A 133,200-nucleotide genomic window follows, 5' to 3' on the forward strand; every position below is an offset into this window, starting at 1 on the left:
AAAAGCCTCAGCGCCTAGGGCTTGCCGATCGAAAGGTCGGCGGTTCGAATCCCCGCGGCGGGGTGCGCTCCCGTTGCTCGGTCCCAGCGCCTGCCAACCTAGCAGTTCGAAAGCACCCCCGGGTGCAAGTAGATAAATAGGGACCGCTTACTAGCGGGAAGGTAAACGGCGTTTCCGTATGCGGCTCTGGCTCACCAGATGCAGCTTTGTCACGCTGGCCACGTGACCCGGAAGTGTCTCCAGACAGCGCTGGCCCCCGGCCTCTTGAGTGAGATGGGCGCACAACCCCAGAGTCTGGCAAGACTGGCCCGTATGGGCAGGGGTACCTTTACCTTTACCTTTTATAGGCCCATGCTGCAGCACATGGCACCATCATCTCTCTAAAATCCCATACTTCACATGGCCCTGAGTCGGTTGAATTAGGTACCTGGTACAGGCACTGGATGTTTTTCATCGCAGTTCTAAAACATTTCCGCGCCTGCCTGCAATGTTGCCATAATACCACTGCGATGCCTGCATAGCATCGCCTTTTGAAATGTGCTGGCACACCTACTGGCATGGCTCCTCAAAAGCCTGTGTGCTGGTACAACGAGTCTTGCACTCAAGCAATTATATAGCCTCCTTGAAGTATTCTGCCTTTTTATGATCATTATTATAATGATTATTTCTACTATATTATTACGATGACTGCCAAAGCACAGTTCTCAGGAGGTGCTGCTATCTTATTTAAAATGAGTCATCCAAAGATTATGCCAACTCCACATGGCAAAGTGGTAAAAGCTCCTGACTCTTGCAGGAGTGCTGCTGTTATTACTTTCATTTCTTTACATTTCCCCTCTGAAAACACAAGTCACTGTGATTATATATTTTCACATGAGATAACTATCGTGCTAGGCATTTTCACAGAGAAAAAAGTGACAGAACTTGGCAGTTAAATTCTGTGTGTTCTTCCTCTTTTCAGGGTCCCAGACACTCATACAACACACAAGCGACAATGTCTTAAACCGAACTGCTCCAGAAAACAGAAATTAAAAAGCAGAGGGCTGTTTTATGGGTGTTGGCGCAGCTACATTTTTTCTGAGTCATATCTAGGGCAGACTTTCCTGCTCCCCTTTCTATTGTTAGCAGCGCATAACATTTTGTTTTTATGCTGTTTTACTGCAGACCACAAGGCAGAGGGAAAGGAGAAGAAGAAGAAGAGTTTGGATTTGATATCCCACTTTATCACTGCCCTAAGGAGTCTCAAATCGGCTAACAATCTCCTTTCCCTTCCTCCCCCACAACAAACACTCTGTGAGGTGAGTGGGGCTGAGAAACTTCAGAGAAGAGTGACTAGCCCAAGGCCACCCAGCAGCTGCATGTGGAGGAGTGGGGACGCGAACCCAGTTCACCAGATTACGAGTCTATCGCTCTTAACCATTACACCAAGGACTGCCTTGGTAAAGAAAAGAAGGTGAGTTATGCTATCACCTCTTCTGAGAGGCCAACTGCCTTTCAGCCTTCCTCATCTGTCACCTAGTGGCAACCATTCCATCAAGCTCCCTGAACTTTTTCATCGCAGCTGGTCGTTATAATATCTCTAATGTAAAAAACTAGTACGTAAGGATATATATTTTCTCCTCCCACCCCATCTCTTATTCTTTGCATTTCAGCTCTTTTAAGCCTGAGGGCAGGGGCTGTCTTACTACCGATTTTATTTTTTTTAAGCCACTCTCTTTTCAGCTAAACAGAGCAGAAAAAATTAATTACTGAAATAAATAAATGCATTGCTGCATTTATTCATTTTATGCACTACTGCTTTGTTTTTGTAAGACACTGTGAGTTATATGAGGGAAAGTGGGGGTATAAAATACTTTAAACAACACACCTCTACCATTCAGTGTTTTGCTTTTTACGTTAGTAAAAAAATGGATTCTTACTTTCACTATGAGTAATAATTCAATTGCCTAATACTTGCAATGTAAAATGGAGCATTTTCAGTAACGTAGTAACTATTAAAGAGCTGGTCAAAACTGATAACAAAATGATACCAAGGTTTACCATCAGCATGGCTCTGTCTTAAGGGAAGGGATTTATCATGTAAGGTAAAGGTAAAGGACCCCTGGATGGTTAAGTCCAGTCAAAGGCAACTATGGGGTTGCGGCGCTCTTCTCGCTTTCAAGCTGAGGGAGCCGCCGTTTGTCCACAGACAGCTTTCCAGGTCATGTGGCCAGCATGACTAAACTGCATCTGGCGCAACAGAACACTGTGATGGAAACCAGAGTGCACAGAAACACCATTTACCTTCCCGCTGCAGTGGTACCTATTTATCTACTTTCACTGGTATGCTTTCAAACTGTTAGGTTGGCAGGTGCTGGGACAGAGCAAAGGAGCTCACCGCATTGTGCGGATTCAAACAGCCAACCTTCCGATCGGCAAACCCAAGAAGCTCAGTGGTTTAGACCACAACGCCACCCGCATTCCTATTTATCATGTAAGCTGCAATCTTATGCCTGTGCACCTGGGAGTAAGTCCCACTAAACACTGTGGGAAAATGTTTGCAAACCTGAACACTTAACTTTCAGGTTTGCGGTGTTCGGGAGCCGATTTGTTCGACAACTAAGCCATTCAGGAACCAAGGTACCACTGTACTAGGGATTCAACGTTGGAATTGAGTGCTTGTCAATCATCCCAGTGCCTCATCAGCTAGAATACTGGAAGATGGGTTTACCACTTACTGCACAATTGGGCAGAGCATACAGACATGTTTTCCCTTGTATTTCAATACCTAAAGGGGCCTAAAACTGTACTCTTTTTAAAAATACAAGCATTCACCTTTGCACGAAGTATTTGCTGTACGCGAATGAAATGGTTCCACTCCATTTTCTGTTCGGTATCCTTCAATACAGTAGCACTCATAGCTTCCTAATGTATTCACACATCGTCCTCCAAGGCCACAGATGCCTGAGATTCCACATTCATCAAGATCTAGAAAATGTAATATAATTGTGACCGTCTTTTTATGAAGACTGCTTCAAATATTTTGAACCCATTGGTAGGCAAGAGCCAACATGCAGCAACAATTATTGTTTAGAGCTTACCTAGCACCAAGTTGCCCCACTGAAATTAATGGACCTAACTTAGCCATGTTCATTCATTTCAGTGGGCCTGCTCTGAGCAACTACCACACATAGTGCTTTAAACTATAGCATACATGAAAATGACTGGTCCTTGGGTCAGGGGGCTTTCAACAGTGAGGGAGACAAGAAAAGAAGGGGAGAAATGAAGAGGGAAGTATAACTGGGGTGTGTGAAGATGGACTAAGGATGGAATCCAGTGTTGTAATATTATGACTGTTCTGTGAACACAAACATTGCAATTTGCCTGACGGAAAAAACCCCGTCCCTTCCAGCTGCTGTGGGGTTTCTCCTGATCAGCGGCAGAGCGTATGCCCATGCTGCCCAGGGCAGGCACGCTCCCAAAGGGGGAGGGACGCGGAGGGTGCCCTGCCAGGCATGGGATAGCAGCTCAGGTGCACAGAGTGGCGCAAGTGGGCCGCCCATGGGGGTGGAGAGAGCCGCCAATGGCGGACATTCGGCGCACCACCTGCCCATGACTCCCAAGCCTCCCCCAGCTGTCAAAATGAAGGGGGAAGGGGGGATGCAGTTGGCAAAGCGGCGCAGCTCCCCCCTTCCCCTGATGGCTCGGGGTAGGCTGGGAATTGCAGGCTGGCAACACGCCAAATGTCACCCACCTCAGCAAAGACACCCAGGGTGATCCACCCCCACCGCACCCCCTTCCTCCACCCCTGCTCCTGATGCCCCCAGAGCCAATTCTGGATGGTTCGGGGGCGGGGAGAGAAGCCCCACTGCCCAAGCAGAAATACTTGTGCCTCATTAGGGGAATCCCGCCCTTAGTTTCAAATGATAAGAGGAGTATGGAATTAAGCCAAAGACTTGTTGGAAGAAATGAGGGGAAAGTCCCTACCAGAGAAGAATGACAGATTAAGTTGATGGATGATGCCGAAATGGCTAAAATGACCGGAAGGATCAGAAATCAGGAAGACCAAAATCTTAATAAGGAATGGGGGGAATTTATAATTTATCATAAAAACCATTGTAAGCAGCTAAAATCGTCAGTACGATTGGAATAACACTTGTAGCTTAATGGTGAATTTTGGCCATAATTGAGAGACAATTTAAAAGACTTTGGATTATCATAAAAGATGCAGAAGGAAATGGTTAACAATAGGACCCACAAAGGGGAGGAGGGAAGTCCAGGAGATTCCTTGGAATCTTGTTTTTATGTTGTATGTTGGATATGTGACTGTAAAATGTTAATCTGGAAAACCAAATAAATAAATAAATGAGAAAAAGAGGAGGATGGCAGTAAGCAAGTATTTGGAGAAGGGGTGCAAGGGGGAAAGGGCAGGGCTATTTAAGAGAGCAGGAGACTTTGAGGTGGCAGAAATTAGAAATATCAACAGATCAGAGACATGTCAATAGATAAGACTGGGGCAAGCTCACTCCAAAGTTTCAAAGGTAAGAGCAAACAGTTAACACTGGGCATGGAAGGGGATGGAAAGCCAGTAAAGAGATCTGAGGAAAGGCATCAGCTGGACTTAGATCAGGAAATCTTGGACTCAAGTTCTACCCCTGTCAGTGGCGGAGCAAGCCGATTGGGCGCATGGGGCGGCGTGCGTGTGGGGGCGAGGCCAGCCAACCGAGGGGCAGGGCCAGCCGGGGCAGAATGCTCCGAGTCTGCCTGCCTCCTTCCACTCAGCCGCCCTACATCTGAGGGGGAGGGCTGACCATTTGGGGCAGCGTGGAGCCTGTGGGCACCCAAGCCACCGCATCACTCCCAGGAGATACGTGTGGCTTGGGTGAACTGCAGGCCCTGCGGTGAGTGCCGTCCGGCATTTTGTCACCCCCCTCAGTGGTGGCACCTGGGGCAATCTGCCCCCACCGCACCCCCTTCCTCCGCCCCGGTTCCACCCCTGCCAGTGATTTGCTATGTGCCCTTCAAGAAGTCAGTCTCTCACATCTGCACATATACATATTGCAGCACTGAAGCAATTTTCCCACATGAAAAATAATAACCACGAGCTTGCATACACAAAACCTCAGATATCAGAGTATAAAACACAATGGCTATGTTATCAGCTGTGGGAGAAAACAGATGCAAAATACATAGAACAGTAAGCCTGGACTTGGACTATGATGAAGAGGGGCTGGGGTGATCTGTCAGACCAGCAGCACAAGAGGCCTGGGTGATAGAAACCAACGCCAGCCTTGAATTGGGGCCTCCAGAGTCCATAAGGGCTCATTCAGACTCCCGCTTGGTCCTGCCACTTTCTCTTGTAGAAATCCGATCTTTACTGCTGCACCGGAGCAAACATCAATTGGATTGACGTTTGCTCCGATTTAGCACAAAAGAGCTGGTTTTCCCAGGGAAAGCAAGTGGGGCAAACAGAAGGTTTGTCCACACTTCCAGTTGTCCTGTGCCTTAGAAAGCATGGATCTGAACAGTTTCCCATTTGTCTTGTGAAAAAACACTAATATAGCACATTTAGATGTATATATTGCAACAAATTCAAAGCTTTACCTGGAAATTATTTTTACAGGGAAACTTGTAAATCTATTGCAGACTCAAATATTCCCTTCCCTGAACATTAATTAGGTTTCGGAGGTGGGGGAATGAAGGCTTCTCTAAATCAGTTAAAAATAATAATAACTACAACTTTTATTTTAGATTTGACTGGTATATATTTTAGTTGTCAGCTTAATCAGCATGATAGTCACTCCTGTATCTTATTAATTTTATGAAACAATGCATTTCTAAAAATGAAATACTTTCTGCCAAAAATATATAGCAGAAAATTCCCCCTCTCCTACATAACTATGTGGAAATATGGGTTTGATCTTCCTCAATTACAGCTCCCAGCAATTTTGAAAATGAAAAGTGTCAATTTAGACATGCTCAAGTAGTGGAAAGGACATACATTAAAGAGAGAAACAGCTTTAGATGAAAACTAAAACTCTCTCTCTCTGTCTCTGTCTCTGTCTGTCTCTCTCTCTCTCTCTCTCTCTCTCTCTCTCTCTCTCTGTGTGTGTGTGTGTGTCTGTGTGTGTGTGTGTGTGTGTGTGTGTGTTCTAAAAAGAACATAAAGGAAATCAGTAAAAATTCCTTATGACTTGTTGCTGCTGTACTTACCTATACATTTTGTGCCATCATTGGGAATGAATATCTTGTTTTTACTGGAAGCCTGGAAGCCTTCTAGACAAATGCAATAAAAGCTTCCTTGTGTATTGTGGCATGAAGCGTGCTCTCCACAAATCTTGCTTGCCCCAATATCACATTCGTTTTTGTCTGACAAAACATTTTTTAAAAATTGCAGAGGTTAAAGCAAACCATTAAATATCAGTATTATTCTCTAATTATTTTCTACCATTTAAAAAGAGAATTTGTTTTGGTTTTGGTTTTTTTTTAAAATATATATATTAAGTTTTCCACAATTAAACCACATAACAGAACAGATAACACAAAAAGGAAGGGGGGGAGTGCATCAAAAAAGAAAACAGTACAATAAACATCTTATCCACCACCATAAAAGAGATAAACAATATGAGCGAACTTAATCCTTTAAAAGCCCATACTTATTTACATATTGGTTGACTTCCTCCATTCCCTTCCTTCTGAATTTCCTTGTGTCTGTATGTAACAGCTTTCCAATATCATTCTTAAACCAAAATATTTCCAGTTATTATCTAGCTTATTCACTTTTCTTACTTCCTAAACCCCATTTATTTGGTAAATCCTATTTTAATCCTATTTGGTACTTTCAAGTGATTTCTAATTTTTTATATTAGAACATTTATTCAAATAGTCTTTTAATTTCTTCCAATCTTCTTGGTATTCCTCTTCTTTCCAGTCGTGGATTCTTCCAGTCAGGTCAGCTAGCTCCGAAAAATCCATCATCTTCATCTGCCAGTCTTCCACAGTTGGTAATTCCTGTATTTTCCAGTTCTTAGCTAGTAAAATTCGAGCAGCCATTTCCAGCAAAGATTATCACTGTTGTGGTAAATCTTTGCTAGTTTTACTGGGGTTAAGTACCACCTAAGGTAAAGGTAAAGGTACCCCTGCCCGTACGGGCCAGTCTTGCCAGACTCTGGGGTTGTGCGCCCATCTCACTTAAGAGGCCAGGGGCCATCGCTGTCCGAAGACACTTCCGGGTCACGTGGCCAGCGTGACATCGCTGCTCTGGCGAGCCAGAGCCGCACACGGAAACGCCGTTTACCTTCCCGCTGGTAAGCGGTCCCTATTTATCTACTTGCACCCGGAGGTGCTTTCGAACTGCTAGGTTGGCAGGCGCTGGGACCGAGCAGCGGGAGCGCACCCCGCCGCAGGGATTCGAACCGCCGACCTTTCAATCGGCAAGTCCTAGGCGCTGAGGCTTTAACCCACAGCGCCACCTGCGTCCCCAAGTACCACCTACACATCATTAAAAAGAGAATTTGTTTAAAAAGAATTGATTCCATCAGAGGCATAGCAACGTCAGGTGGTACCTGGTGCGGAAATTTTTTTGTCACACCCACCCACACCGCATCGACGGCTCGGGGTAGTCTTGGGAAGAAGACTATTTCAGCCGTACTCAGCATAGACCCAGTGAAATTAATGAACATTACTAACCAAAGTCCATTGGTCTCAGTGGGTTTTTTCTAAGTAGAACTTAGATGTATACAACCCATTGTTCAGATAATTCACCCAATTTACTGTGAGCCTCTGTGGGGGTTCTATCTGTAGGGCCAGATTTAGGTTTGATGAGGCCCTAAGCTACTGAAGGTAATGGGGCCCTTAATATGTCCAGCTGTCCTTTGTCAACAACAAACTGTTGCTGTTTTTTGTGTTGAATATATGCTATATGGACCTAATAGGTATCTAAAGCCATTTGCACATAACAAAATAGGTATTTTATCAAAGCAAATTGTTGAACTGAAATACAGTTAAGAAGAAGTATATTAATAGTGAAATAATTATTAAGCTCTAACTGTATGTAGGTTTTATTTTATTTGTTTCTTATCTTATATTTTGGAAATGTACATCAAGGGTTTTTTCCCTTTAAATTTTTTTGGGGGCCCCAAGAGACTGGGGCCCTAAGCTATAGCTTGTTTATCTTATACGTAAATCCAGCACTGCCTATCTGTGAAGACAACCTAGCATGCCAGGATAGTGCTGGTGGGGCAAGATTCCCACATCACAAAACCTGTCTTGCCACACTCTAACATCCTATTATCTATACAGTGGACACTTGGGTTGTGAACATGATCCATGCGGGAGGCATGTTCACAACCCACAGTGTTCACAACCCGCGACGCATGCGTCTGCACACAGGCGGTTCACAATTTGGCGCTTCTGCACATGTGCAAGAGCTGAAACCCGGAAGTAACCTGTTCCGGTACCTCCAGGTTTGACGCAGTGCGCAACCTGAAATCACGCAACCCGAAGCGTCTGTAACCCGAGGTATGACTGTATAGGTTTATGTTCTAGTAGATGTGTCTATCCCTTTAAGGGAACAAACTTTCACAGAGAAGAAGCGGAGCAAACTGAAAGTTGCAAGCAACGATTCATGGGGCTCAGTTTGTTCAGTTTAGGGACCCCTGACCATTAGGTCCCGTCGTGGCCGACTCTGGGGTTGCGGCGCTCATCTCGCTTTATTGGCCGAGGGAGCCGGCATTTAGCTTTCGGGTCATGTGGCCAGCATGACTAAGCCACTTCTGGTGAACCAGAGCAGTGCACGGAAATGCCATTTACCTTCCCGCCGGAGCGGTACCTATTTATCTACTTGCACTTTGACGTGCTTTCGAACTGCTAGGTTGGCAGGAGCAGTGACCGAGCAACGGGAGCTCACCCTGTCACAGGGATTCGAACCGCCGACCTTCTGATCAGCAAGTCCTAGACTCTGTGGTTTAACCCACAGCGCCACCCGCATCCCCAATTTGTTAAGTAAGGGCATATTATTAATATCTGGAGTATATCTGAGCAGTTCTGCGTGAGCAGCTGTATGTCACGCCATTCACCCCTGGAGGCCTTTGCGTTATTATAACAAATCCTAAATTGTAATAGTTCGATTGTTATTCCACGCATGCCTTTGTGAAGTTGCAAGGAATCACAAATGTCCACCTACCTTGACAGTAAGTCCTCCCATTGCCCACAAATCCATAATTACAGGTGCAGACGTTTTTGCCATCTCGCTGCTGGCATGTGGCATTAGCATGGCAAGTGGCGCACACGTCAGAAGGTAAAGCACTTGTGGCATCTATAAAAAAATTAAGCACTGTAAATTAGGACTGGTAATTACCTAGCAATGCACTGGACAACTAACATTGGAGGCATTTTCAGCCTCCCAATGAATCGCACTCAAGTATAACTGCAACACAGGTACACAAGATCATGTTAGTTCTCATACCAGCACCATGTGCTTCTAGAGCCAAGGAGCAGAGAAGCAAGGCCGACATAATGACACAAGCCTTCTTCTATCCAGATAACAGGCCTGGATGGGCTCATTCCCACAAAAAGCTAAGGATTAATCATTACTGCAATGCGATATATGTAGGGCTGCCTCTGAAGATGGTTTGGAAACTTCAGCTGGTGCAGAATTCAGCGGCCAGGTTGCTCACCGGAGCATATTACACCGATTCTGGTCCGACTGCACTGGCTACCAATTAGTTTCCAGGCCTAATTCAAAGTGCTGGTTTTGACCTATAAAGCCTTAAACGGCTCAGAGCCACAATACCTCAAGGACCGCCTCTTTCCATATGAACCTACCCAGACCCTGAGATTGCCGTCTGAGGCCCTCCCTCCTGAGAGGTTCGGAGGGTGACAACATGAGAACAGGCCTTCTCTGCAGTGGTTCCCCGTCTGTGGAATGCTCTCCCCAGGGAAGTTCGCCTGGTGCCTTCATTATACACCTTTAGGTGCCAGGCAAATACATTCTTTTCTAACCAGGCCTTTGGCTGACTTGATCAATATCCTGTACCCTTTTAAAATGTGGCTCTTTTGGGGGGGATATTATTGGGTTATTGTTTTTATTTTTATTTTATATATTGTGATCTGTTTTGTGAACCGCCCTGAGACCTCCGGGTATAGGGCGGTATATAAATTTTAATACAGTGGTACCTCGGTTTACGAACTTAATCCTTTCCGGAATTCCATTCTTAAACCGAAACCGTTCTTAAACCGAGGTGCGCTTTCCCTAATGAGGCTTCCTGCAGCCGGTGCCCTTCCATCGTTCAGCTTCTGTTCTTAGACCGAGGTAAAGTTCTCAAACCAAGACACTATTTCCAGTTTTGTAGAGTTTGTAAACCAAATTGTTCTTAAACCGGACTGTTCTTAACTGAGGTACCACTGTAATAATTGATTGATTGATTGATTGATTAACATCAGCTGGAATTCTACAGAGTGGTGGAAAGAAGGAAATCTGAACTACAGAAGAGGTAGCCTGATTGTGGCAACAAGCACTCCTGGATTATTTTGTATGTTTTTTTAACATTGTCAGATGTTTGTTATACTCTATTTTTAACTGTATTGTTTTATTCACTGATGTGTTTGCTGCTTGGGCTCCTTTGAAAGCAAGGGCAACATATGAATTTAAATAAAACAATACCTGCTCCAAAGTAGGGAACTCCACAGTCCAATTACAACACTGAGTCTTGGCCTAAGCTTCTGCCCTCATCTCTGGCACTGTGCTGCTGCCAGCCTAGGAGCAAAACTACCAAATTGGGGGTTGAAAAAAAAATGTTGGCCAGTACTCTTTGATGATTACTCTGTTGCCCCCAAGTAACTCTTGGTTTTGGAGCAGCAATTTTCAGGGCTACAGCAAGGGAGGAAATGGTTAGCACCTTGAACAACACCAACTGTGATCCCCACAATTATTAGTCTACCCACCATGAGTGCTTACTATGTGCATTTTTAAGAAAAGTGAAAGCTAAATGCAGACATTAACCCAAAGGTTCCATAACATGCAAATGCATTTTAAAGAAAATACTGAGCGCCGTTATTTGATGTGATGAAAATTTTACTCGGAATGCTAAAAATGCACAGCTGAGCGCTCAAAACAAAACCTGGAAGCGGGCAGCCCCCCTGCAGAAATGTGGGCGGTTTTCAGGAGAACTGCTATTTATACATTTGTACGCATTAGCATCTTAAAACGCGGCAAGGTTGTCCGTCCCCCCCCCCCATCATATTTATGTATTGCTGTACACACCAGAGAGGGGGCAGGGATGTCCTCACCTGGTGTGCATTAAACCTGCTTTATTTCCCTGGTTCTCCCCACCCCAGACCCCCCAAAAACCACCCCCTTTTCGTGAAAGCTGTCACCATCTGTGCACATGCAACGGCTGTCTTCGACACACACACCTCGGCTGCTAAGTTTACGTGGATCAAATTTCCAAACCCAATGGTTAATTGGGTTGGAGGAGAAATGCAACAAACAGGCATCTTTCTCCACGAACAACAGGATAGATATGGATCATGGCACATGTCCTGCACTCAGCGCTTCCAAAAGGGGAGCATCCCAGAGCCAGAGTATGTGCAGCCACTAAAGGTGCAAATTTGAAGAAAATAGGAGGGGGGGCATGGCCATAACCAGGATTTATTTTTTGGGGGGAGGCTTTATGTTGGGGGGGGCAAGAACCAAGTTATCTGTGATGCAGTTGGTCAGTTAGTTAAGTATTTTAATTAATGGGGGGACAGGTAATCCCTGCACCATATAATTTATCACATGCACAACGTCTGGATGGCAATGCGCATCAACTTGGGGTGGGGTAGGTTGACCCCCTCAAAAAAAAATTGGGGGTGGGGGGGCAAAGGGACCTCGGCTCTTATGGAAGCCAACACAGAATCAAACAACTCATACGAACAACAATTGGTTTTCGGTGCCCCCCCCCACACATCCTCGAGCTTAAAGCTTCTTTTTAAAGGTGGGCTAGGAAAAAGTTATAGAAAGAAGGCTGGAAACGCGTCCTTCTTCTGCACTGTTTCCACGGTGGCTGGAGCGCAGCTGCGCCTCCGCGCGCTCTCCTCTGCACATGGCCAGAGGCACTCTTGCTCTAGCAGAGATCCACGCTGCGCGCGCTAATTTCTCCCTTTAGCTTACCCGGGTCCGCCTCTCCTCCTGAAGGGGACGAGAGGAGCAGCAGCAGGAGGAGGAGCAGGAGCGACGGAGGCGGAGGTGGTGGCTGCCGTCGCGTCTCCGCCGCCGGGCTCATGGCGCCTCCAAGCTCCGTCTTTCCGCGCCTCCCCGCAGCTCTGAGGCCCGGAGGGTGAAGGGCGCCTGGGGCTCGTTCTCCACGCCCCCTCGGCCGCCAGGCGGCGAGCGGAGGGCTCCCGCCCGAAGCCTCGGTTCCTGCCCGCGAAGGCGGCTTCGCCAACTGTTTTAGTACCCACCCATAGGTGCCATCTCCCTGGGGTGCCCGAGCAAAATTCCCCAGGAAGGGGCAGGGCACCCACAAATTTCGGTGCCAGGGCCATGGGCAGCAGCCAGGTTTTTTTTTGGTGGGGGCGCAGAACCTCAGTTTGCTATGTATTTTTATTTATTTGGGGGGAGGGCAGTCGCCCACCTTCCCTTGGCAACGCCCATGGCCAGGTGTAAGAGCAACAATTTTTAAGCCCGGGTCATAATGACTAAGCCCAACTCTGAATTATGTTTCTGGCTTTGTTTCGACATTTGGGGTTTCAGTCCTGAGCTATTATTCCTTGAATATTGCCTATCTTCTTTCCATATGCCACCCTTGCTGCGGTCTCTGTTTGAAACACACAAGTGGCCGTACTGATAAGAATTATTTGTGGCTTTACGAAACGGTGGTTATTTTCAGCTAGCAGCCAAAATGGTGATTCTTTGTTTCTGTAAATCCCCTTATTCTTCCTGTTCAAACTGAAAAGTCGTATTTTCTAAATGGAATATGTAGTTACATTCTGAAAAAAGCATCTGAAAAATCCAGTCGCAATCTTCAAAAAATACCTGTATTTTTTCATAGCAAGACAGCTAACAAGTATAATTTAGTTCAGGATAACAGCACAGAGTTTAAAAACAAAGCCTTTTCCAGTGCCACCTCTCTCACCTAATTAAAACCAGCAGTGGGCGAGCTTTGAAGCAAAATAGCTATAAATCAATTGTTTGCTTCCTTTTGGCTTTTTTCTTGTAAACCATCCCAATAACTTTATGTTACAGGGTTGCAAACAAATGTCACATGTAAATGAACATCTGCTTATGGCTACCTGATGAGCCCAAATTATAAGAATAGTATAGACAGAGATAGTTATTTGGAAGCTACAATGTTTGAGATCATAAGGGCTGCACAGCGTTATAGTTTGTCACACACTTCAGTGTGTTTTGCAATGCTTGCAGCGGGAAACATGGTCAGGAAGCGAGAACCTCACATTTTGGAAGTTGTTGCAACAGCATTTCAGTCGATTCCTTGGTCATATGCTACCCTGCACATGGGATTTTAAGAAGAGAAACCAAAAGGTCTGTTGCAACATGTTACTGAGCTGTACTGTGCAATTCTAACCATGCCTGCTCAGAAGTAAGTCTGGGTGAATTCAGTGGTGGGGTGTATTCCCCAGAAAGGCGGGTTAGGATTGCAGCTGTACAGTGGCGTAGCGTGGGGGGTGCAGGGGGGGCCAGCCGCACTGGGCGCAACATTTGGGGGTTAGGGTTAGGGCGCGCAAATCCACGGGTTAGGGGGCGCAAATTACTTGCCTTGCCCCGGGTGCTGACAACCCACGCTACGCCACTGCAGCTGTAGTCTTTCAAAGCATAACTGAGTTCCCATTTTCACAATCAGTTCCCAGTGTAGTAGACTAGCAGGCTGTTGGTTGGTTGGCTGGCTGGCTGGCTGGCTGGCTGGCTGGCTGGCTGGCTGGCTTGCTTGCTTGCTTGTTTTGTGGGGCAGACATGTAAAAGCAAGTGTGATCAAACCACAAAAGTTAGCAGGGCGAGAATTGCAGTTCTTATGGCTGCCCTCCAGAAGACTTTCCCATTAAGCTTTTCTACACAAATTTAAATCATTTGTATCATTCAGTTTTCAGCATGATACACAGTGAAAGCGAAAATAAACAAATACTTTATCAAAATCAAACAACAAATTTTGGGAAGGTCAGGGGAACACAAAAACCTTTCGGGATCACAGAATCACAAGTAGGGGCCTGTAGAAGTGATCAGCAATTAAAAATAATATTACAAAAAGAAAAGCAGAGACAGTCGTGAAAATGGGCTTGATGTTAGAAAATAGGTCGCAAGTTAGAAACGATTTACTTTCCCATCAAGCTACTGTATTTTCTTTTGTCCTGAGAAGTATTACAAGGTTCAACTGCCTTGCATTAGAAGTACGCCAGCAGTTTATGCAGCATACTTTCAACAGACTCTTCAATTCTTTCAAGCATAAATATAGACAGCAAATACCGCAAATAAATATGAAGGACTTTTATGGCTTTGGTAGCAGGTTTTATATATATATATATATATAATGAAAGTTGCCCTTCAGTAACCTGGAAGTAAGCTCAGTGAATATGGATTACCCATTCAAAATGCAACTTGCATTTATTCTTATATGCTCTGTTGGTTGCCTGCTGACCAGCTGAGATGAGAGTTGATGGAATTTGATGGAGGGCTGCCTATTCGTGCCTCGCATGGGGAGCAAATACTGTCCTTCTGGCCTATTTGCAAATCAGATTAATTAACAATTCCTCCTGTTTCTCCCATTAGATGACAGGGCGAGCATAAGCAATAAAGTGGGACTGAAAAATAGCTGGCCAGACCAGGGCTCTCTAATTCTCATCAAAACGCTTCAGTGGTTAATGTGCCACCTAAGTGTTTTTCTTGTAATAACACTCACTGCGAAGAAAACATGCTATCACTCAAGTCTGATGGTGTTGGCAGTGCCTCTTAAGTTCATATTTCTTGTGATTCCTCACTCACAAAAGCGTAAAATACACAAACAGAACAAGAAAACCAACACATGTGAACACAGCTACCACTATAGAAGTATAGAGAGGGGAAGGCTGTGATGTAAATTTAATATACATTGGTACCACCGGTTGTGGATGGGATCTGTTTTGGAGGTCCGGTCAGATCCCGAGGTTTCTGCAACCTGAGGACATGCAGAAGCAATCTACCGCTTCTGCACACACGGCGAAACCTGGTAAAATACCTCTAGGTTTGCCACGTACGCATCCCAAAGTTTATGTAACCAGAGGGTTTTTTTCCATGATTTTATTGTTTTTATATTTTTGATGGGTTCGCCCCTCCCCCCACAAAAGTGGTGTGTAAATTTTATGAAATAGGTGTTATAAAATAATATTTCACAGGTGCACTCATGCAGACACAGTGTTTGTAACAGTGTGGCGCTGAATTCCATCCTACATTTCATCAGTCCAATTGCATGTGCTGTTTATTCCTTGGTACATATCCAGATGTAGAATAATAGTGACTTTTGTGGGGAAAGGAAATGGTGCCCCTCAAATATTAATTGAATGCAGCACATACTCCTTATGTTTAGATAATTTATAGTATCCCCTCAAGAGACTATACTCTTCTATGAGATGTGGATTTCTCTGCAGTGAAAACATTTGCCACCTGAATGAGAAGGCACATTTGCAACTAGAGCATACAACATAGGTTGGTTTTTTTTTGTATTAAAAACCTTTTAACCCAAATACATACCTTTCCCTAGACTGATAAACACGGCTGAAGGTTAAAAGCAGGGCTCTTCATGAGCTTACCAAAAGATAGCAAGTACTGCATATGGATTGAAAAGTAGAGTATGAGCAAAGAAATTCATAAAGACTTACAGAAAATATGTTTCTTTCCTCTTTGCAATAAACCGTCTGTCTACATTGCAGGAAAAAAGATTTGCAGCTTATATATTGTATGTCTTGTTACAAACTTCACTGCGGTAGCATATCCCCAAAGTGCGGATGACAATAATTTGTATAATATTCTTTAATTTCTATAAATTATGTGTTTATGCACACTCATAGGTTATGATGGTGCTAGAGAAGTATGCTGTTATTTGCTGAATGCTTGCTTTGTGTTTTATTAGCTAAAACGAAGGCTTCAACGTCTATGTTCATGCAGTGTAATAGTGAGAATGAGTGGGCCTCTTAAGTATGGCCTATGTGCTGTTTTTCATCAAAGCCTTTTCTTTACTTAAGAATATTTCTGAGGTCTGCCTCATGGCAGAATCCACCACCTGGTTTCTGCAACTTGGACAAAGCCCCTTAAAGGTGGTTATATGTTTGGAAACACCCACTAAAAATAGTTGTGATTCAAGGACCCGCCACCTGCTTGAGGATAAGAAAGACACATGGACACAGTATATTAGGTTAATGGGCTAATAAAGGCCACAACTTTATTGATTACAGCATGTGAGAGGTATTGGCTTAGGCATTGGATAAAACAACAGAGCGTGACTCCACCCCCTCAGAGAGGGGTGAGTCTATCAAGGGTTAACCACCATTGGGAGGAGCCTGTTGATGCAAATACAACTGAAAGCTCCCCCTGATGTCACCGGGGGTCGTGCCATGGCCCTAGCCACCAGCAAGGGCGTTGGACAGGATCCACGACCACCGGATTCCTTTACCGGAATACCCATAAAGTAGAGGGGTAGGTGATGGCCACACCCTGCCCTCCAATACAAAAACATATCCCAATGCCTAACCACCAATACCAAAAGTTGTGATGATTTGCTATGAGGTAGGCAAAAAACCAAGTGGCCGGTACCAATTTGCCAGTTGGGTAAAAATTCCTACCAGACCCCTTGGCCAACCAAGGTGACCAACCGCAGGTCCATAGTAATGTCAAGAACCAAGCACTGAACTAAAGGGAGGGTGGGTGGGTGATCCGACAAAAGCCAGCAGTGCAATGGATGGGGAGCGCTGCAGTGGCTGTGCTTGAGTGGCGAAACCCCGCCCCCAAGCCTCCACCTGATTGGTTGGCCACCAGGGGGCATGGCACGGCAGCCAGGACGCCTGGGCAGGGGCCGAAACGCCCTCTGTCAACGCGGGAAACGGGTCCCCCTCACAACTCCTCCCCTCTGCAAGGAAGAGAGGCTATGTGACAACTTAAGTCAGTTTGGCTCCTGTGTCCATTAACAAGGGAGAGCTTCACCTGCATTTATCTTTTGCGCATGGCAAAAGCAGAGAGGGCAGAAATAAAGCTGGAAGAGGATTAATAGCAGATCAGGACTTCATAGCTCATTGACATCAGAATAAGTCACGATACATATACAAAGTGGCCTGATACACTATACACATATGCACACACGTTTGTGCACGCACGCACACACACACACCAGACTAGGTATTGTTTTGCTGCAGAAATTTTGTTTTACTCTAGCATGCATACTGCTTAGGAATGAGAGGACCCTGCAGTTTATTATTGCCTCCTGTCATCCCACCATCATTTTTTTGTCCACTTAGGCCAGCTCAGGAATAGGAATGTGCTTTCTGGGCAACGCTGATTCATCTGGGACTCCCCCATACTTGTCGGCTAGCTGTACTCACATTCTTATCTGCAGCTGCCACTGCCTGTATATGAGCCAGCAAGTGGGTTGTTAGTGCAAAAGGGGGTGTTGCTGCTGTGAGTGGTGGAGGCATGCAATATCACAACTTAATTTTCCCTAAGAGCACAAAAGTGGGCCCTGGAGCACACAACTGGAAACTACTGCCTTAAGAGATGTCTTGTTGTGCTGACAACAAAAGGACTTTCTCACAAGTTATGCAGTTAAAGCAGCATCTACATAACCATTGCCTAACACACAGGTTTCTTTTCAAAACAGGATGCTGTTACTAAATCACTGCAGCTACAGCCAGGAACCCAACATTTGCACCATAGTGCAGTTAGTTTTTTTCACAGCCGGCCTCACTGTAACTTCCATTTTGTCAGCAGAATGCAAGAGCTCAGCCGTTGGAAATGGCATGCTGTAGCAAGAATACAAGTGCCTGACATTTCTCTCCCCCCCCCCCCACACACATCCTTGTTTTTTCCTCACCAAGCCTGCGCATTGACCCAAAGTTACCCACTGAGCTCCGTGGCTGGTAGTCCAAGCGGGAGATAACCAGAGCATGCACCACCCTGGCAAGGCAGTCCGCAGGCAGATAGGGTCTCAGCCTGTGTACCAGATGGAACTGGTAAACAGCTGCCCTGGACACAGATGTGACCTGTGCCTCCATGGACAGCTGTGAGTCCAAAATGACTCCCAGGCTGAGCACCTGGTCCTTCAGGGGCACAGTTACCCCATTCAGGACCAGGGAGTCCTCCACACCTGCCCGCCTCCTGTCCCCCAAGAACAGTACTTCTGTCTTGTCAGGACTCAACCTCAATCTGTTAGCCGCCATCCATCCTCCAACCGCCTCCAGACACTCACACAGGACCTTCACCGCCTTCACTGATTCTGATTTGAAAGAGAGGTAGAGCTGGCTATCATCTGCATATTGATGGACACCCAGTCCATTAATACTTTCCTGGGCCACCAGCCAGGAGCTGCTGACAGCATCCTGACACCCCCCTCAATCCTGTTAAGAAGATGATGCCTCTGTGGTCCCGAATACCACTTGCTGAGGGTCAGTCACAAGGACGACTCATGTGCTGCTTGTGGCATCTGGCTGGCCACTGTGAGAACACAATGCAAAGCGAGATGGGCCTTTGGTCTGATGATCTTATGAAATGTCTGGTTATCAACACACTGGCCACAGCATCTAACTTCAGATGTTCATCGCTGTAGGTAGGGTGGGAGAGTTTGAAGATAAAGCAGAAGACATGGTTTGAAAATGTTGAGAACAGAGATAATGAAGGAGGCATAGCCACTGTTTCCTATTGATGTTTTCCCCCAGTGCGCCCCGGCCTAGCAGTTGAAGGCACAGTCGAATGGAAAATTCACACGGCTGTGAATAAAGCTGAAGTGTGTGGTGGGGGAGATGTTTGCCAAAACAATGAGGACTGAGAGTGTTCAATTGACATATAATGCTGACTGTTACGGGGAGAAAAACAGAAACGTGGGTTAGAGAAGGAAAAGAGGAGGGCGGAGGAAGAAGTCACACAGAAACAAAAAGTGTAGAAACTAGGGCACATCATGTTTCACACTGAGAAGCTATTTTAAAACGTACCCAGGCACAGCACAATGAGCTGCCCATATACATCAGTGGAGAAATACAATGTTTTAATGTAGCGGGGATAGAATACAGCACTCTCCACAGCAACCCAAACTCCTGAAATGGAGAATCTTCATCCACCTCAAACAAACCAATGATTACTGAGCATTCTCACAGGGCATAGAATAATGGCAGGTGGAAGGGGGAAGAAAGAATGAAACCCCGACTGCACTTCTCACTGCAACATTCTGTTACAGGGCCCCATGAGCTTTAAAAGCAGAGTGGCATAGAATTGCCTTACATTCAAGAGTCTCAGGAAGAGAATCTGCAACTTCCAACTAATCCCAAGCCACTCCAGTAACTCCCTCATCTAAAAGGCCTGGTGTGGGGTACAAATGAATATATAGAGACTGTGGAGGAGTGCAGAAAGCCAAAACTGCATATAGTCAAAACACACTGGGTGCAACGGCATGTGGGATTGCCTTAGTCGCCACCACCAAGATGCCATCCCCCTTTATAACCCCCTCCCAAGTGTGCAAAGCTGAATGCGCCCAAGTTATGGCACATTAAGTCATGGGTCTACTACAGTATAGTGATTTCAAACTGTTGCTAGACAATAGTTAGCAAGCAGCCCTTGGTTTCCCTTGGTTCTTAAGGTGGCTTGGTTTCTCAAGGATCATTTTCAGGTGGTGATGCTGAGGCGAACCTAGTTAGACACAGGGCAATTGGCGTTCTGTGTCCCTCGGGATTTAAGGTTCTCACCTATGATGCTCTTAGGTCAACAACATGACAACACACAGCTGTTTCTTCTTTTATCCACTGCCAGAGAATCCTGCAGATATCCTGAAAGGGTGCCTCAAGGTGATAAATGGGCTGGATGAGGACTCATAAATTTATGGCAGGGCCTTTACAGATGCCTCCAGAACTTGCCTCTCCTGCAGGGGGTGACTTGCTGATGCCCGAGGTGCCTTCTTCTGGAAGGAAGCATCTTCGGTGGCGGCAATCCAGGAGCAGGGCAAAGAGAAGCAGGGATGATGCTTCCACTTCCTTGCAGGTACAGTGTATCTGAAGGAGCGTCTCCACCCCCATCGTTCTATCCGGACACTGAGGTCCAGAGCTGAGGGCCTTCTGGCTGTTCCCTCACTGCGAGAAGCCAAGTTACAGGGAACCAGGCAGAGGGCCTTCTCGGTAGTCGTACCTGCCCTGTGGAACTCCTTCCCACCAGATGTCAACTACCAGGCTTTTAGAAGACATCTGAAGGCAGCCCTGTTTAGGGAAGCTCTTAATGTTTGATGCATTCCCGTATTTTGTTGGAAGCCGCCCAGAGTGGTTGGGGAAGCCCAGCCAGATGTGCGGGGTACAAATATATTATTATTATTATTATTATTATTATTATTATTATTATTATTATTAACCAGACAAGACAGAAGTTTCCCATAATCAGGAAGATGGACTAGGGATTCAACTTGCTTTGGGTGGGGTGGCAGTGAATTCCTAGGGGGTGCCAGTGGCCAGGTGTGTCTTTGCATTGTTCAGGCTGGTGTGATAGTTGTGCCCGTTCCCAAGGTCTGGCTCAACTAGAACAAAACATGCTCTAGCACCATCTAGACTGGATTTGTGCAATGTACTTTCCAGTGATGTTAGCAGCCGATTACCCCATGGGCTCACAGAACACCTGCCCTGCAATGCCTGCACCAATTACCAGTTTCTTCCCGGGAATAATTTGAAGTGTTTTTGTACATTGTAAAGCCCTACCTGGCTCAGGTACAGGTTGTTGCCTCCTATATCTTGCCCACTTATTCATATCTTGCAGGAATGCCCTTTTTGGTATCCTGCCAGCTGTGGAAAAGTACAGTTGCTTGGGACAAGAAATACAGCCTTCCTGGTGGTTGTACCAGTATTATAATCAGAAAGCCATACCTCAGGAGGCAAAGATGGCTCCATCTTTTGAGTGTTTGACAAAAGGTTGCCAGAACAAAGTTTTTACAAGGCAGAGTTATTGACAGTGGAAAACTATTTGTGACGTGTTGTGCTTCTTCCCGCTGAGTTTGGTGATATTTTTATTTGCAGTTTTACATGATGTGAGCTAACATGTAATTCATGCATCTTAGAAAGGTGGGAGTATGTAGTTTTTTAAAATAAAAAATCTATTAAATGTTTAGATTAAATAAGAGGCACAAATAAGGTAGTGCAATTTCTTAAGCATCTCAACAAGGCTCAACTTTAAAGCATGGGTAGGCAAACTAAGGCCCAGGGGCCGAATCCGGCCCAATTGCCTTCTAAATTTGGACAATCCGGGAATCAGTGTGTTTTTATATGAATAGAATGTGTCCTTTTATTTAAAATGCATCTCTGGGTTTTTTGTGGGGCATAGTTCATTATTTTCCCCCCCAAAACATAGTCTGCCCTCCCGCAAGGTCTGAGGGACAGTGGACCAACCCCCTGCTGAAAAAGTTTGCTGACCCCTGCTTTAAAGAGTCATGGCGAGTGGCTCAGCATAAAATGTTGGAAAATTGACTTCTGTAAAATAGTGAAGCTGCTCAGTTGTTCGTATTGGGTTATAGCCAATAAAGTAACCACAAATGACTTCAGCTCCTGAAGTAGAATATCCCCTTCCCATGTGTCCTGCATGCACACACACACAAATATGCTCCAAGGGTTCCCCTTAAACTTGCAGAGCAGATGGGGGGGTGTATATGAGGGGGAAGAGGAGGAAGTGATTGCCCAAGTGGAAGTCATTCTGCTTACACAATGCCTTTGTTGGATAGCACTGTTGAAAGACTTGTTTTGCCCGTGCGTGAGAAACAAGAGTCAGCCTCTTCTTGTTTCTTTGAAATTATGTGATGTTACTTAAAACATAAGGATGCTCTGTGGAAATGTAGCTTGTCACAGACTTTAAACACAATCTGGAGAGAGCAAGTGCAGATGGCCAATAGAAGAAAGGAACACAAAAGAGAGACAGACATTAGCTTTACAATTAGAGGGGAGGGGGAACCCAAAGTAATAGACAAGAACGCAGAAAAATTTGAGAGTACAGATGTCATGACATTTATTAAGAGGCATGCTACAACTAGAGTTGTTAGAAAAAGAGTTAAGTATAGATACTCAAGTAATAATCAAATACACAAAACTTAAAAAGGAATGGAGCATCCGGCAGTGTACAGAAGTTCAAATTAACCATGCACTACGCAGTTAGAAAATAGGTTTCTTTAATATTTCAACTTCTTTGCATTTATAACATCAAGTCATCTCAACAACATGAAATCCTTTCCCCCCTCCAATTGCCACAAGCTGCTTAACAAATGAAAGCTGGTACTGTTGCTTATCAAAATATACAAGATAATTGATGTTTTTTTTTAAATATAAAAACCATTTTATACTTGTTCCCAAAAACCTTTTTTTTTTTGACAGGTAAAAAATGTTGTTATAAATATTTACAGCATTTTCTTGTGTTAGATGAATATTTTTACAAACTTAAAAAGGGATTTGTGAAGACATGAAAAGGGAATGTTTTGACTCTTGTAACTGCGCACCGTTCTTTCTCTTAACACAGCACTCTCTTTCCATCAGCCTCTTGCCTTATGCAATTACATTTGGTTCACTTTTCTCTTTCTTTTCTTTTTTTCTTTTTTTTAAAAAAATCTAATTTCCCATTAAGTAGTCCATTCACCAATAGCATTCATATAAAAGGCCACTTTACACCGAGTCTTTCAGGAAAAAAAATCGCTTGAGAAAGAGAGAGAACTGGCAAGATGTCTCAGTAAAACCAGAGCAGACAATCTTTGGTCATTGCAATGAGGTGACAAATCTGATACAACAATTTGCTTGGTCAGCAACTGTATTTTGAGACTGGGATGAGTTGTTTTCAGGAACAGGAGAATGAATTTGGAAAACAGCAAAAAAACATCGTCAAAGAGAGATGAATCTAAGTACATCGCTGGTTAAACTTTTCACTATCATTCCTAATACTGCACATAGATCCAAGAATTGAAAATTCTACCAAAGCATGCACTCTTCATTTATAACTGAGGATTTCTGGATACAAGGATCCTCAATATTTAATAATGTCCCAGTTGCAAGCTACTGTGACAACGACGAGCCACATGCCTAGAGTTGAACATGAATTCCTGTGTGGTGCAGCCTGATTCATGTTATAATGGTATAAAGCAAAGGGATACTAAACCCAAATGAAACAGTTAGCAATTGACTGCACATATGGATAGTTCATGGGTCATTTGGTGTGTTTTTTTTTACTATATAAATACACCTTTTCTTGAAAACAATAGTATTTATTCTAAAGACTGAAAGAGATAGCAAAAAAATTACACAAGACTACTGAAGGCACATAAACTTTGGTCCCATATTGTTTTCTTCTTCGTAAAAACCCTGAAATTAAATCTTCGAAGTTTTAAATTTCTTCAAATAATTCCTAATTGTTAAGATTTGATTTAAAAATTAAGAACAGTCTCATATACCACAGACAGATAATTGCAAAGACAATTAGGAGTTAGTTTGCTTCAAGAAAATCTCTGTGCGACCTGAACAGTTTTCAGCACAACTGTTTTAAATCTGACAGTTTTGTTCAGAGTTACCAGTCCACAAAAAAAGTCAAGGCAAATAAAAATGGCTTTAATACAGTAAACTACTCAGCCCCTCTCCTTTGAAAATAGCAGTACATACTATATATAACAGGATGAAGACTGAAAGAGCACATCTCAGGTTTGTCATTCCCAGAAAAAAAGCCCATATCCAGCTGTCTCTCTTCTTGGTCATAGTAAAAAGTGTAGCAGTTAGATAGGCTCGTTCACTGTAAAATTCACACGCTCTGCTTTATTTTACAGCAACAAGATTCCACTGCACAATCTCTCCGTCTGGGAAAAAGAGGTGTCACGTGGACAACTCAAGGCTACATTCGGAGATAGATATAGGCACGACGAGCCCTCAATAAATTCTCCAAGCACAGTAACCGTGCAACTGGTGGGAGACACGAAAGGCAACCAAGTTTGGGGGCAAGGCTTAAAATGAACGTATCTTTGAAGTTCTGTAACTTGCAAAAAGTGTCTGGATGGGCTTAGTTGATTCAACGGTGCAATCAAAAATTTCATTAGAGTATTAAAAGCCCCTCTCCCCAGATTATCGTGAGGCTAAAAAGCAAAGACTGCAAACATGAAGCCTTGTAACTATGCACTCTGGCCTTCCTGAGCCAGTTTTTCCTTCCAGTTTGTATCCAAAAGCTAGCAGCAGTTTGTCTTTCGGTTGTGAAAGCTATAATGGCTTAGCCTCTAGAAGTAAGAATCATAGGCAACTGTAGGTGACTAATCAGTTAAGTAACTTAAAATACCATTTTAAAATCTGGCCTCTCAACACCAAGGAGATGTAGGCTTGTTTATTTTATAAACCACATTGGCTCCTGTGGTGTTACATATCCCTTAATTTGATTTGTTAGCATTTCTTTCTTACAATGAACAAATCTTCCAACTGTGAAATCTTCCAATTGTGAAAAATATTTCCTTTGCCCAAAATGCTAAAAGGGAACCTTTGCTGAGGTTGCATATTGAGCAAAAATATTTAAACGTTATTAAAAGCCAGCATTCTTCAAAGACTTCATTGGCCAAAGCCCTACCCTAAACACATATCCCATACTCTACAGGTGACAGAAATGTCTGGCATGCAGGTGACACAAACAGAATTCACTTTGAAAGCAGTGGCCACTCAAAGCTTAAAATCACAACAGCTTTAGGGCGAGAGAAAATTCAGTTGATAATAGGAATGCTAGCAAAGGTCCAAGTAAGTCTGGAAAAGTAAGTTCCTCTGCACGAAACTTCTTGTCAAATATTTTTTCACAAAGGGATGCTAACAACATCCTCTTGAACACCTTAATCTTGCAGGACATTCACTGTAGATCTGCTAAATGGTGACAGAACAGATGCTAGCGTTCTGCAGCAAAAGAATAAAGGGGTCAGAAAGTGTTGCCTTTGTGGGACTAAGTTTCTTTTGCTTTGATGGGGAGGGGGGAAATCAAGCTTAGCTATTGCTGCAAATGGAATTACTGTTTTAAATGCAAACAAAGTGTGTACTGTACTGCCATTTCTCGTATTTGCACCTCATGGAGAAACAATTTCAAAAAGGAAATCAACCACCCAATCATTGAACACACATGCACTACAACCAAGATGATCAATACAGAATATAACATAATTATGACAAGACCACACAGAATATGTTGAGTATATCCAAAATAAAATTTAAAAAAAAGGTTTGCCAGCATATAAACCGTACGCCCTACAACTCAAAGTAGTCGAGAAATGACTACTTACAACGACACGTTGGCTAGAAAGGGCATTTTCTAGGGACTAAGTGAAGCTGTCTTTCGTGTTAGGATTAACCATTTACTTCTCTGTTAAGCATTATGAAGGTACGTTTTGTTTTTAGATTAGTTAAGTCAATAAATTAAATGCTTGCAATGTGTATTAGCATACATATAGGAAACTTCACACAGCACACGTGTGTGCGCACACACACACACACACAAACACACACACACTCCCCACCCTTGATATTATACATGCTAATGCTCATTCTCAGAACTTGTTTTTCCCCTACTTCAGGTACATTCATCAACTGCAATAACGTCCCCTTTGTAGCAGCATTAAACACATGGTGACCAAGATTAAAAGGTAACTTAGCAAATTATTCTAAAGAGGAGCCATATTGATTGGGGATATAAATCCAAAAAGCTATTTAATTTACACGCCTAAATGGGCTGTCATCTTGAACATGCTTACTTGAAGTCATGGTTCCATGGAATGAAGGAGACCCATTTAGGCTGGAATTTGGGACCAATTAAACTGCATTGCTAAAACAAAAGAGGATATTGGTATTCTAGGTGTTTTAAAATGCTATTTTCAAACAGCTGCAAAGCAGTGGTGGACTTTGAATATGGGATTAGTTATTACTGGACGTTAGTCTAGCGTTACACACACTCTTATCGGGTGACAAAATGAACACATTCATTTAATGTCCAAAGGTGATTTATCAGCCAGCTGACACAAATATAGCTATATAAGGTTGCAAAAATGTCTCACTGACTATCCTTTCATCCTACAGTGATGTTATCAAGAAGCTGACATCTCAAAGATAAGTTACCAAGTTACCATTTTAAAAGAAGCTTTCAAACTAGATCTAAAGCTATGGAATTCTTTTTGCTGACCAACAGCCAGTCTTCACAGAGCAATTTGACTTGCTAAAAAAATCCAAAAGCAGAATGAGAGCTACAAATCATTACACTCCATTTCACTTAAGTCTCTGTGTCCATTTTCAACACAATTTAAGGATTAATACCCTTATACTTGAGAGGAATACCTTACAAAAACAATGAAAAATTTCAGTAGACGTAACATCTTGAGACACCTCTAAAAACATTGTATTACAATCATAGAAATAATTTGTGTATGCCTAGATTTCACAAAAAATAGTTAAGATTGCATCTCATCTTGCTCTCCAAAGAGGAGTGAACATTCAGTATTGAAGTTGTGATATTTATGGAGGAAAGCCAGTCCACATTTAGTACAGCAAGCAAGTACTGTTGGGTGAAAAGGAATCCTGAGGCAAAATATTCTCAAAGAGCCAATGGCTCTACAGGTTAGATATCATGCAGAAACTGGAGAACATTCTTTAAAACCCAACAGTGGTGTCACTCAACTGCAACCTCCAAAATATTGTGAGGCCTATAAGGATGTGCATTGAGTTATCTTTAGTCCCCCACCACCACCCCTGTACCAAAGCACCAAAAATCTGATTTGACTATTACTTATTAAAACATTTTTTTTAAATCACCAAGCGTTTAAAAACTAGGACAAAGGAAAAAAAATCTCACCAAGCCACAATACAGTTTAAAGATACTTCAGATAAAACTCTAACTATTGTATCATTATAAGCACATAATAAGGCACGTAAGAAATTAAGTAAATACACAGTAATTCTGATTTAAGTATTAGAGATTATAGTGGTACAAAAAACCCTTGAGGTTTAATTTTATATTTTTAAACAAGACCTTACCAAAAATAACCTTTCTAAAAATTTGTCAAACCATATGACAGACCTGAATTTTTTTCCTTATGAGTGTAAACATTTTTTTTTCTGAAAGAAATGTACAAAACTTGAAATCAGGACATATTTCTTCTTTCATTTTCTCCAAAATCTTATTACACAGCATTTCATAGTAATAAAAATTAGTGGTCTCTTACACCATGATTCAATACCTAGTTTAAAAATTCACTATGATCACATTAAAATAATTTACCTGTGTCACTTACACAATTTATTTGAAAAAATTTACTTTGCTCCATGGAAAAAGAAGGCACTGCCTTTCCTCCAATATGTTCAACAGGTACTGATTAAAATTAGTAGCTAAGGGGGTCAAATAAATCCCCCACAGAACACTCTATGTGCTTAAAATAATCCACTAGATCTATTTGAAAACATTATTTTGTTAAGATAGTTTAACGGGACACAGAAATGTTGTGTAACATTGTTTTGGAATAAAAACCAAAAAAATATGCCTCTGAAATCATTAAAAACAAAAGAGGGGCTTCTACTGAAAATGTTGCGTTATTAAATACTACAGAAGAAAATTTCGTGGAGGACTGTTAGCCATTTAAACAGAAGAAGATATGAAAAATCATCCCTTGATTCATTTACTGTGTAAAGTAATACACATGAGCCACACAAATTTAATGGTTTAAGGACGCAGCGTTGGTTTTGGCTACTCCAGTCTCTTGTCTGAATTTTACTGGTAATTGTGGGTAGAGTCTTAAAAAGCAAAAGGTCACAGAAGTGTCAGATTGTAGATTTGGAGAAGGAAACTCTGAGGTGATGGTTCTCTCCAAGGTCATGATTATGAAGCTCAATAAGAGCCTGGATTGCTTCTTCCACAGAGCCCAACTGGATGAGAGCCATTTTGCGGTCTTTTCTAAAAGTGAAAAGGAAAGTGTCAATCCCAACCACATCTTAAAGACTTCTTCACTTCCCAAAATCTAAGTGTCAGGATAATGTCAGGCTCTGGGGACCCAGCTTCCTCCTCCCCTTTGGCCGTAGATAAGCAGACAAAGCGAAGAGTCCCTTACAATTTAAAGAGTATTTTAATGATCACAGCAAAAGAACAAAGCATTGATTCTCGGAATAAAGGTGTTCCCAATTAAGGATTCCACCCACTTCCCTCCTAGTTACTTCCATCTTGCAAAGTGATCTCGCAGCCACCATGCTTTTTGTATAGCCACCTTATCAGGCACGTCCAACTCCCAAGAGAATGCGATCTACAGTGGTACCTCTGGTTGCGAACGGGATCTGTTCCAGAGGCCCGGCGGCAACCTGAAAGGAACGCCACCTGCGTCTGTGCGTGCTGCAATTTGCCGCTTCTGCGCATGTGCGTGACGCCATTTTGCGCATCTGCACATGCGCGAGCGGCAAAACCCGGAAGTAACCCTTTCCAGTACTTCCGGGTCGCTGTGGGACGCAACCTGAAAACGCTCAACCTGAAGCAAACGTAACATGAGGTATGACTGTATTCACAGTATAAAAATACTGGCTGTGATCTACCCATGGTCATTGCCAGGCAAAGTTGTTGTGCTTTTTTTTGGGGGGGGGAGCCAAAGTTTTTGAGCTGCTCCTTTTTTTTAGGGCAGGCAAACCTGTTAAGCTTCTTTTTTTGTGGGTGGGCGATCGCTAATGATCATGCGATCAACCAGGATCGACCATGGACATCTCGCGATCGACCGGTAGATCACAATCAACCTGTTGGACATGCCTGCTCCATGGACCTTGGACTGATATGCTGAATACTATCCAGCAAGAGAGAGTCTGTTAGCTCTCTCTCTTCCAGTTCTTCTTCACTTTGCTGTTCACACCCCTGTTCATTCCAACTTTTGTCTTCAGAACTATGCCCCTCTACAAACCACTGTTCCAAATCTATACTGCTCCTGGGCAGCTTCAGGATCCCGGTCAGGAGCAGGGGGAGGGGGATGTTCCCACCATTCCTCATCAGAGCAGCACTCCTCAGCTTGATCTCTGACAGATAATCAGTGAAACAGAACCACAAGACAATTCCAAACACACAGTATGATATGGTACAATCTGTAGGCATTTCATGTATGGTCTTTTATTTGGCCTTCATCTCAAGAGATGAACACCAAGAAGCTCAGCCACTAGCTGGTTATGTCTCCCTTCCTTCCACACATCAGTTTTCCAAAGCCTTGCTTAGTGCAAGATTATGCTGAACCAAAGACTTCCAGCTATAGCCTCTCAGCTTCTGCAGCTTTCTTTACAGGAAATTATGTGTAAGAGAAAGGACCTATTTAAGTGGTGCAAGTTCATATAATTACATCCTCACCCCACCCCGGATTAAGTCCCAGTATTGAATTTCATGTTCCATCTGTATTTTCCATCTGTATGAATGCAATGGATGAATTCCTTGCTTTAAAAAACTTAATTTACAGTGGATACTTACGGGAAGAATTTGAAGGCTTTCACAATACATCCAGTACCAGCAAAAAGATTCTTCAGGTCATCTACTGTGACAGAAGGTCTGTAATAGATTAAATCCCTCGTGTTAGCTAAATATCCAGGTCTTGACGACAACAACAACAACAAAAAAGACCACATTTTTTTATTTATGTCAAAATAAACTGGTTAGCTTTTAAGGTGTGTTGCTTTTTAGTGTGTTGCTGTAACTTACTACCATGGCTACCTGTCCAGAAACAGAGCTCAACAACACCCCCCTTTTGGCTTTTTCCCAATTCACAGACAATCTGGGTTTCTTATATTCTAGTGGCATCACAAATAAAGGGTAAGCAACCAACCTTTCTGGGCTCTTATGCCCTCTTACGTGCAAATTTATCTGGCAGAATTTGTAATATTTTGTTTAACTTCAATGCCTCTGAATGATGTAACCTTCTTAGCTCTGACAGGTTGTAGGGCTGTCTTTTTATTATGTACTATTGTGGAAGAATGTGGGCTTGCTGTTTTTACTTTTTTCAATGTTGAATATTTTCTTTAACCTTGCTTATGCCATTAATATCCCACCCACTCCAGGGTGATTCATAACTAAATAATACTCAGAGCAGAGTCAGTGAAATAAATAGACAGACATAACTTAATTCCATTGTTTACAATGGAACTAACTCTGACTATGACTAATGTAGGGTATCACCCAGTATTAGGAATCTAAAATTCCCTTGAGCAATTGATCAGACATAATCCAGCACCAGTTTAGATCAGAGATTGAAAACCAATGCTATATAGAGAATTATGTAATAATAATAATAATAATAATAATAATAATAATAATGATGATGATGATGATGATGATGATTTATTTATACCCCGCCCAGCTGGCTGGGTTCCCCCAGCCACTCTGGGCGGCTCCCAACCAAATATTAAAAACACAATGCAACATGTTTTAGACTACTTCAGAATTCTGCTGTTCTTGATGGCTGTACATAAATGTTTGAGATGCTCTTAAAATCCATGGAATTATTGCACAAGAAACTCCACCCAGGATGCAGACATTCTGAAGCAACTCTTCAGCATCTGCTGATGCAAGCTGCTGCTGCTGCTGGAACAAAAGAATTTATTTCGAGCCCATGAGCAAATGGCTTCTCTGTATATAGCCTACAAGTTGGCTTGTTTTATTTGTCATGTAAACAAAACCTGTAAGTCATGCAGCAGACTGTTGCAGAACACAAGTGGTTTAGAGGAGCTGTCATGCAACTCAGATGTGTCATGCTCTTTCTTGCCTCTCAAATCCAGTTGTTCATGTCCAGGGCCAGCCCTGCCATTGGGCAAGGGATTTCAGGTGTCATGGAAGGGCAGCAAATTGTTCTCCGCTTAAATTAATTATTGTTATATGATTGCAGAGGAGAAAAAGTCACTTGGGCTAGCCCTGTTCACATTTAGATACTTACGGAATGTTGGATAGGTGCAGAGTGGCAGATGGTGGAAAGATATTTTGGAAGTTCTTTGAGCCGGGTTTCTTGAAGCGATGCAAAGGGCTATTACTATAGTCCTTAGTCAAACCCTGATCCTCTTGTCCCTCACGAGGAAGCTGTACTGTCTGGTGCTTTGAGAGTGTGACACGCAGCACCTTCCCGTATAGTTTTTGTCCATTTAAGTGATTCATGGCTAGAAAAAGAAAGAGAACAGATGGAACGCTACCCCACTGAATCTGTGCTTACAAAATGCTTGCCCCAGTTAAGTGAGGAGTAGACACACTTCAACTCAGCTTTATATTCAGTCACAGTTGCACATTTCAGGAGTTCTGATTTGCAGAGAGCTGCTGAAAGCACAGAATCTTGCTACTCCAGCACATCTTTTATTTTCCGTCAAGCGTATTTCCTACTATGACTGAATACCTCCTTCAAATTAATCGTGGACACTTAAAATAATGGATCAAATCCCTTTGGTCCCTTCCGCTTGCAAAAGGGCTTTTGATTCACAGCAGACCCCCTTAACGGAAGGTGGTGGAGAGACTCATTTTCCCCTGAAAACCTGCTCAACAAGTTTGGGGGAATCCCCAGAATACAGAGAAGGTGACACAGAGGAACCAGCAAAAATCCCATCCCCCTCCCATTAATGAAGACTCCAAAAGCAGTAGGCGCTCTTCAATTGGACCTGTGTATACTGTAACATGACACTGTTATTACCTAGTTGGGCTTGGGTTGCATCTGCCATCTGAACTAAGGCATTTTCCTTCTTATTAAACATGATTTTTACACGGTGGACATCACCATAAACACCTGCAAAAGCAAAACAAGTATTTTTCAACACACCTTATGCACCAATCTCATTCAAGTTATTGGCTACTATTTAACCAAGTAGATCCAATGGAACAAATCACCAAGACTAAGTTAGTTCTATTAATTTCAGTATCTGTATTCCTAGTAAAACTTAATTGAATGCAACCCTTTATATGCAACACTGGAGTATCACATCCACGTCATGCTAATGATCATTTCAAAGAGAGCATTTAAAACAACAACCAGGAAGCTGGTGAAGCTTGTTAGAAATAAAGCCAGACATTGCGCAAATATGATGAGTGTACTAAATACATACATCTTCCACATGAATGCACAGATCCAGAGTTTGTCTTATCCTAAGCTCAATTATTCCATCCTGAAGTAATCATTTACCTGGCCCAGTACATATGTGTTTAAGAAGCACATAATGTGCATCTGATTATCAGTATTTGCAATGAATACAGCTGAGAATGCAGCAAGAACTAGCACACAGTTAAATAATCGCCACATGTAGACAACTCCGCAGAATTTAAAACTAACACAGTTTGAAAAATCAGTCCCTCAGCTAATATCTTTCTTATTTTAATCTGGTCTTGTACACAAACCAACTTACCAAACAGAATAAAGAGTCCATCTGGTGTGATTGCCTGCAAAAAAAATCACAAGGCAATATTTTTTAACCAAGCATAATGTATTAAAAAGAAAAGGTGCGTCAATTATTTTAGGATTGCCAGAGAACCTTAACAGGTAGCAAGTGCTTGAATAGATATGTGAAATACAATATTAGGTAGACCAAAGTGCTATTATAAAGTAAAATTACTTCAAACATCCCCTGCCCCAGAATGTTTATACAGTGGTGCCCCGCTAGACGAATGCCTCGCAAGACGAAAAACCCGCAAGACGAAAGGGTTTTTCGGTTTTTGCGACGCTTCGCTAGACGATTTTCCCTATGGGCTTGCATCGCAAGACGAAAGCCCATAGGGAAATCTCGGGGACCTTTTTTTAAATGCTGGCGGTGGGGAGCAAAGCCTTTCCCCCCCCTCCGGACTTCAGAAGAGGTCCAGGAAGGCCGGCGGGGGCGAAAGGCTTTGCTCCCCACCGCCAGCATTTTAAAAGCGTCCGGGATAGCAGGGAAGCGCTTCCCGCTATCCCGGACGGCTTTTGAAGGCAGGCAGGCTTTTGAAGGCAGGCCCTGCCTGCCTAACCGGGGGCTTTTAAATCGCCCCGGGACTGTCCGGGGCGATTTAAAAGCCCCCGGACGGCTTTTGAAGCCTCCCCCAGCCGCCCGGCATCGGAACGATGTCCCGAAGCCGGGCGGCCGGGCGGGAAAGCCTCCCCCAGCCGCCCGGCTTCGGGGCATCGTCCCGATGCCGGGCGGTGGGGCAGGAAAGCCTCCCCCAGCCGCCCGGCATCGGAACGATGTCCCGAAGCCGGGCGGCCGGGCGGGAAAGCCTCCCCCAGCCGCCCGGCTTCGGGGCATCGTCCCGATGCCGGGCGGTGGGGCAGGAAAGCCTCCCCCAGCCGCCCGGCATCGGAACGATGTCCCGAAGCCGGGCGGCCGGGCGGGAAAGCCTCCCCCAGCCGCCCGGCTTCGGGGCATCATCCCGATGCCGGGCGGTGGGGCAGGAAAGCCTCCCCCAGCCGCCCGGCATCGGAACGATGTCCCGAAGCCGGGCGGCCGGGCGGGAAAGCCTCCCCCAGCCGCCCGGCTTCGGGGCATCATCCCGATGCCCGGCGGTGGGGCAGGAAAGCCTCCCCCAGCCGCCCGGCATCGGAACGATGTCCCGAAGCCGGGCGGCCGGGCGGGAAAGCCTCCCCCAGCCGCCCGGCTTCGGGGCATCGTCCCGATGCCGGGCGGTGGGGCAGGAAAGCCTCCCCCAGCCGCCCGGCATCGGAACGATGTCCCGAAGCCGGGCGGCCGGGCGGGAAAGCCTCCCCCAGCCGCCCGGCTTCGGGGCATCGTCCCGATGCCCGGCGGTGGGGCAGGAAAGCCTCCCCCAGCCGCCCGGCATCGGAACGATGTCCCGAAGCCGGGCGGCCGGGCGGGAAAGCCTCCCCCAGCCGCCCGGCTTCGGGGCATCGTCCCGATGCCGGGCGGTGGGGCAGGAAAGCCTCCCCCAGCCGCCCGGCATCGGAACGATGTCCCGAAGCCGGGCGGCCGGGCGGGAAAGCCTCCCCCAGCCGCCCGGCTTCGGGGCATCGTCCCGATGCCGGGCGGTGGGGCAGGAACGCCTCCCCCAGCCGCCCGGCTTCGGGGCATCGTCCCGATGCCGGGCGGTGGGGCAGGAACGCCTCCCCCAGCCGCCCGGCATCGGAACGATGTCCCGAAGCCGGGCGGCCGGGCGGGAAAGCCCTCCCCCCTGCCCGGCTTCGGGGCATCATCCCGATGCCGGGCGGTGGGGCAGGAACGCCTCCCCCAGCCGCCCGGCTTCGGGGCATCGTCCCGATGCCGGGCGGTGGGGCAGGAACGCCTCCCCCAGCCGCCCGGCTTCGGGGCATCGTCCCGATGCCGGGCGGTGGGGCAGGAACGCCTCCCCCAGCCGCCCGGCATCGGAACGATGTCCCGAAGCCGGGCGGCCGGGCGGGAAAGCCTTTGTCCCCCCTGCCTGCCTTCCCAGGGGCTTTTAAATCGCCCCGGACAGCGGAGAAGTCCTCCGCTGTCCCGGGCGATTTTAAAATGCCGCCCGCCAGAAGAGGTCGGGGGAAGGCTTTTTCCATAGGAACGCATTAATTGATTTTCAATGCATTCCTATGGAAAACCGTGCATCGCAAGACGAAAAACTCGCAAGACGAAGAGACTTGCGGAACGAATTAATTTCGTCTTGCGAGGCACCACTGTATATATATATGTATATATATGTGTGTGTATGTGTGTGTGTGTGTGTGTATATATACACACACACACACACACACACACATCATGAAAAGTTATTTCAGTTATATTTTTCATTGATAATACTGGTTATTATCCAATCTCTAGTTTAGATTTTGGGTTAAATGCCATAAGCTTAACTGCAAACTATGTTTATGTTATAAACTTTAACACTATATATGAGGCTTACATCAGGATTGAGATTGCTAACAAGCAAAACGAAATTTCCGGGCATTCCAGTCATTCCTGGGATAGCCATTCGCCCAGTCATAGCAGAGGTGGTGATTGCAAGAGGACCAAGCGCACTGGGAACAGCTGAGACGGAAAGACCTGGAAAAGTCAAAATAGATCTATAGAACTATTTCAGAAGATGCGCATGGCAGTTCAATTTTTATCTCTCATTTTAAAGCACAAGCTCAGAGCGAAACATTCTATAATAAATGCTTTACAAATAAGCAAAGGCCTGCCATTTATTCCTCCTCACCTGGTTAAAATGCCACAAATAAATCTTTGCAGCCTATCTTGATAAGACAAACCGAGACTGTACCATCCCATTCTTACGGATTTTCCATTTCTTGATGAGTTAAGATTTATTTCAATACATTGGGGGTTTGAGTTCTCATACTTCCATCTAGTTGTTAAATACAGGTACAAAAAGAACAGCCCCACTACAATGATTCACTTTAACATGGCAAAAAACATTTTCCTTGTCCAAAGATGGATGAATTCCCAAATGCCCCAAGCTCTCTAACTAAAATTAAGCGCAGAAAAGTATAAAAGACACTGCTTTCTGACAGTACCATGGCCTACATACACAAAGGCGTGCTAGGTCCTTTGTCTACTCCAGTGCCCATTTGAATTAATTTGTTTAAAGAAAAACAAACAGACAGACCAATAACAGACAGGGTTTACGCATACAGAAAAGGACTTGCCTGCCTGAGGAAACCCAATGGCAGGAGCAAAACCAGCAGCCCCCGCATATGGTGAGGAGATGATACCTGGAGTGCCTAAAAAAGAGAAATTAAATTAGGGTGCAAGCGATTAACTGCTAGAGAAAACGGAAAGCAATTTCAATTCCTCTAAAGCTTGCTAAATTAACCTTATTTCAGGGGTTAGATACACACATTTGGTGCTTTTAGTCACTTTAGAGCAGGCATCCCCAAACTCGGCCCTCCAGCTGTTTTGGGACTACAATTCCCATCATCCCTTACTGGTTGTGTTAGCTAGGGATGATGGGAGTTGTAGTCCCAAAACATCTGGAGGGCCGAATTGGGGGGTGCCTGCTTGAGAGCCTACATGTGTCTGTGCTGGTTGCTCCTACTTCAAGACGATACAGCAATCATGGGATCAACAGCAGCTGTGCAATTTGCACAACTCAGCTCACAAAGTGTGGCTGCAATCCTACACTCACTTACCTATGAGTAAGTGTATTTTATTATTAATTTATATACCACCTTTCATCTGAAGATCACAAGAGTGGTTTACTCTTGTTGGAGTGTTTACTCCTGAATAGATGTGTATAAGGTTGCGCCGCAAAGATCCAAAATCTAGCGCAGGAATCAGCTTTGCCCTTTGTCTTATTATTATTTTTAAGTTTCATGACTTTATTTATTGCATATTTATATGCTGTCTGACTGTAAGAAACAAACCAAAACCCAAAGCTGTTTACAAAAAGAACAATGAAATTATCCGTAAAAACAGTTAGGAACAAAATATAATTAAAATCAACAATGCACTAAAAATAAGCTTAACAGGTGGTAGTGTTCCTTTTTGTCATATAGCAGTCCAAATTATGCTGTTCCTTTTCTGTGGCAGATTTGAAATTGTGATGAGGGAAGGAAAGAAAAATCTGACTATTATATATTTTCAGCCAAATCATAATAGTTTCCCCAGCTCTCACTACTTAGGGCAAAATCCAACAGCGAAATAACTTTGAATGTTTAGGTCGAACGATTGCTTTAAACTGAGGCATAATACAAAAAAGCTAGACAATAAATATTTGGAATTTATAATATGCAGAGATAGTCCTGATCAGAGAAACTCAAGCTACATTTCCTGAAGTATATTCACACACTTGAACTGTGCTACTTAACCTAATTAGATGCAAATTGCTACATAAACAGCTGTAAATTGTCCTTCCAATCTAAACAGACTCAGCAGCTTCCTTCACCCCTTATCTTTAGTGACAATAGGGCAGTTACACAAATACAGCAAAAACACCATATATTAAACACCTATAATACATGGATTGGTACCATTCCTACTATTGGCAATATAGGTATTAATCATTTATTCACAATTCCGATTCCCATTGTAATTCATTATACATGCAACCAGCAACAATGCACTTATTCAGTCAGACACAACCTGCGTGAATACTGATACCAAACACAGAAATACAATACCCACCATTTTTACCTAGATTATCAAGAATTCTAGTATGCAAATACTGGTGGGCTGCCTTTCAATTTGTGGTGAAAAGCTGTCTATAAATATTGGAAATCTTGGATTAAATCTGTTGATGTTGCCGATGATGTTGTCCACCCGCCCCCCTGGAACTGCTTATATTATTAGCTATTAGTTTTAAGGATTGTATTTTATTGCTATACATTGTCTGCTGTACTATATGATGCTGGTAACGGCTCTAAGCTCCTTTGTTTAATGAAGGACAGTCTAGAAAACTGGTACATAAAATAAACACACAGAGAGTAATTAAGCATTCTTACCAAAGGCAGCAGCCATAGTGGGATCAAGGGAAGGCTGTCCATCACCTGAAGGAAGGTCTAAACGAGTAAAGTCTCTGCTTTTATCATTGTTGTATTTTACATTAAGGCTTGTTAGCTTGGAGAAATCAATACGAAGAGTGCAGCAAGCATTGTAGATATTCTGACCGTCTAGAGCCTGTAAAGATGATAGAAGAGCTGACTTGAGTTTATGAAGTCCTAATCTTTTACATTACTGATATATGCCAGATAATCCTTTTAGCAATCTTGTTTTTTTTTTTTATAAATATTTATTAGGTTTTTTTGAAAAGGAAAAATACAATAATAATAAACAATATTGCTTTGTTTTAACAAAGTTTCATATCATCCTTGAACTTCCTCACGCCTCCCGCTCCCATTTACATCGTTAATACGTTTTTGTCAAGCAAATTATCATCTTATTTCCAAATTTTGTGACCGCTTAATTAATTACAATAAAATGGTTCTCCTACAAATTTGTTTCTCTTAATTTATATCATCAATTCCTAATCTATTTTAGTGATGGCCAATTTATTTATAACCAAGCATCCTTCTTAACATTCCATTAAGTCACAATATTTTTGTAAGTAAATCTTAAATTTCTTCCAATCTTCTTCCATCCTTTCTTCTCCCAGGTCTCGGATTCTGCCGGTCATCTCCGCCAATTGCATATAGTCCATCAGTTGCATCTGCCATTCTTCCAGTGTGGGTAGATCTTGAGTTTTCCAATTCTTAGCAAGTAATATCCTTGCTGCTGTTGTCGCATACATGAAAAATGTTCTATCTTTCTTTAACACCTTCTGGTCGACAATGCCCAGAAGGAAGGCCTCTGGTTTCTTGGTGAAGGTATACTTAAATACCTTTTTCAACTCATTATATATCATTTCCCAGAAGGCCTTCACCTTAGGACAAGTCCACCAGAGGTGGTAGAATGTTCCTTCATTTTCCTTGCATTTCCAGCATTTGTTATCTGACGAATGGTATATTTTGGCAAGTTTAACTGGGGTCATGTACCATCTGTATATCATTTTCATTACATTTTCTTTCAAAGCATTACATGCAGTAAAATTCAACCCAGTGGTCCACAACCTTTCCCAGTCCTCAAACATGATGTTATGCCCAATATCCTGTGCCCATTTTATCATAGCCGACTTAACCATTTCGCCAGATAATCCTTTTAGCAATCTTGAACATGCTTTGGGTAGAGCAGAAGGGGCAAGCAGCTAGTGAACATTTCTTGTGCCATTCCTCCATGTTTTTCCAAGTCCATTCTCTAATATTCACTACAGTCTTAAAGAACGGCATCGTTCATACAGTTCCTTACAATATTACCAACCACATGCCATCAAGGTAAGAAGCACACACATCCAAATGCCGTAAGCATTTTGTTTTATTATCTGCATTGGTCAAGCTTATGGTGTATCATTAATGCTTTTCCAATTAGAGTACCTGTAAGTTATGGCTGTCAGTCATACTTTATGACAGTTGCAAAGGACGACTGTTCTGTAATTTCTTAACATGCAAAGAAGAGATTTTTACAACTATGCCCATCCACCCCAACATTAACTATCTGGGCCCTTTATGCAACATCTTTTGGGTGGACAAGGTAATATTCATTCATTCAGCCTTCATTGGCATAGTTTACACAGTGAAATCATTTTTTTAAAAACAAAAAGCACTCACCATCTATAAAACATTAGTAATCCAGACATACTGAACACATAAAACATATAAAAGATTCAGTATCCACCGTTAAATTAAGTAGTTTTAAATTTGACTTTAAATATCTTGACTAAATATCTAGAAACAAAGCCTGCTGTGGCAGATTTGTGTAGATAATCACTGTGCCACAAATGTATATCGGTATGGACCTCCTGTAGCAACTCCAAATGGGATACTAGTGACACAAAACACTGGAAAATTAAGATGCATGTTAAAATCAAAGTCAGACGCAGCAAATTGTTAACATGGTCAAAATCCAAAACTTATCAGGTGCATAGTTTTGCACTTACCATTTTGGCATAATGTGCATTCATTGGATCAGCATATTGAAGCAAGGCCTGGAACTGATTGTTTTTTGTGAAAGTGATAATCTTCAAGACTGTCCCAAACTTGGAGAAGATCTGAGAAAAATGCAGGCAGCAAATTCACACCTTGATACTTTCCGGAAAAGTTTTGAGAAGCAAACTTCATGTGTACCCGACCCCCAGCAAAATAATCAACGTTACTTTTTAACCACGCGGACAGAGATGTTTTTCTGTCATGAGAACCACATGTAAATATAACAAAATCATTAAGTGAAATCTAGTGAAATAACTAGATAGCTGTGCCTTATACTAAGTGAAATTGTTCGGTTATATTACTAATCTTGCTGCAGAGTGAAGCAAACTCCACTCAATCATTTAATTGTTCTATAGGGAATGATTGCTTACATACATACAGCTAGAGCACAACAGAATTGTTATGAATATTTAAATGAATACATAAGTAACCCCTATTTAAAAAGATAAAGGTAAAGGACCCCTGACAGTTAAGTCCAGTAGCGAATGACTCTGGGGTTGTGGCGCTCACCTTGTTTTACTGGCCAAGGGAGCCGGCATTTGTCCGCAGACAGTTTTTCCGGGTCATGTGGCCAGCATGACTAAGCCGCTTCTGGTGAACCAGAGCAGCGCACGGAAACGCCGTTTACCTTCCCACCAGAGCGGTACCTATTTATCTACTTGCACTTGACATGCTTTCGAACTGCTAGGTTGGCAGGAGAAGGGACCGAGCAACGGGAGCTCACCCCATTGCAGGGATTCGAACCGCTGACCTTCCGATCGGCAAGCCCTAGTCTCAGTGGTTTAGACCACAGCGCCAATCGCATCCCTATTAATCTTGAGTTAAATATATAATTCCAGGTTCAGAACTTTCCTTTTAGCCAAACCTATCGTCACAGTCTAGCAAAAACACTTGACATGAAGAAACAGGTTTCTCCAGGGCAATTGAGGGGAACAATCTGTACCCATATGCATCTGTGGCTATTTTGGAGGGAGTGAATTAGAGAGAAACAGGCTGCACTCTGAATCGTAGCTGCAAACTTTCCCCTTTTTAAAAGGGAAATCCCCTTATTCTGAATAGGATTCCTCGCAAGAAAAGGGAAAAGTTGACAGATATGCTCTGACTGCTTGCACGTGACCAGATAACTGGTGCTATTATCTCCAATCGCTATAGGTATATACTCTCTTTAGCAAATAACCATCACCAGATGCCCTCCCCTTGTCAGAAAATAGATGACCAGCCCAACACTATGAAAGATCAGCCCTGGAGAGGAAGTAGTGAAGGAATAAGCATCTGACAATTTGTTTTTCATTACCAAATACAACAATGTAAAAAAAAGGTACTGACTTTTCCATGTATGACTAGGTTTTTTTCTTTTAAAATTATGCCCAAAAGAGGGAGTCGTCTTATACATGGATAGTGCAGTGCAAATTTCTTAAATTTGAGTCCCCCAAAAGAGGGTCTTATACACGAAAAAATACGGTAATTGGTATTTTTTTAAAAAGTCTTTTACCTGATACAGCACTTCTAGAGTTACAGGGTAGAAGAGATTCTCAACTATAATTCGAAGAACAGAACTCTGACCAGGAGGTAGTCCGCCTTCAGTCGCGAGAGCACCTGTAAGGGCCAAGCCTCCGGACTGCACCGCATTCACTGCTTGCAATGCAGCTTGCGCTCTCTAAGGAGGGGGTGGAAAAAAAGGATGGAAATGTTTTGTGTTAAGTTGTGGGTGAACATATCAGACGACACAGCGATTCTGCAAACAGCTCTTGTTTATTCAGAGGCCAGAACAGAACTGAAGGGTTCAGCCAGCCTGCTTATATAAAGCTCCAGTACAACGTAACTGTAACAACTTTCTGTAACTATCCAATCACTGAACGTCACTTTCGATCCCTTATTTGCATATGTGGACCTGAACTATCTACAGTATCCCCTTGCTGGCCCAGGGTGAGAACTTCGGTACATAACATTTTGCGTATTGTACATGCCATTGTTAGCTTGCACACACGTTATTTAAAGAGTTACAAGCTATAAGGATCTATGTGCCCCCAAAGCGTAACCTTACACTTTCTCTCCACTGCACCCAGTGTGCAAATTGTTCATCGATGGCAGGGGTTGGCAAGGTTTACCTCACCTGGGCCTGTTCACTCCAGCGGAGAGCCCTCCATGGACTGGATTACTTGCGCACATGAGCGCACGCATCTGCAATTTACGGTGCCTGCACAGACGTGATTTACGGCGCCTGCGCAATTTTCGGCACCATGAAAGCGAGTCCCCGCACCACACCGGTTTAGCACAGCATGTGGGGACTTGCCAAGTGGGTGGCTCAATTGAGGGGCAGCTCGTGGGATGGTTAAACGACCCCCATGGGCTGCTTGTGGCCCATGGGCCTTAGGTTGCCTACCCCTGGTGTACAGCACATACTAGTGAAGGTTACAAGTTTCCCATTCTGTATTCAGTGCTTCTGAAACACCAAGCGTAAGGCTTGCAAAGCCAGCTCGTTTTCAGGAATTTAGAGTGTGTCAGGTGTCTGGCACTTGTCAAAAGTCCTTTGCACAGAACTCGAAGTGCCAAAAAACCAGGTGTAGTCAAGAGAAAATCAGAGGGGGGGGGGACAGCAGAAAAGCTTCCCCACCCCTGCTGTTGACTGTCTTGTGTAAAAATCTTTACTACGTAATTGTTCTTATATATGCAATTGTTTTACTGTTTTTATAGTATATTGTAAATTGCTTCGGAGTGCGTCACGGGGAACGATTTAATAAACGGAATAAATATTATGAGTGAGCAAAACCTTGCCTTTGCAACATTTCACTCCTTCAAAAGATGTTTCATTTCCAGGTGTTTCCCCACCCCAGTGTACACGCCCCCCTTCCGGATTTTTCCAATGGAAAAGTTGAGAAGTCCTCATGGGGTGGAGAAAACCTCTCCTACCACAGTTCCCGCAACCCTCTGACCTTCACATATGTAGTCAGCACACCATCAGACTTTATCTATTAGCTGTACTGTCCAGCCTAGTAACAAAACACGAAAGTTTTTAAACAGCTAACCAGAAGTAGCTGAAGTTCAACTTCCTTTGCTCCAAATCAAAGCACTGGGCCTGCTTTCAGGAAAGTAAACTGAAGGCTTATAAAAACAGGATATTTAAGTGGTTTGAAAATCATTTACATACTAATAGTTCTAATGAATACTATGGATTCCACCCCGCCCCCCCAAAAAGTACCATACTTACAGCCTGATTGGGTAGATTGTCAGTCTTAAGTTCTCGGTGATTGGAATACTGAATATAAACAGGCTGGCTGCGGAGGTGAGGAGTAACAGGAGTGTAGTAGTTCACCATAGTAACGGCAGCTTCTTCTGAAGCCATTTCTAGGAAAGCCTGCAATTAACACAAACAGAGGAATGTTATGATTGTAAAACCACTTTCACTTGAAAACAAACAATCAAACAAACAAACAAACAAAAAACGGTGCACAGACTGCTGCTTTTATATTTGCTATGTACTTTAAAAATACATCTATTTACAAAATAAAACATTGCATTTATTTATTTATTTTTACTTCAAGTAGTTCCTTATTTTTATTACGTAAAGGTGCCTTATTTCACAAATTGGAGATAGACAAGCATTTATCAATGTGTGACCCAATATAAGTTTTTTCAGAGTGCATTCTCCAACACCCAATACCATTATAACTGCTAAAGACATTGCAAGAAACAAATAAAAATATTTTTGTTTAAATAACACAAGTTTTCTATATTTCTAGTGATTTCCTCCAAAAGCTTTTTTTTTTTTTTAAACTTCACAACTATACAGTGACCAGCTTCAGATGTGATGAAAAACCATCTTTTTCTGCAACCAGGCCTTTGGCTAAATAGCACCCTATGTTCTTTCAAATGTGTTTGTGGGAGGGGTTGGGGTGGGTTACTGGTTTGTTTTGTTCTTGCTTTTATTATGCATTTTGTGCTTTTATCTTGTATTTTTTATGCTGTGAACTGCCCCAAGATCTACAGTTGAAGGGCAGAACAGTATACAAATTTAATAATAAGAATATTCCTCTACAAGAGGATTGCACGTTCCCTTCTTCTACCTCTTTTGTACACCGAGAAGAAGGGATTGAAAGCTTCCACTTCTGATATTAAAGCCATCACAGGTCCCTGACAGGTCCAAATTTTGAAATATGTGTTTTGTTTAAAACTATGGTCTGAGAGCAAAGCTACAATACGAAATTACACTTTCGTGGTTCATGCAGCTGAAGATTGAGGACACCTGCTAGTGACTGTGCTCTTGGACTGCAAATGGCAGGCAGCTCCCTGATGGGCTGGAGAGATACAGCAGAGAACTTCTTTGTAGCCCAGGAATCATGGTCAATAGCCTTTTGGGGGCTGGGTGTGGGCTAGGCGATAATCTGAGTAACTTCCTGGTTTCAGGCACATGCTTGGTTTATTTTAGAGGCAAAACTATTGTGAGACAATTGGGATATTTGAATTGCTCAACTCTTAACTATTCCACTGGATACTAGCCAAATAGCATACGCTACATGAACTACTTTTTCTTGTATTTTGGGTATTTACTGCAAAGTATATACATACCTGGCTCTTGCCCTTCAACATCAAGAGATTGGTTACTTTGCCAAAAGGGAGACCTAGAGAAATTATTTCCGCTTCAGTGACGTCATTTGGAATTTTACGAAGATGAAGGACTCGAGAAGGGGAGCAGGGAGATCTGTCTCCTTTAAATTTTTTGTTGTCATTCCCATTAGCTAAGATATAAAGAAACACTTCAGATTAAAATGTATACTTTAGCATTGCTAAAAATTTTGCTTGCTGTGCAGGTCACAATATCAAACCACCTGTGCTAAGCAATAACAAGCTTTTTGTTTCCTTATGACATTTGTGTTTGTTCACTACTCTCTAGCTCTAAATACAGGAAGTTCTAATTCTGTTTTAGATAAAGTCTGTACGGGTTTATTCCAGTCACAGAACTTGGGAATTTTTCTTTTGGCTCACTAGTCACTCTAGGAAATCATGGTAACTAATTCTACAGCAACCAAAAGGGCTTCAGCAGCTGGGCCTGTTATTGAGCATCTTTCACAGAGAGGTTTATAAGCATATTACCCAGCTACTGGCTGCTTTGGAACTTTATAAGAGTAATAAAGCCCCCTAACATCATACAAAAAGCATCAAGAAAGGTATTGCAGGAGAGATCAACGCTCCAGGGGAGATTGTGAGAAAATCAGAGCATGAGAGTCAACAATGCTACAGCCTGTTTTGACGATGGACCTTTTGCTAATCTATACACTAATAGCATCTTGGTTGATTCTGCAGACAACCAATTTACAGTACTGCACAGAGGATCTTAAGTGTCAATAAAATATATTTTAGCTTTGCCAAAAATGGAAGAGGAGGATCACTGATGCCCACCCTAGATTCCTGAACTAGCACATGCACAGTAGCCATGGACTGACTTGGCAGGCAATGTCTGACTATGTTAGGAAGGGAAAGAGTGGGTGAGTCCACTATCTGCTCACACAGACATCCTGAATGAAGTGAGGAAGCCTCCATTGCTGCTGCCAGCTCACCAGGCATGGGAAATGGGCCAGTAAACCAGATCAGCAGTAAATTATTGCAGAAGCCTATTGCGTAAAGGCGGTTTGTACATGTGCTCATAAGCGTAAGTTTGATCTGCCTGGGGTGAATATATCAGGCTGTTTTGGAAGCAGCGGATCTCTATGCAAGTCACTTCTTCAGAGGTGGATTTTAGGGGTACACCTGAAGGAAGCATGCAGGACAGGACTGAAGACTCTCCATTCCTCTGCTTCAACTCTTCCGTTTTTGCAGATTCTCTCTGCAACTCCTCCAGATATGCTACGTCACTTTTTCCCCAGTATGGAAACCAGAATGACAATATTCAAGTACTGAGAAAAACGAACAATTGCAAAGTATTATGTTAACGTTCCTTTGCTATTTACAGCTCTGCCTGTTGAGGTTTGCTTAACTGAAAAGATTGTTCTCAAATGCATTACTGTTTTCTCAAGTTTTGAGAAAACTTTTTTGAAATTACTAGGGCAAGGGGCTGACTGAAGAAAACCTTTGACTGACCGTTGAGATAATTCAAAAATTAACTGCAAATAGTTTATTATTTTATTTATTTCATAAAATTTATACACCGCTTGATTGCAGAAAACCATCAAAGCAGTTCTTAGTGCACTTTTTTTAATTAAGAGCAATAAATGATATTTTCATGCCTGCTTTACAGGTAATTCAACATCTTTCATAGCCTCTTTTAGACCTAACTAGCTAAAATAATTTGACAGCATCTATAAATTCACAATTTCATACCTTTAGCTGATAATGGAAGGCTATCTACATAAATAAGGCTGTTCACTGGAACACTGTTCGCTGTTCCATGGGGAATCCAGTGGTTCCCAAATGTTTTTCCCCATGGACCACTTGAAAACTGCTGAGTGTCTTGTTGTAGGAATAGGAATGCACTGCTAGATGCTGTACGGTTTATCTGTATTTTTACAGACAAGCCGTGTACCACCTGAATAAACCTTATAGATCACTGGTGGTCCACAGAGCAGAGTCTGAGAACTTTCCCAAACTTCCTCTTCCTTCTCATTTTGAAGCTGATTACAAATTATTCCATGCCAATTATGCGCAGGGAAAACTCTTATGCAGATGTTACATTAACCATAGTTATCCGTTAAGGGGAGTAAGAGAGAATGCTCACACAAGAGGGGAGGAGCGTGTGAGTCTGGGGAGACTCCCAGTTTTAACCATGGTTAGATTACGCGGCATTAAACTACAGAACGTGTTATGAGTGAGTTACAATATAAGGCAATGGGAATTCAATAGCTATCTTGATCATTGGAGGCGTGTTCATCTACTTCCCATGGGTCCTTTCTTAAATAAGCCATGTGATAGACCCTCCACTGTTGCTACAAGCACAAGTCCCATGGAAAGTTGTCACACTGATCAAACTGGGGTGGTGGCAGCAATCCTTGGGGGTCTGCCTCTGCTTACGTTAACACACTGCAGAATAGCTTTGCAAATAAGTCCTCAGACGTGACCAGCTCATAAAAATTGAACTTTACACAGGAAACAAGGTGAGGGGCTATTTGCAAACCTGCTGCAAGGTGTGTTCTTTAATCATACAATCATACCTGTAGCAGGAGTAGAATTGCTCATGGTAAAAGGCCCGTAAGCGAAACTAGGTGGAAGAAGCTCATCAGATCCACGCTGGAAAAAATACCATAAAAGTAAAATGTAAAAATACTTGCGCCTCAAGTTTTATTTTAACACATGTATTTCAGCAACTTTTGATAACAGGAAGGTTTTTGTTGAAGGAATAACAAAGTTTTACTAAAAAAAAAACAGTTTTATTGTGGATTGAAAACCACTATTTTATCCTATCATTTTATGCACAATGAAAATGTTTCAACATATTGCACAAATAAAAGAATCCACCCTACCAACCATCTGAAAACAAATACTAGACCAACATTTAGACGGGTTCAACACTCACAGGCTTCCTCCACTTATCTAACTAGTCTGTTTTACCCTCTCACTCAAGCTGGCATTCCCATATATACATCTAATATAAGGTTCCCTTTTTATTTCTCACATTTCTCACAAAACTATCATTCATATCTCTACACATTCTTGTTGAGGTCTCATATACTTGTTCAACAGAAAGGAAAAAAACAGAAAGTCGCAGTTAACCACAGCTTTCCATTTTGGGAACCAGGAAGGTTTCTTTAAAAAATGGCAGGATTTGGAACCAAACACATGGGAGATTTTTCAAGCTCCACAGGCTGTGCAGCATAAACAGCCCTATCCACTTGGCATGCCAAAAATGAAATAATTATGAGGTATAATGAGATATTTCAATGCAAGAGTGGCTTGCTATGAACCACAGCTGCATTTTCACAACTAATGTATTTTTTCCTCTTCAACAATGGTTTCATAATGCTTAAATTTCTTTCTCTTGGCTCTAAAAAGCTGACAATGGTAGATAGCTTTAAAAAATAAAATAAACACCCAATAATAATAAAATATGAGAACCTTAAAATATGCCCCGCTGCCTGAAAATAAAACAACCCTCAAACTTGTGTTCTACACGAAACCTTGATTGACCTGGTTTGCTAGGCCAAACCATGGATTAGCACAAATGTGCAAGCATGCGGGCTCCCAGAAAGGACATTACGACTGTTTTGGGCCTCCCCAGTTTTGTTGCTGCATTGTGCCATGCTAATCCATAGCAGGGGTTCTCTCCCCCCCCCACCAGGGCCCACTTAAGAAGTCTGAAAATTACTGAGGCCCACCATCCACAAAAAGGCAATGCAGAGGTGGAAAATACTTTTTATTTTTGCATTTCCCAAACATGTCACTTAAAATATTTCTACACATCTCCTGTCGTTTATTCTCCCCTTCCCCTTTCACACTTATCCATAAACTACTTCTTTCCTCCTTCCTCATTGCAGCTTTTACATTTTTGTCTTCTCTTGGCTTGTTCCTTTCTATTCCCAATTATTATTAATACTCATTAACTGTTTATCTAATATCTTTGATACCTGCTCTGCCCCTTTCCCCTTAAGAGGAATACCTCGCTTTCCTCCCGCACTGAACCTCTGTTGTCTTCTAGTCACCAGTTTGTGGGGAGATGTTGAGGCTGGTATTGTTCCAACAAGAAGGCTATGGCACAGCAAAGCGGGTGGGGTGTTAGGCAAGTAAGGAAGCACTGGGCAGGCTGTGGCCCTGAGGCTCACCTGAAAGGAGGCAGGAGCCCACCATTTGTGAAACACTGGCTTAGCGTGTCATCCGCCTGAACTCATGGTTTAACTTTCTCCAGACTAACCATGAGCAGGAACCAAGGTTTGCCTGTTAATAGCTTATGGTTAGTCCTGGAGATTTAAGCCAAGAGTTCAGAAGACACACCAACCAAAACTATGAGTTAGTTCATTGGAGAACAACAACAAATGGTCAGGGAGAAGCAATACAGCTGTGGTAACTTCTCCCAAGGGATCATGCGGCATAACGTGATGTGCAAATCAGGCTATTATGTGGAAGCAAAAATATGTCCTTTGCTGAAACACCATATATTGTTGCAAATCATTTAAACATGAAATTCTGAACATTTATGTGTGAAGATACTTCTGCTGATGGGGGCTCAATTTTTCTCCTTTCCTTGAAGGACACTCCCCCACAAACATTCCAACTCTAGAAGATAAGGATTTTCCAGCCTTGAAGAGGCTGCAGAAATAGGGAAAATCAGTGAACACTACTGCCATGTGCATGCAGAAATTCCTTCTATTCATGCAATGGGATCTTGCAATTCCAGTCATGATCTTACTTACCATTTGCCGTAACAAACCCCATTTGTGACTAAGCAAAAATGTGGATCGACTTGAAATACTAGTTGAGTAACAGTCAAGTAATTTTAGCTGTATTACACTTAGATCTACAGATCTTTTAACAATGGGGGGTTGCAGTTTAACTAACAGAGCCTGACAAGCATGCAGGTTAGCACGAAGCAGTTGCACTATAACCCTCAATGCCTCTTCTCTTTGAAGAGAAAAAAGTATTGTTCAAGGCTAGTGAAAGCTTCATAGTGCATTGGCTATAGAGGTAATCAGAACTGTTACAACTGCATTCTCCAACGTAGTTCCTTCCACATATTGTTGGGAGTCAAAACTCCCATCATCCCTGACCATTGGCAACACAGAATGAGGCTGAAGGACTTTAGCCCAAAACATCTGGAGGTTGGTTGTTCTGCAGTTATTTTAGTTCAACAGCAAGTGGGAAAGTCTTCTCTAAATCAAGTTCAGAAAAATGTGTAGGGAACAGAAGCTCTGTTTAAACACTCTGCTGCGTTGCATTCACACACCTCTTCTTTGTAAGCAGGACCGAAAACCGACACAGTGGAGTTTGACAGGTCTGGAAGCACATACTTAAGTTCACATGCCAGAAGGAATTAAAATCAGAAGGAATTCGCTTTCTTGGGTCTAAAAATTCCTGGGCTGCAGCTGCTCATCACGGCGATACTTGCAGGTTCAATATCTGTATTGCCGAGATCAGCAGCAGTTAGATGGAACAGCAGAGAATTAAAAGGTAGGTGGTTCACACATTGCATGACACTCTCTGCTTCTGCTCTGTCATTTTTAAATTCACATACAGAAGTGCCAACTTGAATAAACTACCATATTTTCCCCTCTATAAGACGCACCAGACCACAAGACGCACCTAGCTTTTGGAGGTGGAAAACAAAAAAAAAAAATATTCTGAATCTCAGAAGCCAGAACAGCAAGAGGGATCGCTGCGCAGTGAAAGCAGGAATCCCTGTTGCTGTTCTGGCTTCTGTGATAGCTGCACAGCCTGCATTCGCTCCATAAGACGCACACACATTTCCCCTTACTTTCTAGGAGGGAAAAAGTGAGTTTTATAGAGCAAAAAATACGATATTTGGTGGTGGCAGGTGGCAGGCAAGCTCCGCCCCACAGAATCAATCACTATGAGGTGCTCACACACCATTTGAATGGCAATGCTCATTAACTTTGGAGGGGGCAACCCCCTGAAATATTTTATGGGGGGGCCAAGGCCCCTTGGGCCCCAACGAGTTGGCTCCTATGGATACACAAAGGTGCCATGTCTGAGAAAATTATACTTCCCTTACTCACAAAGTACCGCAACTCAAACCAATTAATTTGAATACTTACCCCCTACCCACATTTAATACCCCAGATTTAAACAGTCAATGATTTGGGCAGAGTATGAGGTTACATCTGTGTTAAATGGGAGGATTCTTGGTCCAGTGGGTCATACTACAAATAAGCAATAGTAAATGGATCACTATTTCAGAGAATAGCATAGTGAATCTAAGACCATATCAAGTTGTGCTCCTGGAGCAAAGGCTGGCAACCTGGTGCCCATATGCACTGTGGAGCTTGCAAAGGCCTTCATTGGTACCCCGGGCATTCCCTGCAATGCCCCTTGGTTGAATTTTATAGAAAGTGCATGCACACTTCCTCTTAATTGGGACCTCTCTATTCTGTCTCCAATCTAGCATGTTCTGATGTCCTAGCCAAGTAGTAATTTCTGCCCGTAGTAGTATCATGCTACTTGGGCAGATTGCTTAGGTCTTCCGCTAAAAATAAGAGCAGACTTTATACAATGTTCCCCTTTTAACTACCACTAAGACAGGAACCCTTTGCTTAACCTGCCTGGCACTTGCCAATTACAATACTTCAAAATGTTTGCACATTTCATATCATTTGCCTGGAAAACATCAAAGTTACAGGCAACAGAAGAGAGTGGGTTTTCCAATAGAAACTAAACTCATTGCAGACTACAAATATTTAATCAATCCTATTTATTTTTGCAGGCTATAAAATAAAGCCTCCTTGGAAGACCTGTTTGGGCTGGCCTTAAGGGCCCACGGGTTAAGTCAGCGAAGGGTGTCCTGACTGTAATAAAACCTCATCCCATCTCCCAAAAAAGAATACAATGAAATTACCAGTAAAAACAGTAAAACGTGTATTTTGAAAATTCAAAAAACAATATCAACAATAAATGTGTGGGGACTGCTTTCAAGTATGCTTCACACAATTCATATGACTAACTCTTAAAAATAAATGGATTGGGTTTCTCATATGCACACACTCTTGATTAACTGACTGCTGTCATAAAGCAAATGCCTCTAGTTTGAGGCACAGGAGTCGAATTTCCAATTTCACCATAATCTAGTAAAGTCTATATTATGCCTTAATCACTCCCTAAATAGCTATGCACCAGAGTTAGAAGTACTTTTTACTTTAAATAATCTAAATCAAACATATTTCAAACCAGACGGCAGCACATCCTTAATAGATGTATGTTTTACGTTTAGTTCAAAATGAGGCAAAATGTTTGTCAATTCTTATTTCTTAAAAGTTCCATAGATGTGTAGTTCACTGTTACGGCTCATCCCTCCTCCTCCATTCTCTGTTTCAGTCTCACATTAACAGCCACCTGGCATTATCACAAATAGTCACTGATGCTGCAATACATCTGCAATGATAAGAGTGGTAGCTTCAAATATCTCAGATGTTTCAACATTTAGATTTCACTATGTGATTCCAAAGAAGATCTTCGTATTGTTGGCATATTTTATGTGAACAGCTGACATTCAAGTTCAACAAGACTAGAATATCCTGGTTCATACAAGTACAGCTATTTAGACAAGAGTGAGCAAAAAATTAGTAACCTGAGCTTCTGCACTAACATGTTCTATTACAAAATGAACACAAACCATTAAGACTCTTATACTCAGTGTATAGGAAATCAGAAACAAGGGTCTTGTACTATTATATTACAAACATATATTTCAAAATTAATATTGATATACAAATCTCACATTGCTTTCAAACATTTACCTAGTCACCTATCTTGGGGGGGGGCGGAATAAAATTTTACTCTACAAGCAAACATATAGGTAAGCTACATATATAAAACTGTTTTAATCATGTTTAATGTTTAGGTCATATTGTAAATTGCTTTGAGGTGCCTCATGAGATGCAATTCATAAACGGAGAAGTAACAACAACAATAACAACAATAGGTGCTGAGAGAGAAGGACCCTTGGTAATCTTCCCCAGTCCTGCTAGAACGTCCTGCTAGAACGTGTTCCACTTGCCTGCTACTTTACAGAACTTCAATTTCAGCATTTTGATATTCGTACAAGCTTGATAAAAATTTGTACAAAATGCCATTAGGCAACCCCCTTCCAAAAGTGCCAAATGATGGGTGGGCTTGCTTGGTAATCTTTCACCTCAAGTGAAAAGGGCAAAAACAGCAGGAAACAATACTGAAATTTGGGGTGAATTCAAAATAACTATCATCACATTTTTTGGGTACTATTTTAGTTCCAGCTGGGAACTCTTTAGAATGAAGTAACCTAACACATGCAAAAGAGCTTCTGGTGTCACTTACATAGATCCCAAGATTTCCATTTTCCAGTATAAACAAAGTCCGTGTGGCGCAGTAGCCAGAGGGTTGGGTTTCAGTTCAAAAGTCCCGTTCAGCTATGAAGCCTTGAGCAAGTCAGCCTCAGCCTAAGCCACTCTCACAGGGTGAAGCTACACTGCTGCTCTGAGCTCCTTGCAGGAATGCAGGAATGCAGATGCGAATGTTGATTCGTGAAGAAGAGCCATTTAGGCTTTGAGCTGGTCTCAGATGGTAAAAAAATCTGACAGAGAAAATCTAGAAGCAAAATATCATGGTTGTGTTGGCCCTACATACATACCATTTCATGATGCCAAATTACCTAAATGAGATAGCAACAAGCTTCACTGACAACAAAGACGTCCCATTCCAATACTAGTCCAACAAGTTGATCAGCAATCTCCCTAGAAACAGGGCTGTTAAATTAACAGAGGGAGCAGCTGTTTCAGCCTTGCCTTCTCACTGGCACAGTTAGTTAGCATGCAGCTAGTTCCATTGTCTCATGTATCAATTATTGAGGCTGCCTGCTAGATCAGTAACAAGATATTATGGGCCTAACAAAAGGCACACAAGACTGTAATTAAAGAGCCAGTGGAAAGGATGCCTATAATTGAAGGAATGGCTTCAGCAACTATGTAAGGACTACAAGGAATAATAAAATCAAGATACCTAAAGCTCAAGAGACTCTTCATTCACAAAGGCCTTAGAATATTTCTAGAATTCTCTTTTCACCAAGTTAAAGTATGAGACTATACTTTGAGAAATTGGTGGTTATTTTTGACTGAGAAAGGTTTCATGTTAAAAAAACAACCCACTTTCAAGTACAGGTTCAAGTTCAGGGGGTGGCCTCAATGATCCTACAGCTTTTGGTTCCCCAACCAGGAAAATGTGAACAGTGTGCCAAGTCCAGCTCCTGCCCTGGACAAACTGTGCTCATGAATTGTACCCATGTGTTTGCCCCTTATCTATTCTGCAAAAACGTAAAATGCAGCAGAAATTTGCAAGGAACAGAGAAGTGGGCACCAGTAATGTTTGGGTCTGGAAATTTACCTCAATAGCAATACAATCGTACTTTGGAAGTTGAACGGAATCTGTTCGGAAGTCCATTCAATTTCCAAAACGTTTGGAAACCAAAGCGCAGCTTCTGACTGCCTGGGTTCCACACAATGTTCGCAAACCAAAACACTTACTTCCGGGTTTGGGAGCCAAAACGTCTGAGTACCAAGGCATTCAGGATCCAAGCTATGGCCAACTGTACACAGTATCTGATAGCAAGCTAAATTGGGGTGGGGGTGGGGTACATTTCTTTATATTTATGTATTTATAACCTGCACTTTCATTAACAATATATCGTGGTATATTGTTAACATGTAAGAATAAAATCAGTGACAAATAGCAAACAAAACATCAATAAATACTAATCGGTTAAAGGAGAAAGTTCATATTGCACAGGCCTCTGCTAAACCTCTGCTAGAGTAGAGTTTCAAAGCGCAGGGCATGCCATGCTAAAGGCTTGATCCCTAGTGAAGGCGAGCCAAACCTGAGGGTCGTGGGGAACCCAGATCTCAGTGATCAAGGAGGGATGTAACAATACTTAGGGTACTTTGAGCCAAAGTTGTTCAGAACATTGTGAATTAACACAAGTACCTTGAACCTGGCCTTTCAGTAAATCAGCAACAAGCGCAGCTCTAATAGCAGCAGGGTACCACATTGCCAGTTATCTGTTCCTGTGAACCATCTGGTTGCTGCATCTGTGCTAGATGAAACTTCTGGACCAGATACAGGGCCAGCCCCATATAAAAGTGTATTACAATAATCAAGCCTTGAGGTTACCAATGCATAGACCACTGTGGTCAGGCTACTGTGTTATACAGGAACGGTTACAGCTGATGTAGGAGTCACAGAGCTTCAAGTGACAGAGATTGATCGAAGAGCATCCCCAGACTGTGTACCTGCTCCTTCAGGGGGAATGCAACAGATCTATCTCCCAGACACGGCAATCACCCACCCACATGGCCTGCATCTTTTCCAGATTCAACCCCACTTTATTGATAAACATCCAGTCCACCACTGCATCTATAATGTACAGTTGTGACCAATGTTTTTTCCTATCTTGTACCTAAATATTTCCATTAGAAATATGTGGTTTTTTGCCATCCCAGTTGAAGTCTCCTGGGCAACATATACAATGTGAAAGTCAGTCTCAAAGTGTTCAGCTAACAAAGTGAAAAAAAAGCAATTGAGAAACTGCAAATGCAGAAAATCTTGGACTTTTCACACATAGCTGTGGAGTTAGTGGCTACATAAAACCACAATATGTATGAGTCACTTGTATTTTTTTCATAGTCAAATGATACTTAAAGAAAGCACCCTTAAACTACAATTCAACCAATTAAATAACTGGCTTCTGTATTACCAAAAATATAAGCAAGTTTGAGATGCTTAAGGAAATGCCCAATTGTAGTTTTTGTTAGAAGCAAACAACATATTTAGGACAACCAAACATGAACAGTGCATTTAACCAACCGCTCCAACCATGAATACAGTATAGGCATTCTTGAAGTAGTTGACTAAAATTGTAATTTAATAACTCAATAATTAAATCAATACTTAGTTATTTAAAGCAATAAAGCTTATTAACCCTAAACTTAAATAAAGTTAATAAGTGCCAACCTAACCCAACAGTATTTAAACTCTAAATATCATGGAAACCAAATTGACGATATGGCCTATACTGATTAATAAGAAGTACTATGGGAGCAACTGCTTCTTTCCTATGTAAACTGCTTATTGCATACTGCTTATTATATACTACTTGGAACTGTTCATATATAATTATAAAAAGGATGAAGTTAAGAACATTCAGGACTATTATCTCCCAGGAAGTCTTATTAGCTAAGTCAGTCCTGTTAGAAAACTCGTGTGATCCCCCACAGACATGGAAATTACAACACTAATTTTAAATGACAAATGACTACTCAGTGTCACAAAGCAGAAAATGTATGGTAATTAAGGAAACAATGTTAAAATAAATGAGCAAAAAAGGAACTAGGAGGCACATTTCCTCCATCTTAAAGTGAATTCTGCAAGAGTAAATTATCAGATCCTGCCAGAGGAGCAAGCATTATTACATTCAAGAAAGAAAAATCCTAGCTGACAATTGGCTGAAAGCGATATTGTGATATACAACTCTATTGTTTTTCTCTTAGCAACCTTAAGAAAACTTTCAGGGATGGAAGGGGGTATCATGGTTGTTTTGAAGAAATTTAGGTTGACATTGCATCTGGTTAATAACATACTTGTATGCCACTCAGGAATACACAAGTCGAAACCTTGACTGTGAAAGTGAGGTAACTAGAAAACATATTGGTTGTATCCTGGAATGAAGACGTCCTACTAATTATGGATCTGACTTACTTGAAATAACAGCAAGAAGTTCTTAAGGCAACAAAACAATTGCTCTGGATTCTATGGTTAGAAATGAATTGCTCTGGATAAGAACTTTTCAAACCATATTAGAATGTCTTAGGACTCCTTGGAAGCATATTACAGATTCCTCAGAAATCCAACAATAAAACTGTTAGACTAGATTTATGAAAAAAAATAAGTTGTATTCCATATACCCTGTCAATGTGCATCCACAAGACTGTTTTTGCACTGTTGGGTGTTTGCATTCCAAGGCTGCAATCATAACACCATTTACCGGGGTGGGGGAGACCCATTGGATTCAACAGGACTTACTTCTGAGTAAACATGGTCCAGAATGCACTATTATTTCTTGACCGCATGCACAAAGGATCATCTACAATATGCAGGGATCCCTTCTCAGAAAAGTATAGAAATTATTCCAAAAAGATGGCAAGTTTGAAATAACACTGATCTAGCTAAATAGTCTGCCTGGTATGAAAATGAACTCTGCCTGGGAGGTGACCACAATGAATTTGAGCAAAAGATTGGTATTAGGCCTCTATAACTGGTTAGTAAACTGTTAGCAACTGAAAAGAGGCAACTGTTAGAAGGCTCAGTGTTCCAACAGCTGTCAATCTTACCTCTTTTCTCAATCAACCTCTTTTCTACAAGCAACCTCAAAAAATTAAATTGACCACAAACGGAACTAATGAAAAATGTCTTTATTATGCTTCTGGTGCTGAACCTAAAACTGTATAGATTCTGATTAGTAAGGAGTCCTAAAAGATAACTTTTCAAAAAGATAACATATATGCAATCTGTGTAACACTTTCTTTCTTATCACTGTACAATTCTATTCAGGTGTTCTACTATGTTTAATCAACATACAAGGGGGAAGCAAAGACAAGCATGCTACTATTGCCTGTCAGTTGTCCTTCACAAGCTGAAGTGATAACCTCTGCTGTGGGGAGCCTTGACAACGTGTGTAGGCTTCCCATTTGATTTAGGACTCTGAAAAACTGGGATATAATCATGGGGGGTCTACACAAGCGGAGGGTGACGTGGACAGCAAGAAGGGGCAGTGCTAGAGGGCTTCCCCTTCCCTTTCACCCCCACGGCGCTGTGGTCTAAACCACAGAGCCTAGGGCTTGCCAATCAGAAGGTCGGCGGTTCGAATCCCCGCGATGGAGTGAGCTCCCGTTGATTGGCCCCTGCTCCTGCCAACCTAGCAGTTGGAAAGCATGTCAAAGTGCAAGTAAACAAATAGGCACCACTGCAGCGGGAAGGTAAACAGCGTTTCCGTGCGCTGCTCCGGTTGGCCAGAAGCGGCTTAGTCATGCTGGCCACATGACCCAGAAGCTGTCTGCAGACAAATGCCGGCTCCCTCAGCCTACAGAGCGAGATGAGCACCGCAACAGCAGAGTAGTACCTTTACCTTTAAGCTGCAAAATGGACAGCCCCTCATAGCTTACAAAATTACAAGGTGAGCGGGGGGGGGACGGGACGACAAGTTGGAGCCAGATAACATGCTTTATCTGAACCAATTCTTTGCTCTCTCTTAATTCATGAGACGTTTAGACTCTAACAGCTTTGTTAATTATTGAATTAAACAGACTTGCCTCCCGAATCTCAAAAGGCTACAGCAACACTAGATTATATTAACCAACCTCCTGCAGTTACTAGATGCCTATATTATAATACAGTATGCAATTTGGTGGTGCTGATTAAGTAGAGTCTATGAAACTTACTGGCTAAGCTGCTCTGGAGTCATGGAATTTTCACACATTCAAACAGCTCAAGGAGAGTGTCAGCAAAACAAAAAGTCATTATTTCTTCCCTTCCATAGACTTTACAAAATCCTACATATGCATTGTACCCAAATCATAATGCAGCATACAGTATAGTAGGAAGAAAAGACCAAATACATTTCTTGAAACACTGAGGTGTTAAGAATTACTCGAGAACAAACTAGAAGGCAAGGCCCCTTAACCAAAAATCACAGTATTTGTTCTCTGGCAAATCTAGCTCTCTCTTCAGGTACCATTTGAAGAGGACTAAAATGCACTACTTCTTATTGTACTCTTAGAAGCTGACACAGGACTGCTCCTGTCATTCTAGTTATATGCTGGTATCAAGCCTCGTAGATATCTGGCTACATGGAGAGTTGTGTGACTGAAGTACTTCCAACAGTGTTCGAAATTAGCCAGGTGCCAGGCACATTTTGGGCCTGGCTACTGGCCACTTGCAACCGAGTAAAGAAAATGTAGAGATAGCCAGTAGCAGTACAACAGCTAGAAAACAACAAACAGACAAAAAAGCAATGGAGAAATTCTGGAAATGCCACTATAATATCTATGAACTGTACACAGAACAAGCAGGGAGCATAGAGTTATTGCGAGGCACTCAATATAACATAAAGCTGGATATTTTCTTGCCGCATCAGATGGACAATTCAGACTAATGGGGGGATACTTCAAAGTGTACTGACAGTGTGCACTCAGATGCCAGAATTTGGGTACCGTGGCACAAAATAAATATACAGCCCCAATGATAGATACCATCTGTATAGCATGAGCATGCACTAAACTTATTTAAAACTTAAGTATCCTTAAGACTGGTTATGTTTTCCAGTTATGTGTACCTGCATCCCATTTTTCTGTAAAAATGGGTTACTATGCAGATAATTGAAAATATATTGTACAAATATTCAAGATATTTATCAGAAGTTCTATTACAGAATTGGTTCTGCCTAACTAAAAACAAACAAACCCCGAGACCAATAATCTCTTATAAATATTTCATAGCATGCAGCTTGGTTTCCTTTTGAACTCAAGCTATAATATTTTGCCAGGTTCACTTCCGTTTTGTCTTTAAATCTTCTGGTATGTTAAGTAAAAGCAATGACTCAACCAATAACGAAATTTGATCCAAATCAGGTCTTTTAAACCCTGAAGTCTAAAACCAGTCTTTTATTCCTAAAGAGTGATCTCCATGTCTTAATAAAGTTTACCTCTTCAGAAAACGGTATACAATGTAGTTCAATGTATAAAATATTGCATGTTATTCCCCCCCAAAAAAATTAGACATGACTTCTTTATTCTTTTGTTAGCTTGTCTATTTTCAGAGGCTTGCATAAAAAGTTTTCATATTTTGTCTACTTGTTTATCTGAACAAAGCAATTACGTTTTCTATGGCTCGAGTCCTGTATTCTAACTTGGGAGCAAGTCCCTTTTAGGTAAAGGGACTGACTTCTGAGTAGATACAGTGGATCTCTGGATACACACCTCTCTGGTTGCGTATCCTTCGGGTTACGCACGTGGCAAACCCGGAAGTATTTTCCCAGGTTTCACCGCGCACGCATGCACAGAAGCGCTCTACCGCGCCGTGCACATGCGCAGAACAGGCACGTCCGGTTGTGAATTCCTCAGGATCCGATCAGAGCTCCAAAATGGATCCTGTGCGCAACCGGAGGTACGTACTGAGCTGTAAGGAACATAATATTAGAGCACTATCTTTCACTGGCATACGTGGACTACAATTTTCTTTTGAAGCTGTAGCATTCAACAGCTTTGTGATGGTACAGTAAAAGTATGTCTCAGTATTGATCGTGAACACAACAAGCCATTTCCAATGCAGCAGCTACAATAGCACAATGGATCAGTTTCCTGTGAACCCTCAAAATCAACTGGGGGGGTTTGGGGTTGGGGAATCCTCCAGAGCAGATTTTGAGGGCATGTAGGGGCATGAGAGGAGGCAGAAGTTCCTTTCCAACAGTGGAACTATGCAAGTGGAGCACTGGAAACAACCCAATATATTCCAAGACTACAAATTACATGGTAGCCTTCATTTTATGAGACAAAGAAATAAAAATGCTGTTCTTACAAACATCTAAAGAGCACAGAGCAGCTGGAGGGTTAGCTAGAAGTCTTTAGCAGTTCAGAGACTGCTATAACGTATTAGTCACTTGACCTTTAAAATTCAGTTTCTGACAATCTGATTTTATTAATATGGCCTACACAGGTCTAGAGTACAATGCTTTAGATAGTTGTTATTAAGAACTAATTCTTAAACCCAGCATTTTGGTCATTAGGATCTGAAAACAACCAAAGTATGGAGACTCAAAACCATTGGTATTAAGTATCTGCTTTTCTCATTTGACAACTTGCAAGCAAACAAAAACACTTTAATCTCTGGGCTACAAATGACAGCAAGCTGAACTGGAAGAAACATAATTGTAAAAGTGTAAAAAAAAACTGTAGAGACTTCTTTGGGAGGGGAGGGGAATCAGACTGAAACAGAGCAATGCCACAAAAGCAAAAGATGTGTATGAATACCAAATCTGAAAATAAAAATGGAGTAACAAGTGCATATGAAAGGACAGAAAAAGATGCCTACCTTTAAACCGACTGCTATAAGATCTGTAACAACACTGTGTGAAAAAAAATGGGAGAAAATGGAAAAGTTAGAAAAATAGTTATTGCACAGGCAGTGGTAAATAAAGCTTAAGGAAGAAAAAATATCAGAAGAATGAAATGAGTTGTGGAGCGTTTTGCAAAAGAAATGGGACAGTTTAGTAACACACAGTGTGAGAAAAGGAAAGTTTAGTTAGAACATGTAGTAAAAACAAAAAACAAAACCCCTTTACACAACTCATTAAAGGAGTTTTTAGACACATCTATTACACAGGAAGTAGTGGAGACGTTTCCTTTACAAGCCAGACACATTTGGATTAAATTTCTACTGCTTTTTAGGGTGGGAAACCTTATGAAACCAGGAAAACTGAAATACTCCTATAGCAGTTATTGCTTCTGTACTGTACAATAAAATGCAAGAACAAGACCATACATCCTACATTGTCTCCTTAAGGGTAATGAAGTCTAGTAAAGTTATGAAAAGTAGTTCCACTTCTCTCATATTCCTTTCCATGCCCAGTCCATTTGTGGGATTTCATTTCCATTCATCCTAAAGATGATACAGCAGACAGAAGCCACTGAGAAACAGATGGATAGGATCTTTCAAGGAGATTGTTCTGCAGTAGGGCCATAGCTTCTCCAAACAACAAAATATAACCCTGGGCATCCAAGCCCAAGCCCTGAAACATATTTCAACAAGAACCAAATGAAGGCAAAATTTAAGTAAAATTTAAACTACCTTGAGATTAATCTAACAACTAATCGTTTACTTCTGGTCTTCCTACACTCTACTGTATCAAACAATTTCCCAGTTTCCCCAGCCACTCTGGGCGGCTCCCAATCGAGTGTTAAAAACAATACAGCATTAAATATTAATAACTTCCCTAAATATTATCATCTTTAAGCTCAATATATTCTAAAGAATACAATCCCACCATATCACTTCCTAACTATCATTGAGTAGAAGTTAAAGCCACAACATCTGGCCAGTAATTCACTGCAGCAATCAGCACCTGCTCCCCTACAAGTAAGAATTTGGGAAATGGAAACTGGGTGTGTATCTCCTCTTCATCTCATCTATGTCTCAACTTCACATTCATTAATACTGCTGCTTGTGAGCAACTACTTGTTATTTCTCACCTTCTCCAAACTGCAGCCCAAATAAGAGCTCTAGAAAGAGATGTGTGCTACTGGGCACTCTGGCAAGCAGACTTATTATTGTATTCTATAAGCAACAGACAACACTTTTCTTCTAAAGATCCTGCCAAATATCAAGAAAGAGGAGCAAAATGCAGGCTGTTCCTATATGTAGATGAGATGCTCTGTGATCCTATGTAATGCAGACCAATGTTGTAAGCGCTAGAATTCTGCTAGGCAGAATGTGTGCTCTTGCTTGGATGATAGAAAATACTTTTGTTCTTGCTGAAAGATGCAAGATAATCTGTGGTGTATGGAACTGTAACTGCTAGCTAAAACTGAGCAAGACTATTATTTGATTTGCGAAAATGTGATGCAACATTAATCAAATTACCGCTTCCTTAAGTTTATTAAATTCATAGATGCATGGTAGTGAAATGATACAATGAATAGAGATCTTCACCTTTGCCAAACACACCCACACCCAAATCTCTAATGTTACAAACCACTTCTGATAGGACCTGCTTCATCTATCAGCATCACACGTAGCATTAACTTCTTATGCTAGCAATGTGTAAATAAAACAAAAATAAATGAAAAAACACATAACCAGAATACAAATATTTATGTATAACACACAACCCATTGTAAAAATTATTAAACTATACAGAACAGTTGGGTAAGTATAGATACAGAATTAGTTTCATATGTGATAGTTTCAAGTATGCTCACTGTACAGAGATGAATGTCCCTAGTAAAAATACTAAAATTCAATACAAATGAAATGATTGATGAACTTTGGGTTTTTCCTTTAATTTTGAAATTGATTTTAAAAGAAAGAAAGAACAGAGATAAAGGAAACAGGACAAAGACAAAATAAAGTTATTGCAAGTCCAATTTGGAATACAACCAAATAACTTATGCCTCTCTGAGAAACATGTCTCTGAGCAGCATTTTAAAATATGTTGCATTTGTTTTCTTTGTTCTTTCTAGTACTATTAATACTGTATTATTTTTCTATTAATTGCTGGCAGAGTGGCATGCTCATCCCCAGCAGTTCACCAAAAAGTCTCCCCCAAAAGGTTGGGGGACTCTACAGAATGGAGTGGGATGTAGTGGCCATGGGAGGATGTCTGGCAAACAAACCAGAGTACATGTTATAATAACCACAGTTGGCTCCAGCACCAAAGGGAAGGCTGCTTTCGGTCTGCTCAAGCCACTATAGCAAGATGGGACACCCAAATTATACACCTGGTAAGTTCAACTTAATAAATAAGGTCATTTGTCCTATTACGCACTTGCAGGTTCAGTTGACACTATTCAACAGAAACTTTTTTAATGTCAGGAATTACCAGAAAACGCGGGTCATCAGCTTGAGTACAGGCCAAAGAGTCAAAATGTGCAGTAGTTTTAAATTGCTTTCACAGATCACTCAACTAAAGTAGATTCTCTTGAGACAACAATAGGACAACAAATCGTTTGTATACTAACAAGATTCCTCTCATCTCTGCAACCTAGTTCTTTTACTTGAACAACAGTAGGGGAATATGGGAAGAAGAAGAATGGTCAAATCAGGTCACAATAATATTTAATTTTTTAGTTCAATGACTAGACTATGGCTGGGTGATGCATCAACACACCGTCCAAAATCAATTTGAAATCTACATTGTAGTAACAGTTTCATAATATTCGGCATGGTGATATATTGTGAATCACAATGTGTGTGAGCGCGCTATGTAAAAAATTGTGATGTGGTAACAACTGTGAAGCCAGTCATCGTTGCTTTTGTGATTTCTGCCACAGTGTCTCTCTGTACCAGGGCTCAGCGACCTTTTCCAGCCGTGGGCCGGTCCACCTTCCCTCAGACCATGTGGTGGGCCGGACTATATGGGGGAGGGGAAAATGAACGAATTCCTATGCCCCACAAATAACCCAGAGATGCATTTTAAATAAAAGGACACCTACTACTCATGTAAAAACACACTGATTCCTTGTAAAAACACAAACTGAGAAGGCAACTGGGCCGAATCCAGTCCACAGGCCTTAGGTTTCCTACTGCTGCTCTGTACTATAAAATAACAATTGTAATAATACATTAAAGGTAAGTAATGGTGTATCAGTTTTAGGCCCCTAAAATAGTAGCAGTTGCCAGGACTTCACCTTATTTGCCTCTACATACAGTGGTACCTCGGGTTACATATGCTTCAGGTTACAGACTCTGCTAACCCAGAAATAGTACGTCAGGTTAATAACTTTGCTTCAGGATGAGAACAGAAATCGTGCTCCGGCGGCGCAGCGGCAGGAGGCCCCATTACCTAAAGTGGTGCTTCAGGTTAACAACAGTTTCAGGTTAAGAACAGACCTCCAGAACGAATTAAGTACTTAACCCGAGGTACCACTGTACGTACACCAGACATTGTGATATATAGGCAGCCCCCCGTTTATGCGCATTCAATGTGTGAAACCGTATATATGTGCATTGCACTGAATTCGGAAGAGACCCGGAAACGTCATAAAGACGTTACTGAAACGTCACTAAAAGGGTGGGTTGGGGGCGGAATGGGAGGTTTCTGGGATTTTTTAATGGGTTTCGATTATATGCAATTTTACTGATGTGTGTGATGCATCAGAACGTATTCCACACATAAATGGAGAGCTGCCTGTACTGGTATATTGCAATCTTTACCGGGTGATATATCATGATGTTGAAAACCAGCCACTGCTCAGCCCTAGACTAGATTGAGCTCAAATTAGGAAGTTTTTGCAAATTCTTTGTCATCCAGTGTACAATCCCTCTGTAGGTTTGTTTACTATTTTACGTAGTAAAGTGGTTCACACGAGAATGCCCCCTCCCCCCCAAAAAAGGTCATGAAATGCCCCACAAGAACCACATCAATGTCACCTGAATACATACACACTGTACCTGATATTCAGCTAACAGCACTGCTCTCCCCCAGCAGCTTCATTGACAATAAAAACACTCAACCTATTCCTAATAATGCTGCCACACAAAGCCACATCGTGGCTCTCCAGACTATGTGTCCATATCCCAATAAAACGTACTATCTTGGATTCTCCATATCCACATAGCCAAGCAGTCATTCCCCTAATTCAAATATTGCAATGACCATGGACGAAAACCCACTTGTTTCTTCCCCAAAAGAGGTTTGATTTGGGAGGGAGGTGTTAAACACAAATATCCTATGCAGAAACATCTTAATCTGAAGTCATTTTACTTACAAATCTAATTGGTTTTGTGGGAAATACAACAAATTCATAAATAAACATATTGACATTTGTTGCTATCCAATTATTTTATTATAGACATGAACATTAAATCAATATGGGGTATGGTGCCCGACGCATATTTGCAAGCATTTAAAAGAATGCTGTTAGTATGGCTGTAAATATTAATTAGCCGATTAATCAACTAAAGCATTAATCAATCAATAGTGTGGGCAATCTTAAACTTTAAGGCTGTAAGTTACTTTTGAAGTCATTTTATTTCCAGCATATTAACACCACTGGGAATGAACAAAACACATTCAAGTCTACCTTTCTTCTAAAAATGAATGATAGCTTTTAGTAAATGTTTTGCTAAGTATCTGTGTTGATGTTTTGGTGATACGTAGATATATCAGTTGCCTGAAAGGCAGAACAAAAAACCATTCAGCTCTATTATTTAGGTATCAAAGTAAATTATTTACATCCCTTTAAAAATATAGATTTGTTTGTTCTATATCACAAAATACTTAACATTCATTTTTTTTTTACGATTAAAGGGTTATTTATTTGCCTCTTAGCAATTGTTCGCCCTATCCATCAATATGAAAGATACCGTATATAATTTTCATTAACTTTAATTGGGGAATACTTCCTTCAGCCATTCAACAAACTAAAACTAAGCAGAAATGTTACACAACACCCCAGTACCTGAAACTCACCAAATAAGGTTCCTAAGCACCATGTATTAATGCATTCTAGATACAGTGGTACCTCGGGTTACATACGCTTCGGGTTACATATGCTTCAGGTTACAGACTCCACTAACCCAGAAATATTACCTCGGGCTAAGAACTTTGCTTCAGGATGAGAACAGAAATCGTGCTTCGGCGGCACGGCGGCCCCATTAGCTAAACTGGTGCTTCAGGTTAAGAAGTTTCACGTTAAGAACAGATCTCCAGAACGAATTAAGTACTTAACCCGAGGTACCACTGTACTTTTGTTACACAACCCACACCTCACCCACATTGCAGCTTTAGTATAAGTAAAGCCACATACCAACAGACATCTTGCCTCATTGTAATTAGCTGAATTAAGCACACAGACACCCATTTACAGCATGACTTGAGCATCATTTCTGTGTTAAAAACTTGCACCTTTGAACCAATTTCCTATACTCTTAGGACACCATTATTGCACAGACAGACTTCCCCTCCCCCCCCCTTCACATCTGCTCTGCTGAGCCTCCCAGACCTCCAGAGCAGATTTTGGGTCAGTGTCGGGGACTGGATGGGAAATCCATTGTATCAATAAAGCCTGTTCCACAGGCAGAGGAGACACATTAGATTTCATTCTTAATACTTACTTTGCCTCCAGGACAAACTGCAAGCCCACTATAAGTGAAGTGATTGTGGTGGGGAGTGAGATCACAAGATAGTTGTAATGACTGGCATGTAATACTTTTATGTATGTCTACTTAGAAGCAAGCTCCTGTGAACTCAGCGGAATCAACATATATAGAGTTAAACTGCCAGCCTGCTAAGAGTGTTGCAATATGACCATAGTTCCAATTTGTTTCTAAGAAGCTGCCCTGTAACCAAGTTGCTTCCGATTCTTTTCCTGGTGACTGTGTCTGAGGAGGCAGCAAAACTGACTCCATCAGGTTAGCTGGCTCCAACTGCCATTTTGCTTCCTTGTTTTTCAGAACTGCCTCCTCAGCAGCCATTTCAACTGGTCACTACAAGTTGAACTACACTAACTTTAAGAGAATTGATGCGTTGAATGTGCTTTATTGCTTTCATTCCTCTTTCCTTTAATACGATACGTCTAATAAACATTATGCCTGTGGGCATAGCCTGCCTCGTTCCTTTAATCAAAGTACAGAGCTTAGAACAGTCTAAGCACTGCAGAAATTATGGTGGATGGTTTTTGAACTTGATTGGGAACTTGGCACAAGATGGGTGGTTTGTGTTTGTTAAAGGAAAATTATTCTCCTTAGTCTACCTATAAAAATCTCATGTCCAAGCCAGAAGTATGCTTTAAGGGTTTAAATATGGTGTGGGTGAGGTTGCAACAACTTCTGAGAAGTTTTGTGGACCATCTGCATTACAGCCTTTGTATTAAGTACACATCAGGCTGATAATCGTTAGCTTAAAACTGCCTAAAAAATCATGACTAAGTACGACTTTAAACCCAAATTCAATGCTGGTATTCTAGCGAACACACCAAAATTTCAAAGCTTTGTTTTACACCTAGGTAAAGGTAAAGGGACCCCTGACCATTAGGTCCAGTCGTGGCTGACTCTGGGTTGCGGCACTCATCTCACTCTATCAGCCGAGGGAGCCGGCGTTTGTCCACAGACAGCTTCCGGGTCATGTGGCCAGCATGACTAAGCTGCTTCTGGCGAACCAGAGCAGCACACAGAAACACCGTTTACCTTCCCGCTGGAGTGGTACCTATTTATTTACTTGCACTCTGACGTGCTTTTGAATTGCTAGGTGGGCAGGAGCTGGGACCGAACAACAGGAGCTCACCCCGCCGCAGGGATTCGAACCGCCGACCTTCTGATCTGCAAGTCCTAGGCTCTGTGGTTTAACCCACAATGCCACCCGCGTCCCTGTTTTACACTTAGGAAGTGGTCAAACCTATACCTACTTTATATAGTGAAGTAAATATAAAGTACTTTGCACATTTCGTGTAATCTTCTAAAGCAAACTCAGAAACCATAGTTTAGTCATTTCAATTTTATAGGTGGGCACCTAAGCAAAGCTGGCAGAACCAAATTCACACCTAAAAGGGGATTTAAATTTGTTTTCTGGCCAACCTCTTCATACAGCGTAGAACTATAAACTATGGCGTATAATTTATATCAAGTAGGAAATACATCTTTTAACAAATAGGACACATGCAACTAAGAGACCACCAGACACTTATTGAAATCCTGAGAATATCGGTTTCCTTTGTTTGAAATGTGCTACAATCCATGTATTTGCAAAAGAGTACCTGAAAGGGTTAAAAATGTAGGCTAATTATATTTGTTTTTTCATTTCACAGTTTTGAAGATGGAAAAACACATTTGGAACACTTGTGCTTAGCAGTATCAATTATTCAGCTTACAAGGAGAGGTGCTGCCTTTATTCAAGATACTGGGTTTTTTATTGAAAACGATACACAAATGTGCACTCTAAACATGGTATAAATTGCACATCTACACTGCATGCTACTGATTCACTTTAAATTTCTGAGAAGGCTTGTGCTCAACTACCTATGGTATAACAGTATGAAAGTCAGCTTTCCGCAATATGACTTATTAGTGGGGATAAATCATGTTGTATAAAGGTTAGATTATCCCCAACGATGTCATGTCTAGATGAAATCTACTAAAGTATATTTTTAAGAGTTATTAAGTAACAGAATCCTGAAATGCGTTCGCCATAGACAAACATTGATATTCAAGTTAGAGGTGAAGATTGCAATCCTGTACCTAAATTCCTGGGAATAAACCACACTGACCTCAATGGGAATTACCGTACTTCTCAGTAGATATGCTTCACTCAGCAGTGAATCAGACTCAATTGTACTATTCATAATCCCGTATCATTTATTACCTATTTATTTATTTATTTATTAAACTGCACACCGCTTGATTGCTGAAAGCCCTCAAAGAGGTTTACAAAAAGATAAAACAAAAGTATACTTCCAAAAAACGTAATGGAAATCTGGGCTTAGCAACTAATTTTATGAAGCAACCCACTCATAGTTATGCATAAGAACACTGAGCCTTCTCAAAGTACATATGCTTAACTTAAATGCCAGTCTGAGTCTTGTTTACATTAACAGAAAGCAGAAACTTTCAGTGCATGAAAACATATTGCAAAATATGAACCGTTTTATCTGATCTTCATCACTAAATACCACCCAACTTTTCATGCATGCTCCACCAGGCAGATACTCTTGATCTGCACACAATGGTCCAAAGAATGAGCACCCACACTGATAGCCAACAATCAAATGATCAATGTGCACAGACACAGTACCAACCAATATATTCTCCATAATATAGTATGCACATGTGTGTGTGTGTGTAAATATTCTCCACAATAAGAGTCTCCATAATATTCACATGTCCTGTATTTGAGGATAAAATAGCATGTGGTGGGGTGGGGGTGTTAATCAGAACCTGAAATGCACCAAGCTATCAAAATCCATGGAACTTAAAACACACATTTGAATTTTGCATTACAGTCGGGAAAGAAAAAGCTGCAATTAAGAAAACCACCATCGCAAGGCAACATCCAGAGAGAGAGAAGGTACAGGTAAGACTTTTCCAGAGGCTGATTTAAACACCTGAAGAGCAAACACGACGGGGTCTGTTTTCATTACTGCGTGAGACTAGAGTTCCAATTAATTAGTTAATGGCCTTCACCAGTCCCAAGTAGAGATTAAAGCGATAAGCTTCTCCAGTTGTTGCTGATGACTGCGCTTTACAAGGCGGCGGGCTACTACAGTATCTGCTTAAGAAGAGGGGGAAAGAAATCTGAAGGGAGGGGGGGCAGAAACACCGCGAGTCACGATGCAATGTTAGAAGCGGGCGCGTCTGCAACCTTTAACTTAAGGCGGCGCTCTCTATTTCCTGGTTCTGCTCTTGCGCAGCGGCGGAAAAGCCACGATGCGCTCCGGCAACCACCCCCTCTGGTGGGAGTCTCCCCGGGCTCAACGAGGAAGCGCTCCTCCCGCGGCCTGCTCTAGCTCACCCCCCTTTCCCCACGACCAGCAAGCTCCGTCTCCCCCGCGCAAGATGCGCGACGCGCCTTCCTCCCTCCCCAAGAACATCGCCACGCTTTCCTTCCTCCGCGCGAGCGACTCGTCGCGCAAAGGGAAAACTCCCGTTGCCCACCACACCTGACACGCAGCAGCAGCAGCAGCTGCAAAAGGAGAGAAACAATCAAAACAAAACGCCGTCCTTGCAAGCCTTGCAACTTAGGCTCGTCTCCTTTACTGCTGTCGCAACGAGAAAGAGGAAGAGAGAGCGGGGTGGGGACGGAGAGAAATCTGTTGCTCTTGTGGGAGGCTTCCTTTTGGGAAGGAGGAGGGGAAAAAAAGGAAAGATCCAACAATGGCCAGCGAGGAAGGGACGGAGAGAGACTTAAAAAGTCGCCCCAGCCAGCTGCACGGCTCCCGAGCGCAACAAGACGTAAGAAGTTTTCGAGGCGGGCTGGTCACGCCGTACCTGGGGGGAAAGTTGCGCGCTCGCTCTTTCTCCTCCTCCTTCCCCACCCCGGCAGGTTCGGGGGAAGGGGGAGGAAGAGGAGGCCGGGCCAGCTTGTTTTCCCTTCGCCTTCACATGCCCGAGAAGCAGCTCCCGCTGCAAACCCATGACCCCTCTTCTCCTCCTCCGCCCCCCACCAAAAGACGCGAGGAGAAGGAATGCGAAGAACCGGATTTTGGAGGGGCGGGCGCGCAGATCCGAAAGGAGGCGGCTCGAAGCAACATCCCCCAACACATGCGCCAGATGCCGCCCTTCCCTCCTGTCCCACCTACGGATTATGCGCCCCACCCCACCTACCTACTTACCTGCCCGGGTGACCGCACCTTTTATCGCCGCCGCCGCCGCTCCCCACCCCCCACCCCGCGCTTCCTCTTTCGCTCCCACCAGCCCCGCCGCTGCCCTCGGCGCCCCTCCACCAACCCGGGATATTTGGCAAAAAAACCCCACAGAGGTAGAGAGATAACAGTGTGCACAAAGCGAAGCAGCCACCGGCCCCGGTGAGGTGGGGACGGGGGAGGGATTGGGAGGGGGGGTTGGAAAGGCAAAGACCCCCCCCCGCGCTTTTCGCCTCCACAGGCGGGTGCAATCCGCCCGTCCGCGACCGCCGGGGCGAGGCAGGTACTTACCCATCCATGGCACAGACAGGAGGAAGGAAGCGGCGAGGGACGGGACAGGGCGAGGGGGAGGGAAGGGAAAGGGAGCGGAGCGGCCGCCTCACAGAAGGAAAAACGAGAAAGGATGGGCGAAGCGGGGGGGCGGGGCTGCCGGCGGCGCGCAGGCGCGACAGCTGGGCCCGGCCCGGCCCGGCCCTGCCCGCCCCCTCCCTCCTCCTCCTCCTGTTGCCGCCGCCCAGCTCGTCGAGGCTCCGGGACACACCCAAGCGTCAGCTGGAGAGGGGCGGGGGAGGCGCGCACGCGGGCTCGGCAAGGTGCGCGTGCTTTCCCCCCCCCCCCCGGCTTCGAAGGCTTCTTGCCTTGCCTGGGAGAGGCGAGCGAGAGCGCGCGCCCGCATGCAAATGAACACGCGCGGCTCCCCGGGAGACCTCGGGGCGCGAGCCTTCGGCGGCAATAACAACAGGCAGCAGCTGTTGCCGCGCGCGCGCGCTGCCCTCCCCCTCAGACTCGGCAAGTCCATTTCTCCAGGAATGTTTTTCGAGGGGGGGGGGAGAGAGAGAGACGTGGGAAAGGGCCGGCACGCGGGATGGCACCATAAGACGAGAGAATATAATCTGCTGCATTCGCAACAGTTCCGGACCTGTTCTCAAAGTTTTCCGGTTCTTCTTGCCTCGTTTAGCCAGACTTAAAATGGACGCATATATTATAATGGGGGGGGGGGCGGGGAGTGAGAAAGAAAAAGCTTTCTCCGAGTGAACACTGTGAGAAGCGCCTTTCTGCCCTCCTAATGGCTTAGGTAGAAGAGAGAAAGCAGGGTGGGCTGTAGTTGGATTGTTTGCTACCAAAGCCATTTTGGGAACGTCCAGCAGCTACTGGAGTGCAAGGGTTATTTTCCATTAAACATGTAGCAGTAGGAATATTAAACCAGCCGAGTTAGGCAGTGTGTTTAACAACACTATCCTAAGCTTATAGGCTCTGAAGTTGAGTTCAATAGGCTACACTCCTATAACTTGGAAGAAAACCTCATTGGAGGCAATGAAACTTCTGGGCATTATATAGGATTGCATTGTAAAATGTTCCTAACACTGAATTGGACAGTGGCCAAAAAGCCCATTTTACAGGGGCAGGATGACCTGTGCAATGGCTTTCACACCCCAGGACTGGAGACACTGATAACTTGAGGTTCCCCAAATTGCTACAAGTACATATTTAAAATGTTAACTCTCCTCAATCCATGGGAAAGCTGCTCTTTCATGCAATGAGAGATATTAGAGAACAACCATCTGTGGGCAGGGCCATACCAGTCTGAAGAAATAAATGCTTCTGTGCTGCTAGGAATAAACATAATTAAAGGCTCTTGGGAGTATCTGCCTCTTCTAAGGACAGGTAATTCTGCAGTTGTCTCTGCATCCGGGAGAAAGACTGAATTATCCATTCACACCCAATTCAAAGATGTGTCAGAATTACCTGGCGTGCCATGTGAATCTCTATTCTGAGCCAGTGTGGTGTAGTGGTTAAGAGCGGTGGACTCGTAATCTGGTGAACTGGGTTCGCGTCTCCGCTCCTCCACATGCAGCTGTTGGGTGACCTTGGGCTAGTCATACTTCTCTGTAGTCTCTCAGCCCCACTCACCTCACAGAGTGTTTGTTGTGGGGGAGGAAGGGAAAGGAGAATGTTAGCCGCTTTGAGATTCGTTCAGGTAGTGATAAAGCGGGATATCAAATCCAAACTCTCTTCTTCTTCTTCATGAACTATGCCCAGCACAATCGTTCATAGAAAGACATAGCAGGTAAACTCCTAGTCTTTGCCAGGCTAAATGAGAACAGATTGCATTAAAATACTGCACACTGTATGTCCATTTTATATTTCAGCTTCAGCAAACCATATTTGGGTGTGGCTCCTATTTAGATTTTTTTTCTTGGTTGGAAGTGAGGAGTTTGTTTCTAGTCCTCAAGTTACTGACGTGAAAGGAAACTGAAAGTTCATCTTCCATTATTTTACCTTGGACTTTCAGTTGCCTTTTCGTTCTGTAACCTGAGAACCAAGGTAATCCACTCTACAGATGACCAAGAGGGAATCTAATTAGCAGCCACACCAGTCTTTCATTTGTCCAAGATCGAGACTGCCATGGTACAACGAAAGGAAACTTTCCAAAAGGAGTAAAATGGGAAAAAAACCCTAACCCTCCTCCACCAGAAAGAGCACACAGTTTGTATAATTTTCATAGTCCTTGACTCACCCTACTTAGTGGCCTTCTAAACACATGCAGTGCAATCCTATACACATTTACAGTACTCAGAATTAAGCTCCACTAAAATAAAACTTAGTAAAGGTAAAGGGACCCCTGACCATTAGGTCCAGTTGTGACCGACTCTGGGGTTGTGGCACTCATCTCACTTTATTGGCCGAGGGAGCCGGTGTACAGCTTCTGGGTCATGTGGCTAGCATGACCAAGCTGCTTCTGGCGAACCAGAGCAGCTCACGGAAATGCCGTTTACCTTCCCGCCGGAGTGGTACCTATTTATCTACTTGCACTTTGACGTGCTTTCGAACTTCTAGGTTGGCAGGAGCAGGGACCGAGCAACGTGACCTCACCCCGTCACGGTGTTTCAAACCACCAACCTTCTGATCGGCAAATCCTAGGCTCTGTAGTTTAACCCATAGCTCCACACGCGTCCCTAAAATAAAACTTACTTACCCACTAAATAAGAGATTCTTGACCCTGGATGGAGTCTGTACACCCAACAGTTGCTGCTGGGTGTTGTCATTGGCCATGCAACCCAAAGCAGACTATTGATTTTAGTGGAGAGAGCTGATCCATATTGAAATTAATTTTAGATAAACTCTGCTAAGAGCTTAAGTACTTCCTTGGGAAATGAGACCAAAGGTCCCATTTACTCCAGAATTCTATCACCTGCATCCAGCTAGATGTCTCTGGAAGGCTCACAAATGCAGCATGATGGCACCCCCTGTTGTTTGAACCCAGGATATGGTAATCAGGGGCAAGTGAAGAGCTCCGCATGCACAGGAGAATCCCGTAGACAGCAGAACCCAGATAGATTGCCTTGTGCCAATGAAGAAATCTAAGGGAGATGTTCAAGTCTTTGAAACTCAAACCCCGTTTTACAGTGTCAGTTGTCAAAGCTGCCAGTTTTGTTTGTTTTGATAACAGATGCCTAAGCTTTTATGTAAGGGCTGGGAGAATCGGGCCTTGAATTTCCCCCACACTGTGCATTTTAGTATAGAGTATTTTCCCACCAGAATGTTTAGAGCTCAGTAATGCCCAGCCACAAGCATTATAAAAATGTGAGTCAAGCCTTTCCTTTTTTTACATCTTATTAGGCTATCATACTCAAAAGCACCATGATAGCATAAAGTCTCATTCACCCCACTGGGCTTATGCCAGTGAATCACTGCGGATTAAGGGTGGTATGTAACTTAGTTTTACTCAGTTTAGACCCATCGAAATTAACTATAGTCATGTTTATTAATTTCAGTAGGTCTACTCTGAGTAACAGTTGGATACCACCCCATGTTGTTATTTTTAAATCTTTAATCATATTTCTGTTTCAGATTCTTTACACAGGCCACATTCTACATCTTTTCAAAAAAGAGCGCGATATATTTGGGGCACACAAAGCCCATAACTACTTTGACTTAAGTGGTACCATCTGAATGGCAGTGCCAGAGTCAGACTGGACCTGTAGGAGACCATACTTGGATTGGATGTAGGCGCTACAGCCTGAGATCAGTTGCTGCCATGCAAAAAGCTGGAGCACAAAGTGCCAAACTGTAATATGAAGCACGGCTTTATTGGGGAGCCGTGGAACAGGCTACTAGCATTTATGTCATGCCTGGACAATCCAAATTTCAGCAGCTTTGTTCCATGACTTGCTAACATGGTACCTATGAGCAGTGGCGTAGTGTGGGTTGCTGGAGCCTGGGGCAGGCACAGGCATGCCAGGTGGTGGGGCACGGAGGGTGAATGAAGCCCACCATGCTAGCCCAATCTTCACTGCTGCTGCTGGAGTGACCACCCCCACCGGAGCCAAGCACCACCTACCCTCTCGTGGGGGGGGGAGCCCAGCTGGCAAACATGGCCCTTGGTGGGAAAATCCCCCCCCCCCAACACCTGCGGAGAGGAGCACCATACTGGGGTAGCACCATACTGGGGTAACCAGCCTGCACCTGGTTTGCACCACCTCAAAATTGTGTGCCTGGGTCCATGACCCTGCTGGCGCCCCCATGCTATGTCCTTGCCTATGAACACACATAGACTCTCAGAGACCTTCCTGGCACCCTTCCTCTGTTGAAATTGGGCATGAAATAAACATTCTATCAAAGCCAGCAGAATAGGTTGTGTGTGCTTGGCTAAAGTATGTGTGTGTGTGTGATGTCCACAACAGTTTCTCTGGTGTGCAGATGTGCTCACGGGCCACAAAAGGTTGGCAAACCCTGCTTTATACTTTTCCTTTATACATTGTGGTGCCCACCATCTGGAATGCTCTCCCTACTGAGATGAAATGCAGTACAGTGGTACCTCGGGTTACAGACGTTTCAGGTTACAGACTCCGTTAACCCAGAAATAGTACCTCGGGTTAAGAACTCTGCTTCAGGGTGAGAACAGAAATCGTGCTCCAGGGGCGCAGCGGCAGTGGGAGGCCCCTTTAGCTAAAGTGGTACCTCAGGTTGAGAACAGTTTCAGGTTAAGAACGGACATCCAGAACAAATTAAGTTCTTAACCTGAAGTAGCACTGTATAAAAATATTTTAAATGTATAAATGAAACAAAATGCTACCTAACAATTGCAGAGACCTATATTGCATGCTCCTATTTTGTGCCTAAATAAGGCCATGAGGTATGAGTACACGCAGTCCCCAGGGTTGCCAACTCCTGAAAGACAACTCTGAAAACTGAGTGTGGCCCTGGCGTTGGGACCTCAGAGAGTCAGGACTCAACAGGGTGAAGGACGGGATCTTAGTGTGAAGGGCAGGTGATAAATTGTAATCACAAAAACAATGATAGGAGTTAAATGGCAAGGCCTTGTATCCTAGGATGCGGCCTTGCATCAAAGGTGTGGAGTCCTTTGCCTGGATTAGAGTGCAGCTGCTCATCTAAGGTATACTGCTACACTAAGGATTTGTTTACAAGTCCCCTGCCTCCAAGCGGTACATCTAAACATGATTCAAGGCTAAACTCTTAAATGTGTCACAAGCACAAAGCAAGAACAAAAAGATCACAGCCATAGTCATAGATTATTAAGACACACTGTATATGTAGTATATTATTAAGGAATTAGAAGATGTTCTAAAAACAAAAAACACCCCCAAACAATTTACCCACTTTGCATATGGAAAACACTGGTGCTAAGTGACAGCCCAAATGACAAGCAATGAAAACATGGTGGAGAATATTAAGCAGATCAACCAAGAAAGTGAGTCAACCTAATGATGGTACAAGTTGTCACAACAGGAATCATGTCAAAGAATTAAGCTCGTTGAAAACATTTACCCCTTGTTTGCATGCATACCTTGTTTTGCCTCTCATAACACACGGAGAAGCAAAGACATTCACAACCCCCTTCCATTACCAAGAAGAATATCTGTCATCCTGTATTCCACTTCTGCCCCATCTCACCTTCTGTTTGGGACTGGAAAACATGATGCTGGGGCAGGGTTGGGGCCAGGTTGCTCAATGTGGGCAGCAGGCGTGCTGGCAGTGACTGGCTCAGGAAAGCAAGGAGTGGAACAAAGCAGCCAGAGCGTCTCCAAACCATCTTCATTTACTGCTAGTTCTTAGCCTCGTCTTCACCCAAAGCATACAGGGAACAACAGAGGCTGAGGACCCTAGGCCATAGGAAGGAATTGGGACTCAGGAGCCGCAGCCCAAGGGGCACTGTTGTTGAGCTTTTCTGCAAGATTGCCCAAAGCTATTAAGCTTTTTGGGGGGAGCGATAGCTCTGCCCAAGCCAGGCATCCGGGAGGGACAGTGGCTCCAGCACCCGGTACACCCAGCCCCTGCTTTCCTACACTACTGGCACTGTGGTGGACCACTTTGATTTCTTTCACTGCTGGCACCAGCTGCTTGCACACAAGATATGTCACTGTCAGTTATCTCTTCAGCTACAACATGCATGCTGCCATTCTGCATATGCAAGTTGCAATCATACAATATTTTTTTAAAGAGTGCTGGAAAATGAGCCAAAGGCAGGACGGCTTTCCTCTCCCTTGAACAGGTGGGGAAGAGTTCTGATCGAGTAAGCTGGTCAAGTTCTGCTTGGTTGACTACCTTCATCCATCATCATCGGTCCACAAGGTTCCTTGTACCAACTGTAGAAGGCAAATAATGTGTGGAACTGCATTTGTATCTATTAACCTAAAAGCCTTGCGGTTACTGATGAACACACCATTAAATACCACTTTTTGAAGAGGTATCAATTTCGTTTCAGGGGTTTTATTTTGTTCCTGCCCCTCCAGAGCGCCCCTTCTCTCAAAAACTGGGCTTTTGATATCAGCAAAAGGGAGAAAGAAAAGTGATTTCCTTTTGTGTCCTTAAAAATATCTCCCTGAGAGGTTTTGAAAAGACCCCACATTTTTATGGATGGGCACAGATGTTTCTTATTATAAGCTAAATTTAAAGTCTGACTTACAGGATATTTCTATATTTGGTATATAAAAAGTAGGCCAGTGGCCTTGTAGTCCATGCTGTCTTGCTAGAAAACCAGATTGACTTCTGGTTGTAGGTACTATTACATTGTTTAATGGCTACAATAAAATACAAGAAGACACTTTGGAGATTTGGCATAATAGGGCTAAAGAGCCTGTTGTATGCTGACATGGACAGGAAATAGTCAAAGGAAAGAAAGGCTAGAGAAAAATCACTTGGCAATAAAAGATTGGCAGAAATCCTTTATCTGCATGAACACACACAGTTTCAAACACTAAAGTACTATCAGACACCTCAAAAAGGATACTAAAGTGTTTAATAAATTGGACATTTTTGTTTGGCAACCTAAAAAATAGTGTTGGCAGAAAACTCAATGAACATTTATGTATGTAGCATCCCTTTAACAAATCAATAAAAGTTCATCCTGTCTTGAGTGTTGGCTGCCATCTCATGCCTAAGCCTACTATACCAGCTAGAAGGAGGTTTTGAAACCACTTGGAGTGAATTGCGGGTGGCAGAAAATTTAAAAAGCACAGATCTATAAACACACTGGAAGCTGAGCTAGTGAATGAACCCTTTGGATGTTTTGGCTGATATTATTAGGCCTGAGAATAGTGTTTTCCCGTGCCACAAGATTTTGTTGTTTTGCTGCAACATACTAACATAGTTCTGGAAACTGATATATTCTTAGGCACAAAAAAATGGCTGCTGTCATTCGGGTGCAAAAAGGTGAAAATATATAATGACCAGGCGCCCCTTATTTCTACAAATTTCTTCCTGGCAATGCGGATGTAAGCAGTCAGAGAACAAATCAAAGATGAAGTTGAGACAACTGGCCAAAAATAAAAATGAACATTTCCTGTTAAACTCTTGCCTACATTTGCTATCCTGCATCAACAACAAATTCTTATTAGTAGCCCCATAGGAATGTGGGGCATGCAGTAGAAAGAATTAACACTTCCTTCCCCTGTGCTGGCTGCTGTAAGGCAACAAATCTCTGCCTATGCCACTGTTGTGCTGAACATGTACAGTGGTACCTCGGGTTAAGTACTTAATTTGTTCCGGAGGTCCGTACTTAACCTGAAAATGTTCTTAACCTGAAGCACCACTTTAGCTAATGGGGCCTCCTGATGCCGCCGTGCCACTGGAGCACAATTTCTGTTCTCATCCTGAAGCAAAGTTCTTAACCTGAAGCACTATTTCTGGGTTAGCGGTGTCTGTAACCTGAAGCATATGTAACCCGAGGTCCCACTTTACTACTGTTTTAACCTGATTCTTTCTACACCTTCCCTGTGACCCCTGTTTAACGTTTGGCTGTTTCTCCCTATTTGAACTGCTTTGGGACTTTTTCTTAATTTAATTATACTCCAGACTACTTGCAAAAGCCTGAGTTTGTGCTACACTGTTGTTTTGTGAAGAGGAAAAAGGGTGGGGGGGGGAATGAGACTTAATTTTGTGACGTTATCTAGCTTTCCATCATCCCTTAAATTTCTTTGGTGGATTCTAAGCGCCTGCTCCTCAATAGATAGACCACAATCCAGCTCCCACTTGCCATTTCTCTCTCCCTTCCTTGTCTTATTTCAGTTGCCCTTGCATTTATTTGCTTCCTCGTAAAATAATAGCACATGCATGCTCATATACAGCATTAATAAAGTAAATCATGTATAAAATAAATGATGTATTAATAAAAATATTTAGCATGTATATAGTGGTTCATATGTATTCTCTTATGCAATCACAAAGCCAGATAAGGAGGTTCAGTCCTTCTCAGCTTTTAAAATGGGAACACCAAGCTCAGTCCTGCTTTCTATGTGAGTGCAGTAGATCAGGTTTAAACACATGGATCTGCAGCTATCACCCATAGAGTAAAGCTCACCTTCCATGCTACACTAGCATCAGTGGCGTAGCATGGGTTGTTAGCACCCGGGGCAAGGCAAGTAATTTGTGCCCCCTAACCTGTGGAGCCAGGTAGGGGCAGAGAGCTGTGAGTGCGAGCGCGCCCCCCCAATGTTGCGCCCGGTGCGGCCGGCCCCCCTGCACCCCCCACGCTACACTGACTAGCATACAAGTGTTTTAGCTATTAAATATATATAAACATGTAACACTCATGATATTTTTAAAAACAGTGCATGAATATATTATAATAATATAATATATAATATAATATAATATAATAATATGGGGGAGCTTTCAGTTTAGCATAAGGGCTTTCTTTGTTCATTCAAGCTACAAAATACTAGGAACTTGCAGGTGATAACACATATATAACTTAGGCATTATATAAGCACTATGCATATGGTATGGTATCCTATATTGTGGTTAGCTCAAGCTGCACCACTAAAAAAGAGTAAAGAGTAAAGGACCTCTGGATGGTTAAGTCTAGTCAAAGGCGACTATGGGGTTGCGGCGCTCATCTCACTTTTGGGCCAAGGGAGCTGGCATTTGTCCACAGACAGCTTTCTGGGTCACCTGGCCAGCATGACTAAACTGCTTCTGGTGCAACAGGACACAGCGGCGACTGCCAGAGAGAACAGAAACACCGTTTACTTTCCCACCACAGCAATACCTATTTATCTACTTGCACTGGTGTGCTTTCGAACTGTTAGGTTGGCAGGAGCTGGGACAGAGCAATGAGAGCTCACTCTGTCACAGGGATTCGAACTGCCAACCTTCTGATCAGCAAGCCCGCATAACTTCTAACTCTAAAACAAATTGCTCTTAACTTTCTACTCTGAACTCTGGCTTTAATTTGTTTAGAGAGCCATAGCTGTCAACTTTTCCCTTTTTTAAAGGGAAATTCCCTTATTCCGAATAGGATTCCTCACAAGAAAAGGAAAAAGGTGACAGCTATGAGCCCCGCCCATTTGCCATCTGACACTGAGTGCTTTGATCCCCTGTTCTCTTAATGGCCTTTCACCCCAGGCAATTACTTCATCAGGAAACTTGCCAGGCTTAATTAGCTTTTAACACTTGCTGATTCCAGGGGATTAGTACTGTCTAGCACACAACTTAATATACACAGGCCTGGCACCCAGTTGTAACACCCAAATCCTTAATTAAATTCTAATACTAGCTCAGTGCAGAGATTATACAGATCTAGCACCCGTAAACTCATAATAACAATAATATATGTAACATAATAAATAAACCAAAATGTTTTACCTATGTAGAACTACAGTAATTGCATTTTGTTTAATTAATGTAACGGTTATTGAACTTTCTACCTTCAGGGGACACTTTCACATTGAAGTCTTGTCTGGGAAGCCCTGCGTGTCTTCTTCGGAACCTTGTGTGTCATATAAGATTCTGACACACGGTAAGTTCATGCTGAATATCTCCCAGGCCTGCTGGACTCTATCAGCATATGAACTGCATGTGAATGCACACGGTGAACAGAGGAAAAGTGGAGCAGTGACCACAGGAAGTATCCAGTGCTCTCATTCTATTAGTGCAAGGAATTACACCTGTGCATTGGAAAAATTCCCTTCTCTCCTCCCTCCATGTGTGCCTTTCCCAAATTTGCTCCAGAGGGTTAGGGAAAACCTCAGATCCTAGGTGTGTGCAGGGGGAGAAGGGAGGAAAGTTCTGTTGCACAAGCAGAAATTCTTGCACTGATGGTATGACACAGTACCACTTTGGATACAAGCCAATATTTCTTTATGGAAAGTTTGTCTGCCATTGCTGATCTTCTCAATGAAGAATGCCTGATGGGATTTCAAGAAACTCCCTGAGTTGTTGTTTTTTAAAGCACAGTTTGAAAATCATTTGTTTAATGTCAGTGACATGAACACCGTACATTATAATTCTCAACATAGAAACATTCGACATTTATTTTTATAGATTTTTTTTTGCTCTGGACATAACCTGAGATGCATTTCGTTATATCCAAGGTCAGTTTGTGGGTGCCAGTACTATTGCTTGGGACTGTAGAAATGCTTCCAGGATATGCTAACATTTAACATAATATCTGTGAGCAAAATGCAGTATTACGTCCCCCCCACCCCCCCCACCCGATGGCAGCAAAACAGTTTAGCAGATGGGTTACCTTATTTTCCACAGTTCAGGAGAAAGACCATATGGCAGACACTTAATATTATTTCAGCTCCTCAGTCATGTATATGTGATCCTTTAGCTGTCATTGTGAACAACGCTTCCGATCTCCCTGGCATATGTTAATATGCTAACATATGAATGGTGTGTGCGCTTAAAATGATGTAGGAAGAATCAACGCTTTATATCTTGATACTAATTTAAGAGTTATCTTCATTACGTTGACAGAGAGGGGTTGGCCCATGGTATTCAAATAAGGCAGGCAGCATGGAAAGTAAATCCTGGCCCGAGTTCCTGCTGCACAGGATTATAGTATTTAACTAACAACTAAAACCATCTGCTGGTAATGGCTAATTTGCAGCTGTTTTAGTCATTTGAAATCGACCATCAAATGCTAAACTAATATGAGGAATTATCTTTTAGAGCTTGTTTAAATGAGTATTTTATGTAATGTGTTACCAACTCAGAACTATATGGTACCATGGCAAATACATGTCCCCAAACTTGTGTTGGCTGAAATAACACAAATGCCAAAGGTAAGGTTTGTAAGGAAATACAGCAGGCAGTACTTGCCTTAGGAGGGGGTGTTTAACCTTACATGTGCCTGGCAACTTCCTCCTGCAAATGGCTTCCACAGCTTAGCATCTGAAACCGTGTGCTGAAGTTGTACTGTGTAGTCTCCTTAATTCAAAGACAAAAGAATGCAATAAATCAGTAACCTATTTTCACAAAGGGCATCTAAGTGAAAATGATAGGTAAAGGTAAAGGGACCCCTGACCTTTAGGTCAAGTCGTAACCGACTCTGGGGTTGCGGCGCTCATCTCGCTTTATTGGCTGAGGGAGCCGGCATACAGCTTCCGGGTCATGTGGCCAGCATGACAAAGCCGCTTCTGGCGAACCAGAGCAGCACATGGAAACGCCGCTTGCCTTCCTGCCGGAGCAGTACTTATTTGTCTACTTGCACTTTGACGTGCTTTCGAACTGCTAGGTTGGCAGGAGCAGGGACCGAGCAATGTGAGCTCACCCCATCGCAGGGATTCGAACCGCCAGCCTTCTGATCGGCAAGTCCTAGGCTCTGTGATTTAACCCACAGCGCCACCCGTGTCCCTTAGTGAAAATGATAGATGCAATGCAAAATAAATACCAGCCAGAGGACTAAACTTCATCATAGAAAATCTTCCAGGGACTGCATGCCAGTAGTGCGTGGAGCCAGAGTATATAAAGGAGGGAGGGAGCACGAAATATGCCTCTTACCTTTGTACAGTTGCCCACATTTCAGCTGTGCCAAAGTCAAAGAAGCACCATCACATTTCAGGGACACAATCCAGTCTGACAAAGCACTTGAAGAGGATGTAGATCAGAGCAGGTGAGGGGTATGTGGCCTCAGAAAGAGGCATGGTAAGGGAAGAGTCTTGAGCGCCAAAGAGTGGACATTCAGCCCCAGGCTTGAGGTTCCCTACCCCTTATGTAAATTAAAAAGCGTGAAACTAACAACTATCAGCACCCAAAAAGCAATAAAACCGAGGCAGTATTTCATAGCACAGTGCAACATTCTATCTTTAAAACTATTTACAGGCAAGAGAGTGGGCTCAAAGTCTTCCTATTTGTGTCATTCTCTAAACATTATGTTCCAAATACTGCTGAAAATGTTTCTGTTAGATGTCACACAGTGAAACTGATGCGTAGCAGGGAGAGAGATTTTCTATGAATGTACCTCCATACAGCACACTTCATTTCCCACAGTGCCAAAACATAAACACCCACTTGTACTGAAGAAAGCAAAGGGCATTCAGTAACATCTAGTTACTTGTTTGATGGGTTATGCTCTCTTACAATCATTTTGCAGTCTGCAACCTCTGCTCCATAGAACTAATGGAAACAGCTAGGAACCACATATATTCCCATCTGCAAAACACTACATTGGGTAAAATCAAGCTAGAAGATACAAAAAGACATAACGAGGAACCATATATGGACAACAATTCATTTTTTAGATTTAATGAGTACTGACTGAAGGTAGATGTTCCTCATCAAGCCACCAACTCCTGTGTTTATGGACAGAAAGAATATTTTAGACACTTCAACAATACTTTTTCCCAATTAATTACTATTTTATCCATTGCTAAGAACTGTACCCATCACAGAAAAGAAGAAATCTTGATAAATTTAACCAGTCCTAAAGGTAAAGGTAAAGGGACCCCTGACCATTAGGTCCAGTCGCAGACATCTCTGGGGTTGCAGCGCTCATCTCGCTTTATTGGCCGAGGGAGCCGGCGTACAACTTCTGGGTCATGTGGTCAGCATGACTAAGCCGCTTCTGGAGAACCAGAGCAGTGCACAGAAATGCCGTTTATGGTACCTTCCTGCTGGAGTGGGAAACACATCTACTTGCACTTTGATGTGCGTTCAAAATGCTAGGTTGGCAGGAGCAGGGAACAAGCAATGGGAGCTCACCCCATCGCCGGGATTCAAACCGCAAACCTTCTGATCGGCAAGCCCTAAGCTCTGTGGTTTAACCCACAGCACTACCTGCGTCCCATTTACTAGCAACTGGCATGGTGCACTTCACATTTCCTCCTTGTTTCATGTGTGCAATTCACCTCATGATGAACAAATCCCTTTGTTTCCCTAAAATATTATAGAGAACAACTAAGTTGTAATCCTATACCCACTTACATACCTGGAAATAAGTCCCACTGAGTAGATGGGCATAGAATTACAATGTTAGCTTGGAGCATTTGTCAGGTAGAAGGTAAAATCTTCAGGATGTTTCTTAACAGCACCCTCAAAGTGTGCACCAACAGCTTTCTAATGCATACCCTGCTGAGGCCTATTGATGAAATCAATTGTATATAGCAGCAAGCTGGAAATAATAATAGCTTTCCTGCTGGCATTTATTAATTACTAGAAGATCTCTTTTCTCTGGTTGATTCATTTCAGCTTCAAACTACGGATAGAACATCACTCAAATTTGCATTAGATCCCCCCCCCCCAAATACTCGTTAACTGATCATTCATTTCCCTCTGCTTTGTTACTCAGCCATAGGCGCCGACTCCATGGGGCTTGAGGGGGCCCGAGCCCCCTCAAAAATTCGTTTGGGGGGGCTCCGCCCCCCCAATAATCTCCGGCGCCCCTCCAGCAGAGCGCCATCGCCGCCCCTCCCCCAGCCCAAAATGCACAGGGAGGGGCGGGCTGCATGCCTCCTGCCCTCCCTCCCGAGCAAAAGCTCCACCCAATTTCCTTTGGAGCTGATTAATAGGCGCAGCACGCTCTCCCCTATTCGCTCACGAGGAGGCGGCGCCACTTTATTTGCATATTCATGAGCTTATTTATTATTCATGAGCTTTCCCGGGCCCCCCCAATATTTTTTATAAGTCCGCGTCCCTGTACTCAGCCCAAATTAAATGTTCTCTGTAACCATCACACATCTTTAATACACAAACCCTAAGTATGTGCTTAATTATTCTTTCATCAAAATGCCTTGCAGAACTCTTAACACTGTACACAGCTAGGACAGCTCTGTTTCCACCAGAGCAAGCTCAACCACCTAGCCACCCAAGTAATTGCTTGGGGCGGTGAGATTCCTTCTGCTGCGTTCTTTGCTTGTTCCACGTGATGTTAGCTAAAAGGCTGCAGCCATCCCTAGCTAAAAACCTGTAGTTGTATGATTCCACATTCCAAAACACAAGAAAGGGCATGTTTAATTTTTTGCCCATTTATCGCCTGTATGCTTTTGGGGCAACCTACGGTACTTCACTCAAGAAAAAAAGAGAGTTAGAGATACATTATAGCTGCACGTTTATGTAATCTGAATACATTTCCATTTGCTCTCAGGGTTTTTGCCACGTCAGTGGCTTCTCTTGCCTGTTGCCTATATTTGCATATTTATTGTTCTCTTAGGAAATCTGATATCTAAAAGAAAAACAATGGCTACCAAGCATTCTTTGTAAAGGGTTCTAATGATACAAAATTGGAGTGGTCCAAACAGAGGCAAAAGGGCATATTTGCAATTTGCTTAAAAGTTTGGGTCTTTTCTGGTTCAGAATGATGTTTAAATTATCTGTGGAGACGATGCTTTTCCTTACCCAGCTACCCTTATCTAGAATTTATTGCTGTGAAGGTTGCATGCTTGACATTTATTTGCTTACTTTGATTTACAACAGAAACTTGTTAATCAGCACATTTTATCTTCTGTGCACATACTCTAACCTCCCTGCCCCCATCAGCACTGCAGGAATGCATCGTGTTTATAATGGACCTGATTTTCATTAGAAAAAGGGGATACCTAGATCAGTGTTTCCCAACCGGTGTTCCGCGGCACACTAGTGTGCCGCGAGATGTTGCCTGGAGGGAGGCGGGCGAGGGCGTTTGCTTCCCGGAGGACGGAGCGAGGGCGCCCCCTGCTGGGCCGGGGCTCGCTCTCCCCAGAGGGTAAATCTGGATCAAATGGGGCGAGGGGCGGGCAGAATTCTGGGGGCCACTGATGCCCTACAGACCCCCCCCAAGTCCTCCGGGGCGCGCGCTCTGCTGGGCTCTTTTCGGTCGTCGTGCTTGTGGGAAGCCGCCCCTTCCCTGGGCGACGCGCCGCCTCGCGACTCCGGAGTCAGTCCCGCGGGCTCTCGGAGGGACTCGCGAGCGACGGCGCGGCGGCTCCGGGGCGCGCTCAGCCGGGCCACCGTGCGCCCCCGCGCAGCCCCTGCTGCAGCTGCCCGGCGCGGAGCGCGACGCGGAGCCGGCCGGGCTTGGAGACGCCCAGGTAGGGCCGAGCCGGGCGGGGGCGGGGAGGTCTTGGTCTGCTGCGGGCGCAGGAGGGCGAGCGGGAGAGGGGGAGCCGTCGGGTCTCCTGGAAAGAAGCGAGGCGGCGGCTGAGGGTGATGCAGCCCCGTCCCCAGCAACAGGCGCTCCTCGAAGTGAGGCCACAAGTCGGGGCTCGGACAGGGCCTGGAAGCAGCGGCTCTGGCTCTTGGGAGCGGAGAAGGGGACTTCGAAAGCGGCCTGGAGGAGAAAAGCCCCGATGCAGCGAGAGCGGGGAGCGTGCTGCCTTGTCCAGGCCTCCTCGCTTTGTGCCGTCCGCTGCCGGGAGCAGGACACGGGAGCTCCTCGTTCGCATGCTTTCCCGGGTGATCGGTGAGGGTTAGGGTTAGGGTTAGGGTCCCTCAGTCCCTCGCTTTGCTGCCTCCTCCCCCCCCCACCCCCCAAAGCTTGGAGGTTCCCCGGCAAGGGGGAGGGGAAAAAATTGAAAGTTACACTTTCGTGCGTCCCTCCCGGCGTGACGCTGCGCGCTGACGTCACGGGGCTGTAATGGTGGTGTGCCTCGATATTTTTTTCATCAAACAAGTGTGTCTTTGCCCAAAAAAGGTTGGGAAACACTGACCTAGATCACTGTAGGCTTCTGAAGTCTACTTTGTACTCCAACATGCACTAGATGTCAATACATCAGAGCCCTTAGGGGGTCAAGCAAAGGAGACGAGTGCTCTAGTGTGAAAGAAGGCTTGTCTCTGCCTGTGGAAACACAGATGGTATGTCTCTTCCAACTCTAAGCTAAGCCCAGTTTCTCTCACACACAGGTGAACAGCATCCACACAAAAATGGGAAAATCAGAGAAATAATAAGTGTTAGGATTAGCCTGTGTAAGCTGCATGGCATCTTTCCGTTATTCTGGGAATAGTATCTGATTGGTCTTTCCACTGCTTCTAAGCCAAGCAGGAGCGAAGCTAATATTAATAGACACTAAAATGCAAGCAGCTGTTTGGGTTTATTATGGGGGTGAGGAATCCAAACAAGAACAATAAGCAGGTTTTTTTTATTTAAAAAAAGAAGTGCACTGCTTTTCAAATTTCACAGAACTCTTCCTCAGGTTCAACATTAAAAGAAAGAAATGGTGGGGGGGGGGGAGAGAAATATATTGTTGTTAGAAGTCATGGGAGAAGACACTTGCAATCTGTTACAGAAATGATGGTGATTCAGCCAGCTCTTTTCAGATTACCGTAGTTTAGTTTGTACCCTATGAAAAAGATCAAAGCATTCGTTACATTTCTATCCCACCCTTCTTGCAAGGAGTCTGTAAGGACATAACTGCATATTATCTGTTGTCTTTACTGCAGTCTGAGGTAGGTCATACTGAATGCTATCAATTGGCACAATTGATCATAGTGTGGTGCTGATAACACCAAGGTTGCAGGTTAAATTCCCGTATGGGACAGCTGCATATTCCTGCATTGCGGGATCCCTTCCAACTCTATGATTCTATAAGATCATCCAATGTGCCTAGTCCTTGTTCAATACAATTATCTACTGGACCACACAGGCTCTTATTGGTTTTATTAATTAAATATTTTACACATACGGAAGGTGGTAGCTTCAAAAACACTTATTTGTGGGATTCTTTTTAATAGTATTGAGCTATTTTCCTTGAACGTGTAAAATGGGTGAGGGGACAAGACTGTAAGAATCCCCAACACATACATCTTTTTTGGCTATTCTCCTTTGACATTTCAGCTGAAACACTGCTTGTGCCCCGGAATGATGTTCTCTCTCCTAGATTTCACTGGGAGGATACTGTATCACTCTCACCAATACAAAAAAATATTTCTTTCTTGTAACGTTAACAATGGGCTCTGCTGCAATATTTTCCTTGTATCAGTCTCAACAATTTGAAAGAGCCTTGACAGACTTTCAAGCTGTCTGCTGCAGTGTGTTTTTGTACATTATGCTAGCTGTAACAGATATTGCTAAAACAATCATTGATGGTGGGTGCAAATCTAGATTTTTGCTGTACTTTGCTCTAGCCTTTGTTCCCTTGAGATTAGTGGCATGAGAAGAAAACTTGATGCCAAGTGTTCTAAGCCCAGCTGACTCACTGATCTGATGTGTGGCGGCTAATTGTTCATTATGTGTTTCTTACACTTTGAATATTTGCAGCTTTCCCAAAAGTCTGTGGGAGTGATATTAATGCGATGTATCTTTTCAATCTCATCACCTCACCCTTTCTTTACTAATGTATTGCTGAATTGCACACTGCTCAGCCTGAAAACCATTATTTGGAGAAGCAATTGAGAGATTCTGTTAATGCCTCTTGATTTAGTGAAGGAAAACAGCCAAATCAAAAATAAAATAGCAACAATATAATTGTAACAAAACCTCACGTGGCAGTTCACTGACAAAAACACATCTATTCCTTCTAAGAATACAGATGGGATGCATTTGAGAGTCCGGCAATCCACTGACTAAAGGGTAAAGATAGTAGACAATTTTCAGATCTTGTCAGCTTCTTTTGCAAAAGCTGATTCTACCCAGGCCACCTGATGAAACTAAGATTTCCAGTGATTCTGTAGCAGTGTCCTTACACACACACAAACTCTCCTTGCAACTTCATGCTGTCTTATATTTAATGTCTATTTAAATATCTATATATCCAAATATTTATCTGTATGGCTCAAGCACACAAGGAAAGCATCTGAGGGGCAATTCATTGTTATTGAAATGGAAAATCCCTCCCACCCACACAAGAAGACATTGCCATACTATCATGTTCCCCAGGGCATCAAAACTGTATCAAATTGCTCTCATGTGGGAGACTGAGAAGTTGCCAAAGGGGGTTTGACTAGATGACTCCTGGGATCAAACTCAACTGTAGAATTCTATTATTTGAAAAAAGTCCCTCTCTGATGTTGTAACTTGTTTTTCATTTAAGGTGTCATCTTGGCTGAATCCTGGAAGACCTGCACCCTGCCTTGAAGGCCTTTCCCCACCTGGCCTGGGAGAACAGGGCCCTGACTGACTCCAGCTACAAAAGCTGAGGCTGCTGAACAGAATCTTGGGCTGCTGCAGTATTGCTGCTGTTGATGCTAATGTTATTATTAGTATGGTCTTTTACATTGGATCGTATGAAATAAGTGGAAATTGTGTACTTTTTCATTTTCATTTATTGGTTATGACTACTTTTGTTATGTTTGTAGCTATGTAACAACACATATCTCTGCCGTCTTGGTCTCTACAGTCACAGCAGGCGCTGTAGCCATCCAAAGGTTAGATTTCATGTCCTAAAGCACACTCCTCTACTGTCTCCTGTGACAGACGGATGGCAACCAATTTTTTTTTTTTAATATAGCCAGACAGAGAATGATGACAGGTGGGCATCCTGTCCCCCCACCCCACCCCAGCATAAATTCTGGCTATGCCTCTGCCCCAATGCAAGTGTGCACAGCACTTTGTGACTTATATTCTTGGCCAAGCGTCCTTTATCGGCAGAGGCAGCTCAGTCAGTAGAGCATGAGACTCTTAAAACAGGGCGGTGGGTTCGAGCCCCAGTCAGGCAAACACATTTCCTGCACTCTGGGGGGGGGGGGGTTGGACTAGATGACCCTCAGACCCCCTCCCATCTCTACCCTTCTACAATAGTTCCAAGCAACTTCCAAAACTTGGTGAAGGGAGAAGTCATTCCCAGAAGTTTGCTAGAAGCATTCAATTACCGTAACAGGCTGAGGATGCGGAGAGTCTCCAAATGGCAGGACCCCGTGATGATTTTTAAAAAGTGGTGTGGTGGTGGGGGGAAAGAAAATCCAAATAGAAAATTGGGGGCGGTGGCGGGTAGTTATTGGGTTGTTGTTTTTATTTCGCTTATATATTTTGTGGTTTTATATTTTGATTTTGTTCCAAGAGCTCCAGGTGTAGGGAGGTACAAAAATTCAACAAATAATAATAATCAGGGCTGGATTTAGGTTTGATGAGGCCCTAAGCTACTGAAGGTAATGGGGCCCTTTATATGTCCAGCTGTCCTTTGTCAACAACAATTGTTGCTGTTTTGTGTGTTGAATATATGCAATATGGTGATTTATGGATCTGATAGGTATCTAAAGCCATTTGCACACAACAAAATATTTATTTTATCAGAGTAATTGTTGAACTGAAATACAATTAAGAAGTATATTAATAGTGAAATAATTAACTTAAAATGATTTTTTTACTCATAACAAACTTCATAATGCAAACACATTGGCATTTGGCAACAACAAAAGTTCCTTTAGAAACACAATTTACAAAGACTCTAAAAACTTGTTATAACATGAAATAATAATAGGTATAAATATATAATGCAAACTACTAATAATTATAAATAGCAGAATGGAGGACCCTACATATAGAAATTAGAAAACCAGTTATATTTTAGGGAGCAGGCTAGCAGGCGAGGCCCATTACTTACATCATAGGAGCCTACACAACACTGTTGTTGTATGTAGGTTTTATTGTATTTGTTTTTTATCTTATATTTTGGAAATGTACATCCAGGTTGTTTTTTTCCTTTAAATTTTTTTGGGGGTCCCAAGAGAGTGGGGCCCTAAGCTATCGCTTGTTTAGCTTATACGTAGATCCGGCACTGAAATATCCACAGACACGACGCCAACTGGTGCCCTGAAGCACACCTGCCTGACCCCCCCTTCCTCCGCCTGACACTGTTGTTGTTGTTTAGTCGTTTAGTCAAGTCCAACTCTTCATGACCCCATGGACCAGAGCACGCCAGGCACTCCTGTCTTCCACCGCCTCCCGCAGTTTGGTCAAACTCATGTTGGTAGCTTCGAGAACACTATCCAATCTTCTCGTCCTCTGTCATCCCCTTCTCCTTGTGCCCTCCATCTTTCCCAACATCAGGGTCTTTTCCAGGGAGTCTTCTCTTCTCATGAAGTGGCCAAAGTCTTGGAGCCTCAGCTTCACCATCTGTCCTTCCAGTGAGCACTCAGGGCTGATTTCCTTAAGAATGGATCAGTTTGATCTTCTTGCAGTCCATGGGACTCTCATGGCAGTCTCCTCCAGCACCATAATTCAAAAGCATCAATTCTTCGGCGATCAGCCTTCTTTATGGTCCAGTTCTCACTTCCATCCATCACTACTGGGAAAACCATGGCTTTAACTATACGGACCTTTGTTGGCAAGGTGATGTCTCTGCTTTTTAAGATGTTGTCTAGGTTTGCCATTGCTTTTCTCCCAAGAAGCAGGCGTCTTTTAATTTCGTGGCTGCTGTCACTATTTGCAGTGATCATGGAGCCCAAGAAAGTAAAATCTCTCATTGCCTCCATTTCGGAGGGAAAGGGAAGCGGGAGGGGCGCGCGGAGAGTCCGTCCATGGCGGGTGTGGGGTAGGGTAGCGGGGCGCAAGAGCGCCGACTCTAACGGGTCACCAGGTCAGGAAATCTATCTCTCTCTCTCTCTCTCTCTCTCTCTCTCTGTCACTCAAACACAGAGCCCTCAGGCCGCAAACAAGAGCGCGGCGTGGTTGCTATGGCAACGCCGAACAAGAGCCGGAAGCCGCGAAGGGGTGGGCTTCCGGTCGGGCGCGCTGTCTCGCGCAAGAGAGGGGGGACCATAGAGAGCGTATTCGAGGCGTCCTAGAACGGGCGCGGAACAAGGGCGGGGCGGAGTGAGCTGGCGCGATTGATTGTTGCGCCCTTTGCTCCGCCGCTGAGCGTTCCGAGCGAGGCGCTGCGCCCCCTGAGCGGCCGTGCGAGGCACCAAGGCGCCTTCCCGCCCGGGCCTGGGCTCTGCTACTTGCCACCTGCCCAGAGGACCCCCCCCCCTCGCTCCTCCTCCGGACCCGGCCATGCTGCCCAACACAGGGTAAGCTGCGAGGGGCTCCCGCTCTCCTCCCGCCACGCGCTGTCGCGAGTAGGTCGCCCCCAGTTAGGGTCGCCCCCCCCCAGCCTGTCCTGTATAATGCAGGATTTGCCCCGTATTTCAATGCAAAATGCTGCGTCCTGTATTGGTAGCATCTTTGTCCTGTATTGCAGGTCTTTTTTTCTCTCTTTCTCTCTCTCTTTGCGAAGTTAGGGATCTTCTCCAAATGCATGTGTGTGAAAGGTCATGCATTGAACAGGTGCGCAAATTCATGTATGTGTGCGACAAATTCTCGAGCTGGCCATCCTGTTAGGCTGCAATTGATTGTCATGACTCATAGAACTGTTTGGAAAGGGAGCACAAGGGTCATTTAGCAATGCAGGAATCCGTTGCCCAATGTGGAGCTCAAACCCATAACCCTGAGATTAAGAGTCTAGTGCTGTACCGACTGAGCTTTCCCAGAAATGGGAATAATAATAATAATACCGTCCACCAACTTGCCCTGCCCTGCCCAGTATTTTGCCAGATCAAAGGTGGCAACCCCAAATTGGCATTTTTACAGCTGGGCTGGTCAGGTGGGGCAAAACAGATGGTCCTGGACCTGCAGGTCAAGCCGTTGTTGAAAGTCATGGGGGGGGGGGCGCAGAGGCTCAAAACTTGACAACTGCTAAACCAGCGGCAGCTTACCCTGGCTCCTCTTGGGGAGGAAAGAGAGAGAGAGGACGCAGAGCCATGTAGGTGGCCTCTGTCTGTAACGTGTGCCTGACCTTGTGTGCCTAACCTTCGTCAGCAGCATGCCATCCTCCTTCCTTCCATACTGCAAACAGCAATGCAAACCTTTCATAGTTGCGCAGGTAGCCAAATGTTAGTAAGATGACATACAGTAGTACTATTCGCAGTGGTGGATTTTCCAGAAGTGTGGAGAGGTTTGCAGTGGTTTCTCCAAACTGGATATGAGGTTCAGTAAAATCTAAAGGAGTGCATGGGGCAATAAATAAACAAATCACTTGTTCACATATATACTGATGCAGTCAGAACCTGAATTGGAAAAGAGATTTTGAGGTTTTTGGTGGGCATCATAACCAAACAGTCGACACCACTGGTGGAAAGGTGTGTTCTTGTACTAGGGGTGATTAAGAAAGAGGCTATTGCTAAAACAGCAAGTGTTGTCATGCATTTATATAAATCTACGGTATAATTGTATTTAGAACATTGTGCATAGTTTGTGTTGCACCATCTCATTTAAGTAACATGCCACATGCAACAATGTAAAGTATCACTAGGTGTATTGTTGCAAAAAAAAAAAATGTCCCAAGCAGTTTTTATGAGAAACTACAATCATACCTCGTGTTACATTTACTTCATGTTGCGGCTTTTCAGGTTACAAATGTGGTGAACGTGTTTACTTCCGGGTTCACCACACGCGCAGAAGCGATTGCGCTTTGCACATGCGCAGAAGCGCTCTATCGCGCTTTTCGCACATGCAGTAGTGGCACTCTACTTACAGACTTTTCAGGGTGCGAACAGCACCCCAAAACGGATCACGTTTGTAAGTAGAGGTACCACGTTACTTTATTTCCCCTTCTTGAAGTGTTTGTTTGAAATTATTGAGAACCATGCACCACCACTTCTTCTTCTTCTTCTTCTTCTTCTTCTTCTTCTTCTTCTTCTTTTTCTTCTTTGATTAAGGAATTGATTTTTCTCTTATCTATGTGAGCTTCCTTATGAAGTATAACAAGTCCACTGTAGCTCTCATTTTACTTAAGAGCTCTAAGCACATGACACATAGCTATTTCAGATCTCACAGTAGTTATCCTACAGATGTGTTATGTGGTACATAAGAAAAAGATTTGCAGAATTTAATCTTTGCAGCCTGTTTGCCTACTGCTGTGTGTAAATGTGTGTGGTACAAGTGAAAAATTCAACAATGCAGCGGTAGCATTCCCCATTCTGGTCTGTCCCCCTCAATTATGATGGGCTTCAAAGTCCATCTGCTCTGCTCAGCATGGCCCAATGGCCAGTCATGATGAGTGTTATAGTCCAACAATATCTGGAGGGCACCATCTTGGCTATCCCTGCCATAAGGAGTCTTCCCCTCACTTGGACTATAAAAATTCCAGCTTGCAAAAAGTGTGAGAAGATGGAGCAGTTGGGAAGTATGTGGCCTTATTGACTGAAAGAGCTCACTGCGTAGGAATTATTTTTCAAAGAAGAGCGGCAGTTATCAGTTCAAGTGAACTGCATTCATAAAGATTACGAGTTAATTTTGTGCGGAACACAGGTTGAATCCTGCTGTGGCTTGCTTTGTCCACGTTGCAAATTGTTACAAGTAGCCCTACTGTTGCAGTCATCTGTATGGTTGCAGAATCCAGACTGAGCTGCCAGTAGAATTTCAACAGGCAAATTAAATCTTTTAATTGCCTGCTCCCATTGCTGGGCTTCTGGATTGCTACATACCAATAACAGAGGGGAAAAAAATTACTTCAGTTTCGAGACATGCAGTAAGGATGAGACTAATTTTCTCAGACCATTTGCCAATTTTTAAAAATGGAAGTGTGGTTCTGCTCTGTCAAGTGAATACGTAAGAACTAAAATTACTTACTTGGAAGGCCAATTGCCTCCCTCTGTCATGTTGTGTTACATTTATTCTCCCGTAATAAAAGGGTGGGATGTCCTGTGGTGTTTTAACTTCCCACCCCATATTTGTGTGTGTGTGTGTGTGTTAATGGGAGGGTTTCACTGAAAGGGCACTGGAATCAATTAGACCCCAGTTCAGACAAATGAGGAAATGAATTGCTGTTCATCCAAGGTAATGGAAATTAAATAACTCCAACATGGTAATTGAATTGAATAACCCCATTGCCTCTATATATTGGCAAAGCTGCTGCTCTAAAGAGGTGTTAAGCAGTTTGTATTGTGTCTGGGAAGCATTGGATAGAATGAACAAATGCCGTCACACTACGAGTCAAAGTGGAGGCACCAGAAAAAAATACTGAGATTGCACAGAAGGGACAAAATACACTTTTGCTGTTGAGCTTTGCCACACGTTAGATTTCTGAGACAGCGGTAATGTTTCATGTTAATGCTCTCATCCCAAGTATATGTTCTCTGAAATAAATCCAGCTGATTTTGATGGAGTTCACTTTCAAGTGATCATGCTTAGGGTTGCAGCTTTCTTTTCATCTTTCATTCATGATTCGGTTGTTATTTCCAGGAGCTGAAAGAGTATGTGTTTTCTGATTTGTGAATAATAATAATAATAGAAAGCTTGCTTCATTTCACATGTGGGTCAGGCAACCATAGACAATCTACTTGTCTGAAGGCGACAATGCTGCGTAGCTAGCTGCTCGGGTGCCTGGTGTGGGGGTGTGTCCTGCAGCCGGGGGGTGGGCGATCCACTCCCATGGGGGCGGGGCAATATGTCGATGGGGGTGGGGCAAGCCTCTGCGACGCTTGGAGCCTCTCCAATGCCTCCCACTCAGCTGTAGAGCTGCTGAGAGAGAGGCAGCAGGCAGACGCAAGTCCCACACTGCTGTTTCAGGTAGCATGGAACCTGCAGGCTTAAACTACCACATCACTCCTAAAAAGTTCTGTGAGCCCATTTAAAAAAACCCTCATTTTGTCACCCCCCGCAGTGATGACACCTGGGACGGATCACACCCCCGTACCCCCCTTCCTCCGCCACTGGGTAGAGCTCATGTTTTGCATGCAGAAGATCCTAGTTTCAGTCCCTGGCATCTTCAGGAAGGGGCATGACTGACCTTGATGGGCCAGTGGCCTAACTTGCTTTAAGGCCAAGATGCCTTAAATGCCACAGTTGCCTTAGAGCCTTAGATGCCACAGATGCCTCAGAGCCTTAGATGCCACAGTTGGGATGAAGTTCAGTTGCCAGAAGAGGAGGTACTTGGTGGCATTCCTGCACTTAGTGGCATTGAGAAAAGTGCAGAGTAGGGGCAAGATCAGAATAGTATTGGGAATTGGAAGTGACTTGTGGGCTACAGTGTCATCATTTTCTTACCATGCAGCAGTTAAAACAAATTGTATAAACTCAGTTATGCAAGTTGAGTCAATGTATGCAAAATAGAATGTACTGGGGACTCAGCTACACTAGTCGATTTATAACGTTATAACAATGTGTCACCAGATGGCTCTGTAGAGCTGAAATCCAAAGTCAGTGATAATTTTCATTGTGAGCTTTTAGAATGTCCCCCCCCCCACCCCGGTAGCATTTTTTAATAGCTGTGTAGATCCAGCCTGGGATGCGGGTGGCGCTGTGGGCTAAACCCCAGAGTTCGAAAGCACGTCAGAGTGCAAGTAGATAAATAGGTACCGCTCCAGCAGGAAGGTAAACGGCGTTTCCGTGCGCTGCTCTGGTTCGCCAGAAGCGGCTTAGTCATGCTGGCCACATGACCCGGAAGCTGTACACCGGCTCCCTCGGCCAGTAAAGCGAGATGAGCGCCGCAACCCCAGAGTCGTCCACGACTGGACCTAACGGTCCGGGGTCCCTTTACCTTTACCTTTAGATGCAGCCTTGGTAAATTATAAAGCTATAGTCATGTTATTTGTGGTTTCTAGTTAATAGAATTTAAGAGCATGTTTTCCACTGAATTTCAGGCCTTTGCCAATTTCAGGTGATTCTAATCCTGCATTTTCTTCTATTTATCCTCAGTAGTTAAAAGATAACTGTTTGTCTTATCACTTATTTTTAGGAGGTTGGCAGGATGCACTCTCTTTATCACGGGTGCAAGCCGTGGGATTGGAAAAGCGATAGCCTTGAAGGCAGCCAAGGATGGGGCAAATATTGTGATAGCTGCCAAGACTGGAGTGCCGCATCGCACACTTCCAGGAACTATCTACACTGCTGCAGAAGAAAGTAAGCTTGAAAGAGAGAGGTGCATAGATTATGATCTGAGTGCCACCATCTGCTGCAACCTTTGAGAGCTGCATCCAGTAACTAGCCTTGCCATGGATATTTCTGGTGCCAGTTCCCACCCATGGCCCTGTTCACTTGCAGAGAGTGGTGATATTATTAATAATAGTAAAAATAACAACAACAACAGCAGCAATAACAATAACAATTTATTATTTATACCCCGCCCATCTGGCTGGGTTTCCCCGGCCACCCTGGACTGCTTTCAGCAAAATATTAAAAAAGAGGTATTCTTGTATTTAGTTTGTGTATGCTATTCTTTGACTTAAGTGATGCCCTTCTTTTGCAGTTGAAGCAGCTGGAGGAAAGGCTTTAGCATGCATTGTCAATGTCAGAGAAGAAGAGCAAATTGTCGATGCAGTGGATCAGGCTGTCCAGAAATTTGGAGGTAAATTAAATTCTGCAGCTTATAGTTGAGTGTAAAGGTAAAGATACCCCTGGCCGTTAGGTCCAGTCGGGAACGACTTTGGGGTTGCAATGCTTATCACGCGCTATAGGCCGAGGGAGCTGGCGTTTGTCCGCACACAGCTCCCGGGTCATGTGGCCAGCATGACTAAGCTGCTTCTGGTGAACCAGAGCAGCGCACAGAAATGCCGTTTACCTTCCCACCAGAGCGGTACCTATTTATCTACTTGCACTTTGACGTGCTTTCGAACTGCTAGGTGGGCAGGAGCTGGGACCGAACAGCGGGGGCTCACCCTGTCGCGGGGATTCGAACCGCCGACCTTCAGATCGTCAAACCCTAGGCTCTGTGGTTTAGACCACAGTGCCACCCGCGTCCCATGTTGAGTGTAGTAATCACTAATTATACAGTTTAAAAGTCTTTTTTTTAATCCAATAACAAAACAATTGTGTTAAATAATTACTTATTTTGTAAAAGTTTATATACCTGCTTGAATATTTTTTTAAAGCCCCAACCTTCTAAGTGGCTAATCCTTGTGTAATAATTAGCATGTTGTTTTAAATGGTTGACTTTTATGATGCGTAAATGTCTTATTTTTAACAATCAGGGATAGATGTTCTTGTGAACAATGCAAGTGCTATCTCTTTAACTGGCACACTGGATACGCCTACAAAAAAAGTGGACCTAATGATGAGTGCCAACACAAGAGGAACCTACCTCACGTAAGTGTTTGTGGATAACGAATCTTTAAAAATAGCTCTGTATACTCAGTAATTCTTCGTTCACTGGATCAAATTGGAGACATTATGGGCAAAATACAATCCTGGATGCTAGAGTCTGTTGACCTTTTAGAGAGAAAGATTCTGAATTTGATAATCGTTATAAGAAAAAACGCTCCTTTTCTCTTATGAAGTATCCAAGAGCCCATGTAGAGTCTTTATGTAGGTTTCCTATCGGTAGGAGAAAATAACAGAGGCCAACCAGAGAATATTGAGAAGCAAAGCAGCTAGTAAGCCTGATCTTTACTACCATAGCTGTTGCAACAGGGTGCTCACAACCAGGAGGGAGGAGGGACGCAGAACATTGGTGTGCAAGCTCCTATATAGACTTTTGAAATTGCCCACCCTGTAGCCTAAGACCACCTCCCTGAAGCATACATCACAGAAGGAGGCGGTCTATAGCAGATTCCTGTTTGCCAGGGTATCTTATAATGGTCACTGATTGCTTTTACCTGGGCAGTCTAGCTACTCTTTTGTGATGGTAAATACTCAGTTCCTGAATCCAGGTCACAGGTTTACTCTATTCATACACAGTTACGCCCTTAAGACAGGATTTGTGAGCAAAGAGACAATGGGGAGTTTTTCCCATTTCGAAACATTTGAAGTCAATTTGGGAGAATCAAAATGGTTTCAGGACTGATATCCTGAACTGTTTTCAGACATGTGGTTTATATACTTATATATATGTTTGCCTAGTACATTTAAGACCATTTATTTTACATATTTGAGACCTTAAATTCTTATAACGAATCCAGCTAAATTCTGCATGGGTAATTAGAAGTCAGAATGTGGCGACTAGGAACAACAGTACAGTGCTACCTCGGAAGTCAAACGGAATCCGAACCAGAAGTCCGTTCAACTTCCAAAACATTCAGAAACCAAAGCGCGGCTTCCGATTGGCTGCAGGAAGATCCTGCAGCCAATCAGAAGACCTGACAGACATTCGGGTTCCAAAGAATGTTCGCAAACCAGAACACTCACTTCCAGGTTTGTGACTTCTGGGAACCAAAATGTTTGCCTGGCAAGGCGTTCGACTTCCAAGGTATGGCTTGTACCTGGTGGTCTTGGAGGCATTAGGAGTAAAAAGCCTTACCTATACAAATTTGTCTAGGTTTTTTTTTTTTTTGCCATTTGCTGAAACTCCTCTCATTTCTCTTCCGTACCCACCATGAAGTGTAGAAATTTGCTTGATTTTTTAAAAATAAAATAAATAAAATGTGATTACTTTCAAAGATATACAGTGGTACCTCGGGTTAAGTACTTAATTCGATCCGGAGGTCCGTTCTTAACCTGAAACTGTTCTTAACCTGAAGCACCACTTTAGCTAATGGGGCCTCCTGCTACCGCTGCGCTGCTGGAGCACGATTTCTGTTCTCATCCTGAAGCAAAGTTCTTAACCTGAGGTACTATTTCTGGGTTAGCGGAGTCTGTAACCTGAAGCGTATGTAACCCGAGGTACCACTGTACTGTGGAAATTATCAGTTTCTAGTACAGAGGTCATGCTCCATGATTGGGTAATCGCAGCCCTAGAGAGTCTTAAATCCTTTGCTTTAAGAACTTAACTTGTAGCAAGGATATTTTTCTTATCTTCTTTGTCTTGCCTCATTTGTTGATCTTCCTTCTGCCTTGCTCTTTTCCTTGGGCTTGTGCAGAAAACGCATTTCCAGGCCTGCTGCTGTTCCCTTGGCTCAGTGGGAGCAGCACAGAGGCTAGTGCAGTAGGAGGGGACCTTGCGCAAGTCGAGCCTTTCAGCAGCCCCACCCGATTTCTTTTGATAACTGCCGTAATATCCAGTAACACAGGCCTTTCTTAGGCAATGCTCAGCTGACAGACACAATTTGGCACCGTAAAATGGTCCTCTTTTTCTTTCGCTTTGCCGAGCTCAGAATGTTTTCGCGTTAGCAGGTAGGAGGAAAAGGATATTCAAAGAGTGCTACCATAGTGGATATGAGAGCAGTTAGCGTCTTTGTCCCACCCCTTTAATTTAAATGCTCTTTCATATGCAAGTTCTTTTTTTTTAAAAAAAAATATTTTTATTGGTTTTTAACATACAAAATTATAAAACATACCACACAATTTATCACAAACACATTCTTATTGGACTTCCATCAGCACCTCTGATAATCCTCCGTCTTAATCACTTCTTACGCGTTTCCTAACTTAATATTGCCTTTACATCTCTTAACGTATCATGTCTCCTTCTCCATTTTTGCAATATTTCTAATATTATTCCTCACAGAACTTCTTGCAAACCTACAAACATTGTCTGGTCGTCACAAATACTTTTCAAATAATCCGTAAATTTACTCCAGTCCTTGGTAAACTTCTGGTCCCGCCGGTTTCGGATCCTTCCCGTTAGTTTATCACGTTCCGCATAGTCCATTAATTTCATCCTCCATTCTTCCATCGTTGGTAATTCTTGCTTCCATTTTTGGGCCAATAGTATTCTTGCTGCTGTTACTGCATATAGAAAAAGCTTACATTCCTTTTTATTTATATCGTTTCCAACAATACCCAAGAGAAATGCTTCTGGTTTCTTTATAAATGAATATTTCAACATTTTTTTCAACTCATTATATATCATCTCCCAGAAGCATTTCACCTTTTTACATTCCCATCATATGCAAGTTCTCAACAATCTTGTCACACTCCACAGTGGCCAAGAAGCAGAACCCTGGTGGCACCTGTGCAGATAGGATCAGACTGGCTTCTCAATAGCTGGGGTCGCCAGGGCCAATGACTACTAGTCACTACCACACAGTGTCCCCAAGTACCCCCTTGTATTCATGTCTTGCATTTTAAAAAAACCATGGATGGTTACTTTTCTTCCCTGGGAGAAATGACAAAGTGCTCAGTTGGAGACATAACTGCAGTGAGCAGAGCCCTGCACAATGAGAAGGCCCTAACAGAGGGGAACAGTGTGTCCATTTGCGCACTATTATTATTAATAATAATTTCGCACCATTGCAAGACCTTCCTCCACAGACACCCATCTGTCCCTATATCAGATACCTCTTAGCTGACAAAGAGCCCGAAATCAACTGGCCTGTGGCAAAGTACTGTTACATTGCAACAAGAATAAGACGAGCAATGATGTCAACAACGGAGTTCAAATTGTAAACATCGAAGGAACGATAATAAACAGTAGTGACACCTGAATTGAATTCTTAAAACCTTAAAAGTCGAAACCTGGTCATAAATATAAGCACCAATTCAGTGAAATGGCCATATTTCCACTGTTATTTGTAGCACAATACTACTTATAATGTCATATTTTTTATGGATTGCTTTCTGGTCATTGACCGTATTAAAGATATTTGATTTGATTTGACACCCATCTGTCACGATGATGACGGTTTTGCTAGTTGTATAATTAGCATCTTCTTCAGATCCAACTAGATATTTAATGCTGTTCTTGTGGGCCCCACCTTACACTTATTTACCCTCCCAGTGTCCTTGCTGCTCTTGAGTCTCTCTCTGTGTCTCCTTTGCTCCTGATCGTAGTTGTGTTTGTTGGGATGCTTCCAAGGCAACGGGGACAATTTGCAAACCCCCAGCTGGCTCCAGCCCACCAGCCGGTAGCCTAGCGATCTCCTGTCCTTGGCTCAGCATGAAACAGCAACCTGCAGCTTCAGAAGCTGGAGCACACTCTAATCAGCAGAGTAAATAACACTGCGCAGACAGAAGTGGCAAGAGACGACCATGAGAGCATATTTACAGGCAGTTTATTCAGCATGTATCAGGACAATGGAAAAACATGTCTTCTCCCTTTCATGTCCAAGAGCAAGCAGCAAACGCAATAGCTATGCACACAAACGGAAGTTCCCAGCAAGCTGTGCTGGAGTGTAAACAGACATGTGACATGCAACAATCCACACATCTGTTTTTAAGGTGGAACGGAACATCAGTATCCTAAGAGTCTTATCACTGTGACCAAGTCCAACTGAACTGGGGGAAGCTTGCTGCTTGCACAAGCACTGGGATGCTGCTACTGAAAAAGGTGCTCCTTTCTGGAGCATCAGGTCGGGCTACCAGTTTTGTTATTGCAGAAGAGGAAAGGCACAGGTAGCCAACGTATTGCACTCCAGGTGCTGTACTCTAATACAAATCCCATCAGCCGCAGCCTGCATGGCGCATGGTTGGGGATGATGGGAGTTTTAGTCCAGAACGTCTGGAGGCTGCCACATTGACTGTCCCTGGGTAAAGGGGTTAGGAAGCTGTGTCTCTATTCCTTTTAGCCCTTGGATGTTAATGGAGATTATACTGCTACTCCCTGGCATTATTGACAGTGAGAGGGAACAACGAGTAAACTCTCATACCAGGACTTCTAAACATTTTAGAGGGAACAGCCTTCTTGTCCCAAGGCCTCTGTTGTGGTGCTTGGTCTGCTTCCAAGTTATGCTTTCGGAACCAGGGATAGAGAACCCCTTTTGGCTTCCTAGGCTAGATCCTTATCAGGATTGACGTTGCAAGCCCAGTTTGGCAGGTGGGGGGGGGACCCACTTGGCAGTCACACAACACAATTATGGTGTCACCTGATTGAAAGATGGGTGTGGCCACCCACCTGTCTGAATCCCTTGTGCAGAGAAGCTAAGCGCGCAACAGCTATATTGTTCAGTCGAATGTTCAGTGCCTCCTGTTCATTTCTGATCTCTGACATTTTTAATACTGTTTTATGTTCTTAATTCTATATCGGTTTCTAAATACATTTCATCATTATCACTGCATTGTAAACTGCTTCTGCAGTGTGCTGCTGGCTCAACAGCATTTATGAACTTGAAAATACTTGCCTAAGGGTTGTCTGTAAAGGCATTCCTGTAGCTCCTATAGAACTACTTTTGTTTGTTCTGCCATCTGCAGAGATAAAAAGCATTTCCACCCTAATGAAATTGAAATTACTGAGAAGTAGGTAGCTGGTTGTGGGGAAATGTAGCCATGTAGACACTGTTTGTTTCATGAGGCTGTATCTGGCAGTTTTAACTGGCATCCAAAACTGACATGCTAAATGGAGAACTTGATCCATGGATTTCAGTATTCCTTTTGTGAGAGTTTGCTCAGAAAACAGAGCCTTCTCACTCTTGAAACATTCCATTGAAGCAGTCCTCAGCAAACTCTTGTGTCTTATTACTCTTGCCCTAGAGCTGTGCCTTGACACCTTTAATTATTAAGATCACTCATGGCTTAAATTCATTGGTTGACTAGAAAGCCTAGAAGCTCAGGGCATATCTTTTACTAACCCTGCTCCGCTTTTTAATTACGTTTCATTAAAATGTGCCTTTATAGCTGTAAACATGTATTTCTTTAAAAGAGAACTTCATGCAAAATTCTCCAGTAAAGCAAATTCCTTTGACAGTATAACATGTAGAGGAATGTTTTGATGATATGTTTCAGATGTATTGGGTCCACTGGTTTCTTGGTGGAAGAGACATTTTCCTCCATATATTATTTGCTTAGTAGCATTATCTCTGACCAGTATATGCAGGCAGTTTAGATAGTTCCAATTCTCGTTTATGGGGAACATCTTGGGGTTTTTTTGCTCTTAATTCTGCAATACGTTAAATGAGGAAAATAGCTATTTGAGTTATTGAGAGAAGTGCCTTTCCAAAGAGAGCAATTTGATACTGTTTTGATTGTGGCTGCATTTTCACATAACAATAAGCCAGGACTTCAAGCTTTTTGTGGTTTCTCTGGAAAGAGCAACATGCTCTGATGCTCGCTGCCTGGCCACTTCTGCTTTGCAGCTCTCCAGGTGTAAGTGAAGTAAACAAAGCAAGAAACTGTGGCTTTGCATAAAGTCTGAACCAGAGATTGTGGCTGGTTGCTCTCTAAGAAGTCACAATCAGCAAACCGATGGCAAACCATGGCTTCAAGTTGGGTAGTGATCACGTTTGCATTGTTGGGGCACAATAAACCACAATCGCTGGTTTGGATGTAGCATGAGGCTGAGGCTTCCTGGTTTGTTGATCTTGTTCTCACCAAGCGAAAAGTGAAGCTGGAGCAATCAGACAGCATGACACTCATATACAGTCGTACCTCAGAAGTCGAACAGAATTCAGCCATTAACTGGGTTGCAGCCAGATACTTTATCTCGGTACATGGCTCAGAAATGTGTATGACGCTTCCACACCCCCGCTTTTTACATTACTTTTTTTTTAAAAAAAACATTTCTAAAGAGAATTATTGAGCCCAAAGTTATGCCCTTTTGAAATCCCATTGGGTTTAATAGCAGAGAGTTTAAACACACCCACCTCTCTTACTAATAACCTTCATAGTGATTGACTTCTGGGTGTTTTATTTATTTATTATTTTGTTATTTAATTTAATTCATAAGTGGGATGGAAACGTAATAAAAAATTATGCCTTCTGTAAGTCCCAGACTGTATATGAAAGGGCCAGTGTGTGTGTGTGTGTGTGTGTGTGAGAGAGAGAGAGAGAGAGAGAGAGAGAGAGAGTGAGTGTGAGTGAGTGAAACACACATGAAAACCAAAATCTGACCAGAGCTCATGATAGAAGTACAAGCAAATCTGACTCTCTTCCCTTGTGTTTATTTGCTTCTCCAGATCTAAAATATGCCTCCCTTATTTGAAAAAGAGTAAGATTGGCCATATCCTCAATATTAGCCCACCGATTAACCTAAACCCTATCTGGTTCAAAAATCACTGTGGTAAGTATAGTTTTAAATGCTCATTTATATTGAAATTCTTCCAAACTCAAGGAAGTGTAAAGGCTGTCTCTCTTCTACCCCTTCTTTTCGTCTACAATGGTACCTTGGTTCTCAAACTTAATCCATTCCAGAAGTCCATTCCAAAACCAAAACATTCCAAAATTAAGATGCGCTTTCCCATTGAAAGTAATGCAAAACGGATTAATCCGTTCCAGACTTTTAAAAACAACCCCTAAAACAGCAATTTAACATGAATTTTACTATCCAACGAGACCATTGATTCATGAAATGAAAGCAATAAACAATGTACTGCAGTCACACAATCAATCAATCAGTAGTGGAACTGGGTTCCACACAGCCACAAAAACAAAACAAGAAAGACGCAGAAACGCAAAATAAATAGCAAAAACAGACAGACCTCAGTGTAACACTCAAAAACGGAAGTGTGGCACTCAAAACAGAGCATGTTCAGCTTCCGAAAAAGGTTTGCAAACCAGAACGCTTACTTCCGGATTTGCAGTGTTTGGGTTCCAAGGTGTTTTGAGTGCCAAGGCGTTTGAGAACCAAGGTAACACTGTACTTGCATCCTGAAAGTTTGTGGGGAAATAATCTTTAAATTGTTGCACCTTGTGTTCACATCAGCAGCTTCTCTACTTAATCCCCAAATAGTCCTTAAAAAGGTAAAGGGACCCCGACCATTAGGTCCAGTTGTGGCTGACTCTGGGGTTGAGGCGCTCATCTCGCTTTATTGGTTGAAAGAGCCGGCGTACAGCTTCCGGATCATGTGGCCAGCATGACTAAGTCGCTTCTGGCGAACCTTTGACGTGCTTTCAAACTGCTAGGTTGGCAGGAGCAGGGACTGAGCAACGGGAGCTCACCCCGTCGCGGGGATTCGAACCGCCGACCTTCTGATCGGCAAGTCCTAGGCTCTGTGGTTTAACCCACAGCGCCACCCGCGTCCAGTTCTAATATAGTGACACCTTGCATTCCTTTTTTGGACTGAGCTGGAGAAACATGTCCCCCCCAGCCTAACAGGGGGAAACACGAGGCATGCAGTGCCACAGAAGGTGCGTCCCATTAACTGCATGCCGTTCTGCAGAAACAATTCCTAGGTCATGGCTGGATGTCAAGGGCAAGCTTTATTTCTCAATCAGGTGCTCGGGTGCAACAGGAATGGCCAACGGGTGGCCCTTGGCACTCAAGTGGTTCCTGTATTTATTTTTAAATTTTAATCTGATTTAAGCCACTTCAGAAAGCAGTTTCTCAGCTCCTTCACTATAGAAGGGCTGTTGCTATCAATACATGAAAAGAGGCAGAAATGTGAGATAAGGGATGGGGGGAGGAGGAGAGATCATGCATTAGATACAAAGGTAGGAAAGAGATTCCCAGTGGGGTGAGGGAGATGAAGGAAGCTATCTGACCTATTTGTCTATTTCACTTAGTAATGTCAGATCTAACTGGCAGCAGCTTCCCTAGGTCTTGGGCAGATAATCTTTCCCTTCTACCATTTTAAGAAAAAAAACTGCTCCCTTTCCCTTATGGGGTATTCCAAAGCCCATATAGAGTCCTTAAATGGGTTCCCTATCGGTAGAAGAAAACAGAGGCCAACCACAGTATATTGAGAAGCAAAGCGGCTTGGCTAGTATGCCTGATCTTTAGTAAAGGAAATTAACTGTTGCAACAGGGTCCCATTAACCACACACAGAAGGGAGGAGAACTCTGAACAATGGTGTGCAAGCCCTTATATAGTCTTTTGAAATTACCCACCCTGTAGCCCAAGACCACCCTCCTAAAACATCATACATACATCACAGAAGGAGGTGGTCTACAGCAGAGGAGGCGGCCTACAGCAGAAATCCTGTCTTCTAGGATAATAGTCACTGATTGCATTACCTGGGCAGTCTGGCCATTCTTTTGTGATTGTTAATACTTTAGTTCCTGAATCCAGGTCACAGGCTCACCCTATTCATACACAGAAATGCCCTGAAGACAGGATTTGCAAGCAAAAGGACAATGGGGAGGCTTTCCCCATTTGCCTCCCTTACTGCAGAGGAATATTTGAGGTCATCGGGAAGAGTCAGAATGGCTTCAGGATTGCTCCCTGATACCATTTCAGACACATGGTTCTATATTGGACAAACAGGCCAGACCTTACGCCAAAGAATAAACGGACATAAATCGGACATCAGGAATCACAAGACAGAGAAACCAGTAGGAGAACACTTCAATCTCCCAGGACATTCTATACAAGATCTCAAAGTAGCTGTTTTACTACAAAGGAATTTCAGAAATAGACTGGAAAGAGAAGCTGCTGAATTGCAACTTATTACCAAACTTAAAACCATGGAGAGACCTGGTCTGAACAAAGACCTTGGATTCTTATCTCATTATACATGACAAAGCCATTTTTCACCTTCTCACCCCTTGCTTTTTCCTGTAAGACCTATTGCAGTTGTTAAGAGTCGTCAACAGGCTCATCACAGCTATCTGCCAATCACCCATTCCCACCACCCTTCTGAGTAATACCCCTCCCCACCTTCTCACTATATAGAAGGGTCTGGAAACTTCTGTTTCAGTGTATCTGAAGAAGTGTGCATGCACACGAAAGCTCATACCAAGAACTAACTTAGTTGGTCTTTATGGTGCTACTGGAAGGAATTTTTTTGTTTTGACTATGGCAGACCAACACGGCTACCTATCTGTAAATGGTTCATATATTTAGATATGTGTGCATTTATGAATATTTATTCTGTATTTGAGACCTTAAAATTCTTATAACAACCTGCTGCCTGATCCTTTTAAATAAGAGCCTTCTGCATGCAAAAAATGCACTATTCCGCTAAGCTACAGCCCCTTCTCTCTCGTTGTACATCAAGCCCAGATATTAGCGACAATCTTCTAACACCACTTACAAAACCAGGGTTTCCGTGATGTTCTTTGACGCAAGGTGTCCCATTGTCCTTGTCACACAATGCATTATTGGACTATGAGATAATTGATCTGTTTACAACATTCAGATTGTGAAACTGTTTGGAAAAAACAACCATAATTTAGATAAGAACATAATGGAAACCTTGCTCTACATCAGCAAGCTGTTTCCCCTAATAACCAACCAAATGCCTGTCTCTTTCTTGGCAGTCCTCTATCCAGCTACAAGAGATTTCCTCTGAAATATGAACAATTCATACTGCATATAGGAGGAAACATTTTTTATGTCTAAATCTAGTTTTCCATCTTATTCTAGCTTATACAATTTCTAAATATGGAATGTCCATGTGCGTGCTGGGAATGGCAGAAGAATTTAGAGGAGAAGTTGCAGTCAATGCATTATGGCCTCAAACAGGTTTATATATCTTTTAAAAATATATAATGTTTTTGATGGGTTGACTGAGCTTAGTTCTTGTTTCAGTGAGTTCAGAGAATATGATGTCTTGCATTTGCTTCAAGTGTATACACAGTATCCCTTCAATATTCAAGACTTCTGAAGCATATGTATTATTATTGTTGTTGTTGTTGTTATCATTTACATTGTTTTTGACAGTGTTTCTCAAACAGTGAGTTTGCCCCTGCACCGCCATTTTGTGACAGGTGGGACTTAGCAATTTTCAACCCTCCCAGCTGGGTTCTGGGGTTAGAAAGTTTGAGAACCTCTGCTCTGGCTTGATCTTCTCCCATCTGACACTGGAAAGCAGACGCACTGAAATTAACCTTTTTCAAAATAGTTATTTATTTTAGATGCAACCCAATTCTATGCATGTTTACTTGGGAACATATTCCATCGACTCCAGTGGAACCTACTTCTGAGCATTAAATGCCCAATTGCAGATAGTAAACTCGGTCCTTTACAGCAGAATGCATCCAATCAACTGTGGTTGGAATAGTAACATCAAAGGTTTTATTTATAAAGCAAATAACAAAACAACAAGACGACTCTCACATCCATCTTCTTCAGCAGAGGAGCAGAGAGAGAGCAGAGAGAGGGAGGAGACTTTAAAATAGTTCCCATACTCATACATCAACTAAGTAATTAAAGGCAACCCACAACATTATGCAATGTGAGAACGAGACATTACAATACTAACACTACTCTCAACTAAGTGCATATAGGACCAAAGCCTTAGGTTAACAGTATATGCACAGTAAAAGGTAAAAAGGTAAATGACCTCTGGATGGTTAAGTCCAGTCAAAGGCAACTATGGGGTTGCGGCGCTCATCTCGCTTCAGGCCGAGGGAGCCAGCGTTTGTCCACAGACAGCTTTCCAGGTCATGTGGCCGGCACAGCTAAACTGATTCTGGCGCAGCGGAACACCGTGATGGAAACCAGAGTGCACAGAAATGCCGTTTACCTTCCCGCCAGAGCGGTACCTGTTTATCTACTTGCACTGGTGTGCTTTTGAACTGCTAGGTTGGCAGGAGCTGGGACAGAGCAACGGGAGCTCAGCCTGTTGTGGGGATTCAAACTGCCAACGTTCTGATTGGCAAGCCCAAGAGGCTCAGTGGTGTACACCACAGCGCCATCTGCATCCCCTATATATACAGTATACCCATTTGGTAAGGAGTTCATCTTTTTTGCTTAGCAGATGTACTTTACCACTGCATCATATCTGAATCTAATTTTGTTAACTATATTGTGATAAACCTAAGTTGTATTATTACAGAACGAGAAGAGCAGATCTGAGTTTGTGTTACTACTCTTAACTAGCCCATTATTTTAACACTTAACTGGGGAAATTTACACATCTGCCATCAGGATGAGGTGGAGAGGGACCAAAGCAGTCACAGGAAGATTACCTTTCCTTATAATTTCCCTGGGGTGACATTTTTGTGTGAATATAATGTCCCTATGTTCAGCAAAGAACGCTTTCATAATTCTTATGTAAATTCAGACAGAAGTCTGCTATGGATGGTGTGGGGATAATTTTTATGCTTGGTATTATCAGAAATTCATATTTTGCTTCATAGTTTCAGTTTGCTCATACCACAAAAACCTAATCTGCAGCCCAGTTAATACATATGTAAAGAGAACGGTGTGTGTGGTGTGTGTTCTGGTTCACGCCTAATGCTAAGCCAAACTATGGCTTAGTGAAAACAAGTACTGTAAGCTTTTGAGTAAAAAGTTAAAGGTAAAGGGACCCCTGACGATTAGGTCCAGTCCTGGACGACTCTGGGGTTGCAGCGCTCATCTCGCTTTATTGGCCGAGAGAGCCGGCGTAAAAGCTTCTGCGTCATGTGGCCAGCATGACTAAGCTGCTTCTGGTGAACCAGAGCAGCACATGGAAACGCCGTTTACCTTCCCTTCCCTTACCTATTTATCTACTTGCACTTTGATGTGCTTTCAAACTGCTAGGTTGGCAGAAAACTGCTAGGTTGGCAGGAGCTGGGACCGAGCAATGGGAGCTCACCCCGTCGCCGGGATTCGAACTGCCGAGCTTCTGATCGGCAAGCCCTAGGCTCTGTGGTTTAACCCACAGCGCCACCTGCGTCCCAAGCTTTTGAGTGAAAATAGTGCCTGCCATGTGTCTGCATTTGCACATGGCTTGGCTCCAGGTAGTTCCACTAGCAGCTGTATCAGAGGAGGAGTGAAACAACCACAATATTGGCTCTCTGTAGCTGAACACTTGCTGGTTCTTGTTAAGTAGTTGTTTGGCTTAGCATTATGTGTGAACAAGGTCAGAGAGAGAGAATGTGATGGTTCCATGGAATATTAAACATTTCTGGCCCATTATCTGCAATGGCTAGACTTCAAGATTTTATAAACTTTAAATCTTTACCGATCCTTCCACCACCTCAGATATCTAAAGCATGGGTAGGCAAACTAAGGCCCGGAGGCCAGATCTGGCCCAATAGCCTTCTGAATCCGGCCCACGGACAGTCTGGGAATCAGCATGTTTTTACATGAGTAGAATGTGTCCTTTTATTTAAAATGCATCTCTGGGTTATTTGTGGGGCCTGCCTGGTGTTTTTACATGAGTAGAATGTGTGCTTTTATTTAAAAAGCATCTCTGGGTTATTTGTGGGGCAAAGGAATTCGTTCATATTTTTTTCTTCAAAATATAGTCCGGCCCCCCACAAGGTCTGAGGGACAGTGGACCAGCCCCCTGCTGAAAAAGTTTGCTGACCCCTGATCTAAAGGCTATAGATCAGCGGGTGGCTCAGTTTGGGGGTGGCTTGTGGGCCGGTTAAACGGCCTCCATGGGCCGCTTCTGGCCCATGGGCCTTAGGTTGCCAACCCCTGGTCTAGAACCATACACTTGGAAGGGTCCGTATAGGCCATCTAGTTCACCCCTTGCATGATGCAGTAAAATAATTGCTAACTTATCCCTTCTCTCCTTTGTGTGTGTCTTTAGCTATATATACCTCTGCAATGGATATGCTGGGAGGAGCTGGTGTAGAGAAACAGTGCAGGAAAACAGATATACTTGCAGATGCCGCATACTGCATTTTAACAAAGCCCAAAACTTTCACCGGAAACTTCGTCATTGATGAAACTTTATTGAGAGAAGAAGGAATTCAGAATTTTGATGTATATGCGGTTGCCCCAGGTAATCTAGATTTATTTTCTTGCCTATTGCATTCGTATTTGCCGGTCCACAAATATATAGCCGTAAACCATGTATTTTGTGCTTGCAATACCATGAGTGTATTAAGTCTTCCCAGATGTCCCATTTATGACACAATAAGTGTACTCTGGTATCTTACGTATAATGTAAAGTCCTAAGTCTGTCTTCATGTTTGTGCTTCAGTTGTGCTAGGAAACACCAACAGCTAAGGTGTGGAGATGTCCTCAGCCTTTCATTCGCATTTATTTACCGTATTTTTTGCCCTATAGGACGCACCGGCCCATAGGACGCACCTAGATTTTTTTGGGGGGGGGAATAAAGGGGAAAAAATATTCCCCCCCCCAGGCGCTCTGGGAGCTTGCGGGGCTGGAGGAGGGGGAATCCCTCCGCCAGCCTTCTAAGCAAGTTGGAGGACAGCGGGAAAGGCGCACTGTACCTCTCCCGCTGTCCCCCGAGTTTGCGGGGCTGGCGACGGGGAGGAGCAGGCTTCTCCCCCCCCCCCGCCAGCCTTCTAACCAAGTCGGGGGACAGCGGGAAAGGCGTGCTGCGCCTCCCGCTGTCCCCCGAGTTTGTGGGGCTGGCGGTGGGGCTCTCCTGAAGCCTGGAGAGCGAGAGGGGTCTGGCGGTGGGGCTCTCCAGGCTTCAGCGAAAGCCTGCATTCGCCCCATAGGACGCACACACATTTCCCCTTCATTTTTGGAGGGGAATAAGTGCGTCCTATAGGGCGAAAAATACGGTAACTGCATAGCGTTATGCTGCTATACAAAATACAGACTTTTTCATTTATTGTTTCACTCTGTTTTCAGGTCATCCTTTGCTACCAGACTTCTTTTTAGATGTGGATCCCGAAACACTCGCAATGAAAATGGAAGCACAAGGTAAGCACATAATTGCCTCCACCCCACCCAGATGTTGTTGGGCCTAAAATCGGAGGTCAGAACGAAGCCTCTGACACTCCACCTGAACAATTTTCCTGGCTGCAGACCTTCCCATGCCAAGTAAATAGAACAGAAGTACCCATTGTTAATTGACAGGGCTTCATGAATCACAAATGCTGTATATTTCACTCCTATTGTGTAACGAAAATTGTAGCAACAGCTCTACATAAAAAATACAGATGCCAGTTTTTAAAAATCCATACTCTTATAACAATTTTCTTTCATTTCAAGTTTGCATATGTTCCCCTTCCCCAGTAGACTTTTCTGTTTGTTTGTTTTAATTCCAAGGCACATGACAAAGAGGCTGGGAGGTCATATTTAACTAGACAATTATTTCCAGACTTACTTATCTAACATTCTCTGTGATTATGGAAATATAATAATAATAAATAATAAAATTTTATTTATATCCCACCCTCCCCAGCCGAAGCTGGGCTCAGAGCGGCTAACAACAGTAAAAATAACACAGTTTACATAAAATCATAATCATTTAATTGAAATACATTCTAAAATCAATTCATTCTAAAATCAATTCAGAGTCACATTAATGGCAACCATTGGGCAAGAGTTCTATGAGGATTACAAAAGGAGGAGGTCAGACTGTGCCTCAGCCAAAGGCCTGGTGGAACAGCTCTGTCTTGCAGGCCCTGTGGAAAGATGTCAAGTCCCACAGGGCCCTAGTCTCCACCAGATCGGGGCCACGACCGAAAAAGCCCTGGCTCTGGTTGAGGCCAGCCTAACTCCCTGTGGCCTGGGATGTCCAAGATGTTTTTATTTGAAGACTGTAAGGTCCTCCGTGGGATATACCAGGAGAGGCGGTTCCGTAGGTACGAGGGTCCTAGGCTATATAGGGCTTTAAAGGTTAAAACCAGCACCTTGAACCTGATCCTGTACTCCACTGGGAGCCAGTGAAGCTGGTATAGCACCTGGTGAATGTTAAATGTCTCTTCTCTTGAATTCCATCACATTCAAACATAATAATAATAATAATAATAATAATAATAATAATAATAAATAATAATAATAATAATAATTTATTATTTATACCCCCGGCCATCTGGCTGGGCTTTCCCAGCCACTCTGGGCGGCTTCCAAAAAATATTAAAATACTGCAATACATCAAACACTAAACGCTTCCCTAAACAGGGCTGCCTTCAGATGTCTTCTAAAAGTCTGGTAGCTGTTGTTCTCTTTGACATCTGGTGGGAGGGCGTTCCACAGGGAGGGCGCTACTACCAAGAAGGCCCTCTGCCTGGTTCCCTGTAACTTGACTTCTCTCAGTGAGGGAACCACCAGAAGGCCCTCGGCCCTGGACCTCAGTGTCTGGGTAGAACAATGGGGGTGGAGACGCTCCTTCAGATATACTGGACTAAGGCCGTTTAGGGCTTTAAAGGTCAGCACCAACACTTGTGAATTGTGCTTGGAAACGTACTGGGAGCCAATGTAGATCTTTCAAGACTGGTGTTATATGGTCTCGGCGGCCGCTCCCAGTCACCAGTCTGGCTCACTGGGAAAGGCTCCAAGGGAAAGGCTCACTGACTGGTCATTTTTGCTGTGGATTGAACGTGAGAACTGCATAAAAAACATGTCCCCTACCCCCAAGCTATGACTCCTTGCTCCAGTATTTTCCCTGTTTTTGTGCTCAGGACCGCCAACCTTTTTCTCCTTGTTTGATATGAGTTCCTGAGTGCACACTATTGTAACTGTTGACTCTATTGCTCAATGTTGGTCCTACAGGAGCTACTCCAACCTTCAGAGAAGGGAAAAAACAAGACCTTCCCAAGCATGAAGGTCCTGACAAAACTAAATCTGAAGGTCCCGACAGAGGAAAGCTTCACGTGCATTTTGCTGCCGAGAAATCAGGGGGGCCTGTAGCAGAAACTTTTAAAATTATAAAAGGTGCGATCAGTGACGAAGTTGTAAAGTCAACCCAAGGAATTTATCGGTTTGAATTATCTGGTAAGAATCTTTACACCTGTTTAAGAGTTACTGAAATTACATTGGGCGGGCCTGGGATCACTGCTAAGAAAGAGGCCTGCATTCAATAGTACCAGCACATGTACTTTGCAGAAAAGATGCCGAAACACCTTTATAGCGGTGGCAGTTTTCAAACAGTTCACACTCGGTGCTGTCTGAAATATTTTGAAAAGACAAATATGGCAATCTACTTAACACACACACACGGGTATGTTTTATTTGTGAATGTTCACATGGACACAAATTGAAGAGGTTGGGCATCTACATAAAAAACAGGGATGTGGTTGTTACAACAAAATAGCAATTACACCAAAATTGAGCAAAAGTCATTTGTGATGAATGGGACAAAAGTTTTGTTTACTACCAGGTGTGCTACTGTTCTTGAAGGTGGAAGTCAGTCTCTTTCTCTAGTGGTTAGAATAAGCTGGGTTGGCAGTGGAAGTTATAGGCGAGCATAGTGCCTATATTAAGGGAAAGAAATGTCACTACAGTGGAACCTCGGGTTACGTACCGTCCTCCTTACGAACGCTTCGGGTAACGAGCTCCGTTAACCCGGAAATAGATGCTCCTGGTAGCGAACTTTGCCCTGGGATGCAAGTGGAAGTCGTGCGCTGGTGGCGCAGCGGCAACGGAAGGCCCCATTAGTGAAAGTGCGCCTCAGGTTAAGAATGGTTTTGGCTTAAGTACGGACCTCTGGAATGAATTAAGTTCGTAACCGGAGATACCACTGTAAAAGATTATAATGAAACTGATTTTAAACTTCAAAGGGTGGTATCCAACATTAGTCATACTCTGGGAAGACCCACTGAAATCACTGGACTTCCAGTTATTCATTTCAGTGGATCATTAACTCTTGGAAAGACTTAATTGGCTTTTGCTCCTTATCTGACATTTGTTCACCTTAGAAATGAATGTGTCTAATTTTACGTGGCATAATTTTGGCATTACTCTTGTGTTAGGTGAAGGAGGAGGAACATGGTATATTGATCTTAAGAACAAAGGTGGCAGTGTAGGAAGTGGAGAACCACCAGGAAAAGTTGATGTGGTTATGAGCATGTCCAGCACTGACTTTGTAAAAATGTTTTCAGGTAGGTATTGGGAAAACTCTCCTTTCATTTAGCCAAATGTATTCGTGTTCAGCTATTCCATTGGACTTTTGCTAATCTTAAATGTATCCGCTCATAGAGCTGCTTGCATTTGATAAATTTTCAGGAGTGCGTAGAATTAGGTATTTCATTCCAGTTTCTTTATTCTACCCTTTGAGAAGAAACTGCTAGCAAAGTCTCCTATATGTCCAGGACCTTCTTTTCTGCTTGTCGATAGGATGCCATTTACAGGAAGCGTTAGAAGTGAGCTAGCAGAGAAGAGTGTTGGTGGAATTATTCCACATTTGGGATGCCAACAAGTTCTTCACCATTTCACCACCACCATTTTACAACAAACCTGCTACCCCCTCCCCCTGTGTAAAGTTAGCAAGTGGTAGGATGATGCAGATCATCAGGGCCAGTGCAATTTCATCAAATGTATGTTTACGTAGTTTCACTGAGCTCACAGGAGCTTCCTCACATGTACACAAGAAGCCATGAGGTGTGGGGAGGTCTATGCGGCACAGAAAGCGGCAAGACTGCGATCTACTCGCAGAGTTAAAAACTGGCAGTGGGGGGTTCAGGTCAAAGCAGGAAAGCCCCGATTTTTGCGGGGTGCATAGCCTTTTTTGGGGGGGGGGAGGCCTGTTGGACAATGTGTGGCATGATCTTGCTTCCTCACCACGCATGTGACCCTATATTTACTCACCTGGAATGAGAATACAGGCAACTTCCCGTTTGCACGGGGGTTGCGTTCCGGGTCATTGTGCCCTTGCGTGAAATCGGAAACCCATTGAAAAAGCTCTGTTCCACCCCGCCCCCATTCCGTCCTTTTACTGACATTTCAGTGACGTCTTTCTTAAAAAATAATTATTTTTATTAATTTTTCTGCTGTTTAACATATATAATAATTCTCTCTCTGTTTCTCTCTCTCTCTCTCTCTCTCTCTCTCTCTCTCTGTCTGTTTTACTCCCCACCACATTTTCCATGGTGGTTTTTTCCCTCTCCTGCCTCACCCTACCTTCTATCACTTATACCATAACAACAATACTATAGTCTCTCATTTCTTCTGTTGTTCATAATTCAAATCCTGCTTGTGAGTTCTTCGTACAGTACCATTTCCTTAAGTAGTCCAAAAAGGGCTTCCATTCCTCCACAAACAGTCATCATTAGGTTCTCTTGTTTCAGCTGTTAACTTTGCCATTTCAACATAGTCCTTTTTTAAAAACAAAACTTTATTAAAATGTTTCAGTGATGTCGTTATGACGTTTCTGGGTCACTTCTGGGTTCATCGATATGCGCAATTGCAAACATATCGTTCAGGCCTTAAACAAGTTACCTGTAATGCTGTACTTTTTTATGAAAACAGGAAGTGGCAACATCACATTTAAAGCTATCCATGTCATTGTTGGTCTTAAGAGTAGAGAGGTTGCTTAACTGAAAAACATGGCAGAAGCACTGCAATTTGCAACTCTTTTGTGGTTCTTTAAACCATTTTTTTTCTCTTTTCAGGCAAACTGAAGCCAACCCTGGCTTTCATGTCTGGAAAGCTGGCAATCAAGGGTGATATGGCCTTAGCAATCAAGTTGGAAAGACTGATGGGTCAGTTTAATGCCAAACTGTGACGGTTTATGGTGTCACATTGAACTTTCAATAAATACTCAGTTACCTTGCTGTTTCAAGATAACTAATCCTTGCTCTTGTTTAAAATACTCTTAATCTATAGCTTCCTGAATATATGACGTTTTGTAGGAATAACTGCACCAATTTTTAACTTTGTTTACTTGGAATGAAAATCCTAGTGATTAAAGTGAGATGTATTTCATAAGAAGTGCATCTAGATTAGCGTGGAACACATCTTTTTTCAAAAAATCAATTCACCATAAATTTGCAGAAGGACATTTACTCCTTTTGGTGGCACTGTGAACCCCCATATTGGCTTAGATCATGTTGGCATTTTCCTTTTCTGAGGTATCCATGTTCCAAACTTTCCAAGGGCTGGGTTCCCTTAAAACCCATGCACCAGTGAAAAGAACAAGTAAATTGCACTGATTTGGGGTGGCTATGAGTTAGGCCTTCATTCCCCAAAAGGAAAACTTGATCCTACATCCTGTTACTTTTCGAAACCCAAAGAATACCCCATAGAATCATTTGGTATGAAAGCTCATTGATTTCAGCAGAGGACACCAAGCTAGAATTGCCCATTAAATTACCATATTTTTCCGTCTATAAGATGCTCCCATGTATAAGAGGCTCCCTATTTTGGGGGACTCAGATTTAAGAAAATGGGGGGGAAATGGCCCCATGTATAAGACTCCGCCTAATTTTTGACATTATTTTTTAGGGGGGAAACCTAGTCTTATAAACGGAAAAGTACGGTACTTCAAATACATGTTTGTTTTTTTCTTTGTCAGTACTGACATTTTGATTTATATGGTTTATTTTTAATGTTATTTTTTTAAAAAAAATTGTGTTTCAGTTACGTAATTACTTTTTCCTTAGAATTTTTAGACCGAGATCAGTGATCAAAGATTTTTATTTTTTAAAAGGGGGCAGATATATGTGCCTTTCAACAGAATCCTAACTATGTCTACTCAGAAGTGCCTATAATATTACCTCAGAGAGTAGTATTTTGGAATGAAATATTTTTTAATACATTTGCTCCTGTGAAAAACTGATCCTGCCAAACTGTATTTAGAGAGAGAATTGAAATAAAATGTATCTTTTTGTGTGACAAGTCTGTTTTGCTTACAAGTTCTCATACTATGTATAGTGCAAAAACAAAACAAAAATGTTTCCTGACACTTGGAGCTTCAGCAATGGGTGGGGGGTGGGGCGTTTGTGTGGAAAAGTACCTTGGTTCTCAAACTTAATCCATTCTGGAAGTCCATTCCAAAACCAAAGCGTTCTAAAACCAAGGCACGCTTTCCCATAGAAAGTAATGTGAAATAGATTAATCCATTCCAGACTTTTAAAAACAACCCCTAAAACAGCAATTTAACATGAGTTTTACTATCTAACAAGACCACTGATCCATAAAATGAAAACAATAAACAATGTACTGCAGTCACACAGTCAATCAGTAGCTGAACTGGGTTCCACACAGTGACAAAAACAAAACAAAAAAGAACCGCGAAAACGCAAAATAAACAGCAAAAATGAACAGACCTCAGCATAACATTCAAAACAGAAGCGTGGCACTCAAATTGGAAGTGTAACCCTCAAAACGGAGCACGTTCGGCTTCCGAAAAACGTTCGCAAACCAGAACGCTTACTTCCGGGTTTGCAGTGTTGGGTTCCAAGTTGTTTGAGTACCAAGGCGTTTGAGAACCAAGGTACCACTGTACTGAAGGGTCCTGTTTTTTTCTTCTTGACATAATGGACAGGTGGGTAGGCTGTTTTCAGCAGAAGGGGAATGCAGGTGCTTATGCAGTCTGTGCAAAGTATGAACAGGTAGGTGTTTTCTTCTTGCATAATCCTTGTCACGTTTACCCCCCCCCATTTTATTTATAAAGCAATCCCAGCACATAATAGAATTTTTAAAAACCCTCTAAGCAGTTTACAAAAAGCCAATGAAATCGCAGCATTAAATAAAATTTCCTAAAGATAATATTGAAGCACAATAACAAGCAAAAATGAGCAGTCTAGAAAATAAATAAAATAAAATGCCACCGGCAAAGCTTGGGTCAAGACAAGCTTCGTCTCTGCCTCACAAATTACCTGAGGGAAAATATTCCATAGTGTGGGTTGCTGTCTCAAAGAAGACCTGCGCCTACATTGTCACTGAGTGACAACCTGCTGGTCACAGTCTCCTTGGCCTCAGGTACCTGGAGAGGCAGTCTGCTAGGTGCAGTCACACCTTGGATCCCAAACGCCTTGCGAGTTGAAGATTTTGGCTCCTGAACACTGCAATGTTTGCGAATGTTATTTGAAACCCGAATGTCCAACATGGCTTCTAATTGGCTGCAGGAGCTTTCTGCAGCCAACCAGAAGCCATGCCTTGGTTTCCAAACATTTTGGAAGTCGAATGGACTTCCGGAACAGATTCTGTTCGACTTCCGAGGTACCAGTGTATTCTGGTCCCATGTTGTTTAGGGATTTACATGTCAATAACGAAACCTTGGAACACTGCTGATAGCTAATAAGATTCTTTGCAGCCCGGCTTTCTATCGCTTCCCCCCACTCATCAATCATATTCACTATCCTTGGGAATGTGCTTGTGTTTTGTGACAAAGATAGTATACCTTACTACAGTCTCATCTAAAAAAGGCTTCGTCCATACGCCTATGCATTCGGCAGAATGAAGAGGTAGCATGAATTGGACTACTTCAGGCTGCAGGTAGAGTCCCTTTTTAAAAAGTTGTTATGATTTAGACTCCACAACTATGTTTCTCATCCAATGAGGCCCACCTACCCACCCAAGGAGGTGTGCATATGAAGATTTAGGCAAGGGTTTTCCCCAAAAATATGTACAATATAAGTCAAAACTAAAGTCACAATATTTCAATCATTTTGAAAATTCAAGTAAAATAATTGAGGGAGTTATATTTGAGGTGGGATTTTTATGATAGTTAAATGGGGGCGTGGGTTTAAAAAGTTTGAGGGACACCACGAGAGAGAGAGAGAGAGGAGAGAGAGAGAGAGAGAGAGAGAGAGAGAGAGCGCGCTTCACAGTGTTGCAAACTTCCCATTTGGGGCTTTGACTCCACCCACTGTTAGCTGCAAGCCCTGATTAACTAAATGACTATTAATTGGGGGGGGGGAGTTTCCCACCCCTATGTAAAGGAAAGATAAAAAGTCCACATGTCTCCAGGTTTACTACACAGATCTTCTCCAAGGTAATATCTTTGATGCAAAGAGAATTCCGACTGGTAATATACGGTAGATGGATCATTTGCACAGACATTCCAAGCAATTGTGATTTGACTGGGTAAGCTTTTGAGTTCAAATCAGAAATGCTAGTGGGATTTCATACTTGCAGAAAACTGTTTCACCACAATTTAAACTATTTCATCTGGGAAACCTATCTACAAATAACTGCAGGCCAGAAGCTCTCCATTGTTTTATAGCAAAACAAACAAACCTGTAGATAGTGTTTGAGATGCTACTCAATTGAAACAGCGTAATCTTGGAGCTGGGCAGAAGTGTTTTCTTTCTTTCTTTCTTTCTTTCTTTCTTTCTTTCTTTCTTTCTTTCTTTCTTTCTTTCTTTCTTTCTTTCTAAGATTCCCCTGAAAACCGAATGGCTGAAAGCAAGGGTATAAAATAGTTCCAGAAACGCAGATTACGATTGCACTTCTAAACTCAGTTACTAAGGAATATTCCCCCTGGGATACAGACTTCTGAGTAAACATGCATAGGGTTGTGATACTGAGCTCAAAGTCTGCATGTGTGTTGTCCACTTTCCTCCCTGCCCTCATTTTCTTTGGTTTTTTCTGTAACGATCACACAAGCTGCAACCTCTAGTGGGAGACCACATCAGGGGAGCTGAGATGGTCATTTTAATCTTTTATTCTGGTTTTCAGCTTCCAGATCACTGTAGAGCTGTTCTTAAGCGGGATGATAGTGGGAGGAAAAGAGAAAAGGTTATGCATGGAGGGGTAATTCTGGAGAAAGAAAAGCACCAAATGAAGTGGTTAAAGTGCCAGTTGCACGCTTGCGCTCTCTCTCTCTCTCTCTCTCTCTCTCTCTCTCTCTCTCCCCTCCCCCTCTCTCTCCCCCCTCTCTGTGTCTGTGTTTGTCCCCCAACCTCCCAAAATTGCTGGTCTTCTTTTCAAGATTGCAGCCCAAGCAGCTGCATTAGCTAAAAAAGGGAAATATGGGGGGGGGGGGAGTGCAGGCGATTAACGTCACCTAGCGTTTGAGCCACAAATTCACCAGAGGCACTCTGTCTCTGTTGAAGCTTCAGTACTTCAGAGTGCAGGTGTGGTTTTGCATGAGCTGTTCTCCATCCCGAAAACAAAAGCAAAGCCTGCTGCACGTAGAAAACAAGATTAATCTGCAGAAAATTTGATTTGAGGGAAGCAATTTTTATTGATCACCCGCTCTGCAAGTAAAGCAGAGCATGCCAATTTGGGGAGATGGGGGAGATTAAGTGTAAACCTAGCCCGCTCTCTACAGGGCTAGTCTTCTATTTGCATGGAAATTCCCACCACCCACCCAAAAGCATTTTTTTAAAGAATAAAAATAAAATCCTCCAATAATGCCGTCCATTGTACATTTCAGTGTTCAAATTGCAGAAAAGATACAAAAGGCATGGCCCCCCTCGACTAGCTGTCATTTTCGGAGGGCATGCTTTAATTGAACCATAGGGGGATGAGTCAGAGGAATGGGCCTTGTGCATAGAGACACCTTTCAATTTGAGCACTGTTATGATCTGTTGAGGGACAAGGGCTTGCCGATCAGAAGGTTGGTGGTTCGAATCCCCGTGATGGGGTGAGCTCCCGTTGCTCGGTCCCTGTTCCTGCCAACATAGCAGTTCAAAAGTACAAGTAGCTAAATAGGTACTGCAAGTAGCTAAATAGGTACTGCTCCGGTGAGAAGGTAAACGGCATTTCTGTGTGCTGCTCTGGTTCGCCAGAAGCAGCTTAGTCATACTGGCCACATGACCCGGAAGCTGTCTGCAGGCAAACACCGGCTCCCTCGGCCTAAAGAGCAAGATGGGCGCGTAACCCCAGAGTCATCCACGACTGGACCTAATGGTCAGGGCTATCTTTACCTTTACCTTTATGATCTGTTGAACCACCTTGGAATTCTGTGACCTCAATGCACTGCATGTATAGACTAGGCCTGTTTTTGCTGCCATCACAATTTCCTGCTATTTTTATCTAAAATGGAAACGAGGGACAGTGGCGGCCGGGGGGGGGGGGGAATCAAGTCCACAACTTGCTCTCTCCCCGTCCTCCTTTTTCTTGGGGCTGCAAACTTTAATTGCTAGATTAATTTATTAAAGCATTAGTGTATTAGATTAGTAGGCTCCGTTTTAAAGAGGGCCCATTTTTATTGATGGGGCTTTGTGAGTTCACAATATGCTTTTTCTTAGGCTGTTTTGATTTGTTAACATTAAGAGGGCATTGAAAATGAAAAGTCTCTCATTTCTTCTTCTAATAATGCATGACAGCTTTTATTTAATTTTCAGTTAGCTCCATAATAAGCTTAAAGACATTAGAAACACATGTAACTGCAAAAGAATGATGTTCAGAATCTTATTTTTATTTTTGCCTGAAGGACAAATTTGTTAAACCAAACAGCACAGTGTCCCTATCAAATACACTATGGTTGACAATATATAACCAGTGCAAATGAAACAAAACTAGTTTGGCATTGCTGGTTCAGGGTTTGGGGATTGCGCCCTAGTATAGTGGCTAAAAGACTCAGCTATGGATTGGGAAGTTCCAAAAGAAAGCAGGAAAAACCACAGGGCTGGTAAGATGCAATCTAAGTCAAATCCCTTATGAATACACAGTGGAAGTGAGGAACAGGTTTAAGGATTTAGATTTGGTGGACAGAGTGCCTGAAGAACTATGGATGGAGGCTCGTAACGTTATACAGGAGGCAGCAACGAAAACCATCCCAATGAAAAGGAAATGCAAGAAAGCAAAGTGGCTGTCCAATGAGGCCTTACAAATAGTGGGGGAGAGAAGGCAAGCAAAATGCGAGGGAGATAGTGAAAGATACAGGAAATTGAATGCAGATTTCCAAAGAATAGCAAGGAGAGACAAGAAGACCTTCTTAAACAAGCAATGCAAAGAAATAGAGGAAAGCAATAGAATGGGAAGAACCAGAGATCTGTTCAAGAAAATTGGAGATATGAAAGGAACATTTCGTACAAAGATTTCCATAATAAAGGACAAAAGTGGAAAGGACCTAACAGAAGCAGAAGACATCAAGAAGAGGTGGCAAGAATACACAGAGGAATTATACCAGAAAGAAATGGATGTCTCGTATACCCCAGGTAGTGTGGTTGCTGACCTTGAGCCAGACATCCTGGAGAGTGAAGTCAAATGGGCCTTAGAAAGCACTGCAAATAACAAGGCCAGTGGAAGTGATGGTATTCCAGCTGAACTACTTAAAATTTTAAAAGATGATGCTGTTAAGGTGCTACACTCAATATGCCAGCAAGTTTGGAAAACACAGCAGTGGCCAGAAGATTAGAGAAGATCAGTCTACATCCCAATCCCAAAGAAGGGCAGTGCCAAAGAATGCTCCAACTACCGCACAATTGCACTCATTTCACACGCTAGCAAGGTTATGTTTAAAATTCTACAAGGAAGGCTCAAGCAGTATGTGGACCGAGAACTCCCAGAAGTGCAAGCTGGATTTAGAAGAGGCAGAGGAACCAGAGACCAAATTGCAAACATGCGCTGGATTATGGAGAAAGCTAGAGAGTTCCAGAAAGACATCTACTTCTGCTTCATTGACTATGCAAAAGCCTTTGACTGTGTCGACCACAGCAAACTATGGCAAGTTCTTAAAGAAATGGGAGTGCCTGATCACCTCATCTGTCTCCTGAGAAATCTCTATGTGGGACAAGAAGCTACAGTTAGAACTGGATATGGAACAACTGATTGGTTCAAAACTGGGAAAGGAGTACGACAAGGCTGTATTTTGTCTCCCTGCTTATTTAACTTATATGCAGAATTCATCATGCGAAAGGCTGGGCTGGATGAATCCCTAGCCGGAATTAAGATTGCCGGAAGAAATATCAACAACCTCAGATATGCAGATGACACAACCTTGATGGCAGAAAGTGAGGAGGAATTAAAGAACCTTTTAATGAGGGTGAAAGAGGAGAGCGCAAAATAGTCTGAAGCTCAACATCAAAAAACGAAGATCATGGCCACTGGTCCCATCACCTCCTGGCAAATAGAAGGGGAAGAAATGGAGGCAGTGAGAGATTTTACTTTCTTGGGCTCCATGATCACTGTAGATGGTGACAGCAGCCACGAAATTAAAAGACGCCTGCTTCTTGGGAGAAGGGCAATGACAGGCCTAGACAGCATCTTGAGAAGTAGAGACATCACCTTGCCAACAAAGGTTCGTATAGTTAAAGCTGTGGTTTTCCCAGTAGTGATGAATGGAAGTGAGAGCTGGACCATAAAGAAGGCTGATCGCCGAAGAATTGATGCTTTTGAATTATGGTGCTGGAGGAGACTCTTGAGAGTCCCATGGACTGCAAGAAGATCAAACCTCTCTATTCTGAAGGAAATTAGCCCTGAGTGCTCACTGGAAGGACAGATCGTGAAGCTGAGGCTCCAGTACTTTGGCCACCTCATGAGAAGAGAAGACTCCCTGGAAAAGACCCTGATGTTGGGAAAGATGGAGGGCACAAGAGGACGAGATGGTTGGATAGTGTTTTCGAGGTTACCAGCATGAGTTTGACAAAACTGCGGGAGACAGTGGAGGACAGAGGTGCCTGGCGTTCTTTGGTCCATGGGGTCACGAAGAGTCGGACACGACTAAACGACTAAACAACAACATGGATTGGGAAGTTCCAATTGTCACTTCTGCCATTAACTAATGAGGAGACCTTAAGCAAGCCTGTTCAGCTTCTCTATTTGTACTGTGAGGAATAATGCTGAATTGCCTTGCAGAGTTGCTTTTGGGATTACAACTAGATAATGGTTCTGAAACATTTCGAACACTTGAAAGTGCTATACAAATGCAACATGTACCGTACTTTTCTGTGTATAAGACTAGGGTTTTTTTACTGAATTTTTTTTAAAATCAGGGGTCCTCTTATACATGGGTAGTTCCTGGGGGGGACGTGGGATTGGTTGATGCCGCAAACCGGAGATGGTCTGTAGCGTCTTATTGGTGTCTGTGGCAAGGGGTGGTGTTGATTGGATGTTGCTGTGGCAATTGGGCGGGCAATAGGCAATAGACGTTAGGAGGCTGTTGCGACACAAACGAGTGTCAGCGTCGGCCAGGCGGGTGAGTGGTTATTGACAATAAAAAAAGCACAACAACTCTGTGCAATCTCCCCCCATTTTCTTTATTTTTAGTCCTCCCAAATAGGGGGCGTTTTATACATGGGGGTGTGTTATACACGGAACAGTATGGTAATTATTATTTAGCAAAACAGGACCTCCTCAATGAAAAATATCAGTAACAGCCAGATAATCCTTCGTAAGATGCCTTATTCTCCTTGCCTGGCTCACCCGCCATTCAAGAGATGATGGACACCCTTCAGCATTGCCCTGAAACCTCTCCAACACGCTGAGATTCTATGGCAGATACATAGCAATTTTTACGTGCAGAAAGGATTCTCTGAAAGTAAGAAGTTTGCAAAGCAACACTGAAGAGCACCAGATTTTTATTTGTTCTCCTGCTTTTTATATTTTCATGCTACTTCCACGGTCCCATATAGGCCTGTAAAAGCCTGTGGCAATATATTCTCAAATAAAGTTGTGAAGCAGATCTCGTTCAGAGGGATTATCTCTGAGCTCTAAAGTGTAGCCGTTTTCCCAGTGAATAAGCCTTTTGTAACTTACGCATGTGATGTTTATGTACTCTGAACGTTTCATGTTTGCCAGAAGAATAGCAGTGACCTTTTTCAAAGCGACACACACAGCGATGTATGCTCAGACTCCCACTGTGATTTTGTGTATTTCACACAGCCTAGCAACTTCCACATTAACCGCAAGACAAAGTGCAGTCTGGTTTTGCCTCTGCGTTTTGTCCTTTGCTGGATTTATCTGCCGCCACCCCCGTCTCCCTCTTCAATATTAAACCTGATTATAAAAGAAAATGGCACATACCAATGTGAATTTAGATGGAGGTCAGTGGAAAGATGCAGTGAAAAAAAGAAAGGGCAAGGAGGAATAATTACACCCCACCCACCCACCTGCAGACCTCCTAGGTGGGACTCCATCAAATTTATAAGAAGTAAGAGTTTTTGTTGCAACTTCTACACTGCCTGCCTGAGTTTCCTAACTCTACTCCATACCTTTTAAATATGATAATTCTGGACCTAAGGAGACCAGTTGTGGAGGGAGGAGAGCTGCCTTGGAAAAATTAATCCACTTTTACCAGAAAAAAATATTATTCAGAAGTGAGGAGGAAGAAAGTAGTGTAATGATGAGCATGATCTAAAGTTGAACATAATATGTAGTGCTATTTTTTTTCCTAGGAAAAAGAGGTGCCAGAATTCACCACGAACTTCTCCCTTGTTCTCTTAGAATTGCAATGGCGCCTACCTGAGAGGTGCTGGAACTGAGTTGAGTTCCGGCAAGTTCTGGCCAGGGTAAAAAAGCCCTAATAATATGTGAGAAGGATTGGGGGCTCAGGGACACAACATTAGGGACAAAGGCTTCAGTCTGACCATAGCTCAGTATAGTTAGAGAACTAGATTTTTAATCTCGGGGTTGTGGGTTTGAGCCTGATGTTGGGCAAACAATTTCTGCGTTGCAGGGGGTTGGACTGAATGACTTAGTGGTTTCTTCCAGCTCTAACAGAGTCTGGAATCTTCACCAGGGTTCAATCTTTCAGGCAAAATGCAAGACGTGTACTCTGCTTTAGAATGGGACAACCAGAGAGGGCTTGCTCTGCAGTAGTGTCCCAATAATGGGGCGGCCTCTCCTTTGACTGCAAATTGGTACCTGCTCTTTTGAGATCTTGGCAACAGATACAAACCTATTTATTCCACCAGGCCTTTAGAGTGACTTATGTAATTACCTGAGCCTTGTTCTGATTGCTCAGCTGCTGTTCCTGCATTATGATATTATTTGCTCCTTTATCTCTGTAAATGTGATTGTATTCTTTGTTCTTTTAATATTTTTACTTTATCCCACTCCGATACCATGTATGAATAAGGGCAGGCTAATTTTTAAACAAAACAAAACAAAAACATACCAATAAGTTCAAAGGGCATTTGGAGAAATTAATTATGGATAGATCTCTGAATAAAGCTATTGCAAACACCAGGTGTTGCTGCAAACACGTTTGAGTTATTTTCAGTAGGCTGGGTTTCTCTGAACCTGCAAGAGAACATTTTATGTCCTGATACTTTATGGATCAAAAGAATTCTGATGATGTTGCCAGTCAGGTTGTTACATTACTAACTATGGACAGAGCAGATCTGGGGAACTGCAATTATTCCCCCTTGTTTTTCCTCATTGGCACCTATATATCTGGCTAGTTTACTAATTTAGATGGGCTTATGCATACCAATAGTGATGCATGGAAGTGAGAGCTGGACCATAAAGAAGGCTGATTGCCGAAGAATTGATGCTTTTGAATTATGGTGCTGGAGGAGACTCTTGAGAGTCCCATGGACTGCAAGAAGATCAAACCTATCCATTCTTAAGGAAATCAGCCCTGAGTGCTCACTGCAAGGACAGATCCTGAAGCTGAGGCTCCAATACTTTGGCCACCTCATGAGAAGAGAAGACTCCCTGGAAAAGACCCTGATGTTGGCAAAGATGGAGGGCACAAGGAGAAGGGGACGACAGAGGACGAGATGGCTGGACAGTGTTCTCGAAGCTACCAACATGAGTTTGACTTAACTGCGGGAGGCAGTGGAAGATGGAAGTGCTTGGTGTGCTCTGGTCCATGGGGTCACGAAGAGTTGGACACGACTAAACGACTAAACAACAACAACAACAACAACAACAACAACAATGCATTCCAAAGGCACAAATCCCTTTTCTCTCTCCAAAAAAAGAGAGGAGAGAAATGTTTGCTCTGTGTTGTTGACAATGCTATACTATAGTTGTTTAATACTTCATAGCAACTATAGTATAGCATTGTCACCAATACAGAGCGAACCTGCCTACAGCATTTCACAGGTGGAAAGAGAGAAACTAATTTATGTTGCAGCCCTGTTTTCACACCAAGCTATAGTGCCTGAACCTATTCCCCTGTTTGCTGAATGTACTACTACAACTTCTACATGCAGTATTCATTTACTCTGCTATAGCTTGCTCTGGAGTGATTTAAAAGTGAAGAGAGTTTTAACCTGATTTAAAAGTGAAGTTTTGTTCTGTTTGTTTAAGATTCACTAGAACAGACTTCTCCATCCTGGTGCCCTTCAGATGCTTCATGCTGCCTGGAACTTAATGGGATTTGTGCTACAAAACATCTGAAGGGCACCAGGTTGGGGAAGGCTCTACCACAACAACATGCTTGGTTACAATATATTATCAACAGTTCAAAGCGAACTGCACCAGCTGCAGCTAGTAATTGGCAGAATTTTGTGAGTTTGCTCTGTCCTGCAACTTCCCACTCCCGAATTCCTGCTTAACGCTTGGAGAGTCTCCAAAACATAATTCTGAAATTGGAGGAGGGCAATTTGCTGCAACTTTCTGTTCCTTCCACTGTTCCACTGGGATCTTTCCCTCCCCCTTCTGTTATTCATATGCATTGATAAATCAATGTATGTATGCTTGAATTGAGATTCTTTTTGCATAATGCATTATTGATCTACACAAGTGCATGGCTACCATAGAAGAGAAATATATATATACAAAATAACTGAAGAAACCAAAAGCTGTGGCCAACTGTATGCTTGAATTCCAGAATTAAATTCAGAATTGCAGGAACACCTTATGCAAAAGAATCTTGATAGAATTGTTATTTCCATGTGATTAAAATAAAAAATGTTCACAAGCATATTGGTGATCCAAAGGAAGAAAAAAGCACTGAATTGAAGTGGTGAGAGCTTCGGCAAACTTCATTTGAATAGCACCTTGGAAATTTGTATTGCTCTAGTTCTGTTTATGAAAGCAAAACAGATAAAGATCTGGTGATAAATTTAGGATTCATTCAGAAGCATCATTAGCTACTGCTTATGAAAGGACAGTCACTTCATAGTCCCTAGGCTGCAATCCTGACCTCATTGATGTGGAAATAAGCCTCACTGAATTCAATAGGACTAACTTCTTATAAAGTACACAGGATTAGGATTGCACAATTAATGCATATGCGCAAGAGATAAGGCACATCTGTTTTCTTTGGCCTCTCCTAAGGAAGAGTCTGAAAAGATGCCCCTGAGAATAGGCTCGGTCTCTACGAAGAAACACTGTTGTATAACTATTACAAGAGCCACAAATTGTCTAGGGTTTTCCCCGAACAGTTAATCTCATACTGCTTACCATTGTACTTTTAAATCTTCACATGATTTTGGGTTATTGCTTCTGTATTTCCCCACTCTGTGTATGTTCAATTTTTATTGAATTTTTTGTTCATTTTTTATTGAACATACCTTCTCGCTGGAAGGTACCGCCCTGTGGAACACCCTCCCATCAGATGCCAAAGAGATAAACAACTATCTGACGTTTAGAGCAGTGTTTCCCAACCTTGGGCCTCCAGCTGTTTTTGAACTACAATTCCCATCATCCCTGACCACTGGTCTTGCTAGCTAGGGATGATGGGAGTTGTAGGCCAAAAACATCTGGAGGCACAAGGTTGGGAAACACTGGTTTAGAGGATACCTGAAGGCATTTAGAAGACATCTTTAGTGAATGACTAATGACGCGGGTGGCGCTGTGGGTTAAACCACAGAGCCTAGGACTTGCCGAGCAGAAGGTTGGCGGTTCGAATCCCCGCGACGGGGTGAGTGCCCGTTGTTCGGTCCCACTCCTGCCAACCTAGCAGTTTGAAAGGATGTCAAAGTGCAAGTAGATAAATAGGTACCGCTCTGGCAGGAAGGTAAACGGCATTTCCGTGCACTGCTCTGGTTCGCCAGAAGCGGCTTAGTCATGCTGGCCACATGACCCGGAAGCTGTACGCCAGCTCCCTCGGCCAATAAAGCGAGATGAACGCCGCAACCCCAGAGTCAGCCATGATTGGACCTAATGGTCAGGGATCCCTTTACCTTTTTAATGTTTTAATGTATTTTTAATCTTTGTTGGAAGCTGCCTAGAGTGGCTGGGGAACAAATTATTATTATTATTATTATTATTATTATTATTATTATTATTATTATTATCAACCTGGACCCTAAAGTATGGTATCATTTTTAGTGTCACGGTTACAGATCTCAGGAAGGTGCTAGTCTATTCAAGTTTAGTGAACCTGGCACAACAGCACAAGAGCAGTCCTAAGGAACTGGACAGAAAATGGATTTCGGCCAAGTGAATAATAAAGGGTTAATGAACAGGACTATCTTTGTCCTAATACATACAGAAGCATATTGCTTCAAAAGTAGTTAAAGATGTAAAAATCTAAGACACTGCATAGTGAAAATAATACTGAACTGTATACTGAAAAGTGAAGATTAGATTTATAATCGCTACCCAATGCGTTCTTTGGTTTTGCAACGTATCTAGAAGATACACTGTGTTATCCTCAGGTAATTAAAAATGCCTTTCCATATATTGTTAATAATTCCATTCAACCACCTACTCTCTAATTAGGTCACCTGCTTTACTGGGTTTATTCATCTTTTATAATTGTGAGAATAAATTGTAGCTAAAATTAGTTGCACAACCTATTTATGGCCTTATCATATGAGCTGCCATATGGGCTTAAGAAATCTGCAGGTCGAGAAAGCAAAGTCTCTATCGTGTTCTGCTTTCTACAGAGAAGAGCCATTTCAACAGAACGCCTCCACTGCCACTTCAAACAGGGCCAGTGTGTTTGTTGCACAATCCTTTGCATAAGTAGTTAGAAATACCTCTCATGGTGTTCAGTATGGCTTATTCCCAGGTAAGTGTTACACAGCATTAGGCAACTATACCAAAATTTCTTCTTCCAGCTAGAATCATTATACAAGCACATAGCTCCCGAATGTCTTATGCAAGACATACATGCCTTGTCTTGACACTGAAATGAACCTATTCTGATTTTTCTTGCATCTATGATATGTTATAAGAAAAAGCTGCTCTTTTTCCTTTATGGAGTACCCAAGAGTCCTCATTTTAGGTTCCCTATCGGCAGGAGAAAATAACAGAGGCCAACTAGAGAATATTGAGAAGCAAGGCAGCTAGTCAGCCTGATCTTTATTAAAGCTGTTGCAACAGGGTACTCACAACCACATGCAGCAAGGAGGAGGGAACCAGAACAAAGGTGTGCCCGCCCTTATATAGACTTTTAAAATTGCCCACCCTCAAACTCCAGACCACCCCCCAGAAACATCATACATACATCACAGAAGGGGTGTAGCCCAAGACCACCCCCCAGATACATCATACCTACATCACAGAAAAGGCGATCTACAACAGAAATCTGAGTGCGTTGTTTATCTCCTGTCTGGCAAGTTACCTAATCGCATTATCTGGGTTTTGGCCACTCTTGTTATTATAACTACTTAATTCCTGAATCTAGGTCACAGGTCACAGGCTCACACCCTGTTCATATCTTGAATGTGCCCTTAAGACAGGTTTTGTGAGGAAAGAGACAATGGGGCAGTTTCCCACTTTGACCTTAAAATTCTTATAACATACTTTTGCTCGTGTTACTCTTCAAGTAGAGCTGATGATGTATGAGCCTTTCTCTGTTTAGGGAACGCTGATATAACACAAGGGATGTGGTGGGGACCCATCTGAAGCAAAAAACAGCCTCTCTGGTACTTTAATTAACTGTTTATGCTGCTTTCCCCCTGGAGAGATGCAAACTCTCTGGAGGTAATCCCAGTGTAACCCTCATTTGTATTTAGGGATATTACAGAATTCAAGATTATTATTATTATTTTTAAAAAAGATCTATCAAGCTCAAATACCTCTTCCAAAATTAATATTTGCTTTTTGAGGGGGAGGGACCCTGGAGCCAACAGGGGACTACACCCCACTCCCATCGATGGCTGCAGGGAAGAGATGCTCCTTAGACCCTCAGCAGGGAAGAAAATGATTATTTCCCCTTCCACCACTGCTCGGGTCCCCCATTAATTATTGCCCACCCAAAATCAATTTGCATTTTAAAAATAAAAATTTCAAAGATGCACTTAATACCACATTGTTAGAAAATTGTAGCATGCACACACATAGCAGACACACACTCCACAGAAAACCAATTCTTCACCCTTCAAAATTCAGCAAATATCCCCTGAGAAAAAGCGCACTTTATTTTAGCACACAGAACAATCCCAAAAGCCAACCTGGCTCTCCTAATTAATGACTCTAAATATTTCCCCTGCAGAAGGAAATATCTTGGAGAAACCTTTTCCCACAGTTCTTTCACTTACAAATCCTTCAAATTCTGTGACCTGGATTCAAGAACTGAAGTTGTTGACCATCTCAAAAGAAGGGCTAGACTGCCCAGGCAATGTAATACATGAGACAGGAGAGAAGCAGCACTCTCCAATTTCTGTTGTGGACTGCTTCTTTCTGTGATATTTATATATGGATGATGCTTTTTGGGTAGTCTTTGCCTAAGGGGCCAGGCAATTTCTAAAGTCTTTAAAAGTTCTTGCATACCTTTGTCCTGGGTCCTCGCCTCCCTGCAAGGGGAGGAGGGCTCTGTTGCAACAGAAAAATAAAGATCTGACCGATAATTGACTGGGGGGGACGACACACACTGAGTCCTTTGATGGGGAGCTGGGCTGCAAAAGCCAACCCCAATTTGCAGTTTGGCCCTTAGATGCATAGCTGTCAACTTTTCCCTCTTTTTAAGGGAAATTCCCTTATTCCGAATAGGATTCCTCGCAAGAAAAGGGAAAAATTGACAGCTATGAACTTAGATGCGTGCTTTTAGAGAAGAATCTGCCACCCACACTTGATGTTTTCCTGGAGAGAAGCAGGAACCTACTACGAAGCGTGGAGAGAATCGGACGCTATGGAAATCTCCTGCAATTTCCACGGGCTCCAGCAAGCTGCAGCCGTGCCTCAGAAAATACTCTCCCCTGATCGAGAAACAACTGGGCTGGGGGCGGAGGACGACACGAGCCCAGCGCGTCACTTCGGCGCTCTCTCTCTTTTCCTAGTTCCCAAACAACAACAATTACAGTACAAACCTCACACCAACAAGACAAACGAGAGATCTGTCGATTTAG

The 133,200-nt window shown here is 43.1% G+C and overlaps 3 protein-coding genes across 3 annotated transcripts in view; 1 reads left to right on the forward strand and 2 right to left on the reverse strand.

Moving 5' to 3' along the window:
* SUSD1 (sushi domain containing 1) overlaps positions 1–12,306 on the reverse strand; it is a 43,343-nt gene extending 31,037 nt beyond the window's left edge. Inside the window, exons 1-4 of the mRNA XM_081894059.1 lie at positions 12,134–12,306; positions 9,164–9,295; positions 6,193–6,348; positions 2,815–2,967 (exon numbers count right to left, since the gene is read on the reverse strand). Coding sequence (XP_081750185.1) covers positions 2,815–2,967; positions 6,193–6,348; positions 9,164–9,295; positions 12,134–12,245 — 553 coding nt within the window. The 5' untranslated portion in view covers positions 12,246–12,306. The remainder of the gene's footprint in view (positions 1–2,814; positions 2,968–6,192; positions 6,349–9,163; positions 9,296–12,133) is intronic.
* A 10,014-nt stretch (positions 12,307–22,320) lies between these two features.
* Positions 22,321–70,755, reverse strand: PTBP3 (polypyrimidine tract binding protein 3). Its single transcript, XM_081895002.1, has 15 exons — positions 70,625–70,755; positions 60,354–60,387; positions 46,736–46,811; positions 44,160–44,329; positions 42,802–42,948; positions 41,086–41,250; positions 39,545–39,655; positions 37,518–37,692; positions 35,720–35,798; positions 34,982–35,141; positions 32,533–32,566; positions 31,827–31,919; positions 31,089–31,305; positions 29,633–29,710; positions 22,321–28,099 (listed from the first exon to the last, which is right to left on the reverse strand). The coding sequence occupies exons 1-15, from the start codon at positions 70,630–70,632 to the stop codon at positions 27,967–27,969; spliced, it is 1,680 nt and encodes a 559-aa protein (XP_081751128.1). The 5' UTR covers positions 70,633–70,755; the 3' UTR covers positions 22,321–27,966.
* A 20,980-nt stretch (positions 70,756–91,735) lies between these two features.
* HSDL2 (hydroxysteroid dehydrogenase like 2) lies at positions 91,736–118,009 on the forward strand. Its single transcript, XM_081894487.1, has 11 exons — positions 91,736–91,939; positions 96,646–96,809; positions 97,156–97,254; positions 97,877–97,991; positions 104,609–104,712; positions 107,957–108,055; positions 111,060–111,254; positions 112,079–112,150; positions 113,948–114,169; positions 115,147–115,275; positions 116,785–118,009. The coding sequence occupies exons 1-11, from the start codon at positions 91,923–91,925 to the stop codon at positions 116,895–116,897; spliced, it is 1,329 nt and encodes a 442-aa protein (XP_081750613.1). The 5' UTR covers positions 91,736–91,922; the 3' UTR covers positions 116,898–118,009.
* The last annotated feature ends 15,191 nt before the right edge of the window (positions 118,010–133,200 follow it).

This window comes from Podarcis melisellensis (genome assembly GCF_964234715.1).
Source record: "Podarcis melisellensis genome assembly, chromosome: 17".
NCBI classification, from domain to species: Eukaryota; Metazoa; Chordata; class Lepidosauria; order Squamata; family Lacertidae; genus Podarcis; species Podarcis melisellensis.

Excerpts from the sequence above, each read along its gene's own strand:
- HSDL2 (XM_081894487.1), top strand. Across the intron at positions 96,810-97,155 it reads CTACACTGCTGCAGAAGAAA|TTGAAGCAGCTGGAGGAAAG; the intron begins GTAAGCTTGAAA and ends CTTCTTTTGCAG. Across the intron at positions 115,276-116,784 it reads CTTTGTAAAAATGTTTTCAG|GCAAACTGAAGCCAACCCTG; the intron begins GTAGGTATTGGG and ends TTCTCTTTTCAG.
- PTBP3 (XM_081895002.1), bottom strand. Across the intron at positions 42,949-44,159 it reads TGTTGAAGGGCAAGAGCCAG|GCTTTCCTAGAAATGGCTTC; the intron begins GTATGTATATAC and ends TGTTAATTGCAG. Across the intron at positions 37,693-39,544 it reads ATGCACATTATGCCAAAATG|GCTCTAGACGGTCAGAATAT; the intron begins GTAAGTGCAAAA and ends TCATCTTTACAG.